Below are 144179 nucleotides of genomic sequence, written 5' to 3' on the forward strand. Positions count from 1 at the left end.
GGCCCAGAGTGTTGTGCCGACCATGTAACCCTTTCTAGTAACTGCCTAGAATTACCCTACCACATAGCCCTCTATTTTTCTATCATTCATTTGCCTATCTATGAGTCTCTTAATTGACCCTAATGTATCTACCTTTACCACCACCCCTGGCAGGGCATTCCACACACCCACCACTCTGTGTAAAAATTGCCCTCTGACATCCTTACTATCTTTTCCTCCAGTCGCCTTAAAATTCGACATTTCCACTCTGGAAAAAAGACACTGGCTGTCTGCTCAAACTGAATTGTTTCCTAAAATAAATTTGGCAAGCAATTAGAATAAAACAAATTCAAACTAATTGCAAGAGGTCTGGAATACAAGAGCAGGGATGTGATGCTGAGGCTTTAGAAGGCACTGGTGAGGCCTCACCTTGAGTATTGTGAACAGTTTTGGGCTCCTCATCTTGAAAGAGATGGGCTGGCATTGGAGAGGGTCCAGGAGCAGTTCACAAGGATGATTCCAGGAATGAAAGGGTTATCATACGAGAAACACTTCATGGCTCTGGGTCTGTACTCACTGGAATTTAGAAGGATGGGGGGGATCTCATTGAAATCTTTTGAAAGTTGAAAGGCCTAGACAGAGTAGATCTGGAAAGGATGTTTTCCATGGTGGGAGAGTCTAGGACAAGAGGGCACAGCCTCAAGGTAGAGAGCCGTCCATTTAAAACAGAGATGCGGAGAAATTTCTTTAGTCAGAGGGTGGTGAATTTGTGGAATTTATTGCCATGTGCAGCTGTGGAGGCCAGGTCATTGGGTGTATTTAAGGCAGAAATTGACAGGTTTTTGATTGGACATGGCATCAAAGATTACGGGGAGAAGGCTGGGAAATGGGGTTGAGGAGGAGAAAAAAAAGGATCAGCCATGATTTAATTGTGGAGCAGACTCGATGGGCCAAATGGTCTAATTCTGCTCCTATGTCTTATGGTCTAATTTCAATGATAATGTTACAAATGTTTGTTCGCGTATCTGAAATATTTGATCATTTCCTTTCAGAAGGCTAGTCAAGAAATTCTGGCCCTCTATAATTCAGACCTCAGGATATTTTTATCAGTTCTTATCAACGTTTCTCATGAATACAGCTCAATGCTGGAATATCAGTTTCATTATGTTTGTTTTCTTTCTTCATAAGCAGCCCATCAACACTGAGGATTATCTCCTTGCCATTTTAGTTGTGCAGTAATGCATTCCTCCTGCCTTTCTCAGTAAGCCACTATGTCTCAAAGTTCTCAATACTATCTTGAATTCACCTTCTCAATGGTTATGCACCAGGGCATTTGTCAATTTTTCAAGGAGGGTCTGAACTCACAACTTAAGTCACCTTTGTTTGTCTGGGAATCACTTCTTCTGACAAAGTTTAGATTAGAGTGCCTCATGAATCAAGTCTTGATTCACACTGAGCGTGTGAATCACATACTCCACCAGAGGTGTATAAAACCATGAGGGACGTAGATAAGGTGAATGCATTCAGTGAAGTTGGACCTTCAACACTGGTTATGTTGTTCTGTGAAAGAATACTCAATATTCCCTTGTTTATTCTTCCTGTGAGCTCAGAGGACTTTGGTGAAGAACTCAATTTGTCCCACTCACCTTCTTACACTCCCTCTTTACTCAGAACCTATTCATTACTCAATTCTTAGTTCTGATGATGGGGTTTCAACATAAGGGCATTAACTCTGTTTTACTTTATACAGGTGCTGACCGATCTGATAACTCCTTCTAGTATTGTCTCTGATTTCCAGCGTCTGCAGCTTTTTGATTTTCCATCATCAGAGTTGAACACAGTGTCACAACAATATGTTAGGCTGCTCTGGAAAGTTACATCGTATAGAGTCTAAAGAGAGCTGGCTTCTTGGATACACAGTTGGCATGATGGTAAAAGGCAGAGGCTGATGGTGTTTCATGGTTTGGAGGCCCATCACCAGTGGTGTGCCTCAGGGATTGGTGTTAGGCCTATTGATGTTTTTCATCTATATCAGCAATGTGGATAAGAATGTACAGGCCATAATTAGTAAGTTTGCAGATGATGATAAAACAGTTGGTATGGCAGACAATTGTGTTCTATTAAATTTTGTAAAATACTAGATGACTGTCTGAACAGTTCAAAATGACAATTTAACTCTTTGTGAACTTGCTGCATGTAAACTGTCTGTACAAGCAAACACTGTAGGTTTGCTGATGTCTAATGCTTGTTGATAGCAACTAAGTTTGTAGATTCTATCTTAGTCTCAGGCACCATTAACATGAGGATGTTTGTTGATGTCTAAACATCTGCAGGTCACTTCGAGAACTAGGTCGATGGATTCTTTCTTAGTGTCCGTAAAATTGACTTGATGGTTTCTTTACTGGATTTAAGCTTATCGTTTATAGATCATATTAATGTTCGTTTGTAACTAAAGGAATGTTAAAATCCAAAATATTGGGAGACTGCTAGATAAGGAGTGACTATTAAAGTGTCTAATTGATTTCTAAGGGTATGCTGAGCACTGTGTTAATGAACACATTCATTGTTTGAATGAAAGAAGCCAGACTGACTTCATGGTATGAGATCAAAAGATCAAAGATTTTGCTTGTCTCTGAGTGTCCCTCCACACTTGTGGAACTCATAGTTATTGGGATACCTTTCCCTCAGTTCTTTAGACTTCGCCTAGATTGGTGCCAAGTACCCTGAATGGTTTCAAGAGTGAATCGGAATTCAGAGTTCCTCAGACAACAGCGACAAGCAAGTGGTGACTAAAAAGCATGATTCCTGAAATCCTTTAAGAAATCTTTGTGACTTGCTACCTAGTATTTTCTGTGGTTTATTTGAGATTTCTATTTCATGAATATAAATTCGGCTTAAGTTAATTTGTTGTGCTTGTACGCTTATTACCATACTCGAATTTTTGGGTCGGATCAATCCAGCCCATTACGACAATGAAGGAGATTATCAAATTATCTTGATCAGTTGAGTAAGTGGGTTGACAATGGCAAATGGAATTTAATTCAGATGAGTGCAAGACATTGCATTTTGGAGAGTCAAATTCAGATACAACTTCCACAGTGAACAGTAGGACCCTGGAGAGTGTTGTAGAACAGAGGAACTTTGGAGTACAAGTATATAGTTCACTGAAAGTGGAATCACAGGTAGACAGGGTGATGAAGAAGGCTTTTAGAAAACTAGTCTTCATAAGTCAGGGCATTGAGTATAAAAGTTGGGAAGTAATGGTGCAGTTCTGCAGGATGCTGGTGATGTCACACTTGCAGTGTGTATTCGGTTTTGTTTTCCCTGCTAGAAGAACGGTGTAATTAAACTGGAAAAGGTGTAGAAAATATTTACAAAGATGCTGTTAGGGCTTGAGAGTCTGAGTTAGACAGAGTCTATGTTTTTATTACTTGGAGCATAGGAGTTTGAGAGGTGATTTTATAGAGGTGTATAAAATTATGAAGGCAAAGAGCTGAGGAATCAAAATCTAGAGAGTAGAGGTTTAAGGTGAGAGGGGAAAGATTTAATAGTAACTGGAGGGGCATTTTTTTTTACCCAAAGGTTGGTATTTATGTGGAATGTGCTGCCAGAATAGGTGGTTGAGGCAGGGATAAAAATAGTGTTTAAAAGACAATTAGACAGGTACATGAATTGGAAAGGTTCAGAATGTAATGTGCCAAAAACAGGCAAATGAGACTAACTCAGATAGGCATGTTAGATGGGCTGAAAGCCTGTTTCCATGCTGTATAACTATGTCTCAATGACTATGAGCAATTACCCCACTCGTAAACTAACACTGTCAAGAGAGATGGGAAAGCAGGAATTATGTTTGAAACACCTACTCCTACAGAAGCACTTTATGTCTTTTTGAAATCATTGGTGAGATATTTGATTGCTCATTTAGGATATAGAAAAGACACTCTCCTTTGGTTCCTAGTGTACAACTATCTGTGCACTTTGGCAGTCTTAAAACACTGGAAGCACCAAGTCGGTATGAATGAGCACTCAGTAATTCATCTGAAAGTAGTTGATGATTCTTTAAAAAGCTCACAAATGAACAAGGTTGTTTAAAGCAGTCCTCTGCAACATCATTATCTCCCGAGATTTTTCTTTTGAAATGTACTCACGAATGTAATGTATATTCTTTATCATGTGTTAATGATGCATGTTGGGAGCAGTTTATTTAAAATAGATGAATTAATTTTTTTTGTGTAAGGATTTTAACTTCAACAATTTCCGCAATAATTGTTCTTGAATTATTTTTGGGTTGAGCAAGATCAAGGAAATAAAATACTGTGGATATTGGTTAATTGGGACACATCGGGACCAATACATTTTAGCCCAATTAAGTGGCTGCCACAGTTAGCCAAAGTTTCATAGAAATAGTTAAAAAGGTATAAAAAGACAAACTGAATAACAAATTATGTATTTAAATAAAATACAGAACAAACTGGAAACACTACCATTGCTACTGCAGTACTATAAAGCTATGTATTAGTTCCTAATACATATCAATGGAGGAATTCATCTGCGTAGCATTCCTTTGAATGGAAATGAACAAAACCAGCACAGACACCTAGTGCAGATAATGGATTGTCTTCATACAGTGCTGGCTCGAAATCTTCATTACTATTGCAACATTTAAGAAGATTGTTGATACCTTCAAATTCTTCATAGTTTCTAACTTGTTAAAGTAGTGAAGTCATTTAATTTTCACCCACAACCATTTCTGGCATCTCCAAGTCTGGATGCTTGAAACTGCAGTGAGAAAAACAGTTTTGAAGTTTTACTGTACTGTACGGTACTGTACTACAACAGTACTGCTTATTTCTTGCCAACTATCAGTAACAAATAATGCTGATTTTTTTTAACACAAACACACTCTACTGATGATATTTAAAAACTGTTTACTCAAAATACAGTGTTGTGTCTAATGGCCACACAGTGCACATGACTGAAGCTACTGTCCAGCAACAGTCTCCTGCCACACTTAAGTGGCATAGTTTCCCACATAAATGAAGGAAATCCCAATTATATTCTTGGTTTGCTTTTGTTCTTTAAGAGTTGTTCCAAATAAGCAACTGCCCAGATTAACTGATGACTGAATTAATCATAATCCACTGTATTTCTATCATAGCCTAATTGCTAACTGTTAACCCTCTAATCTCTTTCCAACCTCTCATGCTGATGTTCTACGTGGCGGCGGTGGGGGGGGGGGGGGCGAGCTGGTGTGATGTCATTTGCAATAAAGGTAAATTTCTGATGTGCTTTATCCATTTAGTAGACATATGTTAAGGGGAATAATATAAGAATTCTTGATTAATAATAACTAATCCATCCTGCGGTGAAGAATGAGAGCCTCTAGAGCTTTAAGATACATTCAACTTATCTTAAACCATATGATTGTTTCAAACATTTATTTATATAGAACACATTGAGAACAATTTGGGAACACTTGGTGCACACTATAAAGCTTCGAGCAGAATAATTCACTTTTAGTGACTGATTGTTTCTTCAAAAACAGGATTGGATTCATACACTATCACTCATTCCCAGGATACACAAAGTAGTTCTTTGCAGCCCTTAAATAAATAAGTGTGACATAACAAAATCCTGAAAAAAGTGGTACTGATTGAGAATTGGATGTTGCCAAAAGCATGTGGGAAGTTAAAGTCACAGAGTCAAACAGAACAGAAATATGGCCTACCGCTTACCGTGTCCATGGTGACCATCATGTAGCAACAATGCCAATCCCTTTTACCACTATCCAACTATACTGATCCCATTTACCTGCCTTCGGTGCATTGGAGATTCAGAAGCTTGTCCAGATGTACTTTAAATGTCACAAAAATACCTTCCTCCACCACTTCTCAGACACATTTTTCCAGATAGTAATCACCTTTTGGGCAAAAAAATTTTTCCTCAGATTCTGTCCTATCTTTCTTACCACTCACTTTCAACCTGTCTGCTTTGGTTTTAGACATCCATTTTATGGGAAAGGTTATTCACTATCCACTCTATCTATGATCCACATAATTTTCTGTATCTCTGTGAGGGCTCTCCTCATCCACTTGACTCAAGCAAGACAAATACAACCTCTCCAGTTTCTCTTTGTTTCTGCTACAGCCTGGTGAGTTTCCTCTACAGCCTCTCCACATTCCGAGTGGAGAGGAGGACCACTGAGATTTGTGCTTGGTAGTGTCATCCTGACAGATTGCTGACAATACTAATTGCTCTGTACTTTCATAGCAGCAGTCTGCAACCACAGCCAGGCAAGTGGTTAGCGCTCCATTAAATGGTGACAACAGGTTGGCATTAACTCTGGTACCATCCAAGCTCTATAGTGTCAGATCGGGCAGCACAATCTGACAGGAAACTGTTTTTTACCCCTTTTCTCCTAATGTGAGCTGCTCCATTTTTGATCCATTCCCACTGCTAACTCTATTCTGTGAATTGCTCCCTTGTGCCCCCATTGTTCATAAGTTCCCACTTGGTCTGCATCTGTCTGTCAATCCAATTTTTATTCATGCTTTTTATGCTGCTCATTGATTTGAATCCTTGGATTTAAACTAGGGCTTTGGAAGCTCCATTAACCAACCTCCTTGCAGGATTAAAGTTGATCCTTTCAGTTTTGTTAAAAGTACAATCAATGTATCTATTCTACTTTTCTAGCACCATTGGGTCTAGTTTTCAAATGTTATTGTTCAATCACTATTTTTCATTCAACAGAAGCCGTGTTATTTTCTATATTTAATTCCTGTTTTAAGGTGTGAAGGAATAAAGATATTTCAAGAGAGATATTGTCATTCTACTGTTGTTAGCAGAAAATAATCCAATAGATAAAGTCTTCCACTTTTTTACCTCAAATGTTTCTTTCAATCTATGAGATGGAGTGAAATATTTAAATTTCTCTCCCTATTGCAAACATTTTGAATATTGTCAGTGCACTTTTAGCAAAGTAAGTCCAGCACAGGAAGGGAATTTGATGTGCTGCACAAGCATAAGCCAAAATATCATGGCAAATCTTTGCTGAGTTTTGGCAAGAGAAGCCTCTTTTACTCAGTAGCTGGCAGAATTAACAAACTTGCATTTGCAGGGATGTTAGAAATGAATCCATTAACTTTTAGCGTAATACTCAAAGAAAATTCAAAGATCTGAGGGGTCATTTTATTTTACAATGAAAATGGTAGATGCCTGCAATATGCCACTTGGTGTGGTAGTGAAAGTAAGTCTGAGAGATTTAACAGGCTGTTAGAAAGGCACATGAGTATGCGGAGAGTGGGGGGGATATGGACATTGAAAGGATTAGTTTAGTTATGCATTTAATTACAGGTTTAATTAGTTTGGTACAGGACTGTGGCTCAAAGGGCTATTTCTGTGCTGTACTGTGCTCTATGTTCCAAAGTCAGGATGCCTGATTTGAAAGCACCACCTCCTCTGCAAAAGTAGAAGTTGGACACTCATTATGAAACAAGGTTGATGTAGGTAGGGGGATTAAAGTGACTTGGATGGAATGGATCTTGGGAGTAGAAACTAATAGCAGTTGTCATTTAAATAAAATCAGTTGACAGATTGTAAAAAAAACATATAATCAAAAACAAGCTTCCTTTCAGATCAGCTCTGGAGCCTTAGTTTTGAGGATATTTCCACAATTGAAAAGGAGCCGGTGGCATTAGCTTTCTCCTTCCACATTCCTTGCAAATCTAATGAGCAAGGACAGGAGCATTCTGAATAACCCACAGCCATAATCTTGTTCAGAGCTACTGAAAAGAAAATAGGTTCTGAATACCAGCTGCTCTACACTTACTCATGAATGTGTACAGAGCTGTCAAAGCCATACTGGCAGCTGTGAAGAATGATGCATTTGTGCTATCATTTTTATAGTTTACTTTAATTAAATGTCATGGACATTTCTGTTTCAATCCATTTTTTTCTCTCTCTCCTATATAAGACTGACATTGCCTCATATTTCAGAAGTTATTAGAGTCAATTTAGTTGAAATACCATAAAAACTGTGTGTCAGACCTATTGCTAAGATTCTATTAAATATTTTGTTATTTTGTCAAAGGCACTCATTCTACTAAAGTACAACTTACAGTCATCTACTTTCTTACCTCAAAGGTTTCTTTCTACTGAGGGATGGAATTAAATATTCTAATTTCTTTCCCATCTGCAAACTTTTTGAATATTGTCAGCACACCTTTAGCGAAGGTAAGCATCCTTTCCCTCCTCTTCTGTGGGGAGCACAGGGTTGTGGCATTACCGTAATCACTTTTCTATTCTCCTTTTCTCCTTCTTTTATGAATCTTAAATTTTCCCACACCAGCAACATTCTTAATGAAGAAATGGATTGCTTTTAGCAGCACTCCAGATATAAAAAGAATGTGAAATCTACATAATTTTGACATTTACTTACCTTGTAATGAATACTAATTTGGATTGGGTGGTGAATAGACATCCTGAGTATCAATTTTAAACAGACATTTGGCCTGTGTATATGTTGAGCATGGCAGAATGCCTGTTTAGAACTCCAATATTAACCTGAGATGGAATTTAGAACATGCAAATTCCAACTGTCTTTTCCCATCCTATATTTACTGAATTAGTAACATTTAAAAGCACAGTTAAAAGCTAGTAAGTAATTATTTTCCATTTACCTTGGCATGCAAATATTAAACTGGATTGCAATCATGCTGTCAGTAAAGAGGTCCTTTTAAAAAACATGGTGTTTAAGACCAGAGATCCTTAACATTAAACGTGCAGTTTTAAATCCATAGATTAAATTGTTGATTTATCCACATGGAAGCAGCAAATATTTTCCATCAGTGGAATCACGGAATAAAACAGGAAAGAAGGAGGTATCCAATCCCATTGTGCCTCTGCCAATTCTTTGAAACATCAGTTGGATTAATCCCACTGTCCTTCTCTTTATTTTAGGTTTCTTTACGATCATAGGCATGTTTTGGGGTCAGGGAGGGAAATTAGGGTTTAGGAACAGGGATATGGGGGAATTAGAGGACAGACTAGAATCTAAGCCTCTGTTCCACATTCACAGGGCTAGAACATGGATATGGTCAGACATTGGGTCAACAGACGAGGATTTGTTGGTGTATTCTGGGATCAGAGTTCTATGCAGGCAGGAGGCAAAAGCAACAGTGAAACCCAAGGTATGTGAACAATGAGTCTGGACTTTGAGGCCTGGAGTTTGTGTTTTTATCCAGGATACTCACTCATTGTCATTAGCAAGTCTTGGGTTGATACTGATGACTAAAGCCCAAAGGGCATTTGGAAGTCCAGATCGAAGCCTAACGTCTGATTGAAAGTCCAGACATTGAGGCTCAATGGACATTCCATGAGTCTGTGAAGGTCTGTGAGTCTGCTGGGGAAGTTCAAGGCCCAAAATCTGTGAATTCATGAGTCCACTGGAGGCTGAAAGAATAGTCCCTCCTGGGGTTAGTCCATAAGGCCATAAGACATAGGAGCAGAATTAGGCCATTTGGCCCATTGGGTTTGCTCCACCATTCCATTATAAGATCATAGAGAATGTAAATATATGTGGAAGTGTGGGTGGGAGGGAGGAATAGGGCAGGTGTGGCTGTTGTTGGTTTGTTGCTTAGTATATTCTGTTTTGTTGTGTTGTGTGTTATTCTGGTCATGCTATATTAGCACCAGGATGTGGGGCGACACCTGCGAGCTGCCCCCAGCACGTCCTTGGGTGTGTTGGTTGTTCACACAACGGACAAGTTTCACTGCATGTTTCAAAATACATGAGGTAAATAAATCTAAATCTGAAATCTGAAGTGTTCTCTTTACATCCAGTTTTTGCAGCTTTCAAGTGTTTATCCTATTATCTTTTTATAACAACTGATGTAGTTACTTCAATCATTATTTTAATCATGCAATTCTGATTACTTTTATGAAGAGTAATTCCTTCCATTCCTTCAGCTGTTATTTTAAATTTGTGCCTTCTGGTTAACAAATCTCCTTCTACTCAAAACAATTTCTCCTTATTAGTTTTTTTAAAAACCTTTCATGATTATTGGCACATCTGTCAAATCATCCCTTAGCACTTTTTGCAGGTAGAGCAAATATCCAAGTTGTTAGATTTTCTCTACAGAATTGAAACCCTGTCACCCTGGTTTTCCCATAGTAAATCTCAGAATCCTCTCAGAAAAACTTGACCGATTTCACAAAACATGGTATCTATAATTAGGAAGAATCTATGGAAAGAAAAATGAGTTAATACTTTGCTCAGATTCTCTTTGTTGAGATTTTGACTCAAAATATTAACTCATCTCCTTTATGAATGTTAGATTTCCACTGTCAATGGTCTTTTGAGTCTTATCATCTGGAGTCTCCTATTTTTCTGATTACAGAATTGATCAAAATCCGATTTAAAGCACTAGTACGGTTTACAAGCAAAGAGAAGGGCAAAAATGGTATGTGTGTGGTTCCTTGTAGGACATCATACATTTTTGTGCACGTCTAGTCACTAATCAAGAAACTGATAATGCCCCTCAGGTTAGTCTCATAGATGAGGTCCCAATGAATATTCACCCCTTATTGGTATAAATCAAAATCCACACTGTGTGACTGGAAGGCAACTGGACGAATCTTTTGGAAAATAACTAACTAATGCGCAGCTGGAAAAAGATAACAATCTTGCACATTTTATGTAATCTGAAAAACTGCCGGCAGGGGAGATAATTATTTCTTGTATTGACTTGTTTTATTAATAATGAATCCATAACTTAACGTAAAGCTAGAAATAATACTCAGATGTGAATATTGTATTCACAAGAAATTCTTACCACCATTCAGAAAGCATGTTAGCACATCATTTCAGCAAAAGACACCGTAATTTCACATGAGTATGTTAACTTTTTATAGGGCACTGCTAGGCAGTAAAGCTTCTAAACTATGAGACAGTTTCTCTTTTAGATATGAGCATCAAATGGAGATATTACCGTGACATTAATTTAATTGAAGAATACTTAAAGCACTTTCTTTATAATAAAAGAAAAATCTTAGTTCTCATTTTTGGCTATTGCTAAATCTAAAATAAATACAAATTAAATTGGCATGATATTCTACTACAGAGCATCTTCAAGTTCAAGTTCAAGTTTAATTGTCATTCAACTGCAAATACAGCCAAATGAAACAGTATTCCTTTGTGGCCAATATGCAAAACATAATACCAACAGTAATAGTCATACATAGCACTGGCACATATAAGATGGCAGTAAACATACAGTCACACACATAGAATACAATAAAGCCAATGTCCCTAAGTGACATGTCCGGTAGATTAATGGAAGATGAATGTTACTGGACAGACAGACAGACAGACAGACAGACAGACAGACAGACACACACACACACACACACACACACACACACACACACACACACACACACACAAATTCAGCTTGTCTTCCACTAAGTGAACACTGGAGGGCAGCACCAACGGGAGGGGCCAGCCTCCAAGTCCAACATGGACACCGAGCCTCACGGCCTCTGACTTATCTTCCCCAGCTGACTTCAACAGGTGACACCATGGCAAGAGGCCTAGTTCTCATGACAACTGAGGCAATGCAACTCCTTTCCTTCACATCTTTCACATACATACAGCTTATGTATATATACACTGCAAGAATAGGGGTGATGAAATTTCTTGAGATCTGACATGGACTTGGTGGGCTAAACGGTTTCCTAAATTGTAAGAAAAACCAATAAAAATCTGAGGCAAAACATTCTGTTTAATTATCGTTCTGAAAATGAATTTAGTTCAATACTGAGCTTAAAATGGCAGATTTCCTTTAACCACATGAAGGTGTCATGTCATAATCCCTGCTTGGAAATCAGACTGCATCTGTTTTTTGTGTGTTAAAACATGGCTGTTATAAGCAAAATTGCCCAACTGGGTTACTCATAAAAAACAAAGAAAAATTAGCTAAATTCAGCATCAGAATTAGAATCAGATTAATATCAATGGCATGTGCTGTGAAATGTTTTGTTACGTGGCTTGTGGTTGGGAGCTGAATGTCCAAGGTCACAGATTGTATCGGAGGGATAGGAAAATAGGCAGAGGGGGTGGCATGGTTCTGCTGGTAAGGTATGGCATCAAATCAGTAAAAAGATATGACATAAGATTGGAAGATGTTGAATCCTTGTGGATTGAGTTAAGAAACTGCAAGGGTAAAAAGACCCTGATGGCAGTGAAATACAGAACTCCCAACAGTAGCTGGGGCGTGGACCACAGATTACAACAGGAAATTGAAAAGGTGTGTCAAAAGGGCAATGTTATGATAGTCATGGGAAATTTCAACATGCAGGTTGATTGGGAAAACCAGGTCGGAAATGATTCTCAAGACAGTGAGTTTGTTGAATGCCTACAAGATAGCTTTTCAATGCAGTTTGTTGTTGAGCCTACTAAGGGATCAGCTGTACTGGATTGGATGTTATGTAATGAACCAGAGGTGATTAGGGAGCTTCAGGTAAAAGACCTTTAAGGAGGCAGTGATCACAATATGATTGAGTCCAACTTGAAATTTGATAGGGAGGATGTAAAGTCTGGTGCAGCAGTATTTCAGTGGAGTGAAAGAAATTACAGGGGTAAGACAGAGGATTTGGCCAAAGTAAATTAGAAGGAGATGCTGGCTGGGATGACAGCAGAGTGGCAATGGCATGAGTTTTTGGGAAAAGTGAGGAAGGTGATGGATAGGTATATTCCAAAAACAAAGAAATACTCAAATGGCAAAATAGTACAACTTTGGCTGACAAGGGAAGTCAAAGCTAATGTAAAACCAAAAGAGAGGGCATACAACAAAGCCAAAATTACTGGGAAGACTGAGGATTGGGAAGATTTTAAAAACCTACAGAGAGCAATTAAAGAAATAATTAGAAGGGAAGAGATGAAATATGAAAGCAAGCTAGCAAACAATATCAAAGTGGATAGTAAAATCTTTTTCAAGTATGTAAAAAAAAGAGATGAGAGTGGATGTAGGTCTGCTAGAAAATTAGGCTTGAGAAATAATAACGGGGGCCAAGGAGATGGCAGATGAACTAAATGAGTATTTTACATCAGCCTTCACTGTGAAAAACACTAGCAGTGCGCCAGACGTTGAGAGTGTTAGGGGATAGAAGTGAGTGCAGTTATTATTACAAGGGTGCTCGGAAAGCTGAAAGACCTAAGTGTACATAAGTCACTCAGACCAGATGAACTGCACCCTAGGGTTCTGAAAGAGGTAGTGGTAGAGATTGTGGAGGCATTAGTAATGATCTTTCAAAAATCACTAGACTCTGGCATGGTGGCAGAGGACAGGAAAATGGCAAATGTCACTCCAGTTTTTGAGAAAGGAGGAAGGCAGCAGAAAAGTAATTGTAGACCAGTTAGCCTGGCCTCAGTGGTTGGGAAGATATTGGAGTCAATTGTTAAGGATGAGGTTATGGAGTACTTGGTGACACACGACAAGATAGGACAAAGTCAGCATGGTTTCCTTCGGGGGAAATCCTGCCTGGCGAACCTGTTGGAATTCTTTGAGATTACATGTAAGATAGACAAAGGGGATGTAGTGGATGTAGTATATTTGGACTTTCAGAAGGTCCTTGACAAGGTACCATGCATGAGGCTGCTTACCAAGTTAAGAGCCCATGGTATTATAGGAAAGTTATTAACATGGTTAGAGCATTGACTGATTGGTAGGAGGCAGCAAGTGGGAACAAAAGGATTCTTTTCTGGTTGGCTGACAGTGACTAGTGATGTTCCGCAGGGGTCGGTGTTGGGACTGCTTCTTTTTAAGCTGTATATCAATGATTGAGATGATGGAATAGATGGCTTTGCTGCCAAGTTTGAGGATGATGTGAAGATTGTTGGAGGGGAAGGTAGTGTTGTGGAAACATGTAGGCTGCAGAAAGACTTAGACAGATTAGGAGAATGGGCAAGAAAGTGGCAAATGAAATACAATGTTGGAAATTGCATGGTCGTGCACTTTGGTAGCAGAAATAAAATGTGTAGGCTACTTTCTAAACAAGAAGAAAATACAAAAATATGAGATGCAAAGTGAGTTGGAAATCCTTGTGCAGCACCCACTAAAGGTTAACTTGCAGGTAGAGTTGGTGGTGAGGAAATCAAAGGCAATGTTAGCATTCATTTCAAGAGGTCTAGAATACAAGAGCAGGAATGTGATGCTCTCAGGCTTTAACAGGCACTGGTGTGGGCTCATTTTGAGTTTTGTGAACAGTTCTGGGCTCCTCATCTGTGAAGAGATATGCTGGCGTTGGAGAGGGTTCAGAGGAGGTTCATAAGGATGATTCCAGGAATGAAGGGGTTATCATATGAGGAACGTTTGATGGCTCTTGGTCTGTACGCGCTAGAATTTAGAAGAATGAATGGGGGATCTCATTGTAACCTTTCTAATGTTGAAAGGCCTAGACAGAGTAGATGTGGAAAGGATAATTCCCATTCCAATGTCTAGGACAAGAGAGCATAGCCTCAGGATAGAGGGGCATCCATTTAAAGGAGATGCAGAGAAATTTCTTTCACTAGAGGGTGGTGAATTTGTGGAATTTATTACCACAGCCAGCTGTGGAGGCCAGATCGTTGGGTGCATTTAAGGCAGAGCTTGATAGGGTCTTGATTAGACATGGCATCAAAGGTTATGGGTTGAAGACTGGAGAGTGGGGCTGAGGAGTGGAAAAAAGGATCAGCCATGATTGAACGGTGGAGCAGACTCGATGGGCCAAATGGACTAATTCTGCTCCTATGTCTTATGGTCTGATGTACATTGCAATACATAATAATCAAATCTGTGAAATACAGTAAGAAGTATAAATATATATATCTATATTTACATACACATACACACACACTATATATATGTAAAACTTACTGTTCCAGATATAAACAGTAAGTTTATGTCCAGAACATCAGGCTGAAGGAAGACCAGGACAATTCTCCACCTAATTTGTCCAAGCACTGCCTGTTTGCTGCACACCATGTATAAAAGGTTGTCACTCTTAAAGATACTTTCCCAATAGCAGCACTAAATTAGACTGCCTTGCAGTAGAGACCACAGGAAAGGAGACAGTTCCTAAACACTGCAAAGAAACCTACAAATCCTGATAATGAGATGCATTCCAGGAATATGTCTCTTTATTTCAGGGGGCAGGGAACTTGCCAGATCCCTTAAGAAGAGCCTGACATGAGACTGAAACAGTGTTCTTCTTCAAGAATGAAAATCCCTACATAATAGAGCAATGAGTAAAGGAGTGTGCTCTCAGAACCATTATCACAACATTTTGTGCATCACCATTTGTTTGTACAACTGCAGAGGGAATTCTCACAGAAAATCCATTTTATGTGGAGTTCTAAATTCCTTAATGAGCTGCCACTCAACAAGAAACTCAAAGCAGTAATTGGAACTGAGAATTGTATCTGCACAGCAGGATATCAGGGAATTCTATGTAATCTGAGCTCTCCCAGTTAATTACCAGCATGCTACATTTCTAGGTTAAACTTAGTAGAATGGTTTGCATTGGGAAACTTTATTTTGTAGGTTTAAAGAGCTCTGCAAGTCAGAAACTGGTCCTTCAGCCCATCTAGTCCATGCCAGCCTGATCCTTTGGAGAATTGCATCTTCCTTTGGCCAATATTTGCAAAGTTAATGGTGTCTCAGCCAGGGTGCCACATTAACGTGGCAGACAGTGCGACGCCATTACAGCTCAGAGTACTCTGGAGTTCAGAGTTCAATTCTGTCTCTAAAGAGTGTGTACGGTCTCCCTCTGACTGCATGTGTTTCCTCCGAGTGCTCTGTCTTCCTCCTACAGTTCAAAGTTGCACTGGTTAGCAGGTTTATTGGTATTTGTAAATTGTCCTGTGATTAGGCGATGTGGCTCGTTGGGCTGGAAGGGCCTCTTCTACGCTGTATCTATAAATAAATTTAAAAAAATTAAACCCATGGATGAAGAGCTGAGGTACTGAATGACACAAAGTGCACTGACCCTATACTTTAAAGTACTGAAAACCAAGGAGAAATGGTAACTTTATTTGATGAAAGTATTTCACAGTTTAGAGATTTATAGTATCAAAATCCAATGTAACTGCACTTACTTTTATCAGTTTCCCATCTTCTTGCTCTAAGTTATTTTGACTCTTACATCGCCAGATTATCCAATCTCGTGATCTTGTAGCTAGGTTCCAGCTCAACATCCAAACAGAAAAATGAAAGGTGGATTTTTCTCCAAAACAACAGGAAAAAAAATCAAACAAAATCAAAAACAATCCACATCCCAAGAAAGAATCTGATTCATTTAATTATGTACTCTTGTATCACTTGTTGCTTTCTGCTGCGTGTTAACAATGATAGCTCCTCTGTTTATGCCTCTGAGTGATTGTGGTGTTGGGTACAAGGAAGAACAAAATCTATTGCTAGCTCTGGAGGTGATCTTGTTTTGTTTAGCACCCCTGTGTCTGCTCGTGACACATGTGAGGATTAATGATCAAACCTTGACATGTCATCATTCTGCAGATCTTGCTGTTGTTCTCCCCATAAAATTCTGTCATAAGCCAACTTCAACTTTTTCACAGTGTGTACTTCCCCTGCAGATACAGTTTCCGAGTTGGTTAGGAAATTTTCGTGAATAGTTATTGACCTGATGATGAATATCTTTTTCTGTGAATCTTACAGGACTCCTACAGCCTGAGGAAGCCCACAAAGCTGGACATTTCAAACAGGTAGTTCTGCCTGGAATGATGGATCCTCACAGACAAGCTTATCCTCTCTATCCCTGGTTAATCACAGCAGAATAATCACAAACCTTAGCAAATAAAGAAACCAGATGCATTGAGAGCCTGAAGACACACACTCAACATTTTAGGAACAGCCTCTTCCCCTCTGCCATCAGACTTCTGAAAGAACAATGAACCCATGAACACCACCTCAATATTTTGCCACAAACAAGAGAAATCTGCAGATGCTAGAAATCCAAGTGTGCTGCTCAATATCTTGCTCTCTTTTTGCAATACTTATTTAATTTATTAGATATACACAGTGGATTATGGTTAATTTTGGCTGAATTAAATAGCTGACCCAATTAGCTGAAGTTTCATGGAAGTAGTTACAAAGGTGTAAAAAAGACAAATTACCATTTAACTGAGTAATAAATTATGTATTAAATGGAATGCAGAACAAACTTGAACACTACCAAAACTACTACAGTGCTATAAAACTGTGTATTAGTTCCTAATAGTTATCAATGGAGGAATACATCCAGAGCACACTGCTGTGTTCTTTTGAATGACTGTAAATGAACAAAATCAACACAGACAGCTCTGCAGGTAAAGGACTGCTTTTAAACACTGCTTTTGACAATTACATCCTTCTAACATTCATTTCATTCTAACATTCAATACCTTCAAATTCTTCATAGTTTCTAACTTGTTGAAATAGTGAAATGGTTTCATTTTCGCTCACTGCTGCTTTTGGCATCTCCAAGGCTGCGTGCTTGAAACTGCAGAGAGCAAAGCGGATCTAAATTGTGTTACTGCTTATTACTTGCCAACTATCAGTGACAAAAATCACTGCTTTTTAATCACAACACACACGAGTGATGTGTTTAAAAAGTGTTTGACCTTCGCACAGTGTAGTGTCTAACGGCCACATGATGTGCAAGTTACTGATGTTTGTTAGAAACTGTTCTGCAACAGTAAACAAAGGGAATCTGAGCTATTTTCCCAATTTTTTTTGTTCTTTAAGATTTGATTTAAGTAAATAAATAGTTCTTATTGTAATTTATTGTATTTTTAATGTATTGCACTGAACTGCTGCAGTAAAACAACAGATTTCATGACATATGTCAGTGATATTAAACCTGATTTTGATTCTGATTCTGAATGATCCCTCAACAGGAAACTAATGAGCCAATTTAGATTATATGCTCAACTTTCTGAAGCAAAAGTTGTTTCTGCCTAAATAGTTCAATTTTTTGAAGAATTTTACTAAACCTATCTTTGCGAAGATAATAAAGACAAATAAAGCAGGTCTTTTTGATGAATTCACCCACCTGGAAATAGTAATATTTGGAAAAAAAAGAAAGCTCTTGTGGTGTCCATTTCAAATATTTTCTTCAAACAGCAATGCTAGAAACTGATATTTTCATTATTTGTCTCAGAGTGGTTTGCCAAACTTTATTGATTGTATATTGACTGTTGTGTCTCCTTGCAATAACAGCAACTACGTTTCAATTGTATTTCATTAACTATGAAGCAATTTAACATGCCCAGAGATTCTGAACAACTTCATATAAATGCAAATGCATACTTTCCTCATCCCTATTCCCATATAAAAAAATGTTCTGGTCATACTGAATTTCCAAAACAACTGCAAATTTTCCGGCAAAATTTCTATCCTCTCCAGGATCCAAGTACACTTAGTGGCCACTTTATTAGGTACGTTCTGTACCTGATAATACCTAGTAATGTATGTTTGTGGCCGTCTGCTGCTATAGCCCATCCACTTTAAGAGTGGATGTGTTGTGCATTTTCAGATGCTCTACTGCACACCACTGTTATAACATGTGGTCATTTGAGTTACAGTTGCTTTCTTGTCAGCTTGACCTAGTCTGGCCATTCTCCTCTGACCTCTCTTATTAACAAGGTTTTTTTGACCACAGAATTGCCATTCACTGATTTTTTTGTTTTGTTTTTAGCACCATTCTCTGTAAACTCTAGAGACTGCTGTGTGTGAAGATCCCAGGAGATCAGCAGTTTCTGAAATACTCAAACCAACCTGTCTGGCACCAGCAATCATTCCACGATCAACGTAACTTAGATCACATTTCTCCCCATTCTGATGCTTGGTCTGAACAACAACAGAATCTCTCGACCATGTCTGCATGCTTTTATACATTGAGATGTTGCCACATGATTGGCTGATTATATATTTTGCATTAATGAACAGGTATACAGGTGTACCTAATACTGTGGCCAATGTGTAAATTTTAAACAATAGTCTGAAAATTCCACTGAGTTGCTACTGAATGCCAGTGTAATTGCACTGAGAGACGGACATCCAAAATTCCATTCCTGCCACTCTGAAAAATAATTGCTGAAATGTCCATTTTCAGCCATTGATGCTTTTATTTACTAGGCTAACAGTGCAAGTGTTTTGCTTTATTCTTTTCTAACCAGTCTCAGAGATTTGGGCTCATAATCTTGATTGGCATGTTGGTGTTTGAAGTTAAATTCAGATCCTTTCAAGTCAGAATCAGAACCAGAGTTGAAATCAGGTTTATAATAATTGACATATGTCATGAAATTTGTCGTTTTGTAGCAGCAGTACAGTGGAATACTTTTAGAGATAGAGAAATAAAGTTAAGTAGTGCAGAAAGAGAGCAAAACGATGAGGTAGTGTTCATGGATTCATGGACCATTCAGAAATCTGATGGTGCAGGGGAAGATGCTGTTCCTAAGAGTGTGTTTCTTTAGGCTCCTGTACCTTCACCCTGATGGTAGTAGTGAGAAGAGGCCATGTCCTATGTGGTGAGGATCCTTAACAATGGATGCCAACTTTTAAGGTATTGCCTTTTGAAAATGTCCTCAATGGTGGTAGGGCTAGTGGCCATAATGGAACTGGCTGATTTTATAACCTTCTGCAACTTTTTCTGATCCTGTGCATTGGTGCCTCCAAACCAGATGGTGATGTAACCAGTCAGAATGCTCTCCATGGTACATTTGTAGATATTTGCTTGAGTCCTTGGTGACATACCAAATCTCTTCAAACTCCTAATGAAATATAGCTGCTGGCAAGTAAATGTAAGATATCCGGTTCCATTCCAAGAAAGATAAAGAATTCGCTGTGCCTTTCCCTTAAAGAAAAAGATGAAAACAGCCTGTTTGTCATATTTTCATACATTGCAAGGATACATTAAGATACTTTTTGATTAAAAGTCATTGATCTGGAATATTAGAGCAGTTCCTCTCCTCACAGAATAAGACTGACTTGTTGATTTTCTTTTCCAGCAATTTTTTTTTTGCTTCAGTTTTCAGCATACCTGGTATTTTAATATTGTATTTTGTTCCAGAACCACTGATTTTTACTCCTCTCCCTAGCAACTCACAGAAGTTAAACCAGGTCACTTGAAATCCTGATATTACATTTGACATCAAACTGAGTCCAAATACTTCCATATAATTTTGTCAGTAGCAGCTTATCTACCGATGAACTCAAATCTAACCCTTTTTGTTGTGTTAATTTATTTTCAGGAAAAGCCTTATGGCCAGTAAGGTCAATACTTACTGTTCAAACCTACTTCCACTCCCCCACCCTGGGATTATGGAATGAAGGGATATTTCAGAAGGTGACTCATGTTGTAGTGGATCAAGAACCCCAATGATGCAGGATTACAGGTGAAGACAGCAGGATTCTTTCCCTAAAGTTGATGAAACAGAAAGGTTGTTTTCTCATTCTGTTAAATTCATGTTCATCATAATTTATGATCATGATAATTACAAATTTATTTCAATACTTGAATTTAAATTCCTGATTGACCGTTCTTCAGAATCAGTATCTAGATCTCTGGAAGACAGTCCTATAACTTACAATTACAGGACTATAGCAATTTATGACACAGAGAAAGAACACTCAGCATAATGTGTCTATGGTGATTCAACTTCCCAGTTTTTGGCTGATCATTCTGCTGGTTAAGTTTTTTTAAGTGCTGGTAAAGGCCCTTTTTAAATGAAGTAAGGGTTTCTGCTACCATCATCATTTCACCTAGTGAGTTCCACATCTGTTTTACCATTGGGTAAACCAATTTTTTTAAAACTTTCTAACTCTTCTACCAAATAATTCAAATCAATGTCCCTAGTTAGTGACATCTGTTTCAAGGCCAATTATAATCTTGTACACATTTATTAAATCTATTCCGCAAAGTTACCTTTATTCCAAACAAATCAACTCCAGCTCAGACAGTCCTTACTCATAATCACTTTGATGAGAAGAGGTGGAGGATAAGTTGAGGTTTTTGGTAATTTTCACTTTCTTTCTTTACTCTTGCATAGGTAGAGCAGTGTGAATGAACCCCACAGCAGTGGTACGCTCCTCTTACATGAGGTGGAAAGTCCATGAGACATCCAGTGTCCCTGACAGATTATAAAGGAACTGGAGCTGAAGCTGGAATACCTACAATCAATCAGGAGAATAAGGATACAATAGACAGGAGCTATAAGGAGGTAGTCACCGGAAGCAGGTAGCGGGGTGATTGTCAAGAGAGGGAAAAGCAATAGGCAGACAGTGCAGGAAACCCTTGTGGCTATTCCCCTCAATAACTGTTTTGGATAGTGTTGGGGGAGGGTTGACCTCCCAGGGGAAAGCCACACCGACAGGGTCTCTGGCACTGAATTTGGTTCTGTGGCTCCGAAGGGAAGTGGGAAGAAGAGGAGAGCAATGGTAATGGCAATGGGCGATTCAATAGCTAAGGAAACCGACAGGAGATGCTGCGAATATGAAGGAGATTCCCAGATGGTATGTTATCTCTCAGGTGCTAGGATCAGGGATGTCTCAGCATTCTTAAGGGGTGGGAGAGCAGCCAGAAGCCATGGTACATATTTGTCAAAGGACATAGTTAGGAAAAGGGATAAAGTCCTGAAGAGTGAACATAAGGAGCTGGGTAGGAAGCTGAAAAGCAGGATTTCAAGGGTAGTAATCTCTGGATTGCTGTCTGTGCCACACACCAGTGAGAGTAAAAATAGAATGATTTGGTAGATGAATGTGTGGCTGAAGAACTGGTGCAGGGGCAGTGTTTCAGATTTTGGGATTATTAGGATTTCTTTTGGGAAGGTGTAACCTGCACAAAACGGTCAACAACTTTAAATTCCTCTCTGTTATCAACTCAGAGAATCTGCCATGGGTCCAGCACTATCTGCATGCACTTCACTTGAACTGCATGAACTGCTCTGCACTTCTACTTTCTTAGACACTTGTGAGGTTTCAGCATGTCATCTAAAACTAAGACAAACTTCTATAGATGTACAGTGGAGAGTATACTGACTGCTTGTTTTATGGCTTGATGAGGAAACATTCATACTCTTGAATGGAAAAGGCTGTAAAAAGTCATGGATACAGCCTAGTCCATCGCAGGTGAAGCCCTCTACAACATTGAGCACATCTACTAGGAGCACTGCCGCAGAAAAGCAGTACCCATCATCGAAGGCCCACACCATACAGACCATGATCTCTTCTCCCTGCTACTGCCATCAGGAAGGAGGTACAGCAGCCTCAGGACCCACACCACCAGGTTCAAGAACAGGTATTACCCTTCAACCATCAGGTTCTTGAACCAGAGGGGGTAACTTCACTCAATTTCATTCCCCTGTCACCCAAATGTACCCATAATCTAAAGACTCACTTTCAAGGTCCCTTTATGTCATGCACTCAATATTATTTATTTATTATTTCCCTTGCTTTTTCCTTTTTGGACTTACAGTTTGTTTTCTTTTGCAGATTTGTTGTTTCTCCACCCTGCATGTGGTTTTTCATTGTGTTTCTTTGTATTTATTGGGTATGCCCACAAGAAAATGAATCTCAGGCTTGTGTATGGTGACATATAGTTACTTTGAAAATAAATTCATTCTGAACTTTGAAGTGTTATTGTTTTGTCATGGGGAATATATAGGTGAAGATGTCATTTGCCTGCATCCAAATGTGCCTTATGATCCTGGAAGTAGATCACGGCAGGATCACAGCAAAAACTGACCGCTCACTCACCTCAACCCACCTACTTTTGAGAAACAAAACTGCGTCCACAGAAGACTAATGTCTCTTACTACAGCAAGTCCTCAGCACTACTTTCCGTTAGATGTTTGTGGTTATAATTTTGTCCAGTTTTAATATACCTTAATTTAAATCCAATAGCTTGTGTGAATTTATCCCTGTCAGCCAGAATAATAAAATGTGGCACTGCTACAGGTTGAAATCACAGCCAGTGGAGAGCATGAGAGAAGCTGTCATTTACAATCACTCTCAACAGAACCATTTCCTTTGTTCTCTAAGGTGATCAGCCATTATGTGGCTCCTTTCATTAATCACTGACACTTGGCTTCAGGGTGAAATTGTGAATTATAATGAAATGCTACCCCTGCTCTATTCAGATAGACTTATCATTTGGGTTCCAATTTGTATTTGTCTGCTTCTTTTTTTCTGCATTCTGTTGTGTTTTTCTTTGGTAAAAGGGATTAAAGAGCCAGTGAACAGCACAGAATTTCCTATACCAATATTTAGAAACTTTAGGTTGTATATTGCAGCAATTTAACCCAGATGTTTTGCAGTAGAAAGTTATATACTTGTTTTTAAACTCCATGATGAAAGGATTTCAGGTTTTTCATTTCAAAATGATAAAACTTTTCTGCAGTTATTTTCTTACCTTGGAGAGCAATTTAGTCATGGAAGAGAAATTCATCTGCTCTGTTCTTGGAGAAAACTCATGAATATGCTTGCCTTTTTTAAAAGATATGCACAATGCTCTATGTTCAAGAATAGTAAATCATAAAATCCTTCCCATCACGTAACTAGTGAGAAGTGTTACAGCAATTCATAATAAAGCATTGGATAACAGCTATTAATACTATAGTTTAAGCAGTTGTGTAGCACTAGAGTTTGACAGACCATGCCTGATAGCTAAGTGGCCATTATTTATAGCTATATTCTATTTACCTGTCTTTGATCCAGATCCTTGACTTTCCTCTCTTACCACTAAGGTCTTGTCTGAGGATTGCCGCCTTGTCATGGTGGAGAGGATTTTGAGTTCCTGATATCCCAAGAGTGGCGATGCTTTCTTGCGCTTAGCTCCAGGTAGAATCACCCATATCAGTAAGGTTAAGGGGAAAGTCCCAGACAAAGAGTTATCCAACCAAGACATCAGCAATGGAGCTGGCAGACGATGTTGACACATCACAATACGAATGAAGGCGGAGGAAGGCTGCAGCGGTGCAGGATTCCCCGTTGTCTTGCATTCCATATCACTGGACCCTGACCCTGATCTGTCAAGGACCATATGGTGGCTGCCTGTGCTGCAGTCTCCCCGCGTTGAGCTACTACTGTCATTAATGTGTGGGAAAATTAAATAAATGTGACACCTGGTATTTTTTGGGGGTGGAAAAATCAGATTTCTTATGTAGTGTCGTAATATAGTTCCTGATTTAATTCCAAATTTTCTCAAGTTCATTTTCAAGATCAAATCTGATATTTGCTGTAAATTTGCCTGAACTATTCTCAGTTAGAATTAATCTGCATGAGGGTAACTTACTAAGGATAGCACTTTGGCAGGATGTTGAAGAGGTAAAAGATTTTCTGTGGTATCTGAGAAGTGACATTAGGTTAAGACGAGATTTCAAGTTAGTCTTAACACAAAGAAATATGAGCTTCAAACAAGCATCTAGAATACCTGTAATCACCTAGACAGAGTGACTAACCACCATCTGCTGGTTAGTAAGTGTATTGTTATAGTAGAGTTCATGGAAAGGAACTCTGTACTGTCTATCAGTATATTGCTCAAAGCCTTCATTTAAAACAGGAGGAATAGAAAATTCTGTTATTTATTCATCCCTTAAATTCCACCCACTTAGAGAAAAATTATAGATGGTTAATTTTTGGCAATATGTTAAAGTGCTAAATGCTCTCCAATGTGGCCAGTATGAGATAGTGGAATGAAATGAAGACAAGGTAGAGTAGCAGGAGAGAGGGACATAGAGGGTGAGGTGAGATCCTTCCCCACTACAGGTACAGGCATTTCCCTCTTCCATAAGGTTTTCCAGTGCCATGTTTGGGAAGCTATGGGCATTTTTTTGTTTGCCTTTAAGAAAACTGGAAGCCTAGTGGTGTTTGCTAATCAGAGCTGGTGGAAGTGTTACTAAGCAGTGTATATATCTAATGCTATGAAAATATGGTTTAACTTGTAATTGAATGATAAACTTGCCTGTGTCTATTGTAGCTTCTGATGATGACACAATTATTGTTGGCAAATTTTCAGATGGTGACAAGGAGGCGTACAGGAGCGAGATAGATCAGCTGGTTGACTGCGGCTATTCTTCATCAGGAGTTTGAGGAGACTTGGTATGTCACCAAAGACTATCGCAAATTTCTACAGATGTACTGTGGAGACCATTCTAATTGGTTGCATCACCAAATGGTATGGAGGCACCACTACACAGGATCAGAAAAAGCTACAGAGGGTTATAAACTCAGCCAGCTCTAACATGGGTATTAGGCTCCCCAGTATCAAGGACATCTTCAAAAGACGATGCCTCAAAGAAATGGCATCCATCATTAAGAAGCCTATCACCCAGGTCATGCCTTCTTCTCATTGCTATCCTCAAGGAAGAGGTATAGGAGCCTGAAGACACACATTCAATGTTTCAGGACTGGCTTCTTCTCCTCTGCCATCAGATTTCTGAATAGGCAATGAAACCATGAACATTTTCCCCTCTCTTTCTACCACACGGTAGGCTTATTCAGAAAGGGAGAAGGCATGGGATCCAGGGAGGTTTGGCCAGGTGGATTCAGAAATGGCTTGCCTGCAGAAGCCAGAGGGTGGTGGTGGAGGGAGTACATTCAGAGTGGAGGATTGTGACTAGTGGTGTCCCACAAGGATCTGTTCTCAGACCTCTGCTTTTCGTGATTTTTATTAACGACCTGGATGTCGGGGTAGAAGGGTGGGTTGGCAAGTTTGCAGACGACACAAAGGTTGGTGGTGTTGTATGATAGTGTAGAGGATTGTCAAAGATTGCAGAGAGACATCGATAGGATGCAGAAGTGGGCTGAGAAGTGGCAGATAGGGTTCAACCCGGAGAAGTGTAAGGTGGTACACTTTGGAAGGACAAACTCCAAGGCAGAGTACAAAGTAAATGGCAGGATACTTGGTATTGTGGAGGAGCAGAGGAATCTCGGGTTACATGTCCACAGATCCCTGAAAGTTGCCTCACAGGTGGATAGGGTAGTTAAGAAAGCTTATGGGGTGTTAGCTTTCATAAGTCGAGGGATAGAGTTTAAGAGTCGCGATGTAATGATGCAGCTCTATAAAACTCTGGTTAGGCCACACTTGGAGTGTTGTGTCCAGTTCTGGTCACCTCACTATAGGAAGGATGTGGAAGCATTGGAAAGGGTACAGAGGAGATTTACCAGGATGCTGCCTGGTTTAGAAAGTATGCATTATGATCAGAGATTAAGGGAGCTAGGGCTTTACTCTTTGGAGAGAAGGAGGATGAGAGGAGACATGATAGAGGTGTACAAGATAATAAGAGGAATAGATAGAGTGGATAGCCAGCGCCTCTTCCCCAGGGCACCACTGCTCAATATAAGAGGACGTGGCTTTAGGGTAAGGGGTGGGAAGTTCAAGAGGGATATTAGAGAAAGATTTTTTACTCAGAGAGTGGTTGGTGCGTGGAATGCACTGCCTGAGTCAGTGGTGGAGGCAGATACACTAGTGAAGTTTAAGAGACTACTAGACAGGTATATGGAGGAATTTAAGGTGGGGGCTTATATGGGAGGCAGGGTTTGAGGGTCGGCACAACATTGTGGGCCAAAGGGCCTGTACTATGCTGTACTATTCTATGTTCTATGTTCTATGTTTCCTATTACCTATTTAAATTAATTTTTATATTTGTTTCTTGTTGTAATTTATAGTTTTTAAAAATCATAATGCATTGCAATGTACTACTGCCACAAAACAACAAATTTCATGACATATGCTAGTGATATTAAACCTGATTCTAATTCTGATGCAGCTGGTAGTTTCAAATGCTGTAATGAATAACAGAGTGAAAGTAATGTTGAAGGCCAACCTCCAAGTAACATTTGTCATTATACAGCGTCTATTTGGCAGCTAGTTTCACACTCAAAATTACCCAAATAGTCTTCAAGCTGAAGTTTTTATCTATAGTTATAAATAATTATAAGAGTTAGCTTTGTGGTGATATTAGGTTCCCAGTTTGCAAAGCCCTAAACTCAAAAGAAGATTTTAATCCTGTCCCATATCGGTATCTATGGGTACCCTCACTATAGGGAGGTTATACAGTATGAACCTACTCTTCAAAGATTATCTTACTTCCCCATCTAATCCCTGCAGTGAGGTCTAGCTGCCTCTGCTTGAGTGGTGGGTCCTCCCCCTCCCTACCGTGGAGGAAACACTTCCAGCTAACAAAGTATTTTATACACAGTTCATTTTATTTTTAATGATATGCATTTAAATTTAGATAAATGGTTCTTAACACAAATTTGACATATAGAGGATTTCTGATTTATAAAATATTTTCAATTTACAGTGCCTATAAAAAATATTCAGCCCCTTGGAGGTTTTCATGTTTTATTGTTTTACAGCATTGAATCATAGTGGATTTAATTTGGCTTTTTTGACACTGATCAAAAGAAACAGACTCTTTCAGGGCAAAGTGAATACGGATCTCCACAAAGTGATCAAAATTAATTACAAATATAAAACAGAAAATAATTGAATGCATAAGTATTCACCGTGTGCAGTCAAGGTGTTTTAATTGATTGTAGTAAAAACACCCCTGTATCTGGAAGGTCCAACTGCTAGTAAAAATTACACTATTGAGTCAAAAGAACACTCCAAGCAACTCCACAAAAAGGTTATTGAAAAGCACAAGTCAGGGGATGGATACAAGGCAATTTCTAAGTCACTGAGTAGCCCTTGGAATACAGTTAAATAAATCATCAAGAAATGGAAAGAATATGGCACAGCTGTAAATCTGCCTGGAGCAGGCCATCCTCAAAAACTGAGTGGTCATGCAAGAAGAGGACTAGTGAGGGAGGACACCAAGAGATGTATGACAACTCTGGAGGAGTTACAAGCTTCAATGGCTAAGATGGGAGAGACTGTACATACAACAGCTTTTGCCCGGGTGCTTCACCAGTTACAGCTTTATGGGAGAGTGGCAAAGAGAAAGCCACTGTTAAAAAAAACTCACATGAAATCTCAGCTAGAGTTTGCCACAAGGCATGCGCGAGACTCTGAAGTCAGCTAGAAGAAGGTTCTATGATCTGATGAAACCAAATTTGAGATTTTAGGCCATCAGACTGAATGCTATGTCTGGTGTAAGCCAAACACTGCACATGATCAAAAACACCCCACCCCTACTGTGAAACATGGTGGTGGCTGCATCATGCTGTGGGGATGCTTCACTGCAGCAGGTCGTGGAAGGCTTGTGAAGGTAGAGGGTAAAACAAATGCAGCAAAATACAGTGAAATTCTGGAGTAAAACCTGATGCAGTTTGCAAGAGAATTGTGACTTGGGAGATTTGTTTTTCAGCAAGACAATGACCCCAAGCATGAAGCCAAAGCTACATAGGAATGGCTTAAAATCTACAAAGTTAATATCCTGGAGTGACCGAGTCAGAGTCCAGACCTGAATCCAATTGAGAATTTGTGGCTGGACTTGAAAAGTGCTGTTCACCCACAATCCCCATACAATCTGACAGAGCTTGAGCAGTTTTGTAATGAAGAATGGGGAAAAAAGTCAGTGTCCAGATGTGCAAAGCTGATAGAGGCCTATCACACTGACTCAAGGCTGTAACTGCTGCCAAAGATGCATCTCTAAATGCTGATTTGAAGGAGGTGAATACCTATTCAATCAATTATATTGTCTTTTACGCAGGCCTCTCATGGTCTGAGTCGACGTTCCCTCCCCTTTATATTTGTAATTAATTTAGATCACTTTGCAGAGATCTGTTTTCACTTTGACATGAAAGAGTCTTTTCATGTTGATCAGTATCAAAAAAGCCAAATTAAATCCTCTGTGATTCAATGTTGAAAAACATTAAATCTTGTAAACTTCCAAGGGGGTACTTTTTAAAAGCAGTGTACAAATGATTTACAAACTACAAAGAATTTCCAAACACAGGTACAATTCTTAAGAATTCTTAAGACCTAAAAGAACATACCAACAAGTCAACTGTCACGGAAACTGAAGACTGAGGAATGAATTCTAAGTCCTCTTTCTGTCATCCATCCTTTTGGCATTCCTAACAATCCCCAATGCTTCCTAACATTTATACTGTTTTCCTATCAGATTACATCATCTGCATGATATCTCTATCTTTGCTGGGAAGATGTAATTCCCTAGATCGGGGGCGACACTGCATAGCAATTAGCACATCGTTTTACAGTGCCACTGGCCCGGGTTCAATTCCCGCTGCGGTTTGGAAGGAGTTTTGCACGTTCTCCTAAGACCACGTGGGCTTCTGCAGGGTGCTCCAGTTTCCGCCCACATTCCAAAGCCACACAGGTTAATAGGGTGATTGGTCACATGGATGTAATTTCTACAATCAGTCTCGTTGGGCCAGGAGGTCCTGTTACCATGCTGTCTCTTCCAATCAATAGATGGCCTTAAAGCTTCTGGGAACAATGGTACCAATAATTTCGCTGCAGTTGCCCAGTTTATTGTAGGCCTATGAACATTTCCCCATTATTTTATGTTTGGCTAATGCAGACAAGAAGTTTCATGGTCACTTCACTTTGCAAACCATGTCTCTTAGCAGCCACCCCCCCCCACCCCCACCCCCGCTGTGTGCCAGCAGCCTGTGCTCTGTAACAGTGCAAAGCTGGGCTTAACCTCAAACTGATTACGGCTTGCGATTTGCATTAAGACCTGAAGACTGGTTCTTCAGAAGGAGCTGAGCGAGGAACATTTGTTAGAAGTTTAGCATTGTCACAAGCAACTCTGATCCTTTGAAATTTTCACACTGCTGTAGTAGAAAGCTGAGGTGAGTAATAAGCCTCTTGGGCCCTGGGAAGTGAATATCTATCATAGCTTTAGACCAAAGATTTGCTTCATCATTTGGTATTCAGGTTTATGTTAAAATAGAACAAAATAAGCAAATCTGAATTATTATTGAAATTCTAAATAAGTTCCCATGTGCATTTTCAAAGATGAGTTTCTGTATTGATGTGTAAAGGGGTAGGAAAGAAACATTGTTGGAATAGTTCTGCAGATATTTCTGGAACTTTATTAATGCCAGGAATCAGCCGGTGAAGTTGGAGCATTGCGAGACCCTACATTTTTCCTGCAAAATAATTGGATGGGACATGTCAACCTCAAGGAGCAGAGCAGATCATCAGTGTATGCAGGTAGACAAGGGCTATTTCAAGCCACATCAACTACTGAGCCTCAGTGAGTAAAATAATCTGACTACACAAATTTCCAGGGTTGCTGGAACTTACATCATGATAGACAAGTCAATTGGATTGGCCTACAGATTTTCCTGAAACTGTAGTGTTTAATCCAGCTGGGTACTGCATTAGTTTGGGCTCACATAGTGTACACAAGTCCATCTCCTGTAGGATTCTGATAGGCTCTTCCTTCCATTGGCCATCTGTTGGTCTCTGTTTTTCCTAATGTAAGGTTTACCCAATGTGGAAATATAGGAACAACAGGAAGTGATTCAATCCTCTCGGCTTGTCGGGTGAAGCCTGGGTTGAGAACGATTTATTGCATGATCAATAGCAATTACAATGGTTTTAGTGAATAATTTGAACTGCTCAGCTCAAGACCCCTGGAAAATTAAAGTTTTTGCTTCATTTGATTATTGATGAGCTGCTATTGGTCTTGGCAGTGTTAATTAGCAGCTTGCCTTTGAGAGAAGGATGGAAGATCTGGAATCAATGGTCCTATTTAAAGGTAGAACTGTGACAATTGCAAATTGAAGTCTGGCAGGAGAAGCACCACATTCTTCCATTAGAAGAGTCTGTCATGTAGACTGCATCTTTGCAACTGGAGGGTGCTCTCTGCTGGAGGCATCTTATATTATTCCGCTCTCTCTGCAATCTGGCCACAATCATAATTATGTGGTGTCATCCAGGGTTGACATTCAGACTCCCTTCACCCTTGCAAATTAATTGGTTGCTAACATTGAATGACTTCTTATATTTCCACACCCAACTGAAGTGGAGGAATCATTGGAACACTTCACCTGAAGGGACACATTTAGTTCACAAATTGACATCCTGTGCAACTTGAGGGGCTTGCAGTGGGAAATCAAGTGCACAAGAGTTCTCCGGGGGAAGGAACATCATAAAAACCAAATAACTAGACGAACAGTTTCTATCTTACTTTTTCTGCGTAGGGCTCAGATGCTGACTAATAGCACAAGCCACGGAAGAATGACTGCAGTGTTTGCTCAGCTGCTCAGTGAAGAGAAAGACCTCGTATTGATAGACAGTGATAGTGTGGAAGGGTCTGCTTCCAATGCATGAAGTATTATGAAAGGGTCTCAAAATCATGGATTGCCACTTGAGGCCCAACATCTTCCAGTAATGGAGCCTTTGTAATAACTGATGGCTTTGACTACCAGTAATTTGGCCTTAAGTTACAGCATCTCATGTGTTCAAACACTGAACATCAGTGTAGATACAGGCTTCCAAGAGCTTCCTTAGTCCACAATTATTCTTTCTGAACTCCAGCGAAGGCTTTTTGATCCGAAATTTTAATTATGTTTTTCCTTCTACTGATGTTGTCCGATTTGCTAAGCGCTTGCAGTTTTTTTTAAATTTCAGATTTCCAGCATTTGCTGATTTCTGAATATTATTTTTTACCTTTCACCCAGAGCTGGACAGTTTCCTGTCCCACTATCCAGTATCCTCCCAAACCATGGCCAAAGAGCTGTCAGGGAACTGAGTGTCCCAACCATCACAGACAGGTTACAGCCAACCCCATTCAGGTCAGAGAACCTCAATACTAGCCACTCCAGTCATCTTCAGAGGTGCCCATGGAAGACCTCAGCAGCCTGCCATCTGCCAACCTGTAACTACAGACAAGAGACCGTCATGGGGACATTAGGTGACAGAATTGATCATGGAAGACGGGGTCAACAAACAAGGTGGTGGAGAAACTCAGCAGGCCAGGCAGCATCTGTGGAGAAAGTTGGGCAGTCAATGTTTTACATCAAGACCCTTCATCTGATCAGTCTTTAGATGAAGAATCTTAACATGAAGTGCCAACTGTCCATTTCCCTCCACAGTTGCTTGCTGATCCGTTGAGTTCTCCAACATAGCGTCACAAAGTCTACAGCACAGAAACAGGGCTTCAGGCCCATTCCGTCCATGCTGAGCCAATCTACTGTTTAGTCTCATCTACCTGCACACAGACCGTATCCCTCCAAAACCCTCCCATCCATGTACTTATCCAAACTTTTCTTAAAGTTTGCAATCGAACCTGCATCTACCACTTCACTGGCACAAGCCTCTCGTAAGGATGTTCCTTTTCCAATTAGTTCATAGAACATAAAAATCTGCAGCACATTACAGGCCCTTCAGCCCACAATGTCGTGCGACCATGTAACCTACTCTAGAAACTGCCTAGAATTTCCCTACCACATACCCCTCTATGTTTCTAAGCTCCACGTACCTATCTAAAAATCCCCTAAAAGACCCTATTGAATCTGTCCCCACCACTTTCACCGGCAGTGCATTCCATTCACCCATCACTCTGTGAAAAACTTACGCCCGACATCCTTTCTGTACCTACTTCCAAGCACCTTAAAATTATGCCCCCTTTTTTAGCCCTGGGAACAAGCCTTTGGCTATCCACACGATCAATGCCTCTCATCATCTTCTACACCTCTATCAGGTCATCTCTCATCCTCTGTCACTCAGCCTCTTCTCATAAAGCACACTCTCCAATCCAGGCAACATCCTTGTGAATCTCCTCTGCACTCCCTCTACAGTTTCCACACCCGTCCTGTAGTGAGGTGACCTGAACTGAACACAGTACTCCAAGTGTGGTCTGATCAAGGTCTTAGATAGCTGTAACATTACCTCATGGCCCTTGAACTCAATTCCATGGCTGATGAATACCAACGCACCATACACCTTCTTAACAACACTGTCAAGCTGCACAGCAGCTTTGAGTGTCCTATGGACATGGATCCCAAGATCTCGCTGATCATCCACCCAGCCAAGATTCTTACATTTAATACAATATTCTGCCTTCAAATTTGACCTACTAAAAAGAACCACTTCTGAGTTGAACTCCATCTGCCACTTTTCAGTCCAGTTCTGCATCCTATCGATGTCCCGATGTAACTTCTGACAAACTATCCACAACAATCCCAACCTTTGTGTCGTCAGCAAATTTATTAAACCACCCTTCTACTTCTTCATCCAAGTCATTTATAAAAATCACAAAGAGGAGGGGTCCCAGAACAGATCCCTGCAGAACACCACTGGTCACCTTCCTCCATGCAGAATACAAACCATCTACAACCACCCTTTTCCTTATGTACGCAAGTCAGTTCTGGATCCATAAAGCAACATCTGCTTTGATCCCATGCTTCCTTACTTTCTGAAGGAGCCTCGCATGGGGAACCTTATTAAATGCCTTACTGAAATCCATATACACTACATCCACTGCTCTACCATCATCAATGTGTTTTGTTACATCCTCAAAGAATTCAATCAGGCTCGTAAGGCATGACCTGCCCTTGACAAAACCATGCTGACGATCCATAATCAGATTATGTCTCTCCAAACGCTCATAAATCCTGCCTCTCAGGTCTTCTCCAACAACTTGCCCACCACTGAAGTAAGACTCACTGGTCTATAATTTCCTGGGTCATCTCTACTCCCTCTCTTGAACAAGGGAACAAAATTTGCAACTCTCTAATCCTCCAGTACTTCTCCCACCCCTATGGACGATGCAAAGATCTCCTCCTTCGCTTCCCACAATAGCCTGGGGTTTATCTCGTCTGGTCCCGGCAACTTACCTACCTTAATGCTTTTTAAAAGCTCCAGCACCTCATCTTTCCTAATGATTATATGCTCAAGCATTTGAGTCTGCTGTAAGTCATCCCCACAATTGCCAAAGTCCTTTTCCCTGGTGAATACTGAAGCAAAGTATTCATTAAGCACCTCCACCACCTCCTCCGACTCCATGCACATGTTTCCACTATCGCACCTGATTGGTCCTATTCTCACACGACTCATCCTCTTGCTCTTCACATACTTGTAGAATGCCTTGGGGTTTTCCTTTATCCTGCTCACCAAGGACTTCTCATGGCCCCTTCTCACTTTCCTAATTTCATTCTTAAGCTTCTTCCTGGCAACTTTGTGATTGTTTAGAGCTCTATCAGTACCTAGTTTCTTGCTTCTTAACTAGATTTTCTGGATCCTTTGTACACCATGGTTCATTTACCTCAGCATCCTTCCTCTGCTTCAATGGAACATACCTATGCAGAACACCATGCAAATGTTTCTGTTGTGCATTTCCCTGAGAATATCTGCTCCCAAGTTCCTGCCCAATAGTATCATATTTCCCCCTACCCCAATTAAATGCTTCCTCAAATTGTCTGATCCTATCCCTCTACAGTGCTATGATAAAGGAGTTAGAGTTGTGATCACTAGCTCCAAAATGCTCTCCCACTGAGAGATCTGATACCTGATCAGGTTCATTTCCCAATACCAGATCAAGTACAGCCTCTCCTTTAGTTGGCTTATCTACATATTGCATCAGCAAACATTTCTAAACAAACCTAACAAAGTCCACCCTATTTAAACCCCTTGCTCTAAGGAGATGCCAGTCAATATTAGGACAGTTACATTCTCCCATCACAACAACCCTATTTTTATTGCACTGTTCCAGAATCTGCCTCCCTGTCTGCTCCTTGATGTCTCTGTTACGAATGGGGGGGGGGGGGGTCTATAAAAAACACCCAGTAGAATTATTGTCCCCTTCTTGTTTCTGACTCCCACCTACTCAGTAGATAATCCCTCCATGACTTCCTCCTTTTCTGCAGCCATGACACTATTCCTGATAAGCAATGCCACACCCCCACCTCTTTTGCCTCCCTCCCTGTCCTTTTTGAAACATCTAAAGCCCGGCACACTCAGCAGCCTTCCTGCCTCTGAGACATCCAAGTCTCTGTAATGGCCATAACTTCACAGTTCCATATATTGATCCACGCTCTAAGTTCATCCACCTTGTTTATGATTCTCCCTGAATCTTTGTCCTTTCAACCTAAACCAAAAACATTTAGTTCTCCTCTCACCCAACCTGAAGGAAAAAGCATGCACGTACTCACCCTATCTATGACCCGTCAATATTTTGTATACTTCTATCAGATATCCCCTCATTCTCCTGTGTTCCAGGGAATGAAATCCTAACCTATTCAATCTCGTCCTATAATTCATGTCCTCAAGTTATGGTAACATCCTTGTAAATATGTTTTGTATCTTTTTCAATTTTTTTGCTATTTTCTTGTAGGTGCAGTAGGTAACTAGAACTGCACACAATACTCTAAATTCAGCCTCACTCTTGTCTTGTAGAATTTGAACATAATATCCTAACTCCTGTATTCAGTTCTCTGATATATCAAGGCCAATGTGCTAAAAGCTCTCTGTATGTCATAACCACTGACTCTGCTGGAGGCTCTATCTACCCGTGCAGGTGGGCACTGCAAAAGATTCGGCAACTGTGCTCGTCAATATTCTGCTTCCCTCTTTCCCTGCTTGTGTCTGCATTTGAGCATCTCCAGGAAGCAACCATTCTTTCCAAAATTGATCTATGCAATGCTTGTAATCTGGTTTATATGAAAGAAGGGGATGAGTGGAAGACAGCTTTCAAACACCTCTAATGGCCACTTTGAGTACCTTGTGATGCCCTTTGGTCTGGCCAATGACCCTGCTTTTTGCCAGGCCTTAGTTAACAATGTTCTCAGGAACATTTTGAACCAGTTTGTTCTTGTGTATTTCGACAACATCCTTATCTATTCCTGCTCTCATCAGGAACACGTCCAGCATGACCAGATGGATTTCAGATGGCTCCTTGAAAATAACCTGTACGCCAAGGCTGAGAAGTGAGTTCCATAAAGACCAGGTGTTGTTCTTGGGCTATTTACTTACCCCATCCACTGCTCAAATGGACCCGAGTAAAATTCAGACAGTTACAGAGTGGCCCAAGCCATCTACAGTCAAACAGATATGGCACTTCATGGGGTTTGCGAACTGTTATCGCTGCTTCATCCAGAATTTCGGCTCTATCGCAGCTCTAATTAATGCACTCACCAAGAAGACCTCGGCAGGATTCCACTGGACGGACGATGCCAACCAAGCATTTTCAGAATTTATTTTTTTTTTAATTTTATTTTTATTTGGATAAGGAATTCACAATTATCATGTACTTCTTTCACACATATAACCTTTTCCATTTTTTTATATGTATAAAACTACAATTATTTATACATTCTTAAGTACACATTGAGATGATATAAAAGGAAAATAAACATTTAAATAGATAATTATGTACTGTGGTAAATCTAACCTATTAGGCTAAGTAATGAAATTAGTTGTTAAGAAAAATGGTAATAATAGTTTCCATACAACCCTTCCAGACCATTTCCACTGGTCCAAAATGTTGCATACAAGCCTATATACCAACCATTGTAGGTGTTTATATCCCAATTTGTTCGTGCTTGTTCCTGCCCGCAGACATCATTATCCAATCCCTATGTACTTATTTACTTAATTTTTTCATTTTTTTTTATCCCTTTCCCAAATCTTTCCCTTTACTTGTGTTAATTCTCTATTTTCCAAAAAAAACCCAAACATTTAGACTAGGGGTGCTTACGTTAGCAATATTACTGTGTTGATGAGAAGAGCAATATAAATCATTAGGAGAGTCATCTAAAGTCTGCTCGCATTGGGGTTATATATTCAATCCATTTATTCCAGATTTGATGAAATGTTTCTTTTTGAGTTCTCAGGGAGTAAGTCAACTTTTCCATTTTAAATATTTCCAAGATAATTTCGTACCAATCTTCTAATGTAGGTGGTATTGGATTTAGCCATTTTCTAGTGATTGATTTCTTACTTGCCGCTAAGAGGGCCTGCAGCAACTTTGTATCCTCCTTCTGTTCAAGGAACAATACATGCCCCAAATAGAGCGTCTCAAAGTTCACAGGTATCTGGGACCTAAGTACCTTAACTAATGTTCTATGAATACCTTCCCAAAATAGACTTAATTTAGGGCAATCCCAGAAAATATGAAAATGATTTGCCTCCTTGGAGCCGCACCTTCTCCAACACATCACATTTGTATCTTTATATTTTTCCTGATATGGGGTCTTGAAGTATCTTATAATGTTTTTCCAACAATGTTCTCTCCAAGTCAAAGAATTAGTCGAGGACCATTGAAAGCTGCAGATTTTCCCCCAAGCCTCCTCTGAAAGTACCAACCCCGCTTCTTTCTCCCACTTCTCTTTAATATACAGTGTATTTACATTTTTAGCATGGGAGAGTGCATTATATAGGCGAGAAACTGATTTACTAGGTATTGAACTGCAAGCCGAATTCAGAATCTTGAAAAATTCTAATTCTACTGTTGATAGGTCTGTATATCTACAACTCTAGTTAACATAGTTTCGTATTTGAAGGTACCTAAAAAAGTCATTATGTTCTAGGCCATGTTTGTCCTGCAGGATTTGGAAACTTTGTAATACTCTTTTATCTATAAATGAGAGGTAGGTTGTAAGACCTTTCTTTATCCATAGCTCAAATCTTTTATCTCCTCTGTTGGGAAGGAATTCGGTATCATATGCACAGCATCTAAAGAGTTTTAACATGTTATTAATTCCACATGAATTAACCACCTTCTGCCATACTTTTAATGTAAGATTTATCCAAGCATTATTAAATTTTTCCAACTGGGCCATCAATCCTTTGTCAGCTATTGAGGCCTGAAGAGGAAAACTGTCAACTAATCCAAATTCTATTTCCTTCCATCTAGCCTTATATTCCCTATTACACCAATATAACAGAGGGGTTATCTGTGAGGCATAAAAATAATTTCTCAGGCAAGGAAGAACCATACCTCCTCCTTCCTTCCCTAACTGTAAGGTGTTATATTGAATTCTAGGTTTCCTTCCTTGCCAAATGAAGCGGGAAATCCATTTGTCCCATTCCCTGAATTGATTATCATCCACCTCCACTGGTAAAGTACGGAAAAGATATAATAACCGAGGAAGAATATTCATTTTTATAGTATTTATCCTTGAATTTAAACTTAAAAAGGGGATAAGATTCCATCTATACATATCTGCTTTTATCTCTGAGATTAATGGCCCATAATTTACCTGTGACAGTGTTGAAAGATCCTTCGGCAGGGTTATTCCTAAATATTTTAATGATTTAGCTTCCCACTTAAGATCGTATGTATCCTGCAATTTTTTGGATGGTGTATAATTTAGGGACATAACCTGCGTTTTCTTTACATTTATTTTATAACCTGATATTTTCCCAAAGTCATCCAACAGTGTAAACAATCCTATAAATGATTTTTCTGGTTCACTCAGATAGACCAAAACATCATCTGCGAATAATGCCACTTTCTGTTCAATCCCTGCCACCCTGATACCTTTTACGATTTCGCTCTGTCTTATTAGTTGGGCAAGTGGTTCAATATATAGCGCAAAAAGGAGAGGAGAAATTGGGCATCCCTGTCTAGTGCCTCTCTCTAAAATGAAGGAGTCAGAGAGGTCCCCATTTATCTTAATTCGGGCTGTAGGGCTGTCATATAGAGTCTGAATTACTTTAATAAACCTTTCTTGAAAGCCGAATCTTCCTAACACTCTGTATAGGAATGCCCAACTAACCGAATCAAAAGCTTTCTCAGCGTCCAATCCTACTACCATTGTCTCTGTCTCGTTCTTATTAACCTGTTCTAATATGTGCAGAGTTCTCCTTATGTTGTCCTGTGTTTGTCTTTGTTGAATAAATCCAGTCTGGTCTAAATGGATTAGGCCAGGTAAAAGCTTTTCCAATCTGCGCGCTAATATAGATGTAAATAGTTTGTAATCTAAATTAAGAACACTAATTGGCCGATAATTGCCACAATCTAGTTTATCTTTACCCTCTTTAGGAATAACTGAAATAATCGCTTCTCTCCAGGAAGGTGGAGTTTCTCCTCTCTGCAAGATCCAATTAAATGTGTTAAGTAGTAATGGGGCTAACTGTGTCTTCAGGGACTTGTACCACTCTGAGGTAAACCCATCAGAACCCGGGGACTTTCCAGCCTTTAACCTAGAGATGGCCACGTTCAGTTCTTTGACAGTTACTGGTTCTAATAAACTTTCATTTTGTAAATCTGTAAGTTTAGGTAGATCTAAAAAATTCAATACACTGTCTATATAGGGCTCATTGGGGGCCCGGGGTTGGGAGTACAGCTCTCGATAATATGTTTCAAAACTCTCTTGAATTTTCCCTATTGCACTCTCCACAAGCTTTGTCTTTGGATTCTTTATTTTATGAATTGTATTGTCTGCTTGTTGTTTTCGTAATTTATATGCTAATAATCTAGCTGATTTACCTCCTACTTCATAATTCTTTTGTCTCAGGTAAAGAAAATTTCTTTGAGTTTCCAACGTATAAATATCATCAATTTCACTTTGCAATTTCCTAATTTCCTGTTTTCGATTTGAATTACTTTTGTTGCTATCTACAACTTGAAGTTGTTTTAATTTTCCTTGAAGGTCTGCTAATATTTGTGCATTGATTTTTTTCATGTGAGTAGTAATAGAAATAATTTTCCCTCTCAGTACAGCTTTCAATGTATCCCATAAAATCACTGGTGATGTTTCTCCTGTGTCATTAAGGTCTAGATATTCTTTGATTTCTCCCCTTAATCTCTCCATTACTTTCGGGTTATTGAGTGTATGTGAGTTTAGCCTCCATAGTGTTTTCCTCATTTTCCTTTCCAGGATTAGAGACATAGAGACTGGGCTATGATCCGACAGATCAATTGTTGCAATATTACAGTTTTTTATCCTGAGTCTATCTGATTAAAGATAAAGAAATAGTCTATCCTTGAATAGGCTGAATGAGGGAAAGAGTAATATGTATAATCTTTACTAGTAGGGTGTAATTCCCTCCAGACATCTATAATTCCCAACTCCTCCATCAATGAATTCACTTTCCGAGTCAGAGGTTTATTCTGAGTAACTATTCTTGAAGAATCTAATATAGGATTTAATCTAATATTAAAATCCCCTCCACAAATTACTACCCCTCGAGAACTGACCATTAGGTCAAAGATGTGTCTATAAAATGACCATTCACTATCTGGAGGAGCATAAACATTCAGCAATGTTATTTCTGTACCTTCTATTCTTCCTGTGATTTTTACAAACCGTCCTTCTTTGTCTCTAGTCTCTGAAATATGTTCATAATTAAGAGTACTTGATATTAAAGTAGCTACCCCTCTTTTGTGACTCAATTTATATGATGAATAAAATACATGCTTAAAGCCTATTCTTTTTAATTTTCCATGTTCAGATTGGCTCATATGTGTTTCCTGGAGGAAAGCTATTTGTGCCCTCTCTTTTTTCAATTTAGACATAATCTTATTTCTTTTAATTGGATTCAAAACCCCATTAACATTATAGGAAATTATTTTTACCAATTCAGTTTGCATTTTTCTCTAGTAGAAAAAAAGCACTCTCCTTTTCTAACCAAACAGTAAGCAATCCCTTCTCAACAGTAAACCAAGACATATAACCACACCCTAGACATTTCTGAACGTATAACATTTGAAAATTTTTCCCGACTTCCCACAGTGAGGCCTGAGCACCGACCCGCCTCAGTTCAGAGGGATAACCTCTATCTTCACCCTGTGTTAGAGGGCCCTCAGCAGCTTGAATAATCATAGAGAATTTTCTCCTATTTATGTCTCGACCATATTGCTATCATTCAAGTTATTCCACCTAGTTTATTTTCAGTTACCAGTTTTCATTTTACTTTTAAGTCCGATTTACTCTTTTCAGTCATTTCTCTTAATTAATCTGTATTCTCTGTACATTCGCGTCTGAATATTTGCAGCTTTTCCTTGTAGTTTGACACTCTGGTTCGAGTGGAGCGTCCTCGCCCCACTAACTGCCACGACTTCTGCCGAATCCTCTCCAGTAGCGACTCCGGTTGGGTGATAACTTTAATAGGTAGTCCCCGGTCCGCCAGGTCCGACGTTGCCTCCTCCACCGTAGCGTAAGTTTTTGTCCCTTCGTCGTAAAAGACTCTCAGCGGAGCTGGATACAGGGTCTGGAATCTGATGTTGTTTTCCTTCAGGACTCTCCGTGTTTCCGTATATTCCTTCCGTCTGGCAAGAATCCCCGGTGCGTAGTCGTGGTCTAAACTGATCTTACAGTTGTTCCACATGAAACCTTTCTTTTGCCATGCTCTTTTAAGCACCTCTTCCTTCGTTCTGTAACTGAGAAATCTGATCAGAATCGATCTGGACTGGGCGCCTGCCGGAGGCTGTGGTGCCAACGCGCGGTGAGCCCTTTCTATCTGTAGGTCTTTTGCGGCCGGTATATCAAGGTTCTCTCTAAGCAGCTTCTCCACGAAGGGAATCATCAATCCGGGTTTACCTTCGGTTCCTTCGGGAACTCCGTAGATCCTCACATTTTCCCTTCTCGAGCGGCCTTCTTGATCTATTAGTTTCCACTGGAGCTGGTCTTGTAGCTTCAGCATTTCTGCTATCACTTCCTCGACGTTTTGTAGCTTCTCTTCAATTCCAACAATCCTCGCTTCGGCTTCATCTATCCGCGAGTTAGTTTTTACTATTTCTCCTTTAATATCTTCCAGCTGTTTGCTGTTATCTTGTCGGAACTCGCGAATCTCTCCGAGAATCAAAGACAGAGTCACCGATTCCCCCTCGTTATCTCCGTCCTGGCTTGCCGTGGGGGAGCTAGGCCCGTCACCTTGCTGCATCTCTTTATGTTTATCAGCCTTCGGAGCGGACTTTTTATTCTTGTTCTTAGACATCATCCTTGCCCCTTTTATTAATATAGTTATGCAATATTAAGTATTTGTCTAAATTCGATTTTGGGGCAGTTTACCTTCTTTTTTGTCGAGAGACCTTTTCCTTACGCCGCCATTCCCTTGATGACCCGGAAGTCCCCCCCCCCCGCATTTTCAGAATTTAAAACGACGTTTCACCACGGGCCCTGTACTGCAACACCCAGACCCATCATGGCCATTTATAGTCGAGGTGGATGCATTTGACATCAGCATTGGAGCTGTCCTCTCTCAGTGCTCTTCTGTGAATATCCGGCGACACCGTTGTGCCTTTCCTTACCGTTGCTTGACTCCGGCTGAGAGTAATTATGATGTTGGGAACCCAGAACTCCTGGCTGTCAAGGAGGCCCTGGAGGAATGGCAACACTGGCTGGAGGGGGCAGAGCATCCTTTCTTGTTTCAGACAGATCACAAGAAACTCTCCTGCATTCAGGATGCAAAGGGCCTCAACTCCTGTTAAGCCTGTTGGGTTCTCTTCTTCACCTCTCCTATCATCCCAATGTTCTCTCCCGGCAGTTTGACAGATCTGAGGACAATGCCGATCCAGATCCTGCCTTTCCTCACTCACGTATTGCTGCTCTGGTGATCTAATGAATAGAGTCAGAGGTGAGGGCACCCAATAGTAGGACCCAGGCCCAGGTAAGGGACTTCCAACTGGCTGTTTGTCCCTGTTATGGTACGTTCCAAAGTGTTAGAATGGGGTTACTCCTCCCTTCTGTCTGGCCATCTGGAAATTAAATGAACCCAGGAGATTATAATGGCCATGACTTTGTATCTGCCTGTCCCACCTGTGCTCAGAACAAGATGTCACACCAGCATCCTGTGGGTATGCTGTATCTGCTGCCTATGCCCCACTGCCCATGGTCCCACCTCTCAGTGGAGTTCACCACTAGGCTGCCCCCGTCTAATGGAAGCACTACCATTCTGGCCATTGTGGATCGATTCTCTAAGGCTGCCCGTTTCATTACCTTCCCCAAGCTCCTGTGGACTCATGAGATAGCTCGTGAGAAAGTCTCTCATCTAGGACTTCCAGTGGGCACCATTTTGTGGCTCCTCAGGAGCTGCGCGTAGGCAGTGGGGGTGGGGGGGGTGCTGTCACAACCACGTACTCTGCAACAGGGTCCACAATTCCCCGCAGGCAGGCTGTGTAGCAGATTTGGGAATTGCTGTCATGTATATGCACCTGTCAGCTAATTGCTCTTTGTTATGGCGATATTTAACTCCCTTTCTTTCGTTGACGTGTTTGTCGAGACTTGAGCAAAGCATAGCAACATATCCGAATGCCGTGATACTTTACGACCATATCTACTAGTGGTGATACTTTCAAGGAATTATGGATCTGTATTTCCAGGTTCCTTTGTTCTACTGCATACCTCAGAATCTTACCATTCATTGTATAAGTATGTCCCTGGTTTGTCCTGCCAAAGTGCAACACCTCAAAATTGCCTGCATTAAAACCCCTTGCTTTTTTTCAGTCCATTTTCCCATCTGGTCAAGATCATGCTCCAAGTTTTGATGGCCTTCTTCAGTGTCCACTACGCCTCCAACCTTGATGTCATTCGCAAATTTGCTGATACAGTTTACCTCATTATCATCTAAATCATTAATATAAATGATAAGCAACAACAGACCCAGCACTGACCCTTGTAGCACACCTCAGGCATCCAGTCAGAGAGATAATAATCTAATACGACTCTGCGGTGTCTCCCGCTAGGCCTTTGTTGAACTTAATTTGCTACTTTATCTTGAATGCCAATGACTAAACCTTCTGGACCAGCCTTCCATGCAGGATATTGTCAAAGGTCTTGCTAAAGTCCATGGAGGCAATGTCCACTACCTTTCCTCCATCAACGTTATTGGTAACCTCCATGGAAAGCTCTATAAGTTTGGTTAAACACGACTTGCCATGTACAAATCCATGCTGACTATCCGAATACTTATATATCCCATTCCTTGGAATGTCTTTCAATAATTTACCCATGGCCGTCTCAGGCTCGACAGCTATAATTTCCCAACTTATTCTTAGAGACTTTCTTGAACAAGGGAACAACATTCACTATTCTCCAGTCTTCAGGCACCTCACCATCTTGTTAATTGCTCCAGATTCCAGCATCTGAAGCCTCTTGTGTCTCCATGAAAGACAGAATTTCTCTTTTAATTTTTTAAAAACTGATCTCATCAATCATGAATCCTAATGAACAGTGTTCTTGAGTATCTGTTCATTTGATTTGTAGTGCTCCAGGTGATGGTATTAGTCTCTGGAGATGATTGATGTGATAGGAGGAATAACCATGGAATCATAACAAAGTTAGATAGTTACTTGTATATTATTTGCTGCCCATAGGGGTTGGCATCACTTTTGATATTTGAGTTGTTTATTGTTTTACTCTTTTTGATCCACATTCCCCTGTGGTCACTTCAATGCTTTTCCCTCCGTGGAGTGCCATACAGGGACTCTGCAATTTGTGGATGACCTGACTTACAAAAATCTGATTTTATGCAAATTCTTCCATACATTTCAAGGCATTTTTGAACATAACAATAACATGTTTTGTTGTGTTCAGTAATGAATAATACAGTACACATTCCATTTGTTTAATTATGTATAGCATGGATGAATATTTGACTCAATGAAAGAATGATAGCAAGTATGCAGCAGCAAAATAAGATCAAGAAACTCAGAGTAGTAGACAGTGGTTTCATTATTACTGCAAACTAAAGCTTTTCTCTACTGCTCTGGATTCTGCAACTTTATACGCCGCTGCAGATGGTGTAGTCAGCAGGATATTCCATTGGACTACGATCGTCTATGACACTTCTGATCAGGGGAATACTCTAAAATTACCACCATGTAGGTTAGAGGAGAGCTTGTAGTTGATGTAACCATGAACTATAGTACAAAGAATACAAACATTGTCTGTGTCTGAAGAGTACAGACAAACAAAACCATGTCTGAGCAACCTGTGGACAGAAATCACTGGGTTGCAGGGAGGTTGTTGTTGGTTTGGGCAATTAATTGATCATTCTAAGATCTATGTCTAGGAAACCTGTGTGGGATCCACAGAGTTGTTGGAAAGTTCCACTTATCTTGGAAATTGATTTTAGTAGCATGAAGTTCCCGAGTATTAGATTTGTGGAACCATTGGAGACATGGGGAAAAGTGGCCACAGAAACAAAAAGAAGCTGAAAAATCCATGTGTGGATTGAACAGGTCTCTGATACAGACAGTATTTCTGCGTGATCGAGAAAGGATATAATCTGGATGATCACATCTCTGAACAAATTTCCGGGTGAAAGGGTCAGGAGAAGGATAAGTATGAAAAGGAATGGCAAATTTTTAACTGCCTAGTTAGAAATCATAATTGGGTCATGGTGTGTAGCAGATAAACAGTATAGTCCTGAGCAAGAAGAAAATAATGTAGTAATTAGTGCACTTTCCAAACTATCAGGAGGGGCTGATGATAAAATCACCTGAGATCACTTGGCAGAATAGTCCCACGATGATAATCCCTATAATGAAGCAGTCAGTGAATCAGAATGAAATGAGAATGGACTCAAAATTAGCCCCCCCCCCACTCCCCCACTCCAGAATTCAGTGTGGCGCGTGGCCAATTGGTTAGGGCGTTGGGTTCACGATCTGAAGGTTGTGGGTTTGAGTCTTGGCCAAGGCAGCGTGTTGTGTCTTTGAGCAAGGCACTTAACCACACACTGCTCCAGTCCGCCCAGCTGAAAATGGGTACCGGCAAATGCTGGGGGTTAACCTCGCGATAGACTGGCATCCTATCTGGGGGGTGAGTCTCATACTCTCAGTCGCTTCATGCCACAGAAGCTGGCATAAGCACCAGCCTGATGGGCCACAAAGCTCGGGACAGACTTTAACTCCAGAATTCATTAAGAAATCTGGAGGAACTGTATAACAGTGATTAGTGTGGAAGAATCTTTTATAACTACAGATAACAAATGCTGTTAAATAAGCAGCCCCAGACTGCAAAATCAGTCCTAAACCAAACTAAAGGGGCAGGTAAACCGGACAGAGGAGGGCAGAGGATGAGGTGAGTCAACAGCAGCAGTCATCCAGGGTGAGTGGAACAATATAGAATGTCTTCAATGTCGGGGAAAGGGGAAATGACCCGAGAGAGGAAGAGCAAAGGAGAGGAACAGGGCTAATGTAACTATGGCAACTGTAGTGACTACGCTAAAAAAAGGACACAACTAAGGAAGCTGTTGAAGAGAAGGTGGTAAAGCAGGCAGAGACCTAGGGGACAAGGGAGCAGGAATCCCACTCTTCCCGAGGAGAGAGGACCCACCGTTCAGACCTCAGTGAAGAATATAGTTTGGATCTTTGCACAGTCACCAATAGCTGCTCTTGTTAGGCAGGATGGAGAAGACTGCTGGTTGTTTATCACAGTGCTGTTAGGATGCTGGAGGTGCACCATGACTGCCCAATGAAGTGAATCCCTCCTGACAGAATTTGGTGACCCTCTCACATATGTATCCTTGGTATGTTAAAACCCTGAAGGGATGATTTGAGGGATAGACTTGTTAGAACAGTCAGGAGCCACAATTAGGAGAGGGACCAGGGCAACTAGATGGAATACAGACCCCCCTGGGTGGCAAGAATGGAGGAGGAGGATCTGCAAAATGTCAATTGTAGCTGTGAATTCCTTGAAGTGTGACCAGGTAGGGGTTTATGGCATTATGGCCAGGATATATATCTGATTCTGGCAACCTACAAACACGTTTACAGACTGATTGATACAGCATCAGTCCAGATAGAGGGTCCCTTACATTTATCCCATAAGCAATACTCCATTAGACCTGAAGCAGAGGAGGCAATTGTAAAAAGCTTTAGCTGCCTGGAGGAACAGGGAGAGATACAATCCAGTGTTAGTTATCAATTAACACACTTAAAAGTTGCTGGTGAACGCAGCAGGCAAGGCAGCATCTCTAGGAAGAGGTACAGTCAACGTTTCAGGCGGAGACCTTTCGTCAGGACTAACTGAAAGAAGAGCTAGTAAGAGATTTGAAAGTGGGAGGGGGAGATCCAAAATGATAGGAGAAGACAGGAGGGGGAGGGATGGAGCCAAGAGCTGGACAGTTGATTGGCAAAAGGGATATGAGAGGATCATGGGACAGGAGGCTTAGGGAGAAAGAAAGGGGGAGGGGAAGCCCAGAGGATGGGCAAGGGATGTAGTGAGGGGGACAGAGGGAGAAAAAGGAAAGAGAGAAAAAGAATGTGTGCATATAAATAAATAAATAATGGATGCGGTATGAGGGAGGGGTGGGGCATTAGCAGAAGTTTGAGAAGTCAATATTCATGCCATCAAGTTGGAGGCTAGCGAGACGGCATATAAGGTGTTGTTCCTCCAACCTGAGTGTGGCTTCATCTGTACAATAGAGGAGGCCGTGGACAGACATGTCAGAATGGGAATGGGACGTGGAATTAGAATGTGTGGCCACTGGGAGATCCTGCTTTCTCTGGCAGACAGAGCGTAGGTGTTCAGCAAAACGATCTCCTAGTCTGCGTCAGGTCTCGCTAATATAGAGAAGGTCGCATCAGGAGCACGGGACGCAGTATATCACCCCAGCCGACTCACAAGTGAAGAGTCGCCTCACCTGGAAGGACTGTCTGGGGCCCTGAATGGTAGTGAGGGAGGAAGTGTAAGGGCATGTGTAGCACTTGTTCCCTTTTGCCAATCAACTGACCAGCTCTTGGCTTCATCCCTCCCACTCCTGTCTTCTCCTATCATTTCCGATCTCCCCCTCCCCCTCCCACTTTCAAATCTCTTACCAGCTCTTCTTTCAGTTAATCCTGATGAAGGGTCTCGGCCCGAAACGTCCATTGTTCCTCTTCCTAGAGATGCTGCCTGGCCTGCTGCGTTCACCAGCAACTTTTATGTGTGTTGCTTGAAACTCCAGCAGATTTCCTCGTGTTTACGTTAGTTATCAATTGCCCATTCAGCCGGTGCAGAAGCCAGATCGTTTGTACTGACTAACAATTGACTATACAATGTCTTCTGATCCATTCCAGACCATCTCTATAGTAAGGAAAATCTAAGTTTTATTATCCGGGGTCAACAGTAACCTGAATGAAATTGTCCCGGGGATAATAGCCGTGAAGTTTAGCACCGATAGTACAATCTTGCTATATGTGGATGACATTCTTATTGCCTTCCCAAGAAAGATTGGGCATATAAAAAGGGTGCTGGACTCTGCAGACTATTGAAACAGTGGGACTGAAAATTATCCCTCGAAAATGCAACTTGGCCAACTCAGAGTAAGGTACCTGGGGTATTGGATTAACCAGTCAGAAAAATCAATTCCAAGTAAATTGAAAGAAGCTTCCTCTATACAAGTTTTTTTGGCAGAGGCTTGGTCTGCTGAATTAATGATGGAATTTCATTGAAAATTATGCAGAGTTTACAGAGTGTCTGGTAAGGGGAAGGGGAAACAGGGTAACTAAACAGGCAGAATGGTTCATCAGAGCGAAATAAATCCTGGCAATGCACAGGCTTTGGTTTACCAGATTCAGACAAGCTCCTCCATCTCTTTTGTGTCAGTGAGGGGGATTTTTATACAACAGCATTTTGTCAGGCACATGTACATGAACTGCAATAGGTAGTTTACTATTTGGTTAAAAGGGATCTCTTACAGCCGTCCTGCAACACTGCGTCCAGGCTCCGGACTGTGCTATATGGGCAGTTATAATCTCAGAAACCATTACATCTCCGGCACAGATAATGCTGCACGCCTCCCACTGTCTGGTGGCACTCTCAGAAGCTGGAATGCTCAGAGCAGTGGGCAGCGATACTGCTGCCTGACAATTGGCATGTACAGATTGTTAAAGATAACTCAGTGAAGCCTGCAAGTTTTATGGTAGGAGCTGGATAGCCACACGAATGTACAGAGCTAACGGACAAAACTGAAGGAACATATGTGGCTGAGAAAGTCTTCAAAGGGGGCGATGTGTTGATTCTGCAGGAAGATCCTAGAAACACCAGAATAGCACTCCATACACACTAGATGGGCATTTTTGGATGGTAGGGGATGTAATGTTTGGTGGAAAGATCCCATGTCACATGGTAGCAGAGTTAAAAGCACTAAAAGAAGTCCTGAAGGAGGTAAATATCTACATACATTGATAGCAGGTATGCCTTTGGAGTAATACATGACTATATGGCTGCATGGGCCAGCAGAGGGTATGGGGCCTCATTGGGGGATATATTCAACATGAAGAGATAGTAGAAGCTGTGAAAATGCAACATCAAGTAGCAGTGATTGAGATTTGAAAGGCAGAATGGCGAGTGAATGGTCACATTACAATGTGCTTGGTACACACTGTTAAAGGTTGCGGCAGGGCAGAAGACAAGACAAAGCTAACTTTGTCAGCAATGTCTATTGGTATCATTCTGGGAAGGAAGTGACAATCAGGCTGATCCACCAATTGAGATCTCTGGGTCCATGTTGGATACATAGATGGATTTTACAGGATCAATGGCCCATCGAGGGGCATTATGTTGTCTTGTGACAATAGATAATTTTACCAAATAGTTGGAGGTCTTTCCCTGCTCCACAGAGTCAGTGATTTGGATTTTAGCTGAAGAAATAATACCACGATGAGGACTGCCAACCTTTACTGACAAGACCAGGACACCCATCTATTCTACATTTCACTGCATAAGTTTCCCACCTTGTGGTCCTAATTCAATTTGTGATATAGACTATTATACCATAATGATGTGTGTATTGAGCATGTGGGTGAAGAGGAGGCAGAGGCAGAAGAAAAAGTTAAAAGATCACCAAATATTATTGACATGAGTTCCATAGTTAGAGTTAATAGGTCTCTTTAGCTTGTTGGTTAAGGACCTGGTGGGGGGGAATTGTATCGGCCAATAAGGGGATGTAGGAATTAGCATAATTAGTTGCTGTACCCACAGGTTAAAGATAGAAATAGAAATTATTACTATGGGCCCTTGGGTATAACTGCACCTTGGAGTATATTGCATGGGAAAGAAAAGGAGGCTGGTGATTAAATCAGCAATGTCTTTGTGAAGCATTATGGAATATTTGATGAAGTATTGTAAAATTAAACTGATTTATGCTAACCTTGTAATACCAACTGTAGGATGAGATGAGCGAAAGACCAATTGATATGATCAACAAAGAAGAGCAGAGATATTGATTAAATTAATACCTCTGGTGCAACAACTTGGGGAAATTATTGATAAACAAAATATATCTGTTTTTCTTGAGCTTGTATACATGTTAAAAGTATATAACTGCTTGGCAGCACAGTCTCAGAGACTTTCTAGGCTGTCCATCTGATTAATCAGTACTGTACAATAAACCTGCTCTCTACTACTCAGGACGTTTTGATTTTATTTCACCAGTACAAAGTGTACATTGATTGATGTAGTGTGGTTGTGGTAGAAAATGGATGTTTCAGACTTACAGAGAAATTGGCTTGCAACCAGTTCTTAAGAGTGGAACGTTAATGTAATCTGGGGACTGCCTGTACCTAAGATGTGGCGTAATACATGTAAAAAGTAGGTGGACAAAACCCAGCCATGGTCAGGTCAATGACAGGACAAACTTGATGGGCTGAATGGCCTGTATGTGTCTCTACCAAAATGTTCAAACTCGCAAAATTGTCCTGAACAGAACTTCAAGATATCACTTGCAGCCCAATCAGAGATCTAGTTGAGGTACTTTTCCGTACATCAATAGTACAGCAGCATCAATGCACAAGTTTCTGGCGCGGAAGGCGTTTCTTGTCCTCAACATATAGCTTACCATTGTAAGACTGCAAGAAAATGTAAATGATGGGGGTGGTGGAGACTGGCAGAAAAGGCAACATGCCTCCTGATAGCTCCGAGAATTTTCCTCATAATATTCAATTATTCTTGTCCATTTTTATTCTTACAGCTTTCACTCTTATTTAATAATGTATTCATGTGGCATTTTTGAAGTAGCTCAGAGTCTGTTCCAGATTTCCATTATTCAGAGGAAATATTGCCAACTGATCTTAAGCACTGCTGAGTCCTATTAATTTTATCTTCTTATCCAATAGTGCAGATAAAATCTGGCTTGTCTTGGTTATGCAAACTTACATTTGATGCAAGCAATTATTCAAGTTTTTAAGGTGACAAAACGTGAACATTTGATGGTTTAGTTGGTGTTGTATTGCCTGAGGTTTCATGTACTAGTTACCTTCTTGAAGAAGGAGCTCTGGTTAATTTGGTTTATTTCTGGTGTCAGAAAGTCTTTAAGAAAAAAATTGAGGAGTTCAAAGGCCAACAGCTTTCACAGTTGAAATAAATTGTTTTGTAAAATGGCAAATTATTGTTGGCAATTCTGCAGTGGCAGTATTCTTGAGAACAGAATGATGAAATCACTGATTTGACTTTTAAGGGATTATTTTTGCTGATTAGATGCAATCAAGTTTTCTACCTAACAATTTTTAGACACTCGTCATATAGAGTACTTTGAACCCTTTGACCTGACTTTACATCTTCTAATATAATAATAAAGAAACATAGATGCAACTCCAGTAAATTGGTCAATCAATAGCTTTGCAGATGTAAATTATACAGTATATCTCACAGAACTAGAGAAATTTACTGAACAGAAGGATTCTGTTCAGCTGATCATTTACATGCTGGCTGAAAATAGATGTTGGCCTGTTCTTGATTCAGGTCGCACAAATCATGGCTCTTCACATACACAGCCAGGTACTTCTTGTGGCCACTACAATCTTCTATGTGGTGGTAAGCTCGGGCAATAGCATCAACATGAGCAATGCCCGTAGGCTCAATAAAAAGATTCGACAGACCGGCTCTGTTATAGGCATCAAACTGGACACACTGGAGGCTGTGGTAGGAAAAAGGACCTTACAGAAAATCCTGGGAATTCTGGACAATGTTTCTCACCCTTTGGCTGAACAGAGGAACAATTTTAGTGATTGACTAAGACAACTGTTTCACTGCTGCTGCTATATGTGGGTGGGAGGAGCTGGGGGGGGAACTTTAGGTTCTAACATTTAACTGTCATTCATTCTTAGGGGCACTCCTCTGTTTTAGTGGATGTTTGCGAAGAAGAAGAATTTCAGGATTTATATTGCATACATTTATCTGACATTAAATGTACCTTTGAAACTCTAAAGAGTGCTATATGAGGTCATTCTTACCCTCCATTAGGCTCATAATGAGTCAACCTATAGCTGGGGAAGTGATGACCCCCTCCTGTTAGGCTGTTTGAGGGAACCTATTTTTTCATTCTTTTTTATTTCTCTTCTAATATTTGTTTATTTGCATATCTGTGCACTTGTAATGCTACTGTGACACTGTTACTTCCTTTGGGATCAATAAAGTATCTATTTATCTGTTGTCTTTAATGTGGGTGAGTGTTTGTGTTTCTACTACCCTTACAAAGATAAGTGTAGATACCTACTACTCATTGAGTGAAATAATTTTCTCATCTCCCCTCTAATCCTTCTACCAATTAATTTAAAACTAAACTCCCTGGTTAATAAATTTAGCTTCATAAACCTTAACAAATCTTAATAGTCAATTCATTGCTTCTTATCACAGGCGATTCTGGGCTGATCACTTCCAGCTTCTCAGTTCAATCTTGCATTGTTCTGGTCTTCCTGTGGCATCCTCTAATAGCTGCCCTATAATGCAAGTACTAACTTACAAAAGTAAAATAGTTTCTTTTTAAAAGACATTCTTATTCTACCCAGCAGTGACATGTTTTAAACTCTTAAGCTCATCTTCAGAGAGAAGATACCTTCAAAGTTAAAATCTTCCAAATTAACTATTTGCATCATAAAGGTTCATATTAATCTTTATGTGACATGTGTAGGCTAGAATAAAACTTCATTTTACTATATGTCAAAGGAATTTAATTTGAGCTATGAGAAATATGACTAATATACATAATGTTCCTCATCCATCAAAAAGCTGCCACAGTAAATAAGAATGTGACCGGACCTTCACCACAATAGTCCAATGGTAGAGGGAGGAGTTTTTCTTCAAACATCTCTTACTATTGATTTAATTTCAGTAGTGTATGAATAACATGCTCTGAAAGGACAGCATTATGTTTATATTTAAGTGGTGTTTCACATTAACACCTGCATGCCACCAGTGAACTAAAGTGCGATAGACTGATGGAGATAAGTGGGAAGTGCAATCTGTACTTTTCTAGTACTGTTTCTGAACCAGAATGAGCATGAATGCTTTCTCCCAGCACCAGCCCAACAGCTCCTCACCAACAATCCCCACAGGAAGTCATCTATTGCAATCAGCCTTTCCTTTGGCTGTGTTCCGTTGACTTCACCTCTGCATGTGTAGAGTATCCTTTAAAACTACCAAATGGGATGACTGTCTAAACATTGTTGTATCCAGACTGGCAGAGACTTATTGCATTCAAAAAAGGACAATCTTCTAGCACTTTAGAAATTCCTGTGGGGCATAGATAGGATTTATGCATGCAAGCTTTTACCCAGGGAAGGCGAGTCAAGAACTAGAAGACATAGATTTAAAGTGAGAGGGGAGAAAGTTAATAGGAACCTGAAGGGCAGTTTTTCCTTCAGAGAGTGGTCAGTATGTGGAATGAGCTGCCAGAGGAAGTTGTTGAAGCAAGTACATTAACAATACTTAAACAGTACTTGAACACTTACATGGGTTTTGGGCCAAATATGGGCAAATGGAACTTACTGAGCTGGGAATCTGGGTCAGCAGAGACAAGTTGTGTGATAGGCTTGCTTCCATGCTAGATGACGGTATGACTCTAAGTATGTTCTGTTTATCACTCTGGCTCTGTTTTTTTTACTTGCTTATATAAACAGCAACACAGAGTAGCATACAGTCATTGCATCCACCATGGTAAAGATCTCCTGATTATCATCCCGGCACCTTCTGACTTCCATGGCTTTACTGTTGGTTTTCCAGAGTGGTACACATCAGACAGTAACTGCCATATTGGAATTGAATAAATACTAACTAAGCAATGAAACTAAGCAGAACTTTTAATGGGCAACATCTTCAGTCTTTTTTTCTGCCTGTTCTGCTTGCTCCTTGCCTTCATGGAAGTTTTGCAGCTCAAATCTCAGCAGTTTTAGTGGTCTGGAATGCAGTGTTCACACTGTTCTATTGTAATCTCACTGGAAGTGGGGCAGAAACCCAGTTTATGAGGAAATTTCAGAGAATAAAATCTATACATTCATTGACTGGATATTTCACTGGTGACTAAAACAGAAGGATTAACTTTCATTGCCCTTCATTTAGAAAAAGTACTCCTTAGCTTTTGAGATCTTTCTTGCAAACTAAGTTGGGCAGAAACTGTTCTAAAATAAAGATTTTAAAAATTCTTTCATAAAGCTAGATGTCAAAGGCATTCAGATCTCCCAGGCCTAGTTAAAGTCAGCCTCAGGCATGGGTGTCGCAGTAATAACTGTCATTGGTTTCAAGTAAGGTACTGTCAGAATCATTTTATTTCTCATATAGAATGGACATTACCCCAGGTAATCTAATTCATGCCAAAATACGCTGGAATTTCTTCATAGAGTTCTTTCATGAGTTTATCTTTGATAACATTTCAGTGTTTTCAACAATTCTCCTTTCATTCGGTTTTCTTAAAATATTTGGCCTTCCTAATTTACAATACATCCTTTGTTTTCTACAAGTATTGACAAACAAGTTTAAGTTAGAACTAATCAAAGATCATTTAGTTCTATCACATACAGCAAACTGTCACCTCTTTCTGACAAACGTAACTATCAACACATCATTTTAATTAAGACTAGCTTGCTTTGTGCTCAACAGAAGATGTCAATCTCTAGTGCTAAACAGGTGTTACAATATTCAGTACAATGGAATAAGGCCACATATGGGCCAAATCTAAATCCTGGAACCTCTCACCCAACAGACTAGTGGGAGTCTTTTATCCAGGAGGCACCTCTCCACAACCAAGGCCAACAATTCCTAGATCTGTAAAAATGAATTAAACATTTAAGATTATAATATTTCTTGATATAACATAGATTTCATTATTTGTTAAAATGTCATTGCACATTTAATGAATATTATTGCTTCAAACAGAAAATATATTTTGGATCATCAATGCAATCTTCACTTTAGCTCAATTATTATCGATTTTTTTTGCTAAATTGCGGTTAATGGTTTCATTACTGAATTGGAACCATAAATCAAATACTTTAATGGAAAAGAAAAGATTGTGATAGTGCATTCGAAAAATATTTTCTAATATTAATGTTAATTTGTTAATCATACTAATGAGATTCATGGAGAATCTATGTATGTAAATTTACTTAAAATGTTCTGTATTTTTCTTGATGGTAGAATTGAACATAAAAATTATTGATAATTCAGAATCCTATTATATTTTGAGTAAAATTATGGCAGATTGATATTGAAAGATGATGAATAAGCTATTTTGTGAACCCACATAGCATAAATCTGACTACTTCTACAGTTGATATCAATTTACCTAGAAATGCATCTTTTTAAATGTTCAACATCCATTTCAATCTCAGATGCAGAAAATATGTGAGTTGTGTTTAAATGAGAGTTGGCAGATATGATAGCTATTGCTCAGACTGATTGTGAATTTCTTTCAAATGACATTTAAAGTGAATTGTTATCCTCCAGTACACAGACTCCAGAATCACTATGATGGGCATCTGGAAAAGTTCTGAATGCTGAGGCCAAGTCAGAGCATGAAAAAACAGGACATGCCAAACCAGTACGCACACAAACAGCAAATGCTGGGAGCTCAGCTGATCGCCACTGAAAACTGAGAAGAGGATGGTAAAGTATGGTTAAAGTATGGTTAATCTAAGCCTGATTCTCAAAATGCAGAAAACATAAAACAAGTCAAATTTGTGTTGCCTACTCAAGTACATAATGCCAGTATGCAGCCAACTCTGGCCAGTGTTCATTTACTGCAAACCTCAACAAGAGGCTCAAGATCCTGAAAGGTTAGCATTACCCCATAAACCTATGCCACCTAATTGTGCCTGCAGGAGGTATCGGCTTGCATTTAACAACAGGCCTGGAGAATTACCATAATGGGAGGGGCAGGGTGTACATTTCTCAGAAAATGCTTCAGTGGCTTCAGGTTACGTCCACACTAGACCAGATAAATCCATAACCGAAGCTTTTTCTCTTCGTTTTGACCCTCCGTCCACACTGAAATGGCATTTTCCTCCCCCGAAAACGGAGCTTTTCAGAAACGCTCTCCAGAATGAATAATTCTGAAAACACCTAATATCCGGCGTAGTGTGTACGGGGTAACTGGTTATTTTTAAAACCGCTGTCGTGACGTGCCGGAACAAATGGTGGCAGCAGCGTGGCATTTCATTGTTTTCCTGAACGCAAACTCCAACACCACAACAATATCTGACAATAGATGTGTATCAGCCTAATGTAACATTGTATGGAAAGACAAGATAACACTGATGCAGACATGTTTTATACATTTAACAGGGTGCTTGTGCAAGCATTCAATAGATGCAATTCTCACTTTTGCCCAGTAACTCGTTTTATTGCACATGTTAAATACAGCAAAATAATACAGAAAGACACGGCAAAAGTAAAGGCAAACAAATGAGGTAACAGCAAATTTCACTTTTGCCCAGTAACAGGCCTTATTGTGTTTAGTTGTAGCTGTCATCCCTTTCATCGGTGAAGAGACTATGGCTGTAGGAAATGTTTCTGGACAAACGCGCACCAAGTATTTCGTTTGGCAATTTCCTTTTAAGTTTTTCTAGTCTGTAACCGGACAAATGCGCACCAAGTATACAGTTTCCTCTTTGCTTGTTTTCTGTGTGTCCTGCACATGCCCTGTAGGAGGAGATTCGCCCAAATACCTATTTTAATGTGGACAGAGGTATTTTCAAAAACGCCTAGTGTGGACGCCTGTAGTTTTTACGCGAAATCGGCGTTTTCAAAATTATCCGGTCTAGGGACGTAGTCTCAGTAGAAGAAAAGTAAAACTGAAAAAAAAATGCATTAAGTGCCCAGGTATTCTCCAGTATCAACACACAATGAAAAACAGCAGGTGGTGATGGTTGAAGTGGTCAGAGGCAAGATCCAAATTTCTGTGATGCCTGTAGGGCTAGAAGAATGTTCAAAATATTTCTAAGAGTGGTCTAGATCAATGATCATCTTTAAATTTCACATGCCATCAAAAGAACCACCAACCTGAGACATTGCCCTATGTAGCAAACCCCCCATCACTCATCACAACCAATTTCAATCCTTATCAGTTAAGACTCTTATTTCACACTTTACATACTCAAATGGGCCCTCAGATACCCACGCTACTGGAAGTTTCATGCACATCCCTCAAGGTGTGAATACTCTATCTTGTATTCAGCCATGAATGATGCATCAGCCAATATTTTGTGCAATGTCCACCAATGTATTTTCCTCCATCCTACAGGCAGTGTGGCATGGAATTGCTGACGGCAGCAGCAAGCATAGACTAATTTGCCAGAGATAGTGCTGGAGCTCATTGCCAAGATTCTGTTGAGCAGTGCTGCAGAAACTCTAGAAGATGACAAGATCCTCTGCTTAAATAATCCATCCAGCAATCTCTTCTAATATACAAGTGGCAGATGGTGTTAATGTTTACCTCTTAATGTTTTCCTGCTCATAATTCCCCTGCTTTTTTCCTTTCATGTAGTCAGAAACTGAATCTTGGCCAGGCACACTGAGAAGGGAATGAGGATGAAGGTGCACTGTCTCTCCATGCAATGCTTTCAGGCTCCTAAGAGCATGGGTGGGGGTGTGATTTGTAAGACCGCTTATTGGTGTGCCCTGCATATTGTTGCTCTGGGCATTTGTTGCCATTCACCAGGGGAAGAAGGAAAGAATGACCAAGTGCCAGCACTGGACAGCAAAATGTCAGATGAGACACTGTTTAAAAATAAGGGATTACATGTTTAGGGCAGAAGTGCAGGGAATACTTTTTCCCATAATGGTCACGAGTCTTTGGAGCTCCCTTTATCAACAGGTATTGTAAGCAGTCTTTGAATACGTTCAGGGTCGAATTGATAAGCAAAATTATTAAGGGTAGGCTGGAAAGTGAGTTGAAGTTGCAATCAGATTGGCTACGATGTCATTGGGCGATGAATCATTGAGTCATACAGCATGGAACCAGGATCTACAGCCCAATTTGTCCATGCTGACACTGCTGCCCAGGGAGTTTGTACCATCTACCCACATAGCTCTCTAAATCTCTCATATCTAGATGTCTTTTAAATGTTGCTAATGTGCCCACATCAACTAGTATTTCTGGCTGCTTATTCCAAATGCACACAACCCATTATGTGAACAAAGCTGACCTTGGTGTCTATGTTAAATCTCTCAGTTCTAGTCTTCACCCAATGCCTTCTTGTTTTTAGAAAACTTCCCTGGGAAAAAGACCATGTGCTTTCACCCTATCTGTGCCTCCCAGGATCTTATATGCCTCTATCAGGTCACTCCTCAATCTCCTACGTTCTTGGGAATAAATTTCTAGTCCATGCAAGCTCTCATTGTAACTCAGGTCCAACCAGTCCTGAAAGCTATGTGATATACTCCTGATCATAGTTTATTTGTCCATGTTTTCCATTAACTCTGCCACAACATGTGAGGAATTTGATGCACAGCTTGCAAAGGAAGGCTGATCATGTGCGCGATGAAACTTTTAGTATATTAGTAGGCATGCTGGTAAACCCGAAAGAGGTCTATCAAGCAACTAAAGCTTGGTGCAAGGATACACGATGTATCGGAAGGATAGGAAGGTAGGCAGAGGGGGAGGCGTGGCTTTATTGGTAAGAAATGATATTAAATCATTAGAAAGAGGTGATATAGGATCGGAAGGTGCAGAATCTTTATGGATTGAGCTAAGAAATAGCAGGGATAAAAGGACCCTGATGGCAGTTATTTATAGGCCTCCAAACAGCTGCAGTGATGTGGACTACAAATTACAACTGGAAATAGAAAAGGCTTGTCAGAAGGGCAGTGTTATAATAATTGTGGGGGATTTTAACATGCGAGTAGATTGGGAAAATCAGGTCAGCACTGGATCTCGAGAGAGAATTTGTAGAATGTCTGCGAGATGGCTTTTTAGAACAGCTTGTTGTTGAGCCTACTAGGGGATCGGCAGTACTGGATTGGGTATTGTGTAATGAACCGGAGGTGATTGGAGAGATTGAGGTGAAGGAACCCTTAGGAGGCAGTGATCATAACATGATTGAGTTCACTGTGAAATTAGAAAAAGAGAAGCCGAAATCTGATGTGTCGGTATTTCAGTGGAGTAAAGGAAATTACAGTGGCATGAGAGAGGAACTGGCCAAAGATGACTGGAAAGAGACACTGGCGGGAAAGACAGCAGAGCAGCAGTGGCTGGAGTTTATGCGAGAAATGAGGAATGTGCAAGACAGGTATATTCCAAAAAAGAAGAAATTTTTGAGTGGAAAAAGGATGCAACCGTGGTTGACAAGAGAAGTCAAAGCCAAAGTTAAAGCAAAAGAGAGGGCATACAAGGAAGCAAAAACTAGTGGGAAGAGAGAGGATTGGGAAGTTTTTAAAACCTTACAAAAGGAAACCAAGAAGGTCATTAAGAGAGAAAAGATTAACTATGAAAGGAAGCTAGCAAATAATATCAAAGAGGATACTAAAAGCTTTTTCAAGTATATAAAGAGTAAAAGACAGGTGAGAGTAGATATAGGACCGATAGAAAATGATGCTGGAGAAATTGTAATGGGAGATGAGATGGCAGAGGAACTGAACAAATATTTTGCATCAGTCTGCACTGAGGAAGACAGCAGGATACCGGACACTCAAGGGTGGCAGGGAAGAGAAGTGTGCGCAGTCACAATTACGGCAGAGAAAGTACTCAGGAAGCTGAATAGGCTAAAGGTAGATAAATCTCCTGGACCAGATGGAATGCACGCTCGTGTTCTGAAGGAAGCTGTGGAGATTGCGGAGACATTAGCGATGATCTTTCAAAAGTCGATAGATTCTGGCATGGTTCCGGAGGACTGGAAGATTGCAAATGTCACTCCGCTATTTAAGAAGGGGGCAAGGAAGCAAAGAGGAAATTATAGACCTGTTAGCTTGACTTCCGTGGTTGGGAAGTTGTTGGAGTCGATTGTCAAGGATGAGGTTACATAGTACCTGGAGGCATATGACAAGATAGGCAGAACTCAGCATGGATTCCTTAAAGGAAAATCCTGCCTGACAAACCTATTACAATTTTTTGAGGAAATTACCAGTAGGCTAGACAAGGGAGATGCAGTAGATGTTGTATATTTGGATTTTCAGAAGGCCTTTGACAAGGTGCCACACATGAGGCTACTTAACAAGATAAGAGCCCATGGAATTATGGAAAAGTTACATACATGGATAGAGCATTGGCTGATTGGCAGGAAACAGAGAGTGGGAATAAAGGGATCCTATTCTGGTTGGCTGCCGGTTACCAGTGGTGTTCCGCAGGGTTCAGTGTTGGGGCCGCTTCTTTTTACATTGTACATCAACGATTTAGATTATGGAATAGATGGCTTTGTGGCTAAGTTTGCTGACGATACGAAGATAGGTGGAGGGGCTGGTAGTGCTGAGGAAACGGAGTGTCTGCAGAGAGACTTGGATAGATTGGAAGAATGGGCAGAGAAGTGGCAAATGAAGTACAATGTTGGAAAGTGTATGGTTATGCACTTTGGCAGAAAAAATAAACGGGCAGACTATTATTTAAATGGGGAAAGAATTCAAAGTTCTGAGATGCAACGGGACTTGGGAGTCCTCGTACAGGATACCCTTAAAGTTAACCTCCAGGTTGAGTCAGTTGTGAAGAAGGCGAATGCAATGTTGGCATTCATTTCTAGAGGAATAGAGTATAGGAGCAGGGATGTGATGTTGAGGCTCTATAAGGCGCTGGTGAGACCTCACTTGGAGTACTGTGAGCAGTTTTGGTCTCCTTATTTAAGAAAGGATGTGCTGACGTTGGAGAGGGTACAGAGAAGATTCACTAGAATGATTCCGGGAATGAGAGGGTTAACATATGAGGAACGTTTGTCCACTCTTGGACTGTATTCCTTGAAGTTTAGAAGAATGAGGGGGGACCTCATAGAAACATTTCGAATGTTAAAAGGCATGGACAGAGTGGATGTGGCAAAGTTGTTTCCCATGATGGGGGAGTCAAGTACGAGAGGGCATGACTTAAGGATTGAAGGGCGCCCTTTCAGAACAGAAATGCGAAGAAATTTTTTTAGTCAGAGAGTGGTGAATCTATGGAATTTGTTGCCACGGGCAGCAGTGGAGGCCAAGTCATTGGGTGTATTTAAGGCAGAGATTGATAGGTATCTGAGTAGCCAGGGCATCAAAGGTTATGGTGAGAAGGCAGGGGAGTGGGACTAAATAGGAGAAAATGGATCAGCTCATGATAAAACGGCGGAGCAGACTCGATGGGCCGAATGGCCTACTTCTGCTCCTTTGTCTTATGGTCTCATGGTCTTATAGTGCATTGCCTGAAACCTACTCTTGGCTGAGTACACGTGGTAACACATACAAGATGCTGGAGGAACTCAACAGGTCAAGCAGCATCAATGGCAAGGAACAAGTAGTCAATGTTTTGGGCCGAGACCCTTCATCAGGACCCACCTAAAATCTTGACTGTTTATTCCTCCCCACATTCTACCCAACCTATTGAGTTCCTCTAGCATTACATGTGTGTTACTCTGGATTTCCAGCATCTGCAGAATCTCTTGTGTTTAGATCTCAAGTGTTAGACAGCTCCATTGGTTAACCATAGTTCCAACTACAGTGTGAGTTTTCTGTTTCCATTATAGTTTAAGTATTAGCCCTTAGTTTGGAAACTACGTGTAAGCTCAGGTCCTAATGAGCATGCTTAATTTGCTGCAGTCATGGCTGTGGAGAAATATTCAAAAGGAATTGCAGGATTACAGAGCACATCCGCAATCTGCCTTCCCAACAAGTTGCTGGCACTATCCCATCATAATTGCAGTGGATCTACTGAGTGTGGATCTACCACTCTCCCTTAGGACAGCATTCACACACCCACCTCCCATTCTGCAGTGCCTTTTTCTTTGTCATCCAGCCAGGACAGGTAACCGTTATCCTTGACAACGAAGTGAGGCCTAAAGGCCAACCCAGAGTTGTACGAAGTTGCCCTCCAAGACAATTTGCAGTCTGTTTCACTGTAAATATTTCATCAGCCATACTACAGCTACTGGGATAGCATGGTGTCAAGTGGTGCTGTGACGGTCGGTGGCAGAGTAAAGGCAAGGTGTGGGACTGTCAGTGAAAAGGAAATTTGGATCGTGTGTGCCAATTTCTCAGGCGGATAAGTTGCTTACTATCAGCCAAGCTGGAGATGGACTGCCTGGGCTCTCTCCTCTTCTTCCTCTTTAGCTACCTCTTCCTATTTTCCATCCTCACATCCCTATCCTTGTCCTGTAGCTGCACACAGTTCATGGGTGCAAGTGCTGAGGCCCAATAATTGCAAGCTTGTTCAGCATATAGTGGATCATGATCGGTCATGATGAATTATGACATCTGCTCTGCTATATACTCCAAAAACCTTTCAGAACAGTTCAAGTGACAGAATTGTGGTGTGCTCCATTATATTTTCTGTGGCAGAGTTTTAGCTGCGTCCCTGTTCATCACTGATGTGTGGGTTGCACATCAAATTTTCAAGCCACAACTGGTTGCACAGCAGCCACCATTTGTTTTATTATGGTTCCTCAATTGCAGACATCACAGTGAAATGCCATGAAGGTAAACAATGATTGCCCTTCATCACGATCCATACAACAGGAATAATTTGGTAATTTGAACGATCAATAAAGGTACTTTATTGATGAATGAGCTGACATTTTCAGCCAGCAAGCTGACCATAATTTTCATCCAAACCATCTGGAACTTTCAGCAATAAGCAAGAATTAGCAAGCTTGACAGGATTTATCCTGAAAGCAGTGATAACATTTTCGAAATGACTATTGTCCATGGACTGATATCACATATTTAATATGTTACTTCAAATAAGAAGACTCTTCCAATTCTAGCATGTCAGCTGGGTTTAATTATTCCATCATTTTGATACTATGTTTCAGTATCCTTTTTATTGCTCCTCTAAGATATTGTAAACGGTCATTAATTTAAACTGTCAACAAAGGCAGCTACTTAATGAAAAAACCCTGCTGGCATTTATACTGTAACTTTCTTCCAAATAGAACTTTTACATTAGATCATTTTTACATTGATCGCTACTGTAGAACTTGAAACTAATAACACCATGCAATCCTTAAGGTGGTGACAGCATTTAATAAATAGATATTGACTATTGCTAATATTATATATGATACTTACTGTATTTTGAACTCATCATGATGGTTGCCAGCATATTGGTCTTTGATCTGTCTGATGATTTATGTCAGGACATATACCACCCAAGGTGATGGAGTCCCTTTTGGTTGTGACTAAGTTTAAAATGCTAGTAGTCAAAAGAATGCTTCAACATAGAAGAAGAATAGGCCATTAATCCTCTTACCCTGCTATGTCATACACAATGATCATGGCTGATCATCTCCTGAGTTCTCCCCTCATATCCACTGCAAAGATCTTTTTGTATCAAAAAATGTATCTAATTCCTTCTTAAATACTGTATAGTCAATGAGTTGACCTGTATAGTTCCCCATGGCAGTGAATTCCACAGTTCTGTTGCCCTCTGAATGAAGAAAGCTCTTCTGATTTCCACCCTAAATCTCTTGCCCTGCAACATGACACTGTGATTCCTCTTTCTACACATCCCATCCAGAGGAAACATCTTCCATGGATATGGGATTTCTAGAACTATTGTCTTTTTATCTGGGTAGACCAAACCTTTTCTCATGTGACAGTGGTCCTATTCCGGAAATCATTCTGGCAGGCTCTTGTTCCATTCACAATGATGCAAGTACAGTCCCTCTTAAGGGAAAAAAATAAAATTACACTTGGTACTACCAGTATCATCTCATGGAGGGCCAAATAATTGTATGAAAATTTTATTGCCCCTATAATTGAATCCTTTTGCCATGAAGGTCAACATATAATTTGCCTACTTAACTGCTTGCTGCATCTGTGTGTTTGCTTTCAAGAACAGGTGTGCAAAAGCACCCAAATCTTCTCAATCTAACACCACTTAAGTCATGTGCCCCCATTCTTATTTCTCGCTATCAAAGTGGATAACTTCACCTATGGCCGCATTACACTGCATCTGCTATGTTTTTGTCCATATATCCAATCCAAATCACCTTAAAACCAGCTTGCATCCTCTTTGCAATCCCACCAGTTTAGCGTCATTAGCATGTTTCTAAATATTACATTTTGTTCCCTCATCCATATCATTGACACATAGAGTACAGTATTTTGAATTGCCGAAGCTTAGAAAATCTGGTACCCCAGTAGTCACTGCTTGTCACCCTTTTTATAAAGACTATTGTCTCTTTGTTCTTCATCATCATTAGATTCTTGGTTCCACAACATTTCTGGAAAGGTAGAACCAATGTATTTGCTTAATAGTTCTGCCATTGCCATCATGTATCTTCACATTTCTGATTGCAAGGGCTTACACTTATCTATTTCTTTCAGCCTTCACAAATCCACATTACACCACAAAATACAGCTCCCTGGAAATAAACAACACAATCTTCTCAGTTCTTTTTCAACAGTGTTGTTGGTGATCTTCCCTATGTACAGTGAAGCATGAGTATGGATCTGCGGTATTGTGGTGGAAAGATTCCCATGTGTTAAAATTCATGGCCATAGTGACTGTTATACCACTGCTTTCCTCAAAGCTTCCAATTGTGGAGGAACAGACGACACACCTCAAAAAGAACATTCTGATTGACGTGCAGCTGTTTCTTGATTTGCACTTCTGTGAGACTCATTTCTAAGAATTGTTCCCTGAACATTCTAGTAGCATTTGCCTCATGCTGACAACTTAAGTTCCTCCCCCATTTCTCTATTCTGTCTGTTTGTTGTGCTCTGTGTAACCCCAGCTCATTCTCCACATCACGTGTGATCCAACAGAAGTGCCTACAAATATAGCAGTTTCCAAAATCTAATGATATGTTCAGAAACCTTGATATAAAGACATGGTCTTTCAGCACTCTATAGAATACACCTTGCAGATATTCACAACTTTAGAAAACACCAAACCCTCGTAGAACTCCCATGATCTAAAACCATCAATCAGCAACTTATCTGAATACAATGAATAGTAACTTTAAGTACTCCTGACTTGGGTGATTGTGTTTTATTTTTCAAGAATTTCAGGGAGGGCATTAACCAAATCAATACTCTGTAAAATGCAGTGTTGATGTTAAGGCAATTCTGTGCGTTGATTGACCTTCCAATCACCCTGCTGTCAAGGTTACTGACAGGTGTTAGCTGCATCTGTACTCATGCCCTCAACCATATGGAGGACATGAATAATAAGGTCCATATGGTTCAAGTGTACCTTATTGAGTAGAGGTTACATTTAAGTAGAAGGCCATGGATGATTTGACACAACTTTCATTGCTTCTTGTATTGGTGCCAAGAGTTTCATACTTTATTTCAAAGAAATTTTTTGATGCCCAAGAATTGACAGGTAAGGGTTGTCCATTCTTTGGAATTCCCAGAATCTCTGTTCCAGTTAGAGATTGTGGGGCTTTGGCTTTTCATTGCCTTCCAGCCCAAAACCCAGTTTTCTATCTCCATTTCTCTGTGTAGGTGTGGCGAATGGTACAGGTCTCCTTCCCTTTGGAAGGTCTCCACCTTTTGAGGACTACTAGTTGAATCCTTCTGGCTCTCATTGTCCTTGCCATATTACAACTGATTGACATCTGTAACACCCAAACGGAATACAGCCAGCTCTCCTGTCTGCTGACTGATCATGGCACAATGCAAAGACTTCGATAATAAGAAAATCACTTCATGCAACTTTAAAGAAATTGCTGGATACTAAAATATGGTAATGAAACAAATCTGATTCAAAAGACCACAGGGGGTAGAGAAGGCAGAACCACTGCTATAGGTTTAGTGTTGTCACATCCAGCAGAGCTGGCAATTTATTTTTCACACTTGTTCTGTGGAGTTCAGGTCATTCAAGGTTGACTAAATTAATTCTAGCAAACACAACTATGAAATGGAAGCCGTGGGACATGGTTTGTTGCATGCTTTGTAAGTTGATTTAATGAGTCAGTCCAATAAATTCCATTCTAAAGTGTTGTAAATTAAAGGAAAAAATTCATTTCGCAGACATTTGGTGCAATATTTAATCCTTATCACCTCACACTGCATTAACACTTCCTCTTTCCTAACTTTTCTCCCACTCCAGAATCAGCCACATTCACTACACCATCCCAGCATCCTGCAGTCACATATCACACTCTCAGTTTCCTATCACTTCACACACTACACTGTCATGCTCATCTCTCCACTCCTTTCTATAACCACTGCTCCCTTTAGGCCATCTGCGACTTGCAGCTCCCCATCCTTCAACACCTTAGGTACGTTGTTGAAACTAAGGTTTATAACCTTACTTTCTAAGTCATTTTCCACAATGAATATACTTGACCTTGACCAGAGCAACCTTTTGTGTCTTTAAACAGAAACACACACAAAATGCTGAAGGAACTCAGCAGGCCAGGCAGCATCAATGGAAAGGAGTAAACAGTCGATGTTTTGGGCCGAGACCCATCTTCATGATTGGAAAGTAAGGGGAGAAATTAGAGTAAGAAGGTAGGGGTTATTTTAATTTGAAAGTGATACAGTTCATTCAACAGTGTGGTCAATATTTTCAACAATAAAATACAGAGCCTAAATTAGCCCTCTTGATGTATCTTTAACAACGTTTTGATCAGAATGAGAAGTGCTAATAGATTTTCTTCCAGAAGCAACCTCTGTACACCATAAGTGATGATTTTAATATAGCATAATCTTGGTAGCTTCATGGTTCTTGCTGATGTAAAGAATGAGTAATATCTGGCCAAAAATGATAAGTCTAAGCAATATTGCTTGGTTTATTTTAATAAATGAAGGGATTCAGAAAATCTCATTGCACTAACATCTGTCAGTCTGGAACAAGTTATTACCACTTCCACAGCTGCAAGGCATAAACAATTAGCTGGAGGAAGACTACTTCAAAGCTAATAAGCAAAATCAGCCAACCAAATATAGATGATGAAAACACTTAATGTTAAAGACTTAAAACTGAAAATAAAAACACCTATTAGCTAGCTTGTGAATTCTAATGAGCTGCATGTCAAAAAGATGTATAGTAGTCTTCTTAATCAGAAGGATATCCATGAAAATTTTAAATTACAGCACTCATCCGTGTTTTTCTTTTAAGTATCTTGAATAGCTTTTAGACTGTCATCTCAGCAGACCATACATTTATTGCTTTGGTCTGCAATTCTATGGTCAAGTGAATATGAGCAAGTAATATGACCAAGGGGATATGATGGACCTTAGGTTAATTTAATACCTTTATACATTATGAATAAAACAAAGCCCTAAAACTCAATGCACAGTTAAAAGGGACAAGTTTTTTTTATATACCGGCCTAATTGGTCACCATCATTGGTGACACGTCTTCAAGTGGCCTTCCCTCTCTTATAAGGTCCCCCTTATATCTCAACTTTTCCATTATATTTAACTTAGCTCAATTCTTCATCAGACATAAACCATCAGTATGCAACCATTTTAGGTACGGTAGTAAGGTAAAAACTGTTGATGTACTAAAAATTTACTGAAGTAGATTTACTAAAAATGCTTTGAAACTGCCTATTTGTGGAAAAAGCATAAATTATTATATTAAGTTAATGCTTTCTCATTTTTTGCTAGCAGTTGGTGGTACAAATTGTCTATCCTTCAGCATATCAGCCTTAGTAGATAACGATACCTGCAAATGATTGACTTACATTGGCAAATACCATCAAATTGCCTGCTTTGGATATATTCTTATCAAATTTCCACTCTTCTGATTTTGCGCATATGACTTTCCACTTTGCATTTTCCAAAGCACGTATTTGATGACTTCTCAAAGAAGGAATCATCCAGTATGTGGAATACCTTGACATTAGATGCAAGTTGACCCAAGTTTAAGTACAATAGCATCTGTTTACATCTGATGTTTGCTTTAAGGGCAATCTGGTAACGTGTACATTCACTTGTTAATATCTCTATCCTGGCAATGTGAATCAGAGAATGAATATTTATGGCTGTCTTGAAATTATGGCAGACCTTATCTTATCAGAAAATTTGTCTGTGAAATATCAGTTAAACTGGATGAGAATGTGAATGATTAGTAACAATATGATTGGCAACATTTGATTTTGCCAATATTTCTAGGCTGAGATAGAGCCTGTATGAACCAGGAATGTGTTTCAAGCCGTGGGAAAGAGGAAAATGGAGATGATGGTTTTTGAAGATCATGTCTAAACTTCCTGGCATTATTAACTAGAAGCCTGGAATTAGATACTATGTAATGAATTCTAGATTGCATTTTAGAGTTAAACACTTTAATGCTTGAATACTGTAAACACTCTCGTGTGGTACTGGACTAGAATCCTGAGGAATGTTATTAGGAATTTAGCGTGGCACTTGATTGGGAATATAATTGCTACTGATACTCTTATTCTCAGGCTGTCTTGGATTGGCCCATTTCCCAGACCTGTTATTATGTACATTTCTTCATTATAGAATGGAACTATGCTAAATTAACAATCATGCTCTGTATCACAGTGCACCCTATACAATATTGTAGGAGATCTGTTAGTCATTCAATGCATTGATCAGAAGCAGAGATCAATTAGGAATTCAATAAATCAATAAAAAACCTCAGAATCTATTTCTTGCACTGATATAATTTTTAAGTTTAATAAGGCACCTTTTGCTAATAGTGTATCTAGTTCCTTGGTAATATCACAGAAGATGGGAATATCCTAAACTGAATGCTAGTTTTGAAAGTAAATGTGACAAATTTAAAAGTGGTTGCTGCTGCTATTCCAAATACTAATTGTCAGTGGCAAAACAAACTTTGAAGAAACAGCTCACTATTTGTTGATTACATCAAGCAGGTTTAGAAAAAGAAGAACATTTATGTAATACTCAGCTAGATCTCAGGACATCCAAAAGTTCTCTACAGGCAAAAAAGTAACCGGGAAATATACCCAAGGGAAGAATGGAAGAAAAGTGGTGATCATTTTATGCACAGTTAGCTCCCTCAAATAGCATTGTAATCATATCATTTGTATTTTTAGTTATTAGTTGAGGGTTAAGAATCAACAAAGGAATTGGAAGTTACTCAGATCCATGTTTTTTTTTAAATTTATCTTGTTCTGAAGTCTCTGGATTGAAACTTGAACCCACAACTTTAAGAGACCGAAGAGAAAACAAAGAGCCCTCTCTGATGCATCATCCAGCAAATGTTATTAACAAAATAAACTTCCTTTCCTGCCTTATGTACTCCAGGAGCTTCCGCCGGAGTACAAAAAAGGGAATTAGACCATCAGACTATAAGATATACGGACATATTTAGGCCATTTGGCCCATTGGGTATGCTCCGACCTTTCATCATGGCTGATGGCATTTTCCTCTCACGCCCGATCTTCTGCCTTCTCCCCATATCCCTTCATACCCTGACCAATCAAAAATCTATCAGCCTCCACCTTAAACGTACATAAAGACTTGGTCTCCACAGCTACCTGTGGCAAAGAATTCCAAAGATTCATCACTCTCTGGCTAAAGAAATTCCTCCTCATCTCCATACTAAAAGGACGACCCTCTATTCTGAGGCTGTGTCCTCAGGTCTTAGACTCTCCCACCATAGGAAACATCCTCTCCACACTCTCTCCATTAAGGCCTTTCACAATTCGATAGGTTTCAATGAGGTTACCCCTCATTCTTTTGAATTCTAGTGAATACGGGCCCAGAGCCATCAAACATTCTTTATGTGACAAGCCATTCAATCCTGCAATCATTTTTGTGAACCTCATTTGAATCCTCTCCAGTTTCAGCACATCCTTTCTAAGATAAGAGGTCTGCTCACAATACTCCAAGTGAGGCCTCACCAGTGCTTTATAAAGTTTCAACATTACATCCTTGCTTTCATGTTCTAGTTCTCTTGAAATGAATGCTAACATTGCATTTACCTTCCTCACCACAGACTCAACCTGCAAACTAACCTTTAGGGAATCCTGCACAAGGACTCCCAAGTCCCTTTCTGTCTCAGATTTTTGTATTTTGTCTCCATTTCAAAATTACTCCTGCATTTAAAATGTCATCAGAAGTCATCTTCAGTATGTGCAAAGGAGCAGTGTTTCAGGATATTCTCAAGGCATAGCAGATGGTTACTGATGCCTGCAGTTACCTCTATTATCAGGAGCTCATGAATCCCCTGTACTGGTAACAGTTAAATAAACTACAGCCATGAATGTCTTTTTCTTATCTGCAGGCAGCAACTGGAGACATGTACAACTGGTAATTTACCAATGCCTCAAGCAGGTGATGGATGAATTGATTCCCATGAAGTGTTAGTATCATTTCTCATAAAATGAGGAAAATAGTGAAGAAGACAGAGACCCATACGGGTGGAGATACCACATATCAATTATTAATCGTGATGGGATAACTTAATAGTACAATGATTCCATTAGACTATTGTCAATGCATCATTGTCTCTCCACAATCATAACCCTTTCATTCCAACAGTCAATCAACTCTAAGCCTGTTGTTCAATATCTCTAAATTTCCAAGATTGAAATCATCATCATCCTTCCCACATTGTTGCCAGCAAAAAATAGGTTGGAGAAGGTATGAGTGAAAAAAGATTAATACTGACTCAACTAATAGAACTGACTGTGCCATACATGTGTTCATGTCCTGCACTTTATACATCCTTTCTTTTCCTGTACTTAGAGTGCTACCCCAGTGGTTTCAACAGAGAAAACAGGAGGATTGCTATCAAGATGTAACCAGGTGAGCATTGAATATCATTTTTTATTGTTAAAGTTCACTTATGTATTCACCCTGGTAATGCCAAAATAGCTACCTATGCCTTTAAGAGAAAACGGTGATGCCATTTTGCACGGGTGTAGTAGAACGAAGCGTTACTATGTTCTAAGGAGAATGACTTTCGAGTACTCACCAGGTTTGGTGAGGAAAGATTTGCACGAGTAAGGTATCAGTGCTGGATGGCATGGTTGAGCAAAGTTCCTTATCAGCCTAGTAGCATGAGCAAGGAGAACTCGTTTCAGGGTCTAGCCTACATGTATTTGGAAGCTAAGCACCTGTGTGCCAAAATTTGCCACTACTGTATTGGTTTTGTATATTTTGTTTTATTTATTTTCATACTGCATACATAACTCTCTTTACACCCACAACTGTGCTGCCACACACAGCTCCAAACTGCTGATCAAATTCGCAGATGACATGACTTTGGTCAGCCTTAATTCTAGTGGTAATGGGGCAGCCTACAGAGGAGAGGTTGACACCCTGACACAGTGATGCCAGGACAACAACCTCTCCCTCAATGTCCTGTTACGTACCCCGTAACTGGGTTGCCAAACCAGCAGAAATGGATCACTCAGTTGGAGTCTGGAGTACTAGAACTAAGAAAGTTTTATTAAAGAAACAAGCAACACAGTAATCGAAAGGATAATAAATGCAACAGTTCAGTGAAGATAAACACACATGTGCACAGAATTAAGATAAAAGCATCAATCAAGCTCTATCGTTGTCTAGGGGTAAATGACCAAATTTCAAAATGACTCAAAGTTCAGTTCGCAGTAATCATTGCCATGGCGATGGACAAGGTGGGGGAAGAGACAGAGAACAGGAACAACTGATCATTCAGACACAGCTTCACTCACAGACCAGCGAGATGGCTCACAAACAGCTTTTGGGCGGGTCCTTGGTGATGTCACCTGAGGTCACTGACTGTGACCCCTCCTCCAGATGCGGTCGATCCTCTGCAGTGAACCTGGCACCCAGGCAAGGGCGGACACACACCGGGTTCCTGCTGATCGTACCTTTCCACCCTTGTCGTTGTCTGGTACTTCTCACCCACTCGTGAGAGGCGCACCGCTTCCAGGGTCTCGTTACCTCGGGTGGCGTGTGTCCCTGTCTTGGCGAACCTGTCCCTTTTTATCCCCCTGCTGGGGTATCGCCTGTCCATCACTTCAAACAGTTCAGGGTTCAAAGGGGGAGCCGCTCCAGACAGCTCTCTCTCCCACGTCCCTTCATTACACATCTCCAGACGCTGCTCCATTGTTCCTTATCTCTCCTTCCCCTGAGGGCAGGTGGCAGACCAACTGCTGATGCCACTGATGCTGGCCCAGGCCAGCAAACATCTTAATTTTATGTGTATTCTCGTAACACTTCCCCCCTTTAAGGATTTTTACCGGGAGGTAAAAATTACAAACATGACTACATTATCTGATACATACACAATATACATCTTTAACAGTTATTTAGCTAATACAGAGAATTTGAAGCTGTCAACACCTTGACAGACAGTCATCACATTTTCTGTTCCTTTTACACGTGTTATTAATAATCCCTTAGACCAGGCTCCAACTCAGCAAACTTCATAGTGGCCAAAAACACTGATGAATTGCGACCAATGTAACCTCTCATTTGGTTTTGTCCCGGACCACACTAACAAGGGTCGTCCCATTCCAACTCAGTTTTCTCTCGCAAGGGCTTAGCAGGAGGGGGACGGGTATTGACCGCAGAGTTATTGCAAAACTTCCTGCAGTACCCCATCATCTCCAAAAGCCTTCTGAGGGCCCTCTTGTCTGTCGGGGTTGGGAGGTCAGCGATAGCCTGCACTGTAGCTTGCATCGCTGCCAGCTGCCCCTGTGTCACTACAATTTCCAGGTAAGTGACCCTCGTGTGGCCGAATTCATTTTTTTCAAGGTTCACTATCAAGCTGGCTTCAGACAGCCGTATTAAATTGCCAATACACACCTCTGTGGTCATCAGCCCTTTAGTCACTGAATTACTCAATATATATGAGTGTTCTTTACTGGGCTGCCCTATTGTAACAGACATAACCCAACGTCCCAGTTCTTTGCATTTCCTCGGGACAATCAAACACATAGGTGCGAGTCGTTTAATTACTCCTTCTAAAGATTCGCTTTGTTCGGGGATTAAGGGAGAGACCTTATCAGTAGACCTGGCCAAAACAATAGCCTTCTCCCATCTGACTGATCCCATCCTAATCTTTTCAAAATGGTTCTTTTCTCTTATCAGGGGGCCCCTAGCTTCATTGATTTCCACGCTAACACCGACTAGGTTTGTTAGCATATCAAAAGCCGGTGACCGTCTCAGTTCGCGTCGGTCATGATCAATAACATTTTTCCCCCTGGGCAGCCGGTAAATCTCTTTCACGATTCCACCAACTGTTTCCTCCAGCACCGCAAAATGTCCACCGGGGGGTACCTCGTGGGCCATGTTAAAAACCTCATCCCCATAACTCTTTTGCACCACCCCCCACTCCTCATCTGCGGATGCTGTACTTGATTTCCCTTTCTTCCTTAGCACTTCCTCATCCGCACAATAGCTTGTCAAGGCTGTGTCAGAGAGAGCGGTCTCGGCAAAAACCATCAGCCCCTCGTCTCGCTCCTGCGTCTGCACAAATTCTTTCCTGGCTACTGCTACGTCCGTCCCAGCTCCCTCACTACCTCTTATCTCACTACACCCTGTCTCATACAAGGTTGGCAGAAATGTTTCAGCCAAATTCACCATCGCGGGCGGGGCCTCCATGCTGGCAGGCTGACCCGTCAATCTCACGACTGGGAACACGATTCCTCCGGCGATGTCATTACCGAGCAAGACTTCCACGTCTTTCATCGGTAATTCGGGCCTCACCCCGATCGTGACTAGTCCAGAGACCAGGTTGCTCTGTAAATGTATCTGGTGCAAAGGGACTGACTCTGTCCCTTCCCCAACACCTTTGACCTCTACCTCCCCAGTCTGGGTCTCTGAGCTAAACTCTACTACACTCTTCAGTATTAGTGACTGACACGCTCCCGTGTCTCTCCAGATCCGCACTGGAACTGGTTTTAACCTCTCCTTCACTGACACCAGTCCGGCCGAGATAAACCTCTCGCGCCCTTCCTGGACTTTTTCAGACCTGTCCTTCCCTAGCGGTTCGCTTAACAGCTCGATACAGCCATTCAAAATTTCCGCTTTTCCTTTCCCCGTCTCCTTTCTTGGGACAAAGCACCTGGACGCAAAGTGTCCGACTTTCCCACAATTATAACAGACGACCCCAGGAGACTTCCTACCAGACTGCTCCCGGTCTACCTTATCCTTTTCACTAGTCCCCGGCTTACTTTCTGACTTTTCCGGCGGACTCTCCCCTCCGTCCTGACTACCCTTCTGGTAGCCTTTACTCGGGGCAAACTTCATTTTATGCGTCAACGCATACTCATCCGCTAACTTAGCAGCTGCGGCTAACGTGGCTGCCTCTTTCTCATCGAGGTAGGGTCTCATACCCTCAGGGACACAACCTTTAAACTGCTCAATCAGAATCAGCTGCAGCAGTCTGTCATAATCCCCCTCTACCCCTTTCGAGGCGCACCAACGCTCACAATATGTTTGCATCTCACGAGCAAACTCCAAATACGTGCGGTCCCACTGCTTCCTCGCATTCCGGAACCTCTGCCGGTATGCCTCCGGGACCAACTCATAAATCCTGAGGATGGCCTCCTTCACCACCTCATACTTCTGGGCATCTTCCGCGGACAAAGCTGAGTAAGCTTCTTGGGCCTTCCCTTTCAGTACACTCTGAAGTAAAACAACCCACTTATCCCTCGGCCAGTCCTGACTTATAGCCACTTTTTCGAAGTGGAGGAAGTACCGATCCACGTCGGTATCGTCAAAAGGGGGAACCAGCCTTACCTCCTGGGTCGCCCGGAACCCTCCACCTTGGTTCGGCACGAGCCCCTGCTCGGCCCTTATCTTTAACTTCTCCAGCTCAAATTCCCTTTCCCTCTGTTTCTCCTCCCTCTCCAACTGTCTGTCCCTCTCTCTCCCTTCTCTCTCCAACTGTCTTTCTCTCTCTTGCCTTTCTACCTGTCTCTCCTGCCTTTCTAACTGCTTCTCTTTGTGTTCTAACTGTCGTACCCGGAACTCGTGCTCGAGTCTCAGTTTTTCAAGCTGTACCTGTACCGCGTCTCCAGCAGGTTTTTCAATAGACACCTCCCCCAGCTCACCTTGGGGAAACACACCTTTAGATACATAGTGCTCTACAATAGCTCTGTGTATCTCCTCTCTCCTCATTGTCGACTTCACCTTAGCAAGATTCACCCGTTTGGCCACAGCTATCAATTCCGATTTCCTGGCATCCTCTAATGCCTCCAAGGTCGGCGCCTTTATAACTTCCTCAACCTCCATTTCTGCTGTTTGTCTTTTCTTTCTTTCGGGAATTTTAACCCAATCAATTTACTCCGTCCCAAATTTAGCGTTCAAAATCCCGGACGAGAACCCCACTTATGTTACGTACCCCGTAACTGGGTTGCCAAACCAGCAGAAATGGATCACTCAGTTGGAGTCTGGAGTACTAGAACTAAGAAAGTTTTATTAAAGAAACAAGCAACACAGTAATCGAAAGGATAATAAATGCAACAGTTCAGTGATGATAAACACACATGTGCACAGAATTAAGATAACAGCATCAATCAAGCTCTATCGTTGTCTAGGGGTAAATGACCAAATTTCAAAATGACTCAAAGTTCAGTTCGCAGTAATCGTTGCCATGGCGATGGACAACGTGGGGGAAGAGACAGAGAGAACAGGAACAACTGATCATTCAGAACACTGCTTCACTCACAGACCAGCGAGATGGCTCACAGACCAGCGAGATGGCTCACAAACAGCTTTTGGGCGGGTCCTTGGTGATGTCACCTGAGGTCACCGACTGTGACCCCTCCTCCAGATGCGGTCGATCCTCTGCAGTGAACCTGGCACCCAGGCAAGGGCGGACACACACCGGGTTCCCGCTGATCGTACCTTTCCACCCTTGTCGTTGTCTGATACTTCTCACCCACTCGTGAGAGGCGCACCGCTTCCAGGGTCTCGTTACCTCAGGTGGCGTGTGTCCCTGTCTTGGCGAACCTGTCCCTTTTTATCCCCCTGCTGGGGTATCGCCTGTCCATCACTTCAAACAGTTCAGGGTTCAAAGGGGGAGCCGCTCCAGACAGCTCTCTCTCCCACGTCCCTTCATTACACATCTCCAGACGCTGCTCCATTGTTCCTTATCTCTCCTTCCCCTGAGGGCAGGTGGCAGACCAACTGCTGATGCCACTGATGCTGGCCCAGGCCAGCAAACATCTTAATTTTATGTGTATTCTCGTAACAGTCCAAAAAGCAAAAGAGCTGATTGTGGATTACAGGAGGAACGGAGGCAGGTTCGGTCTGATCAACATCAAATGGACTGCAGTTGAGAGGGCGACTGGTTTCAAGTTCCTCGGTATGCACATCACCGATGATCTCACCTGGACTGTACACACTGGCTTTGTGGCAAAAAAAGGGAGAAAAGAGTCTCTTCCATCTCAGGCAACTGAAGAAGTTCGGCATGGACCTCCAAATCCTCAAGACCTTCTACAGGGGCACCATTGAGAGCATCCTGACTGGCTGTATCACTGCCTGGTATGGGAACTGTACCAGCCTTGATCACTGGGCATTGCAGAGAATGGCACGGACAGCCCAGCACATCTGTGGATGTGAACTTCCCTCCATTGAGGAAATCTATAACAGCAGGGGCAGAAAGAAGGCCTGGAAGATCACTGGGGACACCAGGCATCCCATCCATAAACTGTTTCAGCTGCTTCAATCTGGCAAATGCTACCACAGAATCAAAGCCAGGACCAAGAGGCTATGGAACAACTTCTTTCTACAAGCCATTGGACTTTTAAATTTACATGTCTGTACATTGCAACAGAGTCATAATGCAAAGATTTCTGCTCCCTTACGTTGTGGGATGGATGTAAGATTTAGTACATTCTAATTCTAACAAGGGTGTGGACCGAAATTAAGCTGAGATTGTAACAGCAGGAACTGTTTTTTAAATTAATTTTGTTGTTTTTATTTCAATACCTTCTTTCTACATTAAAGCACCTAAAACAGATAAAGGAATTAAAAACCCGAAAAAGTATTTGTTGTCTTGCATGTGTATTTTTCCCTGGGCTACAAAAGAGATTTCATGGGTTTTTGAATTTCTCTCAACTGACAACCTCTCTGCTTTTGGGTCCTGATGTGGATTGTTTGTGTTGCACTTGGGGATGGGAAGTGTGAATCTGCTATCATGAATATCACCCAACCGGATAGCAATGAATAAGGTACACCGATGTTCGAATAAAGGTTCATGCTTGCATCACTTATTCCTCCTATCCATGAGCCATGGCACATTAGACAAAATATTTTAAAAAATGGCAGACAAAAAAAGCAAAAACATTTCCAAAAACACACTTCAAAGCACACGTTGGGTTGGGCACTATCATCTTAGAAAGATTTATTTCTCTTTCTGCAGTATATTCCTCTTGCTGGTCAATGGAAGTATACAGTGGCAAATATTAGTACCACTCTTGAAACCCAAATCCAGACTTTGTGTTACCTGTCAATACCAGCCGCAGTGGCGACTGCAACAGTCTGTGAATTTGCCTTCTGAAACTGCATGTTGGAATTGGTAGCTAGAAACCCCGACGCATACAGTTTATATGAAGGTGATTATTTGTGGATTTAAAATGCTTTGTGTTTTTAAAACAGGGGGGTTCAAGTGGACTCCTACATCCTGTTTCCCTCTGCACCTTTTAATAATTTTTGCAAGAATGTCGTAATTTGCTGCTCTGCATCTAGCATTCCCGTTTCAAGCACTGGCCATAGGGATATCTATTTCTGTGCTAACCATTCTATGGAGACAGCAGAATGGTTTGGCATGGAATCTCATTACTTGTCCTTTTCACCGTTTTCTAATTTTACTCGCTGCTACCATGAGATTTCAGTCCATCTATCTTTTGTGTGGATGAATCAAAATGCTTGTGTCTCCCATGATGCCAGCAACACTTTTGTCATATGATGATACGCTTTTAGATTGAATTACCTCCTCTGAGGGGATGTGATTTCTCCCATTATGTATCCTTGCTCTTTATGTTTTGACCTTAAGCAAAGAAAACGAAAATATAAAGTAAATAATGCTTCAGGAATGTTGACTTGCAAATGAGACATTTCATAAAAGTCTCAAATGTCCTGATGTCCATCAAAAGAGAAGTTTACTTTTCAGAGGTGTCGATATAAATAAATCATCTGTGCTGGATACTTAACCTTACCATCAACAATGTTAAGAGAGCTTGATATCCCACTGAGATCTTGTGCTACATCCTCTGTTACAGAAATGTCAGCAATTTCTTGGGATTTCAAAACCCACCCACACTGCCTCTTTGTTTCCCCTACCCTACATCCATCAATAATCCTCATTTTCTCCCTTAGATTTCATCCCTGAACTAGACTCCCCTGTAGTTATGGGAAATTATATTTAATGGGATTAGGTGATGAACTTTGAAGACATAAAACTTGAAAATAAAATGACTATTGAGCACACAGTTACAATTAGATGTCCTTGTGCAGCCCGATTATGTCTGACTTCACTGTTAAAATAAAAGCTATAATTGCTTTTCTCTTTATCTTTTTTGTTTTTTTTTCTGAGCAACGGAAAATCGGCAATCAGAAGTGACTGGCAAGAACAAATAAAAATAAGGCAGGGGCAAGTGGAGCAGTCATTGTTGGAGTGGACAGTATTAGAGTGGTTATTTGCGACTTTAACTCTTTGAGGGATCGATGAGGAGAGGCTTGAGTGAGAGAAGGCAAAAAAGCTGTTGGTAGATTTTTTTCTGCAGTTTATTCATTGTTTCCCCCTTTATATTTGCAAAGTTAGTACAGTAGGGATGTCAGGCAGGATAGTTGAATGCTCCTCGTGTGAAATGTGGGATGGCAGGCAGACCTCCAGTGTTCCTGACACCTTCATCTGCAAGAAGTATCTTCTGCAGCAGCTTCTATCATTCCAGGTTAAGGAGATGGAGATGGAACTGGATGAACACCAGATCATTCAGGAGGCTAAGGGGTGATAGACAGGACATATAGAGAGGTAGTTACACCCAAGGTGCTGGACACAGGAAACTGAGTGACAGTCAGGAAGGGGGAAGGGGTTAAGGAGTCAGTACTCCTGTGGCCATCCCCCTCAACAACAGGTATATCACTTTGGATACTGTTGGGGGAATGACCTAGTAGAGGAAAGTTACAGCGGTCAGGTCTCTGGCACTGAGTCTGGCTCTGTGATTCAGATGGGAAGGTAGGAGAAGAGGGGCACTGTGGTAATAGGGAATTCATTAGTTAGGTGAATAGAATGGAGATTCTGTGAATGATAAACAAAATTTCTGGGGATAAGTTGCCTTTTAGGTGCCAGGGTCCAGGACATCTCGGATCGTGTCCTCAGCATTCTTAAATGGGCGGATGAGCAGCCAAAGGTCATGGCCCATGTAGGTACCAACGACATAGGTAGGAAGAGTGATGAGGTTCTGCATGGGGTGTTCAGGGAGTCAGATGCTAAGTTAAGGTGCAGGTCCTCCAGCGTTGTGATCTCAGGACTGCCACCTGTACCATGTGCTAGTGAGGCCTGAAATTGGAAGATCACAGTTTAACACGGGCTAAGCAACTGGTGTAGGAGGAAGGGCATCGGATTTTTGGATCATTGGGCATTCCTCCAGGGAAGATGGCACCTATACAGAAGAGACAGTTTGCACCTGAACTGGAGGGGACTAATAATATCCTAGTAGGAAGGCTTGCTAGTGCTGCATGGGGGAGAGGTGGGTGTCATGTTTAAACCAGAGTTGCAGGGTGATGGGAACCAGAGTGCCAGAACAAATGCTGGAGAGGTTGTGGAGACAGATTTTGTTAACTCAGGCAAAGTCAGGAATCAAAAGGTTAAGCATGGTGCAACTAATGTCTTGAGCTGTGTATATTTCAATGCAGGATGTATCAGAGGAAAAGCAGATTATGGGATGATGGAATTATGATATTGTAGACATTAGTGAGACTTGGTTGCAGGAGGGGTAGGAGTGGCAACTCAATATTCTGGGGATGGACGTGACAGAGCAGGAGGGATTCAAGTGGAAGGGTAGCCTTACAAGTCAGGGACAATATCACGGCAGTTTTCAGTCAGAACAGACTGGAGAACTCATCCAGTGAGGCTTTATGGGAGGAACTGAGAAATAAGAAAGATATGACCACGTTAAAGGGTGTGGTAAACCATGTATATATGTTGTAACTCGGTTACCTGTCTGGACACACCCCTCTGCTGACTGCCCCTGTGGCTCCTCCCACAGAGTCCTGTATAAAGGTGTTCGCCTTGCCCCTCCCCCTCAGTCTGGGGGCAGACACTCACTGTGGAAGTCGTATTGTACAGCGAATAAAAGCCTTTCAGTATTTTACCAAACCTCAGTCTTTTGGAGTAATTGAAGGTGCTTCAAAGGGGCTAAATTACAGATCACCCAACAGTCTGAAGAATGTAGAGGAACGAATTTGTAAAGGGATTGCAATCTGTTGCAAGAAATATAAGGTTGCTATAGTAGGTGATTTTAACTTTACAAACATCGACTGGGTCTCTCATATTGTAAAAGGACTAGATGGGATAGTTTGTCAAATGTGTTCAGTAAAGTTTCCTTAATCAGTACATAGAATTCCCAACAAGAGAGCATGCGACACTTGACCTGCTATTAGGGAATGAGACAGGCAAGTGACAGGATTTTGTATAGGGGAACATTTTTCATCATAATGGCATGAGTTTCAAAGTAAATATGGAAAAGGCTAAGTCTGGTTCACTGATTGAGATTCTAAATTGGAGGAAGGCCAATTTTGATGTTATCAGAAAGGATTGGGCAAGTGTGGATTGGGACAGACTGTCTTCTGGCAAAGGTTTATTTGGTAAGTGAAATCTTCAAAAGTGAAATTTTGAGAGTTCTAGGTTTGTGCATGTAAGAATAGAAAGTAAAGACAACAGGTTTAGGGGATCTTACAGATGGCACTGGTGATACCCAGCGACTTCTTATCGGCAGAAATATACAAAACAAAGAAAACTACAAAGCACTTTATTAATAACAATCACCACTAGCAATGGGGAGGCATGCAGAGGCAAGGCTATGTGAATGGAGGCAGAGGTGGATGCGAAGGCGAGGCATCGCAGAGGCGAGTGGAAGTGGGAGCTGAGGAAGTCCTGATGTCTGATCGATTTAAGCACTTGGCCAAATTGGGAAGGTCAGGTACTGGCTGAATCATGGTGGCAAGGTCCTGGCCGCAAAGCTGTCTGAGAGTGAGGAATGACCCAATGTTTGGAAGATTAAGGTGCTGGGCCAGATTGAAAAGGGCAGGGTGTCAGGAGGCAAAGTATGGGCCTGTTCGCCCGGGTTCTACTTGCTGTTTTGTAACATTTGTTCAGCTTGGCACTGAATTGAGGCTGCTGCCTGTTCTGGACACAGTGATGCCTGGCTTCATGTCTTTCCTAACATTTCAGTTCTGAATGCTACTTGCTGATTGTTATTGTTTGCAATTTTAATTCTCCATGCACATTGGGTGTTTTAACAGTCTTAATATTTAAGATCTTAAGTAGATTTTTTTCACCTGTATTTACTCAGGAGTTGAACACAGAGTCTGTAGAAATGCGGCAAAGCAGCAACGAGATCATGGACCCTATACGGCACCTCCCTCCTCTTTCTAGATCTTTCTGTCTCTATCTCTGGAGACAGCTTATCCACTGATGTCTACTATAAGCCTACTGACTCTCACAGCTATCTGGACTATTCCTCTTCTCACCCTGTCTCTTGCAAAAATGCCATCCCTTTCTCGCAATTCCTCCGTCTCCACCGCATCTGCTCTCAGGATGAGGCTTTTCATTCCAGGACGAGGGAGATGTCCTCCTTTTTTAAAGAAAGGGGCTTCCCTTCCTCCACCATCAACTCTGCTCTCAAACGCATCTCCCCCATCTCACGCACAACTGCTCTCACTCCATCCTCCCACCACCCCACGAGGAATAGGGTTCCCCTGGTCCTCACCTACCACCCCACCAGCCTCCGGGTCCAACATATTATTCTCCGTAACTTCCGCCACCTCCAACGGGATCCCACCACTAAGCACATCTTTCCCTCCCCCCGCCCCGCTTTCCGCAGGGATCGCTCCCTACGCGACTCCCTTGTCCATTTGTTCCCCCCATCCCTCCCCACTGATCTCCTTCCTAGCACTTATCCTTGTAAGCGGAACAAGTGCTACACATGCCCTTACACTTCCTCCCTTACCACCATTCAGGGCCCCAGACAGTCCTTCCAGGTGAGGCATCACTTCACCTGTGAGTCGACTGGGGTGATATACTGCGTCCGGTGCTCCCGATGTGGCCTTCTATATATTGGCGAGACCCGACGCAGACTGGGAGATCGTTTTGCTGAACACCTACGCTCTGTCCACCAGAGAAAGCAGGATCTCCCAGTGGCCACACATTTTAATTCCACATCCCATTCCCATTCTGATATGTCTATCCACTGCCTCCTCTACTGTAAAGATGAAGCCACACTCAGGTTGGAGGAACAACACCTTATATTCCGTCTGGGTAGCCTCCAACCTGATGGCATGAACATTGACTTCTCTAACTTCCGCTAATGCCCCACCTCCCCCTCGTACCCCATCCGTTATTTATTTATATACACACATTCTTTCTCTCTCTCTCCTTTTTCTCCCTCTGTCCCTCTGACTATACCCCTTGCTAATCCTCTGGGTCTTTCCCCCCTCCCCCTTTTCCTTCTCCCTGGGCCTCCTGTCCCATGATCCTCTCGTATCCCTTTTGCCAATCACCTGTCCAGCTCTTGGCTCCATCCCTCCCCCTCCTGTCTTCTCCTATCATTTTGGATCTCCCCCTCCCCCTCCCACTTTCAAATCTCTTACTAGCTCTTCCTTCAGTTAGTCCTGACGAAGGGTCTCGGCCTGAAACGTCGACTGTACCTCTTCCTACAGATGCTGCCTGGCCTGCTGCGTTCATCAGCTACTTTGATGTGTGTTGCTTGAATTTCCAGCATCTGCAGAATTCCTCCTGTTTGTGTTATGGAGAATGATGTGATGGATGTGAAAAATAAAAGAACCAAGGTAAGTCAGTCTGAATGGTTAAAGATCAATATTGCAGGCAGAAACATTTACTTCTTCCCCCCTTTTATATAGATTACTGTGGGGCATTTCATTGGGGGAAGCTGGGAGGAGGGTGGATTTTAGTTTTGTGGGGGTCTGATACTTCTTCTGCGGGCAGATTGCATTGTTCTCTGTGGAATAGTATGAGGAAGAAAACTATTTTGCAGAAAGATGAGCAAAATCTTAAGGAAATATGTGTAAAAATAAGAAATTAAATCTTTGAAGCAGACTCAATAATTTATATGCTTTTTCACTAATTGCATGGAGCTAGAATTATAAATGCAAGAATTTGAAGCTTAAATGAAAAAGATGAAATTAATAGCATTTTGTAGTACTCTTTACTGGCCTTATGTAAAAATGTGGGATGATTATATTGCAAGTAGAGACACATTTTACACAAAAGACAGATAGATTAAATTTTACACAAAGATAGAGACACAGGAGATCGAGAATAGGCTGACAGACAGGAGGGGAAGAGTGGAAATAAAGGTGGTCTTTTCTGTTTAGTGCTCTGCAAGGGTTGGTGTTGGGACTGCTTCTTTTCACAATATATGTCGATGATTTGCAAAACGGAATTTATGGTTCTGGATAAGTTTACGGACAATCCAAAGATAGGTGGAGGGGCAGGTAGTGTTGAGGAAATAGAGATTTTACAAAAGGACTTAGACAGATTAGAATAATGGTCAAAGAAGTGGCAAATAGTGTAGGGAAATGTATGATCAAGCACTTTGGTAGAAGGAGGAAAGGCCTAGATAGAGTGTACATGGAGAGGATGTTTCCTGTAGTGGGGAAGAAGTCTGGGACCAGAGGACATCCCTTTAGAACAGTGATGAGGAGCAATTCATTTAGCCGGAGTGTGGTGAATCTGTGGAATTCATTGCCACAGATAGCAGCAGAGGCAAAGTCATTGGCATACTTAAAGCAGAGATTAATGGGTTCTTGATTAGTAAGGGCATCAAAGATGACAGGAAAAAGGCAGGAGAATGGGGTTGACAGAGTTAATAAATCAGCAGAGCAGACTTGATGGACCAAATGGCCTAATTATGATCCTGTGTCTTATGGTCTTATTATTAGAATAACTAGTTACCCATTATTTGGGATTTACTGAAAACTAATATTGATGCCCTATATAAACATAGAAACTGTAGAAAATATTCAGCAGCTCAAGTAGCATCCGTGAAGAGAGAATGATAGAATTGATGTTACAGATTGTTGACCTTTCATCTGAGCCACCCAGTCCTGAAGCAAGTGAGAAAGGCTCCTTCTCGAAAATTGCTGAATTTACTGGTGTGTCTAAAAGACTGAAGAACACATGCTATTCACTGAACTTACACGGGAGTTCAGAGAAGCATTGGAATGGAAAATTAATACTGGAAGTTTGGAATTACCCCTTGCCGACCAAAGCCAACATTTGGGAGCAGCAAGAGGTTACAAAGGCAAATGATACCTTGACGTTTTATTACAATTAAGACCAATAGAATTAAATTGAATTACCTTTATTACTTACATTATTTACATACATAAGGAGTAAAAATCTTTATGTTATGTCTCCGCCTAAATGAGCAATCTGCAATTTATAGTGATTTATAATAAATAGTATGTACAACAATATGACATAGAAATACAGTTGTGTCAGCATGAATTAACAGTCTGATGGCCTGGTGGAAGAAGCTGTCCCAGAGCCTGTTGGTCCTGGCTTTTATGCTGCGGTACCGTTTCCCAGATGGTAGCAGCTGGAATAGTTTGCGGTTGGGGTGACTCGGGTTCCCCGATGATCCTTCAGGTCCTTTTTACACACCTGTCTTAGTAGATCTCCTGAATAGTGGGAAGTTCACATCTACAGTTGCGCTGGGCTGTCCGCACCACTCTCTGCAGAGTCCTGCAATTGAGGAAAGTACAGTTCCCATACCAGACGGTGATGCAGCCAGTCAGGATCCTCTCAATTAAGCCCCTGTAGAAAGTTCTTAGGATTTGGGGGCCTGTTCCAAACTTCTTCAACTGTTCGAGGTGAAAGAGGCGCTGTTGTGCCTTCTTCACCCCACAGCCAGTACGTACAGACCACATTAGATCCTCGGTGATATTTATGCCAAGGAACTTAAAGCTGTTCACCCTCTCAACCCCAGATCTATCAATGTCAATAGGAATTAGCCTGTCTCCATTCCTCCTATAGTCCACAAACAGCTCCTTTGTTTTTGTGACATTGAGGGAGAGGTTGTTTTCTTGACACCACCGTGTCAGGGTGATGACTTCTTCACTGTAGGCTGCCTCATTATTATTTGAGATTAGGCCAATCAGTGTAGTGTCGTCAGCAAATTTAATTAGCAGATTGGCTGTGGGTGGTGACACAGTCATGGGTGTACAGAGAGTAAAGGAGGGGGCTTAGGACGCAGCTCTGAAGGGCTCCTGTGTTGAGGGTCAGAGGGGCAGATGAGAGGGAGCCCACTCTTACCACCTGCCGATGATCTGGCAGGAAGTCCAGGATCCAGACACACAAGGGAGGGTGAAGTCTCTGATCTTCTTTCTGAGCCTGGAGGGAATTACGATGTTGAATGCTGAACTGTAGTCTAAGAACATCATTCTCACATAGGTATCCCTCTTCTCCAGATGTGTAAGGACAGTGTGTAGAGCTGTAGCTATTGCATCATCTGTTGATTGGTTGTGCCGCTAGGCAAATTGTAGGGTGTGGGTGGTAGCATTCTACAGATGTATCCTTGACCAGTCTCTCAAAGCATTTTCTTATTATTGAGGTGGGCGTGACAGGACGCCAGTCATTCAGACATGTTACCTGAATTAGGTCATTTGGCCCATTGAGTCTGCCCTGTATTTCAATATGGCTGATCCATTTTCCTGTACTATTCTAACATAGACCAATGTAAGCTTGAGGAAAAGCTCATAACCTTCAACCTCTTGTAGCCTTCTGGACTCCTACCTTCCCTGCAACTTAAAACCAACTTGTTTTCTATTTCCCGGTACAACTTCAAAATATTGTTTCTCTTTCCACAGTTGCTGCCTGACCTGTTGAATGTTTCCATCATTTTCTTCTTTCATTTCAGACTATCTGCTGCAGTATTATTTGATTTCCATTTTCTGTCACGGAAGCTGTTTGGTCTTCTACTGCTTTGCTACAAGGGAAGAGGAGGCATTGACCTCAAATCACACATCTTGGATACAGCATTGTTTTCCAGCTCAGAAAATCATTTCCTAACTCCCAACACACATGGCCAGCACAACACGCTTCAAGAGGTGTAGTTGGATTTTATGTGGACCTGCACTTTATGATTCTATGATTCTCTGAACCAGCCACTCATGATATTGGTCTCCTGCAATAGGTAAGAATTTGTCTGCAGATGTAAAAAATGTAACATCTGCATGTAAAGGAAGATAAAGGCTCGGGTGACAGTGAATAATGATGCCTTTGTCCAATTTAGGGAATTGCTTGATCTACTGTCCTATTGTCCGAATGGATATATCTGTTCTCAGTTATATTCCACTTGTGGTTAAGGTGATGTAATGCTCAGTATGGAACATCTCATTGTTAATTTGTTACATTTTAATACCCAGACACATTTTAAATAGCACTGCTGTTAGAACCGATAATTAGCCATGTCAGTTGTGCCAAAGGGACAATCAAAGAAACACATAGCATCAGGTGCCTGGGACATGCGATGCAAACTTCAATGAGTACAATTGAATATAATTGACTTCCAAACCATGGTTTTAGAGAAGCACGATCTTGATATACATGAGATGATAATAAGGCAAAACATATTGAGAATATTCAACAGGCCAGACTGCATCCGTGGGAGAGAAATGCCATCAACATTACAGGTTGACCTGAAACTTTAATTCTGTTTCTCTTCCAACATATTGGCCTGAACTGCTGAGTTTTTCCAGCATTATCTTTTTAATTTAGGTTTCTAGCATCTGCAGTGTTTTTTGGTTTGAATTTCATGAACTTGAAAAAAATCTCAGTTTTCCTCAAACAGTTCATTAAGCACTTGGTTGTAGGTTATTTATTTTATTTTGTTTAGCGATACAGCACGGAGTAGGCTTTTCCAGCCCTTCGAGCCACACTGCCCCAGCAAACCCTGATTCAACCCCAGCCTAACCTGATGCAACAGAAAGCAGTTCACTGATCTAAAATGTATAGCTGTAGTACAGCCTACAGTACTGTACGATTTACAATGACCAATTAACCTACCAACTGATACATCTCTGGACTGTGGCAAGAAACCGGAGCACCCAGAAAAAACCTTCGCATTCCATGGGGAGGACGTAGAGACCTCTTACAGATGACTTTGGAATTGAATTCTGAACTCTGACACCCCAAGTTTTATATAAAATTGCACAAGTGCTGTATAAGGAATAATGTTTTTGTTAGATCATTGGAGAAACCTTTGTGAAGAGTTCCAGAAGCCTCCCCATGTGTTCCAGAAATCCCTTTCACAACCTCAGCAGGAGGTGAAATGAAATGATAAGTGATTCTAAAATTACCACTTGAAATCAAAATTGCAAACCTGTTCATTCTCCAGCAGCTAACCAGTATTGCTGTATGCTTGTCAATTGAATTCCAAGCTAAATTATGCAAGAAAGAAGTGGAAAAGAAATAGGATTTCAAAAGAGTGATAAAAGGGCAGCAAAAGTAAAATTAAAAACTAAGTTTCAAAAGGAATGTAACTCTGCATGTAGAGAAGTCAATGTTCCATGCCATTACTTATATAATGGCATTAAATATTAACTTCTTATATACAGAGTTGCAGTCCTTTAGGTATTATCTTTTGTTAATAAAAGCTAAAAGTTTACATCTAGATGTATGGTAAGTCAAACTTTTCTGATATTTGTAGGTAACCAATGGGTAACTTGTAGATTAGTGTCTAACCTACTTATGGGTAGTTTCAAACTTTTCCATGCATTTTAATAGTTGGAGTTAATAATATAGTTGCAGAGCAGTTTCTGACAGGCAGAAAAACTTACAAAGCAGTTCCCTGTTTTGCACATTCCACTGAGTATTTATGACTGCTGGATATTTTTGTCGATTTTTACCAAAATAAGCCCCAGTGCTATTAGTCTCAATCTTACTCTTGTAGCAAAATCCTGTCTATTTAATTATATTGACTCAATTGACTCACTTATTTAAAAAAAAATAAAATGTGAAGAAGCTGTGTGTTTGCCTCATGAAAATGGGAAGTGCAAAAGGTAAACCAAATGGCTCCAGTATCCTAGTAGAGAGGTTTATTAGTGTTGTTTCACAACATAATGGTACATCCAGGAGCAACGTACAGTCAAATATAGAATAAATGTGGGGGAAAAGAAGTAATATGATTTCCACTTATTTTATTGCAAGCAGCTTGACTGCTGAGGCAGATAAACTTAAACTGCTGCTTAACACATGGATTACAATATTGTAGTTGTCATGAAGATATGCTTCAAGAAAAGGCTAGACTAGCACCTACATTTTCCAAGGTGTAGAATCTCCAGCCATAAGTGAAGGACATGAAAGATAGGGATCGTTGCAATCCTGATTAAGGAGCTTATTACTGCAGTAATGAGGGAGGTTATCCAATAGGGCTCTTCAAATGAGGCCTTGTGAATAGAGATTAGAAACAAAAAATGGGTGGTTACTATGTTGGGAATACATAACAGGTCTCCCAGCAGTCAACAGGGGATAGACACGTAGACAAATCACAGAGATGTAACAGCAATATGGTGAGAATAGCTTGAATTTCAACTTCCCAGTGTCAATTGGGAATCCTTAATGAGGAAGGTTTGAATGACTTGGAATTTTTAAAGTGCACTTGTAGATGGTCTTGTGCCAGGAGTAGATAGACTTACTAGAGCTGGGGCAGTTCTAGGCATAAGCTTAAGAAATTAAGCTGGACAAGTTGCTGAAATGTCAGTTGCTGAACATTTTGAAAATGGTGACCAGAAGTCGATAAGTTTCAAGTTAGTTATTGAAAGGGATAAGGATGGTTCAGGAAATAAGGTTCTGAGTTGAATAAAAGTCAATTTCAACATCATTAGTCAGGACATGGCAAACTAGATTGGGGTAGCTACTTGCAGATCAATCTACATCGGACTAAGTAAGAGTGTTTTAAAACTGAAATAGTGAGGGTTTAAGACCAATATGTTCCTATAAGGGTGAAAGACAAGTACAGGATGTCCAAAGAATGTTGGATGTCAAGGAACATCAAAGATTTGATTAAAAATAAAAATGCTTGGTGGATATAGAGTATTAAAAATGAGGAAGTCCTGCAGGATTACTGAGAGTGTAGGGGAATGTGAAATAAAAAATTAACCAGACAAAGCTGGGCCAAGAAATACCATTTCGGGTAAGAATAATGAAAGCTGCAAAGCACTTTATGAATATACTAAAAGCAGGAGGATAGCCAGGGAAAGAGTGGGACCCATCAGGCACCAGAGGGAAAACCTATCCATAGAGCTGACATGTCAGTCCATGGCCTCCTCTAATGCCGTGCCAAGGCCTCACTCAGGTTGGTGGAGCAAAAACTTAGATTCTGTCTGAGTAGCCTCCAACCTGATGGCATGAACATTGATTTCTTGAACTTCCGGAAATGTCCCCTTCCCCACTCCTCATTCCCATTTCCATCTCTCATCTTAGCTCCTTATCTGCCCATCACCTCCCTCTGGTGCTTCTTCCCTTCCCTTTTTTTCCCTATGGCCTTCTGCTCTCTCCTATCAGATTCCCCCTTTATCTTTTCCACCAATCTACTTCCAAGCTCTTTACTTCACCCCTTCCCCTCTCCCAGTTTCAGCTATCACCTACCACCATGTACTTCTTCCTCCCCTCAGCTCACCTTCTTACTCTGACCTCATTTTTTTCTTTAGTCCTGATGAAGAGTCTCAGCCTGAAACATTGACTGTTTACTCTTTTCCATAGATACTGCCTGGCCTGCTGAGTTCCTCCAGCATTTTGTGTGTGTTGCTTGGCTATATGAGTTGGGCTCAGACAGATCAGTTAAAGTACTTGGTTTCAGCTCAGATTTGGTCCATACCAGACCATTTTACACTTTTATCCAGTAAAGATTGATTTGCTTCATATTACTACAGCTGGTGTTGGTTTTTCATCAATAGTAATATATGGTACATATGTGCAATGAAGCAAGTTCACTTTTTTTGCCAGTGCTCTCAAGGTCAGGTAAATGATACTGGAGAGGTAGTAATGGGGGACAAGCAAATGGTGAATGAACTAAATTTTACATCAGTCTTCACTGTGGAAAACATCAACAATATGCCGGAAGTTCAAGAACATCAGGGGGGTGGAAGTGAGTGAAATTGCCAATAATAGGGAGAAGGTATTTGGAATACTGAAAGGTCTGAAGGTAGGGTTCACCTGGACCAGATGGTCTACAGTCTAGTGCTCTGAAAAAGGTTGCTGAAGAGACTGTGGACACATTCATAAGGATCTTTCAAGAATCAGTTGATTCCGGCATGGTTCTGGAGTACAGTATTGGAAAATTGCAAATGTCACTCCACTCTTCAAGAAGGGAGAGAAGCAGAAGAAATGAAATTATAATGAAAACAGTCTCAGGAAGTGTATGGTCATGAACTTTGCTAGATGAAATAAAAGCATAGACCATTTTCTAAATGAAGAAAAAATTCAAAAATCTGTGCTGCAAGGGGAGTTGGGAGTTCTTGTATAGAATATGTTGAAGGTTACTTTGCAGGTTGAGTCAGTAGTGAGGAACACAAATGCAATGTTTATTTCAAGAGGACTAGGATATAAAAGCGAGGATGTAATTTTGAGGCCTCTCTTGGCGGATTATAAGCAGTTTTGGTCCCCTTTTCTAAGAAGGGATACGCTGACATTGGAGAGGGTTAAAAGGAGGTTTATGAAAATGGTTCTATGATTGACAGACTTATCATGTGAGGCATGTTTGATGGCTCTGGGCCTGTACTCACTGGAATTTAAGAAGAATGAAGGGGTATCTTATTGAAACCTATCAAATGTTGAAAGGCCTGAATAAAGTGGATATGGGGAGGATGTTTCCTATGGTGTGGGGGTGTCTAGGACCAGAGGACACAGCTTCCAAATAGAGGGCCATCCATATAGAATGAAGTTGAGGAGAAAGTTCTTTAGCCAGAGAGTGGTGAATCTGTGGGATTTATTGCCACAGGTAGGTGTGGAGGGCAAGTCACTGGGTACATTTAAGGCAGAGTTTGATAGGTTCTTGAATAGTCAGGCATGAAGGGATGTGAGAAGAAGGCAGGAGATTGGGCCTGAGTGGGAAATAAACCAATCATGATGAAATGGCAGAGCAGACTTGAGGGGGCAAATGGCCTAATTCTGCTTCTATATCTTATTGTCTTACGTGCTTATTCAAAAAGATTATAAATCCTTAAGTTCAGCTAAAGTTAACATGAGTTTTAATGGTAGGCTACAGCAGACCACTGTTTTTGAATACTTAATCTGCACAAAATTGACCAAGATCCATCACAAAATATATGTAAATGGCAGCACGTAGCTTATCAAATAAAATTTTTCTCTCAAAATTGGCTTCAGCATTTACCAAGAATATTACATTTAGGGAATTAGGATTACCTAAAATGTGTTTTTAATTTCCTTTTTATTCCTTGTAGAGATTAGTATGTGAGACCAAAAAGGCGCAATACTTACCATCCATTTACCAGCTAAATGGATAATATAATGTTTAGAAGTTTCTACTTTCATCCTCTGGTGCTGAATTCTGTTCTGGTTTCAAATGTTGAAAATGTCAACCAGTCCTTGGGGAAGTATGTCAACCTGTGGAAATCCTGAGCCTAGTATGCCCAATAACTTCCATAAACATATCACCTGCTGGGACCTTATAATGCCCCAATGTACATCACAGCAATACATCACTGGAATGCATGATTGTAATAATGTGGGAAAACAGGCAATTTTCACACAGCTAGATGTAACAAACAACAATGTCAAACACAAATTGACAAACTAATATTGGCCAGAAGACTCTCTTGCTCTTCCTCAAAACTCATTGTGATACCTTTCACATCCATTTCAAAGGGCAAGTGCACTTGAGGAATCATCTCGACTAAAAGTCTACAGCTTTAACAATGCAGCATATTGGCAATACTGCATTCAATTATCAAGACTGTTAAGGTAGGTCACTAGAGTGCGACTTGAACTTACAGTATTCCAACTCAGAGATAATGTGGTTCCCTTGAGCCAAGGCTAATCTGTAACAAAATGAGAAAGAATACTGTCAAATAAACATGAACATGTGCACTAAAATCTTACAAATAAAAGATTTTGTTTTGATGTTTTGCACTGTTGTAGCGAAATCAATAATTTGGGTTCCTTTTGTGGTTTTCAGAAATGCTAATTTAGTATGGGGCCAGACGATGTGATACAGCTGGCTGTTGTTGAGCCCTAAAATTGAATCAGTCAAACATGAAGAGATCAACAGAGCATCTTTTTGTAACGTAGAGAGATGTAAAAGAGAATGAAGTCCTGTTGATAGAGTGGTCCTCCAACAGTACCTCTGGCAGAAATGCAGTGGAAAATACAAACTAGTGTCAGTTATTTCCAAATTACTTAAAATAAATTTTCTGCCTGGCATTAAATTTTTCTCAAATTTACCAAAAATATAGATCCATCACCTCCAATTATATTGAATTTTTTTCTTGTTATTTAGAATTTTTGCCTCCACTTATATCATCCACCTGTCAATCGTTATCCTGTATCATTTTATAGCATGCTGTGAATGGCCTATTCTAATATACTGGGCTACTTTCCAACAGTCTCAAGTCAAGCTGTGCAAATGTCTGTCAGACACTCCTTATGAATAGTTAATGAAAGTAATCTCAGTAAATCCCACATCAACCACACTTTGTTTCACAAGTACAGTTCAATATTAAATGCATCACAGGCAAGCCTGTGCTTTCTCTAGAGACAGATATAATCTTATCCACAACATTTTTGGGATAATGCACTACTCAATGAACAATGAACTCACACCATTGAGTTTTGTGATGTAAATAGTGTGACATGACAATCATATCCTCCCGTTGTCTGATCTGGCATTGAACACATCCGCCTACTCAGGGGATCCATTTGCACAAGATTGGAGTGCGAGTAATGCTTAACATGGTTTCAACCAGGGTAACTCTTACAAATTTCTACAGATGTATGCTGGAGAGCATTCTGACTGGTTGCAGCACAGTCTGGGTTGGAGACTCTGATGCACAGGATCGTAAGATGCTGCAGAGGATTATAGACCCATTCAACTCCAAAATGGGCACAACACTCCCCTCCATCAAACATCTTCAGGAGGCTATACCTTAAAATGTGGCATTCACTCTGAGGGGATCACCATCTGGGACATATCTTCTTCCCATTACCACCACCGGGAGGAAGGTATAGGAGCCTGAAGACGCACACTCAATGATGTACGAATAACTTCTTCCCCTCCACCATTAGGTTTCTGAATGGTCCATGAACCCATGATCACCACCACATTCTTCTTTTTTTGTCATTTATAATAATGTTATGTCATTGCACTAAATTGTTGCCACAAAACAACAAATTTCATGTTGTATCAGGCAGTGATAATAAACCTGGTTCTGATTCTGCTTCTGGAAATCTCTTCTGGGTGATATTTTGGCTATTAGGCAAACAGTCCAGGTATTTCCGTGTCCGCTTCATCAGCGTATGGCAGGCTATTGCCTGTCATCGGTTGCCCCATCTAATCACAAGTTTGCCAGAACACATTTCCTCCAATGCCTCCATAAAGCAGAGCCTGTGGCACGGTTTGCAATTTTTGCCCTTCACTCGCTGATATACTAAACCCATCCTGCAGGGATTGGTAATGAGATAGAAGTTAAGGGGTCAGTACTGTCACATCAATCTCTTGAACCCTGCAACCACCAGCTTTCCGATTGTCAGCATGGGCTCACTTCACTAATCACAGCCTCATTATAGAGACCATTACTGAACTTTATAAAGAGGCTGATATCATTGGCCCCTTGATCAGCCTGTGGCCTGCAGTCACTCATAACACAAGAGCTGATCGGTCCAGGCCATCATGTGCTTAGCACTGAGACACTGTAGAGCACTGTGTCTCAGTTCCTTCTGTGGGAGCTTATTTTGTCAGCTGGACAGTGGCTGCATTGGGCAGCATTCATTAATGTTGATATTCTTCCCAATGGATACAATGAGCAACTGTGAGACCAGCATACACTTTCTGACAAGATTTAATCAGGTTCCTCCCTGCTTTTGTCCTATTTTGTTAATTTCTTCAGGGAGAACTGAGTGGGTGTTACTGCCATACTCAGCAAATGTTTAATACAACAAAAAAAGGAAAGATACAATTTCTGAGCAATTATTGTAACAAACCACACAACTCAGGCCAACCACTATCAATCAGCTTCCTTTCAGAAAAAAACTATACAGGAGGAGAAAGAATAAAATAATGCAGTGAATTATCATTCTTTGGTACCATTGATGTATTCATACAGGATGTTAGATCAGTCAATAGAGACCCCAAGTATCCATTTAATCATATGAATAATTAATATATTGCCATCAATATCTCTAACCTAGAAAGAAAACAATTAAATAACTGCAAACGCTAAATTTCTCAGTGACATCTTAAACTGTCTACTTTTTGAAAGGATGCTACGCTTTCTTTCTTGGGAGGAACAAGAGACTGCGGTGCTGGGATATTGAACAGCAAACAAACTGCTGGAAGAATTCAGCAAATCAAGCAGCATCTTTTGGGGGTGGGTCATGATGCACGGTCTTGACCTGAAATGCTAACCATCCCTCTGCCTCCACAGAGGCTGCCTGACCTGCTGAGTTCCTCTAATTGTTTGTTTTCTGCTCCACTTTACAACATCTGCAGTCTCAAGATTAACATCCCATTAGTTACCCTAATTACTTGTTTTAACTGCTTACTAGCCTTCTATGATTCATGCACTGGGATGTACTGTCCTTCCCTCTTATAGATGCAGGTAAGGCAGCATCTTATAGAAAAATGTACAAAGTACAAAGGTTTCGGCCTGAAACGTTGACTGTACTTCTTCCCATTGATGCTGCCTGGCCTGCTGCATTCCTCTAGCATTTTGTGTGTGTTGCTTACATTCCATCCAAGTTAAGCAGAAAATAATTTTAGGTGTAACATATAGGAAGCACATCAAGATCAGATCAAATAAAAATGTAATTAATCCCTTACAAATGAAGCCTTTACAGACCCAGAGTGGTCATTTCTAAACAACCAGTAGAGTCAAATGTCTCTGTATTTAACATGTGAGAAGGTGGGAATTCCAAATGCAGTGAAACAGAGATTTAGGAAGCTTGATGAGTCAAATCACCTGTGAGCTGAGTATTGGCATGTTCTAAAATTTTGGTTGGCTCAATGTACTCAAATCCAATTTCAGTTAGAGAAATTTCACCCCCCCCCCCAAAAAAAAGCATCCTTTATTTAATTAATAAGTGTTGAGAAAATCTAAATTTTCCATAGTTTTGAATGAAAACCTGATTCCACATTTAGTTAAATGCCAGAAAGAGAAATTAGATATTCCTTGTCCTATTAACTCAAAAATCTAGCAAAGTAAGTGTATTAATCGAATAACTAACAGATCCGAGTAATAAATGGTCAAAGTACGTGTTCAAGATTCAAGTTCATTTGTCACATGTACATCAAAGCATACAGTGAGATGCGTCCTTTGTGTTAACAACCAACACACTTGAGAGTGTGATGGGGTCAGCCCGTATATGTCACCACATATTCCGCTGCCAATGTAGCATGTCCACAATCCTCAGCAGAACACAGAACACAACAAGTAACAAAACAAACACAGAAAACAAATACCTGTAGATACCTGTAGTGTATGCATTCCTTTAATCCCCAGTACAGGCCATCTTCTTAGGCCTCCAGCCTCTAGAACACTTGAACCTGCACACGTTGGGCTTTGACTTCCCCAGCAGACCTGCACAGATTTGCACACTCAGTTCTGGCCAATGGGGCCTCGACATCCAGACTTCCTATTTGACGCTCAGGCCTCGATCCTCAGCAGTGATCCTCGGACAAACATTGAGACAAACATTAATCTTCGAACTCCAGACTCAGAATCAGAATCAGAATCAGAGTCATGTTTAATATCACTGACCTATGTTATGAAATTTGGTGCTTTGCAGCAGCTGCCTAGTGCAATACTTGTAGAGACCTTAAAAGTGAGTTCATGGGCCCATGAACCTGATGGTTGAAGGGTACTATCTGTTCCTGAACCTAGAGGTGTGGGACCTAAGGCTCCTGTACCTCCTTCCCAATGATAGCAGTGAGAAGGGAGCCTGGCCTGGATGCTGGAGATCACTGATGATGGATACTGCTTTCTTGTGGAGGGTTCCTTGTAGATGTGCACAATGGAGGGAGGGCTTTGTGTTTTAATACTAGGCCCTGATGTAAACAGTCCACTGTGCACTTATAGAAGTTTGCCAAAGTTTTAGATGACAGGCCGAATCTGCACAAACTTATAAGAAAGTAGAGGTGCTGCCACGCTTTCTTTGTAAAGCCACTTATGTGCTGATTCCAGGACAGATCCTCTGACATTATAATGCCAAAGAATTTAAAGTTACTGACTCTCACCATCTCCAGTCCTGTAATGAGGACTGGCTCATGGATCGCTAGTTTCTTCATCCTGTAGTCAATAATCAGTTCTTTGGTTTAGCTGAATTTGAGTGAAAGATTATTGTGGTGGCACCAATTAACTGGATTTTCAATCTCTCCATCCCCCCCCAATCCCCATGTGATGATTTATCACCACCTTTAATCCAGTCAACAACAATGGTGTCATCTGCAAACTTAAATATGACATTGGGATTTTACTTAGCCTTAAGTACAAGGGTACTTAAGGAGGTGGCTTTAGAAATCGTGGACGCATTGGTAATCATTTTCCAATGTTCTATAGATTCAGGATCAGTTCCTGTGGATTGGACGGTGGCTAATGTTGTCCCTCTCTTCAAGAAGGGAGGAAGAGAGAAAACAGAGAATTATAGACCGGTTAGCCTGACGTCAGTGGTGGGAAAGATGCTGGAGTCAATTATAAAAGATGAAATTACGACACATCTGGATAGCAGTAACAGGATTGGTCAGAGTCAGCATGGATTTACAAAGGGGAAATCGTGCTTGACTAATCTTCTAGAATTTTTTGAGGATGTAACTATGAAAATGGACAAGGGAGAGCCAGTGGGTGTAGTGTACCTGGACTTTCAGAAAGCCTTTGATAAAGTCCCACATAGGAGATTAGTGGGCAAAATTAGGGCACATGGTATTGGGGGCAGAGTACTGACATGGTTTAAAAATTGGCTGGCTGACAGAAAACAAAGAGTAGCGATTAACGGGTCCCTTTCAGAATGCCAGGCGGTGACCAGTGGGGTACCACAGGGTTCAGTGCTGGGACCGCAGCTGAATTAAAAGTAACATTAGCAAATTTGCCGATGACACAAAGCTGGGTGGCAGTGTGAAATGTGAAGAGGATGTTATGAGAACGCAGGGTGACTTGGACAGGCTGGGTGAGTGGGCAGATGCATGGCAGATGCAGTTTAATGTGGATAAATGTGAGGTTATCCACTTTGGTGGTAAGAACAGGAAGGCAGATTATTATCTAAATGGAGTCAAATTAGGAAAGGGGAAGCACAACGAGATCTAGGTGTTCTTGTACATCAGTCACTGAAAGCAAGCATGCAAGTACAGCAGGCAGTGAAGAAAGCTAATGGCATGCTGGCCTTCATAACAAGGGGAATTGAGTATAAGAGCAAAGAGGTCCTTCTGCAGCTGTGCAGGGCCCTGGTGAGACCACACCTGGAGTACTGTGTGCAGTTTTGGTCTCCAAATTTGAGGAAGGACATTCTTGCTATTGAGAGAGTGCAACGTAGGTTCACAAGGTTAATTCCCGGGATGGTGGGACTGTCATATGTCAAAAGATTGGAGCGACTGGGCTTGTATACTCTGGAATTTAGAAGGCTGAGAGGGGATCTTATTGAAACATATAAGATTATTAAGGGATTGGACACAATGCAGGCAGGAAGCATGCTCCCGCTGATGGGTGAGTCCAGAACCAGAGGCCGCAGTTTAAGAATAAGGGGTAGGCCATTTAGAATGGAGTTGAGGAAAAACTTTTTCACCCAGAGAGTGGTGGACATATGGAATGCTCTGCCCCAGAAGGTTGTGGAGGCCAAGTCTCTGGATGCTTTCAAGAAAGAGATGGATGGAGCTCTTAAAGATAGTAGATTCAAAGGTAATGGGGATAAGGCAGGAACTGGATACTGATAGTGGATGATCAGCCATGATCACAGTGAATGGCGGTGCTGGCTCGAAGGGCCAAATGGCCTACTCCTGCACCTATTGTCTATTGTCTATTGTCTCAGTCATAGGCATAAAGTGAGTAGAGCAGAGGCATAAATACACAGCCTTGTGGTGCACCTGTACTGATGGTGATTGTGGAGGAACTGTTGTTGCCAATTCATACTGACTGGGGTCTGCAAGTGAAGAAATTGAGGACCTAGTTGAACAAGGAGGTACCAAAGCATAGGTCTTGGAGCTTACTTATTAGTTTTGAGGAGATGATAGAGTTGAATACTGAGCTGCAGTCAATGAAGAGCATTCTGATGTGTGTATCTTCACTGTTACATGTTCCAGAGCTGAATGAAGAGTCAATGAAATATCATGTGCTGTTGACTTGTTGTAACAGTAGGAAACTAGAGTGGATCCAAATCTCTCTGGGGCAGTAGTTAATATGCTTCATGAGTAACCTCTCAGTACAATATCGACATTACTCAGCTGCTTTAAATGTTATTTCTTTTCAATTGTGGCTGGAACAAAAACGTAGGTCCTATACAAAATTGATTTGCTTATCACCTTTGCAGATACCCTAAATGCAACACTGGTAGGAACCAAAGCCATTTCTGCTTCTCTTAAAGTATACTGTTTTACCAGCTGCGCTCTCAGGCTTATCCATCTAAGTACAAAAAATATACAGGGAAAGTTTATTGAAAACATTTTGAAAAATATTGTAATAGCATTGACATCGGGATGTTTTGTTTTTATATTGTTGGCAGCAAGAAGGCTTTGTTTATCCTGTCCAACTTTGGACCACTTAGGTAGTTTTTGCAAGGATACTTAAGTGGTGACTAAACACAATTCACCTTGAAAAGAAGAAATGTATGCTATAGTTCTGTACCATTTCCAATCTTAAAGGATATTTACTCAGTATTATTTTGTTGCATCAGCATCTTACAGAACATGCCATTATTTATGCCATTATAGTTATCTTGTCAAAGTAGAGCAGTGATTGATAGTACAGACGCTCGAGCAAACTGATATGAATAATAAAGTGATAACAAGATGTGAATAACATTGAGTATGTCATAGCTTTATTTATATAGCGTGGATGCAGGATTTTTGACCCAACTCATTCATGCCGACAAAGTTGTCTGCTTGAGTTAGTCCCATTTCCCCATGTTTGGCCGTTATTAATCTAAACCTTTCCAATCCATTTACTTGTCTCGGGTGACCTGGAAGCTTTGTAATTCTACCCACATTTACTACTTCCACTGGCAGCTTGTTCCATTTATTCATCACCCCCTGTATGAAAAAATTGCCTCTGAGATTGTTTCAAACCCTTCCCTTCTCAGTTTCAACCTATGCCCTCTCATAGACTCACCTACCCGGAGAAAAACACTGACCATTCACCTATCTATGCCCCTCATGATCTCAGGTACCTCTATAACCTCATACACTCTGGAGAGAAAGATCCCAACCTATACAGTTTCTCCCTATAATTTATGACCTCTAGAACTCCTAACATCCTTAGCCAAACAAGAAAAAATCTGCAGACGCTGGAAATCCAAGCAACACACACAAAATGCTGGAGGAACTTAGCAGGCCAGGCAGCATCTATGGAAAAGAGTACAGTCGAGGTTTTGGGCCGAAATGTCGACTGCACTCTTTCCCATTGATGCTGCCTGGCCTGCTGATTTCCTCCAGAATTTCATGCGTTGGTCTTACCTCCTTGTTAGTCTTTTCTAACTTTGTGACATCTTTCATGTACCCAGGTGACCAGAACTTCACATATTATTCCAAGAACGGTCCCAACAACATCTGTACTCAGTGGACTGACTGATAAAAGCAAGTGTGCCAAATGCTTTCTTCATCATCCTGCTATCTGTATCTTTACATTCCAGAACTACGTAACAGCATCTGTAGGTCATTCTGTTTTGCGGTACTTTTAAGGACTCTATCATTTACTGTGTAAGTCCTATCCTTGTTTAAATGACAAAAATACAACATCTCACACTTGCCTGAGTTGAATTCTATTGCTATTCTTTGGCTTAATTCTGAAGATGTTCTAGATTCCCCCTGTAAGCTTATATAACCCTATCCAATACCCAGAAAGGGTGAGCCATTTCAAGTTCCTTGGTGTCAACATCTCTGAAGATCTATCTTGGGTCAAACATATTGATGCAATTTCAAAGAAGGCATGGCAGTGGCTATATTTTGTTACGAGTTTGAGGAGAACTGGTATGTCATGAAAGACTGACAAAGTTCTGCAGATGAACTGTGGCCAGCATTCTAACTGGTTGCATCACTGTTTGGTATGGAGGGGCCACTGCACAGGATCATAAAAAGCTGCAGAAAGTTGTAAACTCATCCAGCTGCATCCTGGGACTAGCCTCCCCCAGCACCGAGGCCACCTTCAAAAGGCTATACCTCAAAAGGTGGCATCCATCATTAAGGACCCCATCACCTTGGACATGCCTTCTTCTCATTGCTGCCATCAAGGAAGTGGTGCAGGAGCCTGAAGACACACACTAAGAGTATCAGGAACAGCTTTGTCCACTCTGCCATCATATTTCTGAATGGACAATGAACTCATGAACACTACCTCAGTATTTTTCCCTCTCTTTTTGCACTACTTATATATATACTGTGGATACTTACTTTAATTTATAGTTTTTGTTCTTGTGTGGTGCAACGTACTACTAGCACAAAACAACAAATTTCATGACAAGTGCCAGAGATACTAAAGCCGATTTTGATCTTGATTCTAAACAAATATTCAGTTTAAGGGGTTCCTACTTGTCTGTTTGAGGTCACATCCTCACGAACACATTGACGTATATCCAAAGAGGTAGAGGTTTATCTGTAGGAAAGCACCCTCATTTATGTATTAGGTCATCTGGCTGACTGGTTGTCTGTGTTACTCACATCATTGAGAAACAACGTACTTTTCTTCCACAACAAGATAACAATATGAACAGAGGCATGGCTTCCCAGAACAGGATGATCAAAACTCACACATACGGTATTCTCACTGAAACCTATCAGATATTGTAGAGTGGATGTGGAGAGAATATTCCCAATAGTAGGGGAATCTAGGACCAAAGGGCACAGTCTCAGAACAGAAGGACATACATTTAGAACAGATATGAGAAACAATTTCTCTTGTCAGAGGGTGGTGAGTTTGTGGAAATCACTAGCACAGATGGCAGTGGAGTCCAAGTCACTGGGTTGACAGATTCCTCATTCGTAAGAGTGACAAAGGTTATAGGGAGAAGGCAAGTAAATGAAGTTGAGATGGAAAATAAATCATCTTTAAATACAGTTTGTAAATGATCAACTAGCAGAACAACCTCAATGAATTGAATGGCCCAATTCTGCTTCTAAGTCTATTGAACTTATATATTACAACAAAGCAAATAAGAATGAGATGGTGGATGGAGAGTGACAGCAGAACATAGAGGACTCAGATGCTGAAGAGCTCTTTCTGGAGGGAAGGGTTGAGAAATGATGGGGTGTTTCTTACTAACGTCTTTGGCAGAGTGCCAGTTATTAGTCAAGTCAAGTTTATTGTTGTTTAACATTATACATGTATACTGTCAAACGAGACATCATTTCTCCGAATCACGGAGCAAAGCACAGTGGTATACATAACACACATAACATATATGAGAGCAAGGATGAAATCTACAGATGGATTACACATAACTAAGCAAACTAAAGTGCATAAATTAAATATTGTAAGGTACAGAACAGATTAACCAGTGATATTTCAAATGTGATGCAGCAGGGAGTTCAGAAACCTAATGACCTGAGAGGTCATTAACTATTTCCCATCTTGACCGTTCTTGTTTTTATGCATCGGAGAATTATCTAATGAGAATTCTGAAAAGGACCTTAGGATGTGTTTCAGCTGAGGAAAGATGCAGTATAAATTTTCAGTAGGTCCTTCTGTTTTTATCTCACAGACAGTATCTGAGCTGGCCTGCTTCTGCTGACTAATTCACTATTCCTTGTTGTTTGTTTGGACTTTTCCACTTAATGTGAAGTTGCTTTGACATTTTGCTTCTGTGTGGTCATTTGTTCAAGATACTGAGTTCAGCTCATTCTTACGTGAATTGAATTAGAGATGCTAAATTCGAATTAAAAGCCAGGAGCAGGCCTTTGTGCCCAAATGAACTCTGCCAGTGCTTTTAATCTCTTATCCATTGTCTCCATCTACACATATTAGCAAAGCCTTCCATCTACCCTCTCTTCTTCATATCTAATCCAGCCTGTTCACAAGCCTGCTGTCATGTTTAAACCCTCAGACAAGCCACCACATAGCTGTGTCATCACCAAGGCAGTATATAGCTGCCTCTGTGATATCACCTGACTCAGTTCCAGTCTCAGACCATCTGCTGCTGAAATCCTCCTTCTTCCCTTTGATAATGTGTTCCTGGCTGCTCGCCTGCACTCTACCCTTGTGGTTTCTGAAAAATTTACTGCCTGTGTCCCAACCTGCACCAAGTCCATGACTTACATTGGCTCCTAATTAGGCAGCAATTCAATTTTGAATCAGAATAAGAATCAGGTTTGCTGGCACAGATATAAATTTGAAATCTGTTGTTTTTTGGCAGCAGTACAATGCAAGACTAACAAGCCCGTTCGTTACAGTAACACAATCTAATAAAACAGAGCAGAAGAGGAATAGCAAGGTAGAGTTCATGGACCATTCAGAAACCTGATGGCAGAGTGTTCCTAAAACATTGAGTTTGTAGCTTTAGGTTCCTGAACCTCCTCCACGATAGTAGAAATGAGAAGAGGATATATCCTGGATGGTAAGGGCCACTATTGATGGATGCCACCTTCTAGAATTCTGTGCCTTGGTGCCTCCACGTGATACATAGAGTCACAGAGTCAAAGAGCACTACAGCACAGAAACAAACCCTTTGGACCATCTAGTCCATGACAAACTGTTATTCTGCTTAGTCCCATCGACCTGAACCTGGACCATAGCCTGTCATACTTCTCCCATCATGTACTTATCCTGACTTCTCTCAAATATTGTAATCGAACCCAGATCCACCACTTCTTCTGCTGGCAGCTCGTTGCACGCTCACACCATCCTCTGAGTGAAGAAGCTCCCCCTCAGTTTCCCATTATGTAAGGGGTTTCTTCTTTTATGTTACTGTGTAGGCTAATTAAAATAGCTTCTTTGTTATGTTAACTGCTGAGAAAGTTCTCTTGCTAGCAGCTTGTTTGGGTTATATTATTGATAAGAGAGTAAACGAACCAATTGGGATAGATGCTATTCTTTCTCGTGTGTCTGTAAGCTATTGTGATGCGCGGGTTTTTGGGGCAGAAGGTGCGATGGGAAGAGAGAGGGTGGACGCAGTGCTGTGACTAGCTAATGGGTTTGGACCTCAAGCAGGAGTCCAAGGTCCAGGGTCTTCGGCGAGGAGAGGAGACGGAGACAGACTCCTGTAGAGCGTCTGGTCGACTACCATGATTGGTCCCAGGCGGCAGACCGAAGTGGTCAGAGGGGATCGAATGGTGAAGAGAGGATCGTTACTAGAGCTACAACTGTTTGTGCATGAAGAGATTGAACTTTGATAAGTTTGGCGCCTTTTATATTCCTTTTATATTTTATCTCTATTAATTATATAGTTCCAGTAATATCTATAAATTGTAATCAATTAATCGTATATGGTGTTTTGTCTGTTATTTGGCGGGGTGGGGTACATCACACAGCATCCACACAAACTTGATTACCCAGTTTGGTGGGGCCGAGGGCTGATTCCCCTAGACGACAGCGAGTTGAGTGAGCCTGGGGCTTACCGGGGGGATACACTTAAGTATTTCACCTTTCACCCTAAACCTGTGACCTTTAGTTATAGTCTCATTTGAAGTGAGCGGAAAAAGTCTGTTTGTCTGAACCCCTCATGCCCATCTATACAAATTTGTAGCATTTTTGGTGACTTACTACATTTGTTCAAACTCCCGGTGTGTTTCCAACATGATTATATTAATATGTTGGGCCCAGAATAGATCATTCTGAGATGTTGATGCCCATGAACTTGAAATTGCTCACCCTATTCACCATTGGCCCCTCCATGAGGACAGGTGCATACTCTGACTTCTCTTGCTTGAGGTCTACAATCAATTCAAATGGGCTGAAAAAATGGCAGTCTGAGATGTTGCACTTTGGAAGAAAAAACCAGGGTAAAACTTACACAGTGATGTTAGGACAGCTAGAACAAAGGGATTTGGGAACATAGATCCATAATTCTTTGAAAGTGCCATCACAGGTCGATCAGGCCATAAAGAGTCCTTTTGGCATATTGGCCTTCATTAATCAGGGCACCGAGTATGTACTTTATATTTTATTGTCGCCAAACAATTGATACTAGAACGTATAATCATCACAGCGATACTTGATTCTGCGCTTCCCGTTCCCTGGATTACAAATATTAAATATTAAAAATAGTTAAAAATTAGTAAGTATTAAAAATTTAAATTATAAATCATAAATAGAAAATAGAAAAATGGAAAGTAAGGTAGTGCAAAAAAACCGAGAGGCAGATCCAGATATTTGGAGGGTATGGCCCAGATCTGCGTCAGTATCCGTTCAGCAGTCTTATCACAGTTGGAAAGAAGCTGTTCCCAAATCTGGCCGTATGAGACTTCAAGCTCCTGAGCCTACTCCCGGAGGGAAGAGGGACGAAAAGTACATTGGCTGGGTGGGTCGTGTCCTTGATTATTCTGGCAGCACTGCTCCGACAGCGTGCGGTGTAAAGTGAGTCCAAGGACGGAAGATTGGTTTGTGTGATGTGCTGCGCCGTGTTCACGATCTTCTGCAGCTTCTTTCGGTCTTGGACAGGACAACTACCATACCAGGTTGTGATGCACCCTAGAAGAATGCTTTCTATGGTGCATCTATAAAAATTAGTGAGGGTTTTAGGGGACAGGCCAAATTTCTTTAGTTTTCTCAGGAAGTAAAGGCGCTGGTGGGTCTTCTTGGCAGTGAACTCTGCTTGGTTGGACCAAGTCAGGTCATTTGTGATATTGACCCTGAGGAACTTAAAGCTTTTGACCTGTTCCACTTGCGCAACACTGATGTAAATTGGGTCGTGCGGTCCGCTACTCCTTCTGAAGTCAACAACCAATTCCTTCGTTTTGCTGATGTTGAGGGATAGGTTATAGTCTTCACACCATGTCACCAGGTTCTTAATTTCCCCTCTGTACTCAAACTCGTCATCACCCGAGATACGGCCTACAATTGTTGTGTCATCAGCAAACTTACATATTGAGTTTGATGGAAACTTGGCTACACAATCATGGGTGTACAGTGAGTACAGCAGGGGGCTGAGTACACAGCCTTGTGGGGCACCGGTGCTCAGAGTGATTGTAGAGGAGAGCTTGTCCCCTATTCTTACAGCCTGGGTCCTGTCTGTGAGGAATATTATATTAACGTTACATAAGACATTGGTGAGGCCAAATTTGGAATACTCTGGGCAGTTCCTACCTACAGAAAAGATATCAATAAGCTTGAAAGAATGCAGAAAAAGAAGTACAAAAGACGTTGCTGGGACTTGAAGACCTAAATTATAGGGAATGATTGACTAGGTTAGGGCATTATTTTCTAGAGCAGAGGAGAATAAGGTTAGACTTTTAGAGGTATACAAAATTCCGAGGGGCATACATAAGGTGAACGCTTGCAGGCTTTTTCCTCTCAGGTTAAGTTTCTGACTAGAACTAGAGATAATAGGTTTAGGGTGAAAGGTAAAATATTTAAGGAGAACCAGAGGGGATCTTCTTTGTTTGGAGCATGGTGTGAGAATGGAATCAGCTGGCAGTGGAAGTGGTCAATTGTAAAATTACAGAGAGGTTTGGGTATGTACGTGGATGAGAAGGGTAGCGAAGGCTATGGTCTGGATGCAGGTAGATGGACTAGGCAGAAGTCCAAGCAGGCACAAAGTCAATAGACCAAAAGATTTGTTCCTGTGCTGTAGTGCTCTATGTTGCTACAGTTTTAGGTTAAACAATCATGATTCTAAATAAATTCTTTTACTACCACAGTTTATTGTTAAATAAGACCATAAGATCCAGAAGCAGATTAGGCCATTCAGTCCATCAAGTCTTCTCCACCATTCTATCATGGCTGATTTACTACCCCTCTTATCCCCATTCTTCTGAATTTGATTTACTAATCAAATCCTATGAAAATCTGCTTTAGATATTCCCAATAACTTGGCCTCCACAGCCGTCTGTGGCAATGAATTCCACAGATTCACCACCCTCTGGCTAAAGGAATTTCTCCTCATCCCTGTTCTAAAGGAACTTCCCTCTATTCTGAACCTGTGCCTTCCGGTCCTAGACCCTGCCACTATTGGACATATCCTCTCCACATCCACTCTATCTAAACCTTTCAATATTCGAGAGTTTGCAATGAGATTCCCTTCGTTCTTCTAAACTGCAGGGAGTACAGGCCCAGAGCTATCACACTCATCATATGTTTACTTTTTCATTCCCGGAACCATATTTCTCAACCTCCCCGGACCCGCTCCAATGCGAGCACATCAATGTGGGCCCAAAGCTTCTCACAATGCTCCAAGTGCAGTCTGATCAATCCTTATAAAGCCTCAGCAATACGTTTTTTTTATATATTCTAGTCCTCTCGAAATGAATGCTACAATTGCACTTGTCTTACTTACTACCAACTCGACCTTCCGGGAATTCGGCATGAGGACTCCCATGTCCCTTTGTACCTCTGATTTCTGAAATTTCTTCACTCTTAGAAAATAGTCTACGAATTTAATTTCTTCTACCAAAGTGCATGACTATATATCTGCTATTATCTGGAATTATCCCAGGAATGAAAGGGTTAATGTACGAGGAGCATTTCAACGCTCTGGGCCTGTACTTACTGGAGTTTAAAAGAACAAGAAGGGATCTCATTGAAACCTATTGAATGGTGGAGCAAACTTGATTGAGCTGAATGACTTAATTCTGCTCCTATATCTTATAGGAGCCTATATATCTATATATCCTATATCTTATATCTCATGGTCACTGGCTGCTCGACCATGGTTTTCGGTCGGGTGCTGGACGCTGAGAGATATTCAGCGGGGGGCGAGCAGCCTGCGCTTGGCCGGGGGCTGTGGTCGAGTGGTCAACAACTTGGGCCGGCTCCCCCACTGGACTTAGTCTGGTGAGGAGGGTGTGAGGACACCCAGCAGGACTGAAAAATAAGACCTGACAAAGGGTGGATGAGCTCCGTGTGAGCCAACTGTCATCTTCAGTGGAAGAGATTAAAGCCTCACCACGTATCTACGAATCGTATGCTATGCACTTAGTTAGAAGAGACATGATGAACTTGGGTGCTGCACCGTGTGCCTGGACCTGCCCAAAGCCTCCACCTAAGGAAGGGCCGAGCTTGAAGAAGGTTCCACGGCTGGAGGCTGACATGGCCTTGGGCTCGAGTTTGGCAGGGGCGGCGGTGGGCGGTGCCAAGGCGGCCAGCGAGGATAAACTGGAGGAGAGGCTGTACTCAGTGCTGTCGCAAGATTGAAGAAGATGGAGGTGCATAGCTGACAACCCTGGATTCGGGATGGCACCCACTGACTGATCTATCTGCCACTTTTTTGCCCATTATCTTAATCTGTCTCAGTCCTTCCACTGACTCCTTGATTCCTAAACACTACCTGCTCCTCCACCTAGCTTCATATCACCTTCAAAGCCATTAACTCCATCATCCTAATCATTGACATATAACGTGAAAAGAAGTGATCCCAGCACTAATCCCTGCGGAACATCTCTAGTCACTGGCAGCCAACCGCAAAAGGGCCCCTTTAATCCCAATCTTTGCCTTCTGCCAGTATACCAGTTTTACTGGGTACTGAAGTATTTACTGGATATGGTTAGGTGTAATAAAGATCATAAAGTCGTTTGAACAGAAACTCATAGATAGCTAAGTGACTTAACAAATAGAAATGACACATTTATTTCAGTATAAAACTAACTATAATTGAAACAGTAAACAGAATCTGAGATTATTGTAGCTATTGAAGTTATTTTTAAGTTTGATTGATGGCTAGCAAGTTAACAATTGCTAATTCCAAATGCTGGTCTGCCACTGGGGACTTGAATGGATGAGATGAAGTTCTCTGTAGCACTTAGATCTGTACCACTTGATCATGCTTCATACATGACTGATATAATATTGTTGTGGTGATCAAGTTACAAGAATAGCAAACGCAGAAACTGGGGCCGAAAATCTAGAGAAGTGAGGGCCATAGAATTAAGAAACCTGTTCACACAGTCTGTTGAAAGGTCAAACCAAAGGATAGCTATTTGGTCAGTCTTTCACCATTGAAAGGAGAGGGGCCAGTTAATATTACCCTTGCAGACCATACTTTCACTCCAGTTATGCAAAATGTTTATAGAGGATAAAATATCTCCACCAAAACACAAGCTTTTAGCTGCCACTTCTTGATAAACCCAAGACAAGAGGGCATGTGAATATCCATTTCTGACATCACTCTCCCTGTGTGATCATTATGTGCTTATAAATGTCTTGTCTGGAGGTTTTATGGCTAAATGGCACAAACAAAATGCCAGAGGAACTCAGCAGGTCAAACTTCATCTATGAATAAGCAGTCAACATTTTGGGCCGAGACCCTTCATCAGGACTGGAAAGGAAAGGGTAGGAGGAGAAGAAGGATAGTTGGAAGGTGAGAGGTGAAGCCAGGTGGGTTGGAAAGGTAAAGGGCTGGAGAAGAAGGAATCTGACAGGAGCGCTGAGTGGACTATGGGAGAAAGGGTAGGAGGAGGGGACCCAGGGGAAGTTATAGGCAGGTGAGAAGAGGTAAGGGAACAGAAGAAGGGAGGAGAGGGTGGGAATTTTTAAAACCAGAAGTAGAAATCAATATTCATGCCTTCAGGTTGGAGGCTACCCAAACAGCTTTGTCCTCCGCCCCGAGGATGGCCTCATTGTGGCACAAGAGGAGCCCAAGGCTGAGGTATACTTTTGTTCAGTTAAAGCTTTGATTGCCATAATTCTTACAGGGCTTTTCGATATTTTTATCTAATGCCCCTGTGCACACACCAGGTATGACTCTCATTACTCCTTATTTATGCTTCATAATATAACATGCAAGCTAATCCTTCAGGCTGTGTCCCTGTCTGATCAGTTTGGGAAGTTGAATCCTTCCACAGAATCTTTAGGTTAAAATTATGAACCTTTAAGTTAACAAACAGTGGAAGAAGCATTGAAAATTGTAGGAAGACTGAGTATGATCTGGTTGTGGGACTTTACCATCTATAATTAAAGGTGGTTTGGTGACCAAGCTGGCTGAGTCCTTAAGGACAATGCAGGCAGGCAGAGTCTGTGGCAGCAACTGAATGAAATGACACAGGGGATAAATCTGCTGTTTGTGGTCATAACCAGTCTATGTGTGGCTCCAGTCTAGGTCCATAACACCACTGTTAAAAATTACCTCTGCAGAGTCCCTGTGGAGTGTTTTCACACTGAGGACATGTTCCAGTGTGCTGTGTGGCATTATGATCAAGCTAAATGAGAGACTCAGAAGGGAAAACAGATAATTTAAAACTGGGTATTCCTGAGGGTTGTGAAACATCGTCATCAGCAACCTCATAATACAGTAGATCCCTCACTCTGCTGTAAAAACAAACGAGGGATTGACTCTGCTTCTGTGAGGAGTATAGAAGAACATGATGGAAATAACAACAGATAGAGCTAAAAACCTAGTAAAGCTCCAACTTGTGTGCTGCAAAGAAAAAAAGTCTTTAATTAACACAGCCACACAAGTGCTCGATCAATGGCTCATATCAATTCTTTATAATTCACTCACAGCTGTTGGACAATTAAACAGCTAATAGGAGGTGGGTAAACTCAACAAAATCCCAGTCTTCAATTATGGCAGGAATTGAGTGCTAAAGACAAGGCTGAATAATTCACAACTACACGCAGCCAGAAATGGCAAGTGGATGATCCACCTTAGCTTCCTCCCGGGATCTCCAGCCAGTCTTCCATCAATCTAATTCACTACAAAGTGTCATCGTCAACATCCTGGTGATTAGATTTATCAGGAGCTCAGCCAGACAAATCATATAAATACTATTGCTATAGACTGGGTATTCTCTGGCAAGTGACACAACTCCTGTTGTATCAGATACTTTCCATCACCTGGCGGGGCACAAGTCAGGAGCCCAACAAAGTACTTTCCACTTGCTGAATGCTACAAGTAACCTGATTAATTGGCAGCTGATTCACCATCCTAACCATCCTAACTAAGTATTCATTCCTTCTCCCACTATTGCACAATGCTGCTATGTGTTGAATGTATAGATTATTCTATGGATACTTATCAACTCTAACCTGACAGCAGCTCCTAAACTTACAGACGTGAGTAATGAGAAGAACAAGGGCAGCAGATACATGGGAATACCAAGACTGCAAGATCACTTCACCTTGTACACTATGCAGACTTTAATATTGTTAGTCCTAAATTCTGGAACTCTTTTTCCAAACTGCACTGCGGGGGTACTTTCAGAAGAAGTCTGCAGTGGTTTTAGATATGGCTTATCCATTTCTTCTTAAGAGCAATTATGAATTGCAACAGATATTGGCCTTGCTTGTGATGCCCAGATCCCAGATAATGTGTATATCATACAAAAGCAATGGTACTTGAGCTGACTTCACTTCTTGACACCGATTTTCTTACTTATGTCTGGTTTGTATAAATGTTTAATTTGACTTTGATAAACTCATTATTTGATGAGAGTACACTCATAAATATAGACGTGTCTTTGCATAGCCCTGTCATGACACCGACAGAAACAGTGAAATGAAAGTTAAACACTGTCTGGTGAATTAAGTGGACTGGATCATGTCTTGGGACATGGCTTAAATGCTATAACTGGGCAAAGCAGTATAACTAAATCATGTTCTGTTTGCAAGGCTATCAAAAATAAATGAATGCAATGAAAGATTAATTTATTCTAAATGCAACATTCCATCTGTTACCTTCTTCACAGAGCATGTGGAAAGCACAAAACAAAATGAACAAGCTGTTATAATAAAAAGTATTTTTTTAAATTTGAGCATCTAATTTTGTGTTAAATGAATGTCAATATCTGATTAATTGTGTATAATAAAAACATATTTTATGCAAAATGCAAATTGAAATGCTTAAAATGTTTTTTTCTTAACCTATCACCATATACAATTTTTAATATTTTATTAATGATATAGGAATGCTTCTAATAGGTTATTTTGGCTCAACTATTATATTCAAGCTGGGGTCATTACAAAATAAGATACCCAAATGAATTTTGAGAAGACAACATAAACATAAGAGATTGTACAGATGCTGGAAATCCAGAGCAACGCACACAACATGCTGGAGGAATTCAGCAAGTTAGGCAGCATATAAGGAGGGGAATAAACAGTCGACATTCTGAGCCAAGACCCTTCATCACAGTCCATGTTTAAGGTTCCTGATGAAGGGTCTCTGCCCAAATATGCTGCATGACTTGCTGAGCTCCTCTTGCATTTTGAAAGGAAAGATATCAACAACTTTCCCTGTTAAAATGCTAAAAATTTGTAAGCTTCCTTCAGGAGCACTGTTGACCTTAACATTGATATTGAGCCCAGTACAGAGCCATTAGAACAGATGACCAATAACTTACCTAAGGAAACAAGTTTTAAAGAAAGGAGTGGTAGAGAACTGGAAAGAATTGTGAAATGATTCCAGAGAGTGGAACTTGGGCAACCCATGACAGGATCATTTAATCATGTAATTAAGTTCAGAGTTGAGCAAGGAGCCATTATTAGACAAATACAAACTTCATGGCTTGCAGGAGTTGAAAGTTTTTCCTTTGTCTTCCCATGACAGACTCCACCTAGAGTGGCTCTTTTAAGGGTCTGTGGTGAGACATCTTGTCAATGTGCTTATCCAACATTGTTTACGGAGTGAAAGTGGGGCATTGATAGTGAAGACAATGGCCTGATCCAGGTTTGCTTGCATTTCAGTGAAGTTGGAGATTTTCATGAAGGAGTATTGGCAGAATTTTTTTAGTGCTTTGAGATACCTGCTGAAGGTAGTCCATGTTTCAGACACATAAAGGACGACAGGTATCACGGGGGCTTGATGTGACCTTGCTATATCTGAGAACCTGATCTTCAAATATTTATTTCCTCAATCAAAGTACAGATTTCACATTAATACAGAATTTGTTTTAAGGAGACAATTGATTTCTCCCTGTCAAGGTTTTTTCTTAAAACTAAGAACTTGGTCCATGATCGCCAAAATCTTCATTACATTGCGTGCCTTCATTTAAATTTCATTTCATAGTTAAGTGCCTGTTGTCAATTGCAATTATTTCAGCAAAGACTTAAGGTTCCTATTACACATAAAGCCCCTAAGGACATCAGCCTATGTTATATGATCTGTGTTTAAGTTTAGCGAAAATTAGATGGGTTTTTATAACAACCATGTAGTTTTATAATCACAATTTTCAATTCCAAGTTTACTTAAATAACAGAATTTAAACTTTGCAGATGTCGTGGTCAGATTTAAACTCATATTTTTGTTCTGTACTTCAGATCTTTGGATTACAAGCCCAGTAACACAACTGTCATGTTCTCAGATCCTTATTCGTATAACATACTGTACCTTGTAGATTTCTGATGCTAATGACCTCATCTTGAAGTGTTCTATGAATATTTTTCTTTAAAAACCTCCCATGTATTTCCAGCAGGGCCCATGTGTTCTAAAAATGGGCACAGACAATATTGGTCAAAAGAGATTGCAGATGCTGGAACCAAGAACAACGAACTGAATGCTGGGAGAAGTCTGTGGATCAAACAGTGTAAACTATATTTCAAGTCAAGACCCTGTTTCGTGATTGAGAGGGAACCGGAAAGAATGTAATGTATCCTGGGTTGGACAGAGTCTGTGAGGGGATTGGTGGAACCAGCTGAGAATGGGGTGATGGGCAGATGGAACAAGGTGGGGGAGAAGTGGTGGGACAGAGGATAGTAGGTAATTGGTGGAGCCATATCAGATGGAAAGAAGGAATGGTACAGATGAACAAAGGCAAAAGAAAACTAGGTGAACAGACAAGTAGTTCTAGAGCGGAAACTCTTATCTTGAGAACAGATGAGGCATAGACAGAGAAACTGAGAAAAAATGATGGCAGGCACTAATGTCGAAAAGGCTATATGATGAGCACTGAATTCAGTTACTCACTAATGGACATGTTGCAATGAACTGCAGTAATCTAGGTGAACACCAAGGCTGCTTAGGTCTTGGGTGGTGGTGGGAGGGGAGGTGTTAGGAAAGTGTCAGGAGTCTCGGAGGAGCAGGTAGGGAGGTCTGAGCGGACTAGAGAGCCTTGAAGAGAGCCCTATCTGCAGAAAACTGAGAGTAGGGGAGAGGTGATGCAATGGGTGTTGGGATTGCATTAGAACTGCGGAAATTGTGAATGATGATGTGTTGGACCTGGAGGTTGTTATGATGAAAATGAGATCTTAGGAAGCATTATTGCCATTCTGCCTGGGGAAGGGGGTGTGACAAAAGTGGATATGAGGGCAATGGAGGAGATATATGTGAAGACTCCATTAACTGCAACAGGGAAGAAGCCATCTTTCTGGGGGGAAAAAGACATTTCAAAACGTCTAGAGTAGTAAACCTATCTTAAGAACCGAGAAATTGAGAAAAAAATATACAGAGGCAGGGTGGGAGGAGTTGTAATTGTGGCAACTGAACACGCTCTGAGATGAGGCAGAGGTCCAAAACATATTCTGCTGGGAGGACATTTTGGAATATTGAAACAGCTTATAAATTTATAATCATACAAAAATGATCTGAAAAGTCACACAAAATATTAACCAAATTTTTGTAAGTTTCAGTACCCTTACTAGCAAAAGAAGTTGGAAATTACCCCTTTCAGTTGACATATTCAGATTTGGTGAGGCATGATCCAAAAAAACTGAAGACTTAAAACCGAAGAATTTGCAGCTAAATCACAGGAGATCTGATGACAAGAAACAAAAGTGGTTCTTGCTCCTGTCCTTCCCCTTCTAGATTATTAATATCATTTATAGTTCTGTTTGTTGTCATATTAATAAGATTGCACAGCATCTTTGGTGGGGATAACTTTACCCCTAAGCAATTTGGTGTGCATGGAAATACTAATATTGCAGTCTTAATGAAATGTGAAATTTCCCAGTAGCTCTTTGTGTAATTTTATGATCATCCATTGATGTAATTTAATTGGATTATGAGACGCATGAAAGTAAGTTCATCTGTACAGAATGCTTCTAAAATTACGCTATTGTTAGATGCTGAAGAACATTATATGATGATAACCTGCTTGAAACAAGGTTTAACGGTGTTGAGGTTAAATAGATTGCTATATTTAAATAATGAAACTTTACTTTGAAAGTTAAAGCAAAAATCAGAAGTCATTAAAGCAAAAGAACAATTTATTGAGTTGGTCTGCAAGCAATCAGAAACTATAACCAAAGGTGAGCAAAACTGAGCTTGACCAAATCATGTTCTGAAGAAACTATCACATTTGTGGAGCATCCAGCTCTTTCCCACTCCAGAACACTGAGGTAAAATAGTAGTAAAATATTAGAAATAAGCAAGTCACTTTAGAATCAATGGGACACGAGGAATTCTGCAGATGCTGGAAATTCAAGCCACACACATCAAAGTTGCTGGTGGACGCAGCAGGCCAGGCAGCGTCTCCAGGAAGAGGTACAGTCGATGTTTCGGGCTGAGACCCTTCGTTAGAACTAACTGAAGGAAGAGCTAGTAAGAGATTTGAAAGTGGGAGGGGGAGGGGGAGATCCAAAATGATAGGAGAAGACAGGAGGGGGAGGGATGGAGCCAAGAGCTGGACAGGTGATTGGCAAAAGGGATATGAGAGGATCATGGGACAGGAGGCCTAGGGAGAAAGAAAAGGGGGAGGGGGGAGAAAAAGCCCAGAGGATGGGCAAGGGGTATAGTCGTCCCCTCCATTGCTCCCCACTGATCTCCCTCCTGGCACTTATCCTTGTAAGCGGAACAAGTGTTACACATACCCTTACGCTTCCTCCCTTACCACCATTCACGGCCCCAGACAGTCCTTCCAGGTGAGGCGACACTTCACCTGTGAGTCGGCTGGGGTGATATACTGCGTCCGGTGCTCCCGATGTGGCCTTCTATATATTGGCAAGACCCAACGCAGACTGGGAGATCGTTTTGCTGAACACCTATGCTCTGTCCGCCAGAGAAAGCAGGATCTCCCAGTGGCCACACATTTTAATTCCACATCCTATTCCCACTCTGATATATTTATCCACGGCCTCCTCTACTGTAAAGATGAAGCCACGCTCAGGTTAGAGGAACAACACCTTATATTCCGTCTGGGTAGCCTCCAATCTGATGGCATGAACATTGACTTCTCTAACTTCCGCTAATGCCCCACCTCCCCCTCGTACCCCATCCGTTATTTATTTATATACACACATTCTTTCTCTCTCTCTCCTTTTTCTCCCTCTGTCCCTCTGACTATACCCCTTGCCCATCCTCTGGGTTTCTCCCCCTTCCCCCTTTTCCTTCTCCCTGGGCCTCCTGTCCCATGATCCTCTCGTATCCCTTTTGCCTATCACCTGTCCAGCTCTTGGCTCCATCCCTCCCCCTCCTGTCTTCTCCTATCATTTTGGATCTCCCCCTCCCCCTCCCACTTTCAAATTTCTTACTAGCCCTTCCTTCAGTTAGTTCTGACGAAGGGTCTCGGCCCGAAATGTCAACTGTACCTCTTCTGTGAGATACTGCCTGGCCTGCTGCGTCCACCAGCAACTTTGATGTGTGTGGTTAGAATCAACGGGGATTCCTCTCCAAATATGCAAACCAATGTGTCAACTCTTTTTTCAATCTGTTGATTTATTATTACATATTTAATCTAAAAATAACTTCTCCATTCAGCTACAAAATAGTTACCATTACTCTAGCTTTTTTCCACACACTTCTTCAAATCACAATAGGTTCTATTATATTTATCTGCCAGTTAAGAACAAGTAATTAACAAGGAAAGTTCACTTTATCATATGTTGTATTATATAGCTATTATCAAATTAATCAAGCTATTACATAGATACTCTATTTTCTGTTTTACAAACATTATTTATTTTCTTCTAGGTGTTAATTGGCTGCAGCGAGGTACAAATCAGCTTGGAACAAAATTCTACTATGTTCCATGTAACTTTACTTTCAGCAAAATCTTCCGTATAACGTTTACACTTCTGAAACCTTTTCACAAACTGATTCTGGTTTCACCCTAGTTGAAAATTGTGAGAAGGAAACGTAGCATCCAATGAAATAGATCTTGGTGTAAATATGGCTTTACGGCTTTTCAAATCTTGTTTTTTCAGCTTCCCCTGCATTATGTCATATCTAAATTTCTTGGCATTCCTTTATAGAGATGATCACATTTTAGAATGTGCTGTTTTGGTACTCTTTTAGTATTATCAATCTTTTTATTAAACTAAAATATGTTAACTTATATTAATACATTTGCTCACATTGCAGTTCCAGTGATCGCAGGACATACGTTAAGAGAAAGATAAAGTAAGACATGTGACAGAATCTCAAAACCACTAAAGATTCTGGAACAAGAGCTACACATTGCTCCTTCAAGCTAAATTCTCCTGAAAACAGTGCACATAAGATTTCATCTCACATTATTCCTTACATATTTATTCTCCTGAAGGTAACAGTGATATTAAATACTCAGTGAAACTTTCCGATTAGCAGCCCATGAATTTTATATATTTGACACTGGTGGTTGCTTTTCACAAATTACAATTCTCACAGTATTATAGTAGGGAAATCATTGTAAACAATTCCACATACTGCATTCAGAAGTGGGAGGGCATTGGTTTAAGGTGAAAGGAAGGAGTTTGAATGGGGAATTGAGGTTTTTTTTACAGACTGTTAATTATATCTGGAATTAGCATTCAATTTGAGAGGACTAGAATATAAGATTGAGGATGCAATACTGAGGCTTTATAAGGCATTGGTCAGACCCCACATGAGGTATCGACCACATACTCCACCCCCAAGCAAGGTATATAACATTAATGGATTTCTTTGTGTATTAGCCTTACTCTTGTATTCACATTTCCATTTTATTCAGCATATTTTAAAACTGTTTTAAACCAGCTGGATTTATTTGAGATCTATTTCAGATTTAAAGGGTGAAGGAAAATAAACTGGTCCTGAGCAGTTCACTTCTAACTGTGCAGTGCAATGTCATCCCTGGGGCTGGTTACATCCTAAAAGCTGCTGTTGAGTTTGTGATCCCAGCAGGAGCAACATGATGGGTAGATGACAGTATTTTCTAACATGCTTGCATCATCCAGAGCGAGACACTGCAGGCAATTCCTCTTGGTAGCCTTCTCTTATTCTGGCCTTTGCTTCATTTGTGAATTCCAAGTTATAATTTTCATTCAATGAATAAAATAATATTCTATGTTCAAAAATGGAATCCTCTTTAACCTGTGAATGCCCATTGTATATGAGATTTTTAAAAAGTGCATTGATTAAAATTATTATTCTTCAATAGTCAGTAACTTTACAATACATATACATATGGATGGCATCCGTTAGCCTCGCGAGACCATGGATCTGCGCCTAGAAAGTCTTGTTTCAATCCTCTCCTAGGTGCAAGCCTGGACAAGGCTGTATGGAAGACCGGCAGTTGCCCAAGCAGCAAATCTCCCCTCTCCACAACACTGGTGTTGTCCAAGGGAAGGGCAAGGGCCAATACAGCTTGACCAGTGACGTCACAGGAGTTGCCAGAGCGAGGTTGAAAGCAATGTTGGACTGCCTTAGGAAGTCCAGCTCCAGTTTTGTCCTCAGTGTTTACTCCCGAAGCTTTTCTCATAAGTGGGTATGGCCGCAAGGCAGCGGAGGTTTGAAATCAGAGTTTTCCCTCTCTTAGATGGACTGCCTTCCCAGGCTGACAAGCTCCATCTACCCAAAGCACTGGTTTTAAGGTGCCAGGACCTGCCTTCGTCCCTTCTCCTGTCAGTAGAAACAGTTCCACCGGGCTTAGAGGCTAAGCCACACGAGAAGGCCAGGAGTTGGACTTGGTTGTCAGAGACTATTTGAGCCGCATGCCATGAGGAGCACTTTTAGGTAGAGGGAGCTTGTCCCCACTACCACTCCTCGGCTTGACAACCTTGGAACATATACATATGTATATGTATAAGAATACAACACATATATTAACTGTACCTAAATCCAGGTACTATAACCTTAACTGTGTTAGAATGGGCTGACAGTTAAAGCATATCAGAATCAATATCACTGACATATGTCATGAAATTTGTTGTTTGATATGGAATTGGCTGAGATTATGTCTTTCTGCAGCTTTTTCCAATCACCATGCCATACTGTGATGCTGCCTGTTGGAATAACATCTGTCGGAATTCGTTAGAGTCTTTGGTGACATATCAATTCTTCTCAAACTTCTAATAAAGTATAGCTACTGCTGTACTGTCTTTGTATTCGCATCAATATGTTGGGCCCCCAGGATGGATCTTCCGAGATGTTGATACCCAAGAACTTGAAACTGCTCACCCTTTCCACAGCTGACCCCTCGATGAGGACTGATGTGTGTTCCCTCGACTCCCCCTTCCTGATGTCCACCCTCAATTCTTACTGATGTTGAGTGCAAGGTTGTTGTTGCTGCGTCATTCAGCTTGCTGATCCGTCATAGACAAGGTGGCATTTCATTATTATTGCCATTTAATTGATACCAAATTCTGGGCTACCTGCTGAACCAGTCACATAATTTTGTATTTCTATTAAACTGATAAATATGTCACTTTGTGACTGAGAGTGTCATTACTCTGAGGTAGAGATCTGGCAGCATGATGAATAGCTGCATAATAATTTAGCATTTGTTAATAGAAATATCAACAAGTCAGAAAGTTTAGATTGCATCCTAAAGTCACTAAGGGTAAGAAAATGTGAACATTTTTCACTTTCTTGCAGCTGAAGCAGGTTATGAACTGATCAGCCTTTCTGCTAATGATTTTATACTTTTCATACAATTGATTGCTGAAGGAGCTTCACTATCTTCCAGCTACAAAACAGTGGGTGGGATTTGCTTGAGCTGACTAACTTAAGACACAAGACACAATGAACAGTAGAGCTTATATTACTAAATTTAGACTTTATTATTATTTAGGTTTCCAGTTTGGCTTCCCACCCTCTGAGAGATTGCAGTACCGTCCACTTTTTTGGAAATGAAGTACACGAGTCACAAGACACAAGGCTGAAGCACTGTCTACCCTGATGTATTCAAATCTTGCCTCCTACATCCATTTCTCTTCACTGTACAGCAGAACTAAAATACTTCAGAAAGCTTTGGTGATAATCTTTCCTTGATACATCAGTGGTAAGGACACAGCACTGATATAAAAATTGCTAGGATTATTGTTATTTCTTCTTCTTGCTTTAGGGGCAAGCTGTATAGCATAATTCAACCTATAGCATAACTCAACAAGCTATTTGTAGCTTGTTCAAACATGCAAGTGTATCAATCCCATCTTCTTTTCAGGGAAGCTGCCTTTTAAATAGAGTCGTAGGGTCATAGGGAAGTACAGCACAGAAACAGGCCTTTTGGCCCATCTAATCTATGCTGAAACCATTTAAACAGTCTACTCCCATCGACCTGCACCGGATCATAGCCCTTCACATTCCTTCTATCCATGTACCATCCAGACTTTTCTTAAATGATGAAATCGAGCTTGCATGCACCATTTTTGCTGACAACACATTCACACTCTAACGACTGTCTGAGTCATCACTTTTCACTCTTAAACCATGAGTAACCCGCTGAGTGAAGAAGTTTCCCCTCATGTTCCCTTTAAACTTTTTACCTTTCACCCTTAATCCATGACCTCTGGTTGTAGTCCCACCCAACCTCAGTGGAAAAAGCCTGCTTGCATTTACCCTATCTATACCCCTCATAATTTTGTATACCTCTATCAAATCTCTTCTCTATCTTCTACTTTCTAAAGAATGCATTCCTAACCTATTTAATCTTTCCTTATAACTCAGGTCCTCCAGACCCAACAACGTCCTTATAAGTTTTCTCTGCACTCTGTCCACCTTGTTTACATCTTTCCTGTAGGTAGGTGACCAAAACTGCACACAATACTCCAAATTAGGCCCTCGGCAATGTCTTCTACTACTTCAACATAACACCCCATCTGCTGTACTCAATGCATTTATTTATGAAGGCCAATGTGCCAAATTCTTTCTTTAAGACCCTATCTACCTGTAACACCACTTCCAATGAATTATGTACCTGTATTCCCAGATCCCTTTGTTCTACCACACTCCTCAGTGCTCTACTGTTCATTGTGTAAGCCCATTTTTCCAGCTGATGCAGACCCCTCTGCAAGCCATGATAGACTTCCCCACTGTCATGCTCAATCTTGGTGTCAGCCTCAAATCTGGTAATCCATTTAACCACATTATCATCCATATCATTGATATAGATGACAAACAACAAAGGACCCTGCACCAAACCCTGTGGTACACCACACCACAGGCCTCTAGGCAGGAGAGGCAACCCTCCGCTACCAGTCTCCAGCTTCTTCCACAAAGCCAATGTCTAATCCAATATACTGTCCTGAATGCCGAGTGACTAAACCTTCTTGACCAACCTCCCATGCAGAACTTTGTCAAACGCCTTACTTAAGTCCATGTAGGCAGCATCGACTGCCTTGCCTTCATCCACTTTCCTTGTATCTTCCTCTAAAAACTCATTAAGATTGGATAAACAAGACCTACCACACACAAAGCCATGCTGACTATCCTTACTCAGTCCGTGTCTATCCAAATACTTATATATCCAGTCCCTTAGAATACTTTCCAATAAATTTCCCACAACTGATGTCAGACTCACCAGCCTATAACTTCCTGGTTTCTGTTTAGAGCCATTTTTAAATAGCGGAACAACATTGGCTACCCTCCAATCCTCTGGTAGCTCTCCTCTTGCTAAGAATGTTTTAAATATCTCTGCTCGGCCCTGGAAATTTCTGCACTTGCCTCCCTTAGGATCTAAAGAAACACCGCGTCAAGACTTGGGGATCTATCCACCCTGATTTACCTCAGGGTAGCAAACACCTCCTCCTCTGTGATCTGTTCAGGGTACATGAAGTTGATTCCACTTTGCCTCACTTCTATCAACCTTGTATTTGTCTTCCGAGTGCATACAGATGCAAATACTTCATTTAAGACCTCCCCCATCTGTTTTGTCTCCACATATGTATTACCATTTTGGTCTTCTAGAGGACCAATTTTGTCTATAAGACCATGGGATATAGGAGCAGAATTAGGCCATTTGGCCTGTCAAGTCTGCTCCACTACTTCATCATGGCTGATCCAATTTTCCTCTCAGCCCCAATCTCCTGCCTTCTTCCAATATCCCTTGGAAATGACAATGTGATATTGAGTTATTTTGAAAAAAATAGAACCCCTATAAGAACTTATGGATTGTAATCCTGTTGCTGTGTACTGGTCGAGTTTTTTTTTGTGTAAGTATTGTGAATTGATTTCCCATGGATGGCCCATTATTTCATCCAACGAACCAAGAAACAAGATGGTGACCCACCCAAGATCGAAGAACCAGAGCGGAAACAATATGTTTCAAGACATTGAGGATGTAAAACAGTTGGATGTATAAATTTATTTCTCATTTGAAGGATTTGGATTTGATTTTCTGGAAGAACTGATTATTTTGAAAAGTTCTTGTTAAGATATTGAATGAGATTTACTTTGGAGAATTGTCATGAAATGAATTAAGCAGTGTATATATTTGGGGTTAAACTTGGAACCTGAGACAGAATGTTGGAATATTGGATTGTTCTTACTCATGCAAATATTTTGTATATATTACTATTTTTATAAACAAGCTTACCTCTAGATCTGTGTGTTTTCTATTCACTGCCTCCTTTCAATACCTAGAACTTCTGATGGCCTATTTGCACCTAGTGTAGTACTATGTAAGTAGACTTTCTCATAAACAGTGTGGTGACCAATCACACGAGATAAGACAAGCACTATGCAGGTGTTACACTGGCTAAAGAAATTCCTCCTCATCTCCAGTATAAAAGGATGCCCCTCTTTAGGCTCTGTCCCCTGGTCTTAGACTCTCCCATCATAGGAACTATCCTCTCCACAAGGTCTTTCACCATTCCATAGGTTTCAATGAAGTCACCCATCCATCCTCTGAATTCTAGTGAATACAGGCTCAGAGCCATCAAACGCTCTTCATATGACAAGCTATTCAATTCTGGAATTAGTTTCATGAACTTCCTTTGAATCCTCTCAAAGTTTCATTATAATCTCTCAAAGATAAGGAGACCCAAACTGCTCACAATACTCCAATTGAGGCCTCACCAGTGCCTTACAAAGCCTCAAAATTGCATCCTTGCTTTTATATTCAAGACCTCTCGAAGTAAATGCTAACATCGAATTTGCCTTCCTCACCACAGATTCAACCTGCAAATTACACCTTTATAGAATCCTGCACAAGGACTCCCAGCCTCTCTACTTCCTCAAAACTACCTGCCCCTACACCTATCTTCATATTGTTTTCAAACTTTGGAACAAAGCCATCAATTACATCACCCAAAATCAGTGGTATATAATGTAAAAAGAATCGGTCCCAACACAGACCCCTGTGGAACACCAGTAGTCACTGGCAGCCAACAAGCTAGGGCTCCCTTTATTTCCACTCTTAGCCTCCTGCCAATCAGCCACTGCTTTATCCATGCTAGAATCTTTCCTGTAATACCATAGGTCTGTAGCTTGTTAGGCAGCCTTATGTGTGGCACCTTGTTAAAGGCCTTCCGAAAGACCAAGTACACAACATCAACCATTCTCCTTTGCCTATCTTGCTTGTTATTTCTTCAAAGAATTCCAACAGATTTTTCAGGCAAAATTTTCCTTTGAGGAAACCATGCTGACTACAGCTGATTTTATAATGTGCTTCCAAGTACTCTGAAACTTCATCCTTACTAATTGACTCCAACATATTCCCAGCCACTGAGGTCAGACTAATTGGCCTATAATTTCCTTTCTTCTGCCTCTCTCTCTTCTTAAAGAGTGAAGTGACATTTGAAATTTTCCAGTCTTCCAGAACCATTCCAGAATCTAGTGATTCTAGAAAGATGCTTACAACTGCCTCCACAATCTCTTCAGCCACCTCTTTCAGAACCCCGGGGTGTACACCATCTGATCTATATGACTTAGTTACCTTCAGATGTTTCAGTTTCCCAAGAACCTTCACTTCAGTTATGGTAACTTCACACACTTCATGCCTCCTGACACCTAGATCTTCCACCATACTACTAGTGTCTTTCCCAGTGAAGAATGATGCAAAATACTTATTCAGTTCATCTGCCGTTTTCTTGTCCCCCATAACTGCATCTTCAGCATCAGTTTCCAACAGTCCGATGTCCACTCTCTCCTCTCTTTTACACTTTATATTTCTAAGGAAACTTTTGGTATCCTCTTTAATATTACTGGCTAGTTTACTTACATATTCCATCTTTACCTTCTTAATGACTTTTGTAGTTGCCTTTTATTGGTATTTAAAAGCTTTGCAATCCTCTAAGTTCCCACTAATATTTGCTCTATTATATGCCCTCCCTTTGGATTTATGTTGGCTTTGACTTCTTTTGTTAGCCACGGTTATGTCATCTTATCTTCAGAATACTTCTTCCTCTTTAGGATGCATCCTGTGCCTTCCAAATTGCTTCCAGAAATTCCAGCCGTTGCTGGTCCATTATCATTCCATCCAGTGCTCTTTTCTAATGAACTTTGTCCAATTTCTCTCCCATGCCTCAGTAATTCCCTTTACTCCACTGTAATACTGATAGATCTGAGGTTAGCTTCTCTGTCTCACATTTCAGAGTGAATTCGAGCATATTATGATCACTTGCTCTTAAGGGTTCTTTTACCTTAATCTCTCTAATCAATTCTGGTTCACTGGACAACACCCAATCCAGAATAGTTGATCCACTAGTGGGCTCAGCTATGTGCTGCTCTGAAAAGCCATCTCATAGGCACTCTAAAAATTCCCCCTCCCAGAATCCATCATCAACCTGATTTTTTCAATCTCCCTGCATATTGCCTGGAAGTTTATGGTAGAGAGTTTCTCCCTTTTGCAGCCTGCTATCGGGGACTCGGGAGTCGATCGATCGACTCGGGGACTTTTGAGACTTTATTTACCGCGCCCTTTGTTCTTCATCAAATTATGGTATTGCTTTGCATTGCTGTAATTATATGTTATAATTAAGTGGTTCTGTCAGTGTTAGTCTTTGGTTTGACCTGTTTCCTGTGATATCACTCCGGAGAAACATTGTATCATTTCTTAATGCATGTATGTATTTCTAAATGACAATAAAAGAAGACTGAGTGTTCTCGTAATCTAATATTGAAATCCCCCATAAGTATTGTAACATTGCCTTACTGGCATGCATTTTCTATCTCCTGTTGTAATTTGTAGACAACACCTTACTGCCATTTGGGGGTCTGTATACAACTCCTATCAGGGTCTTTTTACACTGCAGTTCCTTCAATGCATCCACAAAGATCCAACACCTTCCGACCCTTAGTCACCTCTTTCTAAGGATTTGATTTCATTTTTTACCAATAGTGCAATGCTCTCCTCTCTGCCTTCCTGCCTGTCCTTTTGATACAATGGGTATCCTTGGCCATTAAGCACCCAGCTGTAACATTCTTTCAGCCATGATTCAGTGATGCCTACGACATCATACATGCGAATCTGCAACTGTGCTACAAGTTAATCTACCTTATTCTGTATACTGTGCACATTCAAATATATCGCCTTCAGTCCTGTATTCACCCTTTTACAATTTTGTCTATGTTTTACATTGCAACTCATCCTGTTGACTGCAATTTTGCCCCAACAACTGCCTCTCCTCACTACAGATTGTCTCTGTTTGTAAACTACCTGCCTCATCTTCAGCACTTTTATTTGCCTTTTGTATGATACTTTTTGCATTGAAATATAGGCAGCTCAGGACACTAGTCGCACCATGCCCAACCTTTTGATTCCTAACTTTGTCTGACGGCTTACCAATACCTGCCTCCACAACCTCTCCACTCTCTGTTCTGGCACTCTGATTCCCATTCCCCTGCAACTCTAGTTTAAATCCCACTCTTCAGCATTAACAAACCTTCCCACTAGGATATTAGCCCTCCTCCAGTTCAGGTGCATACTGTCCCATCTGCACAGGTCTCACCTACCCTGGAAGAGAGACCAATGATCCAAAAACCTTGTGCCCTCCCTCCTACACCAACTCCTTAGCCACGTATCAAACCATATAATCTTCCTCACTCTGGCCTCACTCACACACGGCATGGGTAGTAATCCTGGGATTACAACGCTGGAGGTCTGCCCTTTAACTTAGCACCTAACTTCTTGAACCCCCCATACAGAACCTCGTCACTTGTCCTGCCCGTATCATTGGTACCTACATGGACCATGGCCTCTGGCTGTTCACCCTCCCACTATAGGATGCTGAGAAAGCAAAGGATATCCAAGATATCCTGGGCCCTGGCACCCAGGACGCAATTTACTATTCAGGAATCTTGTTCTCACCCACAGAACCGCCTGTCTGTTCCTCTAACTAACAAATCCCCAATTACCAAAGTGCACCTCTTCTCCCCCCCCCCCCCCGACTTCTGAGTCACCGAGCCAGACTTACTGCCAGAGACCCGACCACTGTAACTTTCCTCAGTTAGGTCACACCTCCCCCCACCAGTATCCAAAGTGATATACCTATTGTTGCTGGGGGTGGGGGGGGGGGAATGGCCACTCTGCACTGGCTGCTGAAACCCCTTCCACTTCCTGACTGTCACCCAGTATCCCGTGTCCTGCACCTTGGGTGTAAGTACCTCACTATACCCTATCTAGCACCCCCTCAGTCTCCCAAATGATCCGGAGTCCATCCAGTTCCAGCTCTAACTCCTTAATGCGGAGTGTTAGAGGCTGCAGCTGGATGCATTCTCGCATTTGTAGTCGTCAGGGACACTGGAGGTCTCCCTGCCTTCCCACATTCTGAAAGTTGAACATTCAACTATCCTGCCTGGCAACTCTACTATCCTAACTGTATAAAATACAGATATAAAAAAGGGAATGAGAAAACAACTTGACCTAGAGTGTTTCTTTCCTTTGTTTTCTCTGACTGAAGCCTCTCTTCACTAAAGCCTCAAGATCAGCGCTGTGACTTTTTTAAAAAAGGAGAGAGAGAGAGAAACTGGGGAATTATAGACCGGTAAGCCTGACATCAGTGGTGGGGAAAATGCTAGAGTCAGTTATCAAAGATGTGATAACAGCACATTTGGAAAGTGGTGAAATCATCAGATGAAGTCAACATGGACTTGTGAAAGGAAAATCATGTCTGACGAATCTCATAGAATTTTTTGAGGATGTAACTAGTAGAGTGGATAAGGGAGAACCAGTGGATGTGGTATATTTGGATTTTCAAGAGGCTTTTGACAAGGTCCCACAAAGGAGATTAGTGTGCAAACTTAAAGCACACGGTATTGGGGGTATGGTATTGATGTAGATAGAGAATTGGTTGGCAGACAGGAAGCAAAGAGTGGGAATAAACGGGACCATTTCAGAATGGCAGGCAGTGACGAGTGGGGTACTGCAAGGCTCAGTGCTGGGACCCCAGATGTTTACAATATATATTAATGACTTGGATGAGGGAATTAAATACAGTATCTCCAAGTTTGCAGATGACACGAAGCTGGGCGACAATGTTAGCTGTGAGGAGGATGCCAAGAGGATGCAGGGTGACTTGGATAGGTTAGGTGAGTGGGCAAATTCATGGCAGATGCAATTTAATGTGGATAAATGTGAGGTTATCCACTTTGGTGGCAAGAACAGGAAAACAGATTATTATCTGAATGGTGGCCGATTAGGAGAAAGTGAGGTGCAACGAGACCTGGGTGTCATTATACACCAGTCATTGAAAGTGAGCATGCAGGTACAGCAGGCGGTGAAAAAGGCGAATGGTATGCTGGCATTCATAGCAAGAGGATTCGAGTACAGGAGCAGGGAGGTACTACTGCAGTTGTACAAGGCCTTGGTGAGACCACACGTAGAGTATTGTGTGCAGTTTTGGTCCCCTAATCTGAGGAAAGACATTCTTGCCATAGAGGGAGTACAAAGAAGGTTCACCAGATTGATTCCTGGGATGGCAGGACTTTCATATGATGAAAGACTGGATTGGCTAGGCATATACTCTCTGGAATTTAGAAGATTGAGGGGGGATCTTATTGAAACGTATAAAATCCTGAAGGGATTGGACAGGCTAGATGTAGGAAGATTGTTCCCGATGTTGGGGAAGTCCAGAACGAGGGGTCACAGTTTGAGGATAGAGGGGAAGCCTTTTAGGACCAAGATGAGGAAAAACTTCTTCACACAGAGAGTGGTGAATCTGTGGAATTCTCTGCCACAGGAAACAGTTGAGGCCAGTTCATTGGCTATATTTAAGAGGGAGTTAGATATGGCCCTTGTGGCTAAAGGGATCAGGGGTTATGGAGGGAAGGCAGGTACAGGGTTCTGAGTTGGATGATCAGCCATGATCGTACTGAATGACAGTGCAGTCTCGATAGGCTGAATGGCCTACTCCTGCACCTATTTCCTATGTTCCTATGTTTCTATGTTTCTATGTCCACTCAGATGACGGCTGCTGCGATGGCGACTGCATTTGCTCCTGCTTTCCTTTAATTTGCTCTTGCTAACCATCCCAAATGGCGATTGGTTTCTGGTCAAAGCTCTTTTCTGCTGTAGCGACCCGCGGCTGGCTTTTCTACTCAGGCAGTGGACTTCAATAAAATCTCTTCCTTCTGATGTTCAGATTGGCCGCTCATCAAAGCTCTTTCCCCCTTGCAATTCTTTTGTTCTTAACACGTCTGTAGAATCCCTTAGGATTCTCCTTCACCTTATCTGCTAGGGCAACTTCATGCCTTCTTTTAGTCTTCTTGATTTCTTTTTTAAGTAGTCTAGTGCATTCCTTGTATTCTGTAAGAACCTCATTCTTTCTATTTACCTATACCTGCCATGTGCCTCCTTTTTTCTCTTAACCAGGGCTTCAATATTTCTGAACAACCAGGATTCCCTGCACTTGTTATCTTTACCTTTTATTCTGACAGGCACATACAAGCTCATATAGAAACAATATTGAAATTATACGTGACGACAAACCAAGTTATCAGAAGATTGATGCTGATGAGAGATAAGTGAGACAATGGAGAAACATTCAAAATCCTAATAAGGGAGAAGAGAGAGATTAACAAGAAAGAAACACATTTCAGAATATTGACAGACCGGTTGCTTTGAACCTTAACTGTTTGAAGTTTGATGGACAGGCGATACCCCAGCAGGAGAATAAAAAGAACAAGTTCGCTAAGGCACGACACACACCACGAGATCACGAGATAACGAGACCCTGGAAGAGCAGTGTGCCCCCACAAGTTGGTGTGAGTTTGGAGGTCTGGTCGCGGGAACCGACCATAGACGCACAGGGTGAAAAGGGTACGATCGGTGGGATCCTGGTGTGTGTGTCCGCCCTTGCCTGGGTGCCAGGTTCACCGCGGAAGAACGGTCGTAACCGGAACGGAGGGGTCACAGTCGGTGACCACAGAAGACATAAAAAGGGTTCGCCCAAAAGCTAACTGCGAAGAACATTAAAGGTCTGTTTGAATCAAAATTTGCATTCTCTCTCTCCTCCAACGGCACAACAGCGATTACTGCGAACTGTACTAAGCTGAACTGAACTCTGCATCACTTGAGATTGATCATTTTACCCCTAGAATGCGACAGAGCTTGATTGATTCCTATTACCCTAGTTCTCTGTACATGTGTGTTTTATCATTGCTAACCTGTTGTATTTATATCCTTACGATTAGAGTACTGTGTTACTTATTTCTTTAATAAAACTTTATTAGTTTCTGTTAAACCAGACTCTAACTAAGTGGTCCATTTCTGCTGGTTTGGCAACCCAGTTACGGGGTACGTAACATATATTAACCAGGATTATTTTAAGTAGGATTGTTAAGACCATAAGACAAAGGAGCAGAAGATGGTCATTCGGCCCATCGAGTCTGCTCTGTCATTTTATCATGAGCTGATCCATTCTCCCATTTAGTCCCACACCACCGCCTTCTCACCATAACCTTTGATGCTCTGGCTAATCAGATACCTATCAATCTCTGCCTTAAATACACCCAATGACTTGACCTCCAATGCCGGCCGTGGCAACAAATTCCACAGATTTACCACCCTCTGGCTAAAAAAATTTCTTTTCATCTCTGTTCTGAATGGGCACCCTCCAAACCTTAAGTCATGCCCTCTCGTACTAGACTTCCCCACCATGGGAAACAACTTTGCCATATCCACTCTGTCCATGCCTTCCAACATTCGAAATGTTTCCATGAGGTCCCCCCTCATTCTTCTAAACTCCAAGGAATACAGTCCAAGAGTGGACAAACATTCCTCATATGTTAACCCTCTCATTCCTGGAATCATTCTAGTGAATCTTCTCTGAATCCTCTCCAACGTCAGCCCATCCTTTCTTAAATAAGGAGACCACAACTGCCCACAGTACTCCAAGTGAGGTCTCACCAGCGCCTTACAGAGCCTCAACATCACATCCCTGCTCCTATACTCTATTCCTTTAGAAATGAATGCCAACATTGCATTTGCCTTCTTCACCACTGACTCAACCTGGAGGTTAACCTTAAGGGTACCCTGCACGAGGACTCCCAAGTCCCGTTGCATCTCTGAACTTTGAATTCTCTCCCTATTTAAATAGTAGTCTGCCCGTTTATTTCTTCTACCAAAGTGCATAACCATACACTTTCCAACATTGTATTTCATTTGCCACTTCTTTGCCCATTCTCTCAATTTATCCAAGTCTCTCTGCAGACTCTCTGTTTCCTCAGCACTACCTGCCCCTCCACATATCTTTGTATCATCAGCAAACTTAGCCACAAAGCCATCTATTCCATAATCCAAATCGTTGATGTACAACGTAAAAAGAAGCGGCCCCAACAAGGACCCCTGTGGAACACCACTGGTAACCAGCACCCAACCAGAATGGGATCCCTTTATTCCCACTCTCTGGTTCCTGCCAAACAGCCAACGCTCTGTCCATGTATGTAACTTTCCTGTAATTCGATGGGCTCTTATCTTGTTTAGCAGCCTCATGTGTGGCACCTTGTCAAAGGCCTACTGAAAATCCAAATACACAACATCCACTGCATCTCTCCTGTCTAGCCTACCTGTAATTTCCTCAAAAAATTGCAATAGGTTTGTCAGGCAGGATTTTCCTTTAAGGAATCCATGCTGAGTTCTGCCTATCTTGTCATATGCCTCCAGGTACTCCGTAACCTCATTCTTGACAATCGACTCCAACAACTTCCCAACCACCGATGTCAAGCTAACAGGTCTATAATTTCCTTTTTGCTTCCTTGCCCCCTTCTTAAATAGTGGAGTGACATTTGTAATCTTCCAGTCCTCCGGAACCATGCCAGAATCTATTGACTTTTGAAAGATCATTGCTAATGCATCTGCAATCTCCAAAGCTACTTCCTTCAGAACACGAGGGTGCATTCCATCTGGTCCTGGAGATTTGTCTACTCTTAGATTATACAGCTTCCTGAGTACTTTCTCTGCCGTAATTGCCATAAAAGGCAGTGGATATTGTCTACATGGACTTCAGTAAGGCCTTTGACAAGGTCCCGCATGGGAGGTTAGTTAGGAAAATTCAGTCGCTAGGTGTACATGGAGAGGTGGTAAATTGGATTAGACATTGGCTCGATGGAAGAAGCCAAAGAGTGGTGGTAGAGGATTGCTTCTCAGAGTGGAGGCCTGTGACTAGTGGTGTGCCACAGGGATCAGTGCTGGGTCCATTGTTATTGTCATCTATATCAATGATCTGGATGATAATGTGGTAAATTGGATCAGCAAGTTTGCTGCTGATACAAAGATTGGAGATGTAGTAGACAGTGAGGAAGGTTTTCAGAGCCTGCAGACGGACTTGGACCAGCTGGAAAAATGGGCTGAAAAATGGCAGATGGAGTTTAATACTGACAAGTGTGAGGTATTACACATTGGAAGGACAAACCAACGTAGAACACACAGGGTTAATGGTAAGCACTGAGGAGTGCAGTGGAACAGAGGGATCTGGGAATACAGATACAAAATTCCCTAAAAGTGTCGTCACAGGTAGATAGGGTCGTAAAGAGAGCTTTTGGTACATTGGCCTTTATTAATCAAAGTATTGAGTATAAGAGCTGGAATGTTATGATGAGGTTGTATAAGGCATTGATGAGGCCGAATCTGGAGTATTGTGTTCAGTTTTGGTCACCAAATTACAGGAAGGATATAAATAAGGTTGAAAGAGTGCAGAGAAGGTTTACAAGGATGTTGCCGGGACTTGAGAAACTCAGTTACAGAGAAAGGTTGAATAGGTTAGGACTTTATTCCCTGGAGCGTAGAAGAATGAGGGGAGATTTGATAGAGGTATATAAAATTATGATGGGTATAGATAGAGTGAATGCAAGCAGGCTTTTTCCACTGAGGCAAGGGGAGAAAAAAACCAGAGGACATGGGTTTAGGGTGAGGGGGGAGAAGTTTAAAGGGAACATTGGGGGGGCTTCTTCACACAGAGAGTGGTGGGAGTATGGAATGAGCTGCCAGACGAGGTGGTAAATGCGGGTTCTTTTTTAACATTTAAGAATAAATTGGACAGATACATGGATGGGAGGTGTATGGAGGGATATGGTCCGTGTGCAGGTCAGTGGGACTAGGCAGAAAATGTTTCGGCACAGCCAAGAAGGGCCAAAGGGCCTGTTTCTGTGCTGTAGTTTCTATGGTTCTATGGTTCTATGATTAAGTCAGGACTAGTCAACAATGATTCTTGGCTGCTTGTTGGTTTTGGTGGAAATGGAATAAGAAATATGAGATGAGGGGCAGCGGGGAAGTAAGACATGGTTGAAGAAGTGATGATTATCTTTGCAGCCTAATTTTCTACATTGTTTCCACTGATTTGAATAAAAGGAAAAACTGTGGCCTGAGATATGTGATGTGCCTCTGATATGGTAGGCTCTGAAATGGCAGCATTTACTTCTGGGGAGACATTAGTATCAAGCCTGACATGTATCCACTTTGTAGATAATTCCTTGTATAAATGGGACGACTTAAATGGTGGGGTGAAGTCAGGAGTGCGGATAAGAGAGAGAGCCTGTGGTATGTCGAATGACTGGGTGAGCGAGTGGTTTTTGGGTTACTGCAGGTCCGTGTCTTTATTGATGCTTTGCTGCATACTTGAGTGCTCGGTGGAGGGTGCTGATGCTTTTTTGCTGGTCATTGCCTTGTTGCTGCTTGTGTGTGGGAGGGGAAGTTGTGGGGGCATTTGGGGGTTCTAACATTTTAACTGTCATTCATTCTTTGGGGCACTCCTCTGTTTTCGTGGATGTTTGCGAAGGAAAAGAATTTCAGGATGTATATTGTATACATTTCTCTGACATTAAATGTACCTATTGAAATCTAGTAAATGTTTAAAAGGAAGGAAATTATTTAACCTAAACAGAAAATTTAATTTAAAATACATTTATCAGTTGTAAATCAGTTACAAATTTAATATTATTTAAATTAAAAGGAAATTTAACCACCTGTCTTTGATTCTTACCTTTTCTTTGTTGGTGAGTGGTCCCATTCATAGATTTGATGGCCATAGGTGGAATTACCTTGAGGGACTAGATACAAAGGCATTGAGCCCTATAGCCCAGGGCATTTGGAAACTGTGGTGAGTCCATGGCCAGATGGTCAAGTCAAATGTACCCATGGCTGACAGGCAGAACTTTAATGCCACACTTTAATACAGTTTTTTGAAGGAGAGAAATTTACCTAGAAATTAAGAAAATAATAAGAAATTGTGGCACTTTTTATATGAATATTGGCAACAAAAATTAAAAAGAATTTTTTTTTAGATATTGTGTGAAACAGAAAATTAATTTGTTTACATTCACTTCACAGGAAGAAAGAAGCTCCTCATTCTGATCCACTACCAAGGGTCACTTAAAGACATTTTAATAGCTAGCTGAAGCTCATAGTCTGCAATATGACTTCAGGTTAATCTAAAAGTCCCAGCGTTGCATGCTGCTCTGTTTTATTGGTGTATATGGACTTGATCCAGATCTTCGGTATCTCCATTGCCTGTTCAGTTTAAATATCAGTGAAAACTGTAATATTTACCAAATTTCTAACAATAACCTTCTTCTGCATGAACTACTATTAAAATAACATTGCGCTTGGAGTGGTTCACTATTATCATTTGTGCAGGTATTGGAATCTAGAAATTATATCATGATTAAAGAGTGGAATATTGGGCCCGTTTTGTTTATGGTATACAAACATCACAGCTTGAGCAAAAGATGGAAATCAATGACTAGCATAAAGTCTATTTTTGAAATGGAATATAAATATTTTTATTGTCAATTATAAAATACTGTGGGACAAAAATCAGAGTGTTATAAATCTATAAGTCATTTGATTATTTGTGACAAAGTTCATTTTCCTTTCAGCAATATTTATTTGACAAGTTAAGTAATGGCAACTCTAACAATAAAAATGTTTTAATTCAATTATAAAGTGATGAGAAGCTGATTACAAATACTTTATAAAAATAGCTTTTATGTGTAACATAAAACTTCGGGTAGAAAACAAACTATTTGACTATGTCGAATAGGATGGTTAACTACACCAAGTCTTGTCCTCCATAAATGGTTTTACATAAACTGAAAATCAACACTAAACTAGATAGTAGTAAAAATAAGAACTAAACATAAAAACCATAAAAAGACCATATGAATCAATCCGGGGCAACATAGTAAGTGAAGTCAGTTCAATGGCAATTAGAGATGGACAGCACAAGCTGGCCTTGTTTAAGTTGCTCGTATGCTGAAACATGAATAAGAAAAAAACTCTGTCCCCCCCGCATCCATTCCTATCACAGACATTATCTTTGCTTGCCGACATTCCTCAATATCCCCATTTGTTGTGTATTTGTTTGTCTGTTGCCAGTAACCTAATGGATTACCTCACATTCCTCAGGATGGAAGTAAAGGCAAAGCGCCGTGCTTAGTAACTCAGAAAGCATCTGTAGGGAGAGTTAAACAATTAATATTTCAAGTTGATGTCCTTTCATAAGAACTAGTAAAGGACAGAAATTAAACAAATTTCAAACAGCAAGGAAATATGAGAGCTTCAAGAAGATAAAGGGATGTCTGTGATAGGGTGGGGATTAAGTGAGATAGGTCATCTGGTTGAATGGTAATGTAATGACAGCCTTGGACACAACATAAGCAAAATCAAAAAAATAATTGTGGACTTTAGGAAGGGGAAGTCAGGCAATCATAGATCAGTCCTGATTGAAGGGTCTGTTGTTTAAATGGTGAACAACTCTAAGTTTATGAGTGTCAACATCTTGGAGGATATATCCCCAACACATATATGCAACTATGAAAAAGGCACACCAGCGCACATGCTTTTTTTTAAATTAAAGGAGACTCAGGATGTCATGGAAGACTCTGACACACTTCTGCAGAGGATTTGTAGAAAGCATTCTGACTGGTTGTATCATCGTCCAGTATGGAAGCTCCAATGCACAGGAACACCAGTGGCTATGGAGTGTGGTTTGCTCAGCCAGTTTCATCATCGATACAACTTACTCCACCATCGAGGCTGATGTTTTACAATGGTGAAAATTCCGATCTAGTAAAAATATCCATTATTTGGGCTATGCCCCTTTCTTTGAAGTTGCTATCAGGCAGGGAGTACAGGACCCAGGAGATCCATACCTCAACATTCAATGATAGCTTCTTCTTCAATACTATCAGGTTCTTGAATTAACTTGAAAAACTCTAACATTTCATCAAACTACATTTGTTTTTTGGTCTCTGAACTTGCACTAATGTTATTATGTTATTCTTCTTTATTTTGTCTTACAAGTTATGTATACATCATTGAGTGTTTTGGGAGGTTGATCGTGGCACATATTAAGAATATAGAATAGAGAACATAGAAATCGACAACACCTTACAGGCTCTTTGGCCCACAATGTTGTGCTGACTATGAAACCTATTCTAGAAACTGTTTAGAATTACTCTACAACATACCTTTCTATTTTTCTAAGCTCCATGTACGGTCTCTTAAAAGACCCTATTGTACCCACCTCCACCACCATCGCCGGCAGCGCATTCCACGCACTTACCACTCTCTGTGAAAAACTTACCCCTGACATCCCCTCGGTACCTGTTTCCAAGCACCTTAAACATATACCCCCATGTGTTAGCCACTTCAGCCCTGAGAAAAAGCCTCTGGCTATCGACACAAGCAATGCCTCTCATCATTTTATACATCTCTATCAGGTCACCTTTCATCCTCCGTCGCTCCAAGGAGAAAAGGCCAAGTTCACTCAACCTATTCTCATAAGGCATGCTCCCCAATCCAGGCAACATCCTTGTAAATCTCCTCTGCACTCTCTTTATAGTATTCACATTCTTCCTGTAGTGAGGTGACCAGGACTGAACACAGTACTTCAAGTGGGGTCAGACCAAGGTCTTATTTAGCTGTAACATTACCTCACAGATCTTGAACTCAGTCCCATGGTTGATGAATGCCAACACACCATACACCTTCTTAACAACACTGTCAATCTTCACAGCAGCTTTGAGTGTCCTATGGACATGGACCGCAAGATTTTTCTGATCCTCCACACCTGCCAAAAGTCTTAACATTAATACTAAATTCCATCTTCAAATTTGACCTACCAAAATGAACCATTTCACACTTATCTGCATTGAACTCCATCTGCCACTTCTCAGCCCAGTTCTGTATCCTGTCGATGTCTCACTGTAACCTCTGATAACCCTCCAGACTATCCACAACAAACCCAACCTTTGTGGCATCAATAAACTTACTAACCTATCCTTCTACTTCTTCATTTATAAAAATCACAAAGAGAAGGGGTCCCAGAACAGATCTCTGCAGAACGTCACTGGCCACCAACCTCCATGTAGAATACAGACCATCTACAACCACCCTTTGCCTTCTTTGGGCAAGCTATTTCTGGATCCACAAAGCAAGGTCTCCTTTGATCCTGTGCCTCCTTACTTTCTGAATAAACCTTGCATGGGGAACCTTATCAAATGCCTTGCCGAAATCCATACGCACCATATCCACTGCTCAACCATTCATCAAAGTGTTTTGTTTCATCCTTAAAGAATTCAATCAGGCTCGTAAGGCATGACCTGCCCTTGACAAAGCCAAGCTGACTATCTCTAATCAGATTATGTCTCTTCAAATGCTCATAAATCCTGCCTCTCAGGATTTTCTCCAACACTTGCCCACCACTGAAGTAAGATTCACTGGTCTCTAATTTTCTGGGTTATCTCTACTCCCTTTCTTGAACAAGGGAACAACATTTGCAATCCTCCAATCCTCTGGTACTTCTCCTGTCCTTATTGATGATGCAAAGGTCATTGCCAGAGGCTCAGCAATCTCCTCTCTTACTTCCCACAGTAGCCTGGGGTATATCTTGACCGGTCCCGGAGACTTATCAAACTTGATGCTTTCCAAAAGCTCCAGCACATCCTCTTTCCTAATGTCTATATGCTCAAGCTTTTCAGTCTGCTGCAAGTCATCCCAACAATTGCTCATGTCCTTTTCCCTGGTGAATACTGAAGCAAAGTATTCATTAACTACCTCTGCTACCTTCTCCAATTCCATGCACATATTTCCACTGTCGCACCTGATTGATCCTATTCTCACATGGTTTATTTTCTTGCTCTTCACATACTTGTAGAATGCCTTGGTGTTTTCCTTAATCCTGCTCACCAGTGGATTAACTCTGACCTCAATTTGCCACTGCCAACTCCCTGCAGATGCCAACTCCCTGGTTCTATTCTCATCTCTGGAACATCTGTTTAATGAAGACACTAACATTAAACTATTATTTATTGACTATAGCTGCATCTTTATTGCCATAATTCCAAGCAAACTCATCTCCGAACTCTGGACTCAGGGTGTCAATGCCTCCCTCTGCAACCAGATCCCTGATTTCGTGACCAACTGAGAACACCTCGGCCATGATTATTCTAAACACTTGTTCAACATAAGGTTTCTCCCTCAGTGTCTGAAACTACTCCCTGTACACTCATAATTGTGTGGCCAGATTCTTCTCTAACTCCTACGGAGCAAGAAATCACAGAGTGAGTTGGAGGCATCTCCTTGTGGACTTCACGCGCCAGTTTTAAAAAAAGAGTGGGGCCTGTCGGGACAGCTGTGGAGCAGGAGATTGCTTGGGTTAATAGCAGCTGAGGTTAATTAGCAAAGGCCAATAAAATAATTGGGGTTTGAGTGGAGCAGCCATTGCGTGAGTGTAAAATGTTAGAATGGTCAGTCTTTGGCTCACAGGCTTGGGCGAGAGCAGGTGCAGGCTGATACTTAAGTTTATCAAGTTAGAGATATGACAAGTGTAGGCAGGATGGTAGTTCAGGCAGTGGAAAGCTTTTCCTGTGAGTTGTGGGATTGAAAGGTACCTAATGGTCTCCCTGATGACTACATCTGCAGGAATTGCACCAACTTCATCTCCTGACTAACAAGGTCAAGGAACTAGGACTGGAGCTGGATGCACTCAGGGCCATCTGGGAGGACGAAAACGTCACAGATGAGCCTTGCATGAGGTGGTCACACCCAGCGTGCAGGCTTCAGATAGTGAATAGGTGACCACCAGAAGTAGTAAGGGTAGTAAGCAGTCAGTGCATGGTTTCCCTTTGTCCATTACCCTCAGTAACAAGTATACCCTTCTGGCTACTGCTGAGATGGATCACCTATCAGGTACAGCAGCAGCAGCCAGGCCGGAGATACTGTGGCCAGCTCTGAGGCTCGGAACGGAAGGTAAAGTCCGGCAAAGTGATGGTGATAGGAGACTCTATAGTTAGGTGAACAGATGGGAGAATCTGTGGATATGAAAGGGAAGCCAGGATGGTGTGTTACCTGACTCAGAGCGGCTGCAGAAGATTCTCAAGAGGGAGGGTGAGCAGCCAGAGGTTGTGGTGCACTTTGGCACCAATGTCATCAATAGAAATAGGGAAGAGGTCCCGTACAGTGAGTAGGGAGTTAGGGAAAAGGTTGAAGAACAGGCCCTCCAAGGTAGCAATTTCTGGATTACTCCCAGTGACAGAGCTAGTTAGGGTAGGAATAGGATGATGGTAAAGATGAGTGAATGGAAGGGTAAAAAAACTCTGATGGGAGTTACATACAGGCCCGTGAATAGTGGCCAGGATGAAATTTATATATAAATTTCAGATCTAAATGTGGGAAATACAAAAGGCATGTAATAAGGGCAAAGTAATAGAGAATTTCAATATGCAAGTAGATTGGGAAAATCAAATTGGTGTTGGAACCCAAGAGAGGGAATTTGTAGAATGTCTTTGGGAAGGCTTTTTAGAGCAGCTTATGGTTGAGCCCACTAGGGAAAAGGCAATTCTGGATTGGGTGTTGTTTAATGAACGAGATTTGATTAGAGAGCTTAAGATAATGGAACCCTTGGGAGATAGTGACCATAAAATGATAGAATTCACCCTGCAGTTTGAGAGGGAGAAGACAAAGTCAGATATATCAGTATTACAGTAGAGTAAAGGGAATTACAGAGGCATAATAGAGGAGCTGGCCAAACTTGATTGGAAGGGACACTAGCAATGATGATGACAAAACAGCAATGGCTGGAGTTTCTGGGGGCAATTCGGAAGGTGCAGGATAAATACATCCCACAGATGAAGAAGTGTTGTAATGGGTGAGTGATGCATCTATAGGTGACAAGGGAAGTCAAAGACAGCATAAAAGCAAAAGGGGGAGGGGTAACGTCGACTCAGACCATGAGAGGCCTGCGTCGGGTGTTTTCATGCCTTACAAGGCGCAGATTGGAAGTCTGTGTGGGGCGCCACTCCTCGCACAGACTAGAGCAATGTGTGATTAACTGCCTTGCTCAAGGACACAAACACGCTGCCACAGCTGAGGCTCTAACTAGCGACCTTGAGGTAACTAGACGAACGCCTTAACCACTTGGCCACGCGCTCAACCCAAAGCAAAAGAGAGGGCAGAAAATATACCTAAAATTAATGGGAAATTAGAGGATTGGCAAGCTTTTACAAACCAGCAGAAGGCAATTAAAAAGAAACATAAGGAGAGGAAGGATGAAACATGAAGATAAGCTGGCCAAAAGTATCAAAAAGGATACCAACAGTTTTTTCAGGTATATATAAAGATTAAGAGAGATTTGAGAGTGGATATTGGACTGCTGGAAAATGTCGCTGGAGAAGTAATAATGGGGGATAAAGAAATGGCAGATGACCCTACTAAGTATTTTTGTCAGTCTTCACAATAGCAGTATGCCAGAAATTCAAGAGTGTCTGGGGGAAAAGTGAACGTAGTGGTTATTACTAAAGAAAAGGTGCTTGGGAAGCTGAAAGGTCTGAAACTAGATAAGTGACTTGGAAAAGATGGACTGCACCCCAGGGTTGTGAAAGAGATAGCTGAAGAGTTTGTAGAGATATCAGGAATGATCTTTCAATAATCCCTAGTTTCTGAAATGGTTCTGGAGAACTGAAAATGTGCAAATGTCACTCCACTCTTTAAGAAGGGTGGAAGACAAACAAAAAGCAATTACACGCCAGTTACCCTGAATCCAGTGGGAGGGAAGATTTTGGAGTCCGTTACTAAGGATGAAGTTTTGGGAAACTTGAAACTGCATGATAAAGTAGACTAAGGTCAGCACGGTTTCTAAAGGGGAAATCTTGCCTGACAAGTATGTTGGAATTCTTTGAGGAAATAACAGGCAGGAGTGACAAAGGAGAGTGAGCGGATGTTGTTTACTTGGATTTTCACACAGCCTTAAACCAAGTGCCACACAGGAGGCTGCTTAACTACATAAGAGCTAGTATGTAGCTAGCAGCCTAATATTACAGGAAATACAAGTATTACAGGAATCCTAGTATTACAGGAAAGATACTAGGATGGATAGAATATTGGCTGAGTGGCTGGAGGCAAAGAGATGAAATAAAGGTTGTCTATTCTGTTGGCTGCCGGTGCCGAGTTTTTCTCTAGTCATCCATTATACAGTATACTATTTAGTACTGTATCCTATATAGAGTATTAAGGATACAACATAGTAAATTTTAAATTGTGTCATTCTGGCCTAAGGAATTAATCACTGTGGAGAATTTCTTACTCTTGTGGAATAACATCTTTCCTGACAAGGAGGATCACTCTGCTTGGCAGGTGAGACTGAGGCCTCCTCCATGTCGGTTGTTGGAGTTGGCTCTGGGCCTGCAGGAAGTGGTTCTGACACCTCTCTTCTCTAATAATTAACACTGCTCTCCTCAAATGATGGTTGTGTTGTCTCCAGATGAAACTGCACTGTGAAGGAGAGTGGTCTGGTTCCGTTTTTAATTTTTGCAAGAACTTACTTTTGATCACCACTGTAGTCCTTCACCAAGACTACTTATCCAGGAGTGAAACATTGAACCTCCATGTATGAGGAGCCCTCAATTTGTCTCAGCTGTTTGTCCTGCATACTCCTTCTGAAATTGGGTTTTAGGAGATCCAGGAGTGAGTGGAAGGGATGACCCAGGAGCAGCACATCTGGCGAGTTGTTGGTTATGGAGTGTGCTGCATTGTGATATGCAAAGAGGAAATTTGTGAGATTCTGATTCGGTGTCAGTGTAGTGTCTTCTGCTGATATTGTTTGCAATGTGTTCTTTAGGCACTGGACAAACCTTTCCAGCAAGCCATTTGTAGCTCAGTGCTACAGTGCAGATGCAATATGTCTTGTTCCATTCCTTTTAAGGACTAACTGAAACTGTTCCACATCAAACTGTGGTCGTTTGTCACTGAGAAGCGTGTGAGGCTGTAGTGGAGGTTATTGAGAACATTTCTGGCCACTTTGTAGCTGCATCCGGTACTACCAAGAAATTTGTGCTCATGGATGGTCTGGCAAAACCCAGAAGAATCCTCTGTAAGGGCAATGCATGTCATTCCCCGGGACGGAGAGACTCTGCTCTTTGCACCTTCTTCATAAGATTCCACAAACTAAATGATCTCTCGGTGTAGCATTAAACCCATCACTGAACTGACAATGCTTAGACAATTTCATCAATTCAGCCATGTACACTGAAATGGACTCCCCTTCCTTTACCAATTTTCATCGATGCACCATAGAAAGCATTCTATCTGGATGCATGATGGTTTGGTATGGTAATTACTCTCCACACGACCGCAAGAAACTGCAGAAATTTGTGGACACAGCTTCACTCATTACGGAAACATGCCTTCCCTTCAGGATCTCTGTCTACCACTAACTCGCTAACTCACTAAAGTCAGCATAATCAAACACCCTATCCACCCCATATATTCTCTATGTGCCCCTCTCCTATCAGGCAGAAGATACAGAAGCCTGGAAGCATGCAGCTCCGGACTCAAACACAGCTTCCCTCCTGTTGTTATAAGACCATTGAATGGTTCCCTATGACAATATAATTGACTCTTACCGTACCATTATGTTGCATCTTATTGTCAACCTGCACTGCACTTTCCTGTAACTACCATTTTCTGCTGTGTTTTGTATTGTTTTACCTTGTATTATCACACACCCTATTGTAATTAACTAATCTATACAAATGACATGCAAGACTGTGCCTTGGTGTGTGCCAAAAATAAACCATTTATAATTTACGATTTAATTTATCGTTTATAATTTAATTTATGTTAATTTAAGCTTGCATTAACTTGCTTTTCATGCTGCTGCAAATAAATTCGTTTTCCTGTCATTTATATCTTAGGTATGTATGTCCATGGCGATAAACTTGAACCTGAACACCAGCTTGGAGGTGATAAGAGAAGCTTATTACTCTCAACTGATGTCTCTCGAGGAAATATTTTTAAAAAAAGAAGGGAAGAAAGGAGACTGAGTCATACAGCCATAGAACACTACAGCAGAGAAACAACCCCTCGGGTTCATCTGGTCTGTGCTGAACTATTAATCTGCCTAGTTCCATCGATCTGCAACTAGGCCATCGCTTTCCATGTCACTCCTATTTATGTACCTATCCAAATTTCTCTTAACCGTTGAAATCAAATCTGCATCCACCACTCCTGCTGGCAGCTCATTCCACACTTTCACCACCCTCTGAGTGAAAAAGTTCTCCCTTATATTCCCCTTAAACATTTCACCTTTCACTCTTAAACCATGACCACTAGTTTAAGTCTTACCAAATGACTGGAAAAAGCCTGCTTGCACTTACCCTATCTATACACCTCAGTATTGCATGTTGTTTGTACAGATCAATTAATTACAGTTTTTTTTTACCTCTATTAAATCTCCCTTAATTCCTTAATGTTCTAACCTATTCAACCTTTCCCTATATCTCAGGTTCTCAAATTCTAGTAACATCCTTCTAAATTTTCTCTGCCCTCATTCAATCTTATTGACAACTTTCATACAGGTAGGTGACCAAAGCTGCATACAATACTCTAAGCGAGGCCTCACCAAGATCATAGACAACTTCAACATAACATCTTAACTCCTGTACACAATACTTCGATTTGTGATGGCCAATGTGCTGAAAGCTTTCTTTACAGCTCTGTGACACCATTTTCAAGGAATTATCAATCTTATTCCCAGATCCTTCTGTCCTACCACAGTCCTCAGTGCCCTACCACTCACTTAGTGATTTGTCCTCAAAAAATGCAACACCTCACACTGGACTGCATTAAATTCTTTCTGTCACTTTTCAGCCCATTTTTCCAGCTGGTCCATATCCTGCTGCACGCTTTGATGGTCTTGCTCATTGCCCACTACACCCCCATTCTTGGTGTTGTTAAGGGGAATGGCCACAGGGGTTCTCTGCTCTGGCTACCTATCCCCTTGCCCCTTTCCCACTCCTGGTGCTTAAGCAGTTACCTATGTCCAGCATCTTGCGTGTAACTACCTCCCAAGTGTCCTGTCAATCAACCCCTCAGTTCCAGTTCCAATTGCTTAACACGGTCTGAAAGAAGTTGCAGCTGGATGCCCTTCTTCCAGCTGTGGTTGTCATGGACACTGGAGGTCTCCCTGCTTTTCCACATCTTGCAAGAAGAACATTCCAGTATCCTGCCTGGCATTCCCACTGCTTTACTATGCAATAAAGAAGAAAGAAAAATTTAATAGAAAAATCTAGCTACAGCTTTCACCTCTCCTTGCTGAAGCCTCTATGAGCCAAGGCCTGAACTCTGCACTCTAACACTGGCCCGCTCACGCAATGGCAGCTCCCGCAAGTGCCACTCTGCTTAAGCCTAGCTTATTTTTATTGGCTCTAGTCAATTGCCTAATTATGCAAGATTCAGCAACTCCTCAGGAACTGTGGAGTGCAGAATGTCCTGACTGCCCCCTCTCGCTCCTTTGGAATGCTCTCTCCCGCTATGCAATCCAGAGTCACCTTGGGAACTATGGCACGTAGAAATTAGAGGAAAAAATTAATAATGCATAAACTGAGAAATGCAAATACTGCAGCTGTTGGAAGTGTCA

The sequence above is a fragment of the Mobula hypostoma genome, chromosome 3 (assembly GCF_963921235.1).
Source record: "Mobula hypostoma chromosome 3, sMobHyp1.1, whole genome shotgun sequence".
Classification (NCBI taxonomy): domain Eukaryota; kingdom Metazoa; phylum Chordata; class Chondrichthyes; order Myliobatiformes; family Myliobatidae; genus Mobula; species Mobula hypostoma.